This window comes from Gossypium raimondii, chromosome 5, assembly GCF_025698545.1.
Source record: "Gossypium raimondii isolate GPD5lz chromosome 5, ASM2569854v1, whole genome shotgun sequence".
In the NCBI taxonomy this organism is placed as follows: domain Eukaryota; kingdom Viridiplantae; phylum Streptophyta; class Magnoliopsida; order Malvales; family Malvaceae; genus Gossypium; species Gossypium raimondii.
This window is the reverse complement of record NC_068569.1, coordinates 10584512-10706852: the sequence shown is the minus strand read 5'-3', so window position 1 is coordinate 10706852 and position 122341 is coordinate 10584512. Positions and strand designations below refer to the sequence as shown.

At 32.6% G+C, this 122341-nt stretch overlaps 10 protein-coding genes, 1 long non-coding RNA gene and 1 other non-coding gene across 18 annotated transcripts; 7 read left to right on the top strand and 5 right to left on the bottom strand.

The window, feature by feature from the left end:
- The first annotated feature begins 4123 nt into the window (after positions 1-4123).
- Positions 4124-9506, top strand: LOC105770353 (uncharacterized). Of its 3 annotated transcripts, none has more exons than XR_008195900.1 (6): positions 4124-4724; positions 4823-4904; positions 4987-5348; positions 5474-5564; positions 8975-9088; positions 9331-9506. It is a non-coding gene; the product is annotated as an uncharacterized LOC105770353 (long non-coding RNA). The 3 variants fall into 3 exon arrangements; XR_008195901.1 differs by lacking the exon at positions 8975-9088 and having other exon boundaries at positions 4129-4276; positions 4499-4724; XR_008195899.1 differs by lacking the exon at positions 8975-9088 and having other exon boundaries at positions 4128-4724.
- Positions 9507-16125: 6619 nt separating this feature from the next.
- LOC105770280 (inorganic pyrophosphatase 2) lies at positions 16126-18008 on the bottom strand. Its single transcript, XM_012591405.2, has 4 exons — positions 17772-18008; positions 17546-17667; positions 17219-17426; positions 16126-16840 (listed from the first exon to the last, which is right to left on the bottom strand). The coding sequence occupies exons 1-4, from the start codon at positions 17913-17915 to the stop codon at positions 16451-16453; spliced, it is 864 nt and encodes a 287-aa protein (XP_012446859.1). The 5' UTR covers positions 17916-18008; the 3' UTR covers positions 16126-16450.
- Positions 18009-19668: 1660 nt separating this feature from the next.
- Positions 19669-22814, bottom strand: LOC105766789 (inorganic pyrophosphatase 2-like). The gene is made up of 4 exons (XM_052630188.1): positions 22626-22814; positions 20726-20847; positions 20411-20611; positions 19669-20082 (listed from the first exon to the last, which is right to left on the bottom strand). Exons 1-4 carry the CDS (start codon positions 22812-22814, stop codon positions 19710-19712), a joined length of 885 nt encoding a protein of 294 aa, XP_052486148.1. The 3' UTR covers positions 19669-19709.
- A 58-nt stretch (positions 22815-22872) lies between these two features.
- Positions 22873-24436, bottom strand: LOC105770279 (inorganic pyrophosphatase 2). Its single transcript, XM_012591404.2, has 4 exons — positions 24203-24436; positions 23960-24081; positions 23659-23866; positions 22873-23467 (listed from the first exon to the last, which is right to left on the bottom strand). The coding sequence occupies exons 1-4, from the start codon at positions 24344-24346 to the stop codon at positions 23078-23080; spliced, it is 864 nt and encodes a 287-aa protein (XP_012446858.1). The 5' UTR covers positions 24347-24436; the 3' UTR covers positions 22873-23077.
- Positions 24437-27104: 2668 nt separating this feature from the next.
- On the bottom strand, positions 27105-28975 carry LOC105770281 (inorganic pyrophosphatase 1). Its single transcript, XM_012591408.2, has 4 exons — positions 28535-28975; positions 28196-28317; positions 27909-28110; positions 27105-27681 (listed from the first exon to the last, which is right to left on the bottom strand). The coding sequence occupies exons 1-4, from the start codon at positions 28670-28672 to the stop codon at positions 27331-27333; spliced, it is 813 nt and encodes a 270-aa protein (XP_012446862.1). The 5' UTR covers positions 28673-28975; the 3' UTR covers positions 27105-27330.
- A 22926-nt stretch (positions 28976-51901) lies between these two features.
- Positions 51902-60900, top strand: LOC105769628 (serine/threonine protein phosphatase 2A 55 kDa regulatory subunit B beta isoform). 3 transcript variants are annotated; one of them, XM_012590393.2, is made up of 14 exons: positions 51902-52384; positions 54095-54198; positions 54285-54383; positions 54505-54624; positions 54951-55151; positions 55751-55842; positions 58345-58463; positions 58586-58709; positions 58840-58963; positions 59423-59491; positions 59576-59667; positions 59755-59832; positions 59934-59998; positions 60127-60900. In XM_012590393.2, exons 1-14 carry the CDS (start codon positions 52273-52275, stop codon positions 60261-60263), a joined length of 1536 nt encoding a protein of 511 aa, XP_012445847.1. In that variant the 5' UTR covers positions 51902-52272; the 3' UTR covers positions 60264-60900. The 3 variants fall into 3 exon arrangements, with proteins under 3 accessions (XP_012445847.1, XP_012445845.1, XP_012445844.1); XM_012590391.2 differs by having other exon boundaries at positions 51904-52384; positions 54951-55148; positions 59931-59998; XM_012590390.2 differs by having other exon boundaries at positions 51905-52384; positions 59931-59998.
- A 6114-nt stretch (positions 60901-67014) lies between these two features.
- LOC105770915 (dof zinc finger protein DOF3.1) lies at positions 67015-68677 on the top strand. The gene has a single exon (XM_012592282.2). The coding sequence runs from the start codon at positions 67648-67650 to the stop codon at positions 68401-68403; it is 756 nt and encodes a 251-aa protein (XP_012447736.1). The 5' UTR covers positions 67015-67647; the 3' UTR covers positions 68404-68677.
- Positions 68678-74260: 5583 nt separating this feature from the next.
- LOC105769347 (uncharacterized) lies at positions 74261-84346 on the top strand. Its single transcript, XM_012589911.2, has 12 exons — positions 74261-74876; positions 76834-77060; positions 78448-78515; positions 79008-79076; positions 79260-79618; positions 79762-79830; positions 79910-79998; positions 80662-82776; positions 82884-82961; positions 83044-83155; positions 83741-83791; positions 83874-84346. Exons 1-12 carry the CDS (start codon positions 74523-74525, stop codon positions 83922-83924), a joined length of 3642 nt encoding a protein of 1213 aa, XP_012445365.1. The 5' UTR covers positions 74261-74522; the 3' UTR covers positions 83925-84346.
- A 2975-nt stretch (positions 84347-87321) lies between these two features.
- Positions 87322-102936, bottom strand: LOC105770649 (uncharacterized). The gene is given in 12 exon segments (XM_052630187.1): positions 87322-87705; positions 87860-87938; positions 88463-88547; positions 89337-89428; positions 89834-89962; positions 90261-90318; positions 91184-91209; positions 101127-101194; positions 101377-101404; positions 101616-101692; positions 101791-101861; positions 102842-102936. Coding segments are annotated over 12 exon segments (888 nt in total). The 3' UTR covers positions 87322-87625.
- Positions 102937-104428: 1492 nt separating this feature from the next.
- Positions 104429-110639, top strand: LOC105768525 (uncharacterized protein At1g51745). 3 transcript variants are annotated; one of them, XM_012588483.2, is made up of 4 exons: positions 104429-104530; positions 105057-105407; positions 106400-107490; positions 109214-110639. In XM_012588483.2, the coding sequence occupies exons 2-4, from the start codon at positions 105217-105219 to the stop codon at positions 110302-110304; spliced, it is 2373 nt and encodes a 790-aa protein (XP_012443937.1). In that variant the 5' UTR covers positions 104429-104530; positions 105057-105216; the 3' UTR covers positions 110305-110639. The 3 variants fall into 3 exon arrangements, with proteins under 3 accessions (XP_012443937.1, XP_012443939.1, XP_012443938.1); XM_012588485.2 differs by lacking the exon at positions 104429-104530 and adding an exon at positions 104570-104796; XM_012588484.2 differs by lacking the exon at positions 104429-104530 and adding an exon at positions 104570-104926.
- A 717-nt stretch (positions 110640-111356) lies between these two features.
- Positions 111357-113334, top strand: LOC105768528 (60S ribosomal protein L28-1). The gene is made up of 4 exons (XM_012588486.2): positions 111357-111507; positions 111589-111757; positions 112245-112408; positions 112995-113334. Exons 2-4 carry the CDS (start codon positions 111610-111612, stop codon positions 113133-113135), a joined length of 453 nt encoding a protein of 150 aa, XP_012443940.2. The 5' UTR covers positions 111357-111507; positions 111589-111609; the 3' UTR covers positions 113136-113334.
- Positions 112654-112743, top strand: LOC128041478 (small nucleolar RNA R24). Its single transcript, XR_008196498.1, has one exon. It is a non-coding gene; the product is annotated as a small nucleolar RNA R24 (small nucleolar RNA).
- Positions 113335-122341: the final 9007 nt, after the last annotated feature.

Here is a 122341-nt window from a genome sequence, read left to right as displayed (position 1 = left end):
TTAAGTTAGTATTAAGGTTTCGTTAGAAAATTTTAACGTTTTGATAGTTAATTAATTAAAATGACTAAATTGAAAAGATGCAAAACCCGTCGAGTGATAAAATAACCTAAATATTAAATGAGGAAGGACTTGAAGGGTAAATAAGCCTAAAATAATAGGCTAGAGTGTAGAAAAATCATGAAATTAGTGTGAACAAGGGTAAAATTGAAAATGAAATAAAATTTAATAGTTAAAAATAGGATTTAATTGAATATCTAGACATTTCTTCATAATTCTTAGCCAAAAACACCATTGAAGAACCCTCAAGAAGCTGATTTTCATATTTTGCTACATATTAACTTGTAATCGGGAGATCAGATCAACACATCAAGCTACACTATCCAGTTTAATCCGGTAGTTTTTGCAATGTAAATTTTGATTTATATGGCATGTATAGGGTTGGTTTGGCAATGAAATAATTTGAATTGTGGCTGTGAATCTTAAATGTTTGTATGTAATTAGTAGTAGAATTTGACAAATCAATGAAATGAGTTAAATAGGTAAGTATAAGTAATTGAAATATTTGTGATGTTATGTCATGTTAAGAACACGTTTTAGCTTGTATTGATTACTTGGTTGGGATATATTGGTGTATGTGAATGTTGAGTGTATATTAATGTCAAAATGGGTGAGAAAACTGGCCTTAAAATGACCTATTTTTGTCCACACAGGCAGAGACACGAGCGTGTCTCCTGGCCATGTGAGCCACACGGCCAGGCACACAGGCGTGTATCCTCTGCTTCTAAGAAAAATTTTGAGATTTTAAGAAAAATTCCCTCAGTACCCGGTTTAGTCTCGATTCACTTCTAAGGTGAATATTGGGCCTTGAGGGTCCATCTAAGGGACAATATGAGTGTTATATGATTGATTCTTAATATGTGTAACAAAGGTTGTGAAATATCAGTATTTAATTCGTAAAGTTCGATAATGCTTCGTAACCATGTTCCGGTGACGGATAAGGGTTAGGGGTGTTACACGGAATGTCTCAAGGATTTCTTTTTCCTCTCATTCCTTTTTAACTTGGGCGAGTCTTCCAGGGTATGAGGGAAGTACAAGTTGCCTAGTTTAGCTTCATGTTCAACATCATGGTCACGACTCATGCCAGGCGCTAGTTTTGAATCTTTCTCATTCTTTATGGTCACAACACTTGCATTTGGACGTGGATTTGGCTCGGTTTGAGATGGTAATTTTCCTTGGTTCTTCAAACGACTAACCGTAAGAGCTAACTTACTTATTTGCTGGTCCATTTCTTGGAGATGCGCTTTAGTCTTTTGTTAGAACTTTTCGGTGCTAACGACTTACCTTTCTACTATGGTTTCAAGAGATGACTTTAGAGGTTGATACTGTTGAGGTGGAGGTGGTATTGGTTGAGATGGTTGATTGTATCGATGGTTCGATCTATAGGTTAGATTTGGGTGGTTCCTCCACCCTGCATTGTACGTGTTCGAATATGGATCATATCGCATTTGAGGAGGCCCTTGGAAGTTCCCAACGGTATCTACTTGCGCAGTTGTGTCTTCAAGTAAAATCGGGCACGAGTCAGTAGGATGATCAGGCTTAGTACAAACCCAGCACAACCGAGCTAGGTTTGTCTGTCCTGCAAGCATATTTTTAACCACATTAGTAAGTTCATTAATCTTATTTACTATGGAAGGAGTACTTAGCTGATGAACCTTTCTCGTAGGTTCCATAGGTGGTCGATACTGTTGAGAATTTGCAACCATAATCGAAATTAATTCCCTAGCTTTTTGGGGAGTCATGTTCACAAAAGCCCTTCCACTAGGAGCATCAATCATCTTCATTTCCATTAGAAGTAACCTTTCATAGAAATACTATAAGAGTGACTGTTCAGATAGGTCATGTTGTGGGCAACTTGCACACAATTTCTTGTATTGCTCCCAATATTCATAGAGTGACTCTGCTTCCTTTTGTTGTATTTCGACTATACTCCTCCTTAATTCGGCTACTTGAGCTGCTAGGAAAAGCCTATCAAGAAATAATCGAGACATATTAGTCCAAGTATTAATAGATTCGGAGGTAAATAAAACAACCATTCTCTAGCAGAGTCAGCTAATGAAAAAGGAAAAGCTCGTAGTTTTATTTGATCATCAGTTACTCCTTCTGGTTCCATGCTTAGACAAACCATGTAGAACTCTTTTAGATGAGTATGGGGGTTCTCGTTTTTCAAATCACTAAAAGCAGGCAATAAATATATTAATCCTAACTTTAACTCGAATGGTGTTTCGCCCGCCGGATAAGTTATGCATAGCGGTTGTTGTTCATCTGGTGCAGCTGTAAGTTGGCGTATAGTTTGATCTGTTATTTCGTCTGAATCTTCGAATGAGTAGATATCTTCAGTGTAAGATCCTTATTCAAAATCAGGTTATGGTTGTTTACCACGCCGAATAGCTCCTTTTCGAAGTGTTCGAGCCAACTTTTCTATCTCTGGTTCAAATGCTAGAGTTCCCGATTCTGACCTGGTCATAAAGAAAACAAACAAAAATTAGAAATTTTTACCAGTCTCCGACAACGGCGCCAAAATTTGATGGGCGTCGAAACCATCAAATATAAATTCCTAAAACAAATATAACAATAAATTGAAATATATAGTAATAGGGTCGAATCCATAGGGACTGGTTATCTAATTTCGCCTTTTTTTGTAACCAGATTCGTTGTCGCAGCCACAGTTTTTCCCACGAGTTGTGCGTAGTAGTGCTGAAAAAAATAAAAAATAAGGGTTTTAAATTGATTAAGATAATAAAATAAGGAAATACGAAAATTAAATAAAATAAAAATATATTCAAAAATACAAAAAATTAAGAAAATAAAATAAATGGATAAATAAAATATTTTTTAAGCTTAGCCTTAGCCTCAGTGTACTCTAATCTTGAATCGATCCTTGAAATAGATTTTCCTTTCTAATAGATAAGCTGGTTATAGCAATCAAGGATCCCTCAAATCGTCAACTCTTCCTCTTGTAGTCGATCCCGATATCACCTGCAAATCGATCCTTGTCAAATTTCTAACCACGTGGCATGTACCCGTAATTTAAGACTTTGACAACCTTGCGATCTGAAAAGCCTAACTCGAATTAACGGCCTCAACCATGTGGGTTGTTTAAATCCGATCACTATCTCCCTTGATGGAATCCAAATAGCTTTTTCCAATTGAACACACCAATTTGTTAATGGGATTTTGAATACAACACCACCGACTTAACTTCCCAACTGTACGCTAAACGATTCCAACCAAACGCGCACTTTTTGAATTGAAATCGAATCAACTTTGAGGGAAGAATTTGTACTATCCCATATACCGAAGAGATAACGAATACTGAATTGCAAAGTCTTTAGTGTGAGTTTATATCTCACGATTACTTTGTCGAAGTGGTGATCGGGCTAAGGCTAAAAAGGATTTAGTTAATCATAAAAAAAATCATGCTTTGAAAATGGTTTTGTGTAATTGTAATTTAGCTAGATTGTTTTTTAAATATTATCACTAAATATTATCACTAAATAATTTTAAATATTATCGCTAAATAATTTTAAATATTATCATTAAATAATTCAAAATTTAAAAATCAAATTTAAACTAATTACGAGTTGTAACAATATAAAAATCCTTCAATCTTTATCCAACCACTTAAAAAAATATTCAACCTTTCAATCTTTATCCAATCATCTTTCAATTTTCAATCAAGCCTTCCTCTTTGCTTTTTGTTCCAATTTAGCCATTTTTTGCACCAACTTCATTCAAGATAAGAAAAATTCAAATTTAATAACATTTTATTTGATAATTAGTCAAAAATAAATATATTAAAAATACGAATTTATCTTGCTATAATTTTTTTTTGAAATAATTGACTGGTATTATATATATAACAATAAAATAAAGAAACAGGCCTATGGCCTTACAAAAGAAAAATCCAGAAAACGGACAGCAATTATGGCCTAAAAACCTACTAAAATCAAATAATCAAAATAAAACAAAACTTATTCTTATCCTAAACCAGTCAATTCAAAAACAGCTGGACACCACTTGTATCAAATTGTTTCAAATCCACCCACCAGCCTTAATGATAGCAGGTTCCCAATGTTACTTTTTCTCTGCTACCTTTTATTGCAAACAGAGAGACTTTTCATTTTTTTCAATCCAGTGGTCTTTGCCAAAGTCTCTCCTCTCCAAGGTTTCTCCTCTCCAGCGCATTTCGGACCATTTCTGGGATTCCCCTCTCCAGGTAAAAGCTTTCTCCACTATTGAGAGCCTCCGTTGCAATAGTATGAGCATAGATGTTATTAACTTTTGGAATAAAAGAAAACTCAACCTTCTGGTATCTGCGTTTCTTACTCTGAATATCTCTGATTATTGCTCCTACGACCGATCTATCAATAATAGAATTTTGGCACTTCTTGATAACCGTTTTTGAATCTCCCATAACTTCAAGTATGTTGAATCCCAGACTAATACCTAGTTTTACTGCTTGTAATCCTGCATATGCCTCTGCTGTAAATGGGTCTTCTATGTTGGAGTGATGAACTGCCTGTGATGCTAGGATTTCTCCTTCCCCATTCCATGCTATCAGTCTCGATGCCGATCTGAACGTCTGACGGTCAAAAGCTACGTCGAAATGAACTGTTGCCCTTCCCCTTTTGAACACCTGGTGACACTTATCCGAAGAGTGTAAAGTAAGTTTATCTTCCTTTGTTGCTTCAAGTTCTAAAATATAGCTTCTAACTTTCCTTGTGATTTCAGTTCCTGATACTTTCTTCTTCTCATATACCAGTTGATTTCTATTGAACCAAATAAACCAGAGACCACAACAGAATATTTGAAGTTGCTCAACATTTCCTTGTCCAAAGATTCCAGTAAGCCAACTCCATATATTTTCGTTACTCTGATACAGTACCCAAGACATATTTAAGTGACTCCAAACCTCAATCACTGTAGGGCACTGTTGAAAGACATGGTAACTGTTTTCTTCTTCACAATCACACCTGGGACACTGAGTATTCACTACTACCCGCTTGATTTTGAGGTTGCAAAAGGATGTGATAAAGTTCCATGAGATCCTCCAAATCATCATTTTTATCTTAGATGGGATATGTAAATTCCATAGCTTTCTGTAGAAATTTGTAGTTTCGGTATGTAAAATTAATTCATTAGGATCCAATAAACACTTATGTAATAGTTTATAGGCGCTCCTCACTGAAAACTCCCCGGTCGGCTCCCCTCTCCAAACTTGAAAGTCGTCATGTTCCGTCTCCGCCAGTGGTATCTTCAAAACTTTCTCAGTAATCTCCGATCGAAAGGTATTTTTTACCATCTCTATTTTCCACCTTCTGTTACATGTGTTAATTAACTCTGAAACTAATTCAATATTTCCACTAACTTCTTGGTTCGATATTCTAACCATTTTATTGCCTGGTATCCACAGATCATCACAAACTGAAATTTTATCACCTCTCCCCACCCTCCAGCAAAGACCTTTTTCAAGCAGACCTTTCGCAGACCATACACTCTTCCAGGTAAACGAGGGTAAATTCCCCAATCTAGCTTTATAAAAGTCTAAATCGGGATAATACTTAGCTTTCAAAACACGCGCCAATAATGAATTCGGATAATTAACAAGACGCCAACCTTGTTTCGCTAATAATGCAATATTAAATTTCACAAAATTACGAAAACCAAGGCCTCCATCTTCTTTTAACAAACATAAATTCTCCCAAGTGCACCAATGTATACTCTTCCTATTCATTCTCTTCCTCCACCAGAGATTAGCAACAATTCTTTCCAAATCTGCGCAAAGGGTCTTAGGGAGAATAAAACAACTCATCGAATAAGTTGGAATGGCTTGTAGAACCGCTTTGATAAACACTTCTTTCCCCCATTGGGAGAGAAACCTAATACTCCAATTGTCAATCCTTTGATTGAGTCTATCCTTCAAACTTTGAAAAGATGACTTCTTTCGTTTCCCCACCAAACTAGGCAACCCTAGATACCGTTCAATATCGTTAGCTCTTCTAACTCAAAGGATCCTTGTGATGTCACCCCTTACCCCCTCATTTGTATTTGTACTGAAAAATATTGCTGATTTTTCATAATTTACACATTGCCCTGAGTTTATCTCATATTCTTGTAAAATCTGTTTTAGAGACTGTGCCCCCCTTTCAGAAGCTTCTGCAAATAAGATGCAATCATCTGCAAAGAGTAAGTGGGAGATAGCTGGTCCTCTTCGGCTTGCTTTAACTCCTTTAAGAGTATTCTCTTCTTCTGCTAGCCTTATTAGACTTGAAAGTCCTTCTGCACAAAGAAGAAATAAGAACGGACTTAGAGGGTCTCCTTGTCTTAGGCCTCTAGATGGAATGATTGTTTGCCCTCTATTACCATTGACCATTACTTCATATGAGACTGAAGAGGCACAATTTAAAACCGACTCAATCCAATCAGAATCAAATCTCATTTTTTCCATTACCCCTTCCACAAAACCCCATTCAACCCTGTCATATGCTTTACTCATGTCCAGCTTGACAGCCATGAATCCTTTTTTCCCCACCCTCTTGAGTTTTAGAGTGTGAAGAATTTCATAAGCAAGAAGGACATTATCTGAAATCAGCCTTCCAGGAACAAAAGTACTTTGTGATAAATCAATACATTTATGAATCACTCTCCGGAACCTTCTAGTAATGACTTTAGCTATCAATTTGTAAATCATATTACATAAGCTACTTGGCCTAAATTGAGTAATCCTTGAAGGGTTTGGGACTTTTGGGATTAGCACAATGTTTGTTTTATTAATTGAACGTAAATCCATACATTCGTTTAACCCCTGGAGACAAAAAACAGAAACATCCTCTCCTATAATTGGCCAACACTTCTGATAAAATAGGGATGGAAATCCATCCTCACCTGGAGCTTTGGTAGGTCTCATTTCTGAAAGAGCTTCAAATATTTCCTCCTTTGTATATCTTGCCTTTAGATAATTATTGTCCTCATCTGAAATACATCGTTTAATTCCTCTCAGAATCCTCTCCAAATTTCTTTATCCTCCTGTTGAAAATAATTTCTGAAAGTACTCTCTAGCGATCGCCTTTTTCTCTTCACACTCATCTGTCTCCTTTCCGTCTTCGAACTGTAGCCTGTGAATTTGATTTTGCTTTCTTCTTTGTGACGCTTGTTTGTGAAAGAAAGCTGTATTTTTATCGCCAAGTTTTAACCAATTAACTCGGGCCCTTTGTTCCCAGTAGTGTTCATCCTTTTCGATCTCAAGATTCAGATGAATTTTTGTGTCTATAATTTCTGCCAGATTCTCGTCACTTCTATCAGATTCAAGTAATGTTGCCAGCTTTGAAGACAAGACCTCTGTTTTCATCTTTCTGTTCTGTTGGATCGTGACCCCCCACCTTTCCAAACCTCTTTTTAGATTTTCCATCCTGTAGAAAAAATCTCCTGTGGAGTTTTCCCAGATTTGTTTGGTTTCGCTAAAGAATGTTACTTTCGTCACCCACCATGCTTCGAACTTGAAATTTCTTCTTCCCATTCCTCTCTTCTTAACAGCGGTATCCAGAAGAAGTGGACAATGATCAGAGAATGTATGTGGAAGGTGCCTAATCAGGGAATTAGGGAATAAAGCGCTCTATTGCTTCGTTGCAACTCCTCTATCAAGTCTTTCTTGAATATTCGTTTCATAAAAATTCCCTCTCTCCCACGTGAACCACCTACCTGAATAGCCCAAATCATTCAGACTACATTCCTCAAGCACTTGACGAAAATCTTCCATTCTTCTTTCCTCCCTAGGTAATCCCTCCTTCTTCTCGAATCCATATAAGATTTCGTTAAAGTCTCCACAAACCAGCCATGGATAATCTCCATGACACCGTAATTCTCTCAACAGATTCCATGCGTCACCCCTGTCCCACGAGTATGGAGAACCATAGAAACCTGTAAATCTCCATATTTTATTATCTCCTTCTTCCTCGACAATCACATCAATATGTCTATCTGAAAAACTCTGAAGCGTAATAATAACATTTCCTCGCCATGCAAGACTTAGTCCACCTCTTGATCCAATAGAATCTACATCAATTCCGCATTGAAACCCGCAGCTTCTTCGAATTTTCTCCATCCGAAATTTGTTTACTTTTGTCTCTATTAAGAAAATAATTTGGGGATAATGTTGCTTCAGCAAATGCCGAAGTCGTCGGACTGTCTGAGGATTCCCCAATCCTCGGACGTTCCAGCTTAAAATTTTCATTGCGACCGGTCGGCTTGCCTCTTGGCAGCCGCCGATAACAAATGGTTGACTTCAGCCTTCCTCCTATTTCTCTCTCCCATCTCATTACTTTCCTCCATCTCCCTTCTAACCCTCTTTTTCCCCTCCTCACAAATAACCACCTCATTCACCAAATCATGCTCCATCGCCATGTGGTTATTGTCAATTATTTTCTCATTCCCCCTAGACCGAAAGAGACCCCATTACCTTCCAAGTAGAAACCTAAATTAGGAACAAGATTACTTTCAAATTTCCATGCCTTCCTCCAGTCTCTATTTCCCCTGAGTTTATCTCCCTTATTTCCATCTGAAAATCCTCCTTCCTCCCTTAACCAGACACTACTCATTGCTCGGGCTCTTCTTGATTGTGCTCGCAAAGACAAATCCCATCCCATATCACCAATTTCCACCCCTGCCTCCATTTTTATTTCACAAAAAGAATCATTATGACCTAGGCGGCCACAATAAAAATAAAAAAGTGTTAATCTTTCGTACTTAAATCTGACGTAAGAGCATTTATTTTGAAACTTAACTTGTTTTTTCCTTTTGAGAGGCCGTCTAACATCAATCTGTACTCTAATCTGCATATAATTCATATTCTCTTTCCCAAATTAGCACTATCATACTCTTGGAATATTCCAATGAAATTTCCCAATTGTATGGCCAGATTTTCAGAATAAAAGCCAATGGGAACATCATGTACTTGTACCCAGAAAGATGCTGAAATTAATGTAACTCTTAACGGATCCTCTCCCCTACTCAACTTATGCAAAATCAGCAGGTGATTATTAAAAGTCCAAGGGACCCTTTTAAAACTCTTTCCATATCCACAATATGAAAGAATTTAAAAATATATCTCTTCTCCTCCAAATCTCTGATTTGAACACCCTTGACCGGATGCCATAAATTAGCCATGGTGCTTTTCATTGCTGGATAATGAATAATACTAGCTATAAGAAAACAACCAACCAAACTTAAAATCTCTTCTTCACTTACCGGTTCTATCTCTCCTTGTGCTTGCAGGATTTCTTCTTCTTCATCATCAATAGACAGACTGGCGAAATCTGACTCCATGGACAATTACGTGAGAAACAGATTAAGAGAATTAATTCAGACCCTTTAAATGGTAGCCGTCAAACCAAGAAACTTTTGAAAACCGAGACTTGCCAAGGAGGCAGACAGAAACGTGCTAGGGTAGCAGACTTATAATCCTAATAATATCTAGATATTTTATCTTGCTATAATTAATTTTAAGTTTTGTATAAAAAAACAGAGATAGTCAAAACCTAAAACAAAATTATTAAAAAATGAAATATGAAACTAACTTGCAACTATTTATCATTGGTATGGAAGAAAAATCAAGTTTTTATTTTTAAAAATAGAAAAAGTTATTGAAACTGACCAAGAAAAAAACTGCTCACACCTAGATACCTGCCAAATAATTTTCTAAAAGAATGCCTGTGTTGTGAAAAAGTAAACTCAATTTACATAGTGAATTAAAGGGACACTTAATCTCAATCACTCTTTTTATAAACAGTATAGATAGATGATGTAGCCTTTTAGACTAATTGAAACTGTATGCACTTAATTGAAAAATTCTTTTAAGTACTATATTGTGAAATAAGGTAAAATTTAGGGGTTAGATTCGTATATTAACCCTTAATGAAACTCATAATGGAAAAAAATGATAGTAGTAAAAGTCTTACCAAAACCTTTGTGTTAGGGATTTTTACTAAAATATTATAAAAAAATAAAAAAATGTCAAAATATTACTAACTTTTTATTATTTATCAAAATAATACAAAAAAAAACAGAACAGTGAAAAATCGGATGCCACAGGCGGCACCAAAGGTGCTTGTGGCAGAGGCGGCACAGGACTAAGATGTAATGATCTAAAGTTTTAAGGACCTGATATGCAAATTTACCATTTTAGATTTTGAAAATGAATTGGTGTGACGACACTAAAATTGAAACGTGGCTAATTACTTTTTAAGCCCTCATTATTTATTATTTTCTTTTTATTCCCTTCAACTCACTTTTTTATTTAATAAACAAGCCCTCAACCTATTTTTGTAGTTAAATAAGCTCTTAATCTATGGTTTTACTCATAAAAGCCCTTTATTTTATTATTAAAGTAAATATATTTTACCTAAAGTAAAGCTATTTAAAAAATATAAACTAATGATGAGAATAGTTTATACTCATCAAATTTAGTAAATTTTTTATTTAATAAATTATTCTCATCAAATTCACATAAACATAAAATATAAATCAATTTATAAAACTACGATTTATTAATTTTTTTATAGAACTCACTTCCTTTTATTATTATTTACTATATAAAAGTTGAAACTTACAATATAACCTTTTGCACATTCATGTAATAAATTAATTTCATAAATCATTTTTTCGTTAAAAATAAAAGTTAAATTGTCAAAAGTTTCACATTATTATAAAAGAAGTAAGATTATTTAAAGAAGGCATGGTATCGAAATTATTTTCATTATACATTTTAATTGTATATGTTTTTTTATGTAATGTTTAGAATTATTCATAGCCCCCACTCATAAATAGGAAGATACATGGACGAAGCCAAAATATATTTTTAGGGGGTGAAATTAAAATGTAATTTTTATGAGAGTAAAAATGCAATTTCACCATTTCACTAGTCTATATCTTTATAGTTTCTAAAGGATTAAATTGAAATTTTATATTTTAGGGGGGCCAAAGTGCATTTACCTTTATTAATTTAAATTTTTAAAATTTTTATAATGCGTTTCAACGCATCCTCGTCCTCTTGCATTAACAACAATACCCATGCCAAATGAACTAACACCTTTCAAAGTTTTGACATAGTTGGGAATGTGAAATTACTGACTTGAGTAATGTTTCAAATCCAAACAAAATAATATTATCTTAGGAGAAATTATTTTATGGACCCCTTCCACTGCATCATCCATGGTCACTTCCAATTATTTAATGACATTTCAATAAATTTTTTCATGTCATTGACATATAATTTTAGTAATTTTTTTATCTTAAATATTGAACCTTAAACACAAAGTCCAAACCTTAAACCCGAATTCTAAACCGTGAACCTGGAACCTAGGGTTCAAGGTTCGAGGTTCGGGATTAAAAAAATACAAAAATTATGTGTTAATGACATGGAAAAAATTGTCAAAATGTTATTAAATAATTGAAAAGAACCCATGAATGATGTGGTAGAAAGAGTACATAAAATAAATTCTTCTATGTCAGAATATTACATTCATTGAACCAAAGGCACCCTTAAAAATTAAGACTCTAGAATACTACGTCGAAATCTCACATTCATTTATTAAACCCTTTTAAAAATTTACAATTTTAATAAAATCTTTCACAACAAAAATACAACTCACAGTAATTCTTTGAACTCATTTGTAAATTTTAATTAAACCCTAAATTTTAAAAAAATCTAATTAGACATTTTAATTTTAAAAAAAATCAAAACATAACTATGATGTGGGTGAAAATAATTAAATGAAAAATATATTAAAATGAAGTGAACCTTTGATTTAATAATTAAGTTAACAGTTCAAAATTTATGTGTCCATGTAAGTTGAAAGTAGAATTATGTGAGAAATATATTTAATATAAAATAAAATAAAATATGTATAAAGTTATAGTATCTTAGTTTCAAATTCAATTGTTTTTATCTTATTTTTATATAAAATATGTAAAATATATTATTAAAATAATAAAAATATATTGTAAAATTAATAATATTTTATAATTTCTCAACTAAATTAATATAGAAATCACAAGAATAGAGTAAAAATGAAAGGAGCACTAAACAAAAAAAGTGAAACATAGCAATACTTAATATAAGTTCGTCTTTATCATGAACACTTGTAGAAATTTGTGAAATAAATTAAATAAAATTGTATTTTTTTATTCGGTATCTCCGTGGCGTTTGAAGACATAAAGCATAAATTTTTCAAAGACATGCAAGGAATTTACAAGAAGCTATGTTATCACTTGAACTAAATTAACTTTAACGATACAATTATTTAACAAAGTTAATTTAAATGCCATCATTTATTAATTATAGCCTATTTGGTGATATAATTTCATCAATTAAAAGCTATTTAACTTACATGAAAGTTGATATTAAGTTTAGTAATTTAATAAAGATTTGTGACTGTATAAAAATGATGCTAAGTTTAGTGACTTAAAAGGGATTACTCCTTTTTTCCTCTTACAAGTTAATACTCACGGTGGGAAGACCGTCTGTCACCATCAGTCCACTTCCAAATGACAGTGACATTTTCCGTTTTCTCCGCGGCACACGTTATCGTCAAACTCAAAGCCCCACCTCCTCTCTGCCCCACATGTTTGAGCTAATAAATGCTAAATGGCGACCAGGAAACGTTTATGCCACGTGTCGTTAGTCCGGCCTCCTAAATTAAATTGTCGGCTAAATTACTTTCTATTTTGATTAATTTATTAAATTATTTATGTATTTAAAAATTGGTAACATTTGAACTTTAAATTGAAAGAAATGAAAAAAAAACAACGGGCTTAAATTAAATAGAGTTACAAAATAAATGAATCATGAAATAAAAGGTACACCAAAAACACCATCCAAGTAACAATGAAGTTGAATCTGTAAACAAAAAAGCTTTGTTCTTCTTCAAGACAATTGAGTGCAACTTTCATCCGCATAGTTTGCACTCCATCTAATTGTTGTAACTTGGTGTTTTCATATCTAAATTGCCTATTCTTTTCCATTAACAATTTGTTTGATGAATTAGTTCATCCTCCTTGTTTCGCTTCCATCACCATTCCCTTCAACCCATAATTAGACAAAATATCATCTCCTTAAATTTGGAGCATCCAAAACATTTTCTTCCTTTGTTCCAGGTAGTATTGGAGCCCTAAGCCCAAAATGGCAATATACAGCATATTTATCCTTACCTGGTTTTGCGTTTGAGAAGGATGGAGAAGGCATTTTCTCCCTTTTCCGTTCTTATGGATTTCTCAATCTCTTCAAGCTATGGGTTCTGAAACCCTGTACCTTGACTTTGTAAATAATTTTGAACTTTGAAGAGCATATAGAGCATCGGGTTTCATATGGATGAGGAAGATGGTGAAGAAGATCGGGTTCCAGAAAAAATGGAGTTAGGGTTTCGTTTAATATTTTAAATAAAGTTGAATTTTTTCATGGGCGAACAATATTTTAGAGGCCAAATCAAATTTTAATTTTTTATAGTCTATATTTTTATAATTTTTAAAGGATTAAATCGAATTTTTATAATTTTAAGAGGGGCTAAAGTATAATTTTATTTTTATTAATTTAAAATTTAAAAAAAATTAAAAAATTAAAAAATAATTTTATATTTTAGGGAGCCGAAACCCGAGCCCATGCCAACCCCTCTCTATATTCGCAACCGTTTCCCCCGTAATTTTTATATAATAATGACATAGCATTCATCTAAGCCATTGTTTACTTAAAAAAGATTGCATGTAACGACATTATTTTATTCGACAACGCTTTCACGCTCGTTATAAAAAAAAGTATCAAAATGATTGATGGAAAAAAAAAAGTAGGTATTAGATTGAGATAAAAAATACCAGAAGTATCAACTTGAGAAAAGTTACAAAGTTTAGGGGCCAAATGCAGAATTAAACTTTTTTAAAAGATAAAAATAAAAATATGCACAAGTTAACTTTATTAATATTAATGCAGAATTAATAACTGTGTTTGAGGAAGAAAAGGTTAGAAAGTATAAAGGACAAATGATGTTATTCCTTCTAATTACGATGTTTTACTTCATATTGACTTCTAGTAAGTATATATACATTTAAACCAATACACTGTGCATTGTCTTTATTGAGGAGAAGCTTTAGAAAATTCGTGACCCATGTGCGTAACACTTGTGTTTGTAGAAAAATTCAGGGTTTACCAGATATATACATATTTGGATTTATAAAGATATATATAGTATGCAGGGTTCTCTTATTACCAGTTTTATCAAAAATGGATAAGAAATTAAAGCCCAATGAATATTTAATAAAATGCTGCTCAAATGGCTAACTATTTTTGGATAAAATGAAATATTTCAATAAATAAAAAATATACTTCCACTGATTGTATGAAACTGTGATTTCACGCCATCTTTATCCCCTTCAATAAGAGAATGACAAATAAGATTTTTAAAAATTGAATTGATGGTAATCGACTAGGTCACCAATTCCCGAATTGATTAATTCATACAGTTCAGTCAAATAAATTATTAAAATTATGAAAAAAATTGGTACAACTAGTTTCTTTAGCTTGGTTCACGGGTCAATCAATTCAACCCTAATATTCAGACTAGCACCTTGGTCGACCCAGCTCAAAAAAACATTGGTTTGATCGGTAAATAATTTCTTCGATCTCGTCAAGTTGAGCAAGCAGGTGTTGAAGTTTGAAAACAAAATTAATCGCCATCGTCTTGACCTCGAGAGGGTGAATTTCGAGTATTGTTGGCATTGTCAAGCATTATAATAGATATAACAATTTGGTGTAAAATGGTAACAAAAGAATAGTTTAGGTATACCGCCTATGACAAAAATTTAAGTATCAATTTGGACAAAAAAGGACATAGTTTAAGCACTAATATGTGAGTTAAACCATTTAAAAAAAGTAACAAATTAACAGGTATTTTACTAAAATATTACAAAAATAATAAAAAATTCCAAAATAATATAACTTTTTATTATTTACCAAAATAATACAAAAAAAGCAGTTAAAAAAAATACTGAAGGAGGGCCTGCCACAGGCGGCACCTTTGGTGCCTGTGGCAGAGGCGGCACCAATTGTTTGTATTTTGGCCCTTTGTTCGTATTTTTGTCCCGGATTTTATTACTTTTAAAAAATATACTATTTTTTAATTTTTTTATTTTACATTATTTTAGTACATTATATTTAAAATGTATTAATTTACTGTGTTTTTAAATAAATTTAAAAAACCCTTATTTCAACCCTATGTTCATATTTTTTCCCAGATTTTATTACTTTTAAAAATATACTATTTTTAATTTTACATTATTTTAGTACATTATATTTGAAATGTATTAATTTAGTGTGTTTTTAAATAAATTAAAAATCCTTATTTGACCCTTTGTTCGTATTTTTCCCGGATTTTATTACTTTCAATAAAATATATTATTTTGTATTTTATTATTTTACATTATTTTAGTACATCATGTTTGAAATGTATTAATTTAGTGTGTTTTTAAATAAATTTTAAAAAACTCTTATTTGACCTTTTGTTAGTATTTTTTCCGGATTTTCTTACTTTCAATAAAAAACACACTAAATTAATACATTTCAAACATAATGTACTAAAATAATGTAAAATAATAAAATAATAAAATAATATATTTTTAAAAGTAATAAAATCCGAAAAATACTTAACAAAGACCAAATAAGAGTTTTTAAAATTTATTTAAAACACACTAAATTAATACATTTCAAATATAATGTACTAAAATAATGTAAAATAAAAAATAGAAAATAGTATATTTTTAAAAGTAATAAAATTCAGGAAAAAATACGAACATAGGGCGAAATAAGAGTTTTTAAAAATTTATTTAAAAACACAATAAATTAATACATTTCAAATATAATGTAATAAAATAATGTAAAATAAAAAAATAAAAAATAGTATATTTTTATAAACCAAGAATGTTGCCACTTAAAATAATCCAATTTGTAAACCAAGAATGTTGCCACTTTGAGTTAAAATAATGCGATGGGGAGGATCTAATTTGTAAACCAAGAATGTTGCCACTTTGAGTTATGATTGGAATCAATATTTTGGTACAAATAAAACACAGTTTCAACAAAACCTACGAATCTAATTTGGTTTGCAGTGACATCTTCTTTTGGCTAACTTTTATTTACAATTATTTCAACCACACTTAGGTTAAGGCCATGACACGTCTTGGGGTCAAAAAACAAGACTACCCTTTTTTAGATTAAAAATATGAATAGAATGTTATTTCAATAAATACAGAAAAATACACTTCCACTCAATTATTTGACGTTTCCTACCATCAAAACTAGAGATTAATTATTGTAATAGACATCAAATTCATTTGTGATTTTGACTTTCAACTAATGAAGAACGGGAAGGGCCTGGGGGAAGGCTTCATGGCCGGTGGTGGCTGGCAACGCCATCGTATTTAGTTTGCAATCAACTGAATAGAGCTGACCAATATTGGCATTAGTGTTGATTCCGTCAATGGAAATAATCCGGCTAATAAGGCGGAGCAATACACTTTTAAACTCCTCCCCATCGCTCCATTCGTATATTTGTGCCTTAATTAGACTCCTGTTTTTGCAAATCAAGTCCCAAACTGGGAAATCTTTCCGCGGCATCACATAGTCTCCATCACCAAGCTTCAAACTTGGGCAGAAGTCACCAAGCCCATCACCAAGGTAGATTATTGTTTTCTTTTGGTCCTCCATGGATAGAGATGCTTGGATCTTTTCAATCACAATACCCTATATTTAAGAAAGGAGGGGTCAATTACATGGGAAACAACTTAAGATGATAACATAAAATAAGTTGCGTCTAATTATCATAATTTAATTTGGATTTTTAATTTCAATTCGTTCACCTAAAATTTCTCAAAAATTATGCGATTTGTCATCATCCTCTAAAGATTATCATGCAGGAAACCAAGTACAAATTTAAAACTTTTAAAGGAAGCTTTTTTGTTTCCAATCGCATGTTTGATGGTGCCATTGTTACTAGCTATCCACTTGTCAATGGTTAGGTGCTTATAATTGGTAAGCATAATAAAATAAATAATAGATATGGCGCCATTGTTATTTATTAAGTTTTAAGTTGAAAAAATTACAATATATATATATATATACCTTGCACATATTGGGAGGGCAGCTGGGATGATCACATCCGTGAGATGATTTGGTGAAATCATGGTGAGGAAAGATCCTTAGCCTGCCTTGTTCATCGACAAACCCAGGGTTTGTATTGATCTCAGAAAAGCATTCCTGGAGGCCATGATGCTCCAAAATTGTGTCGATGAAGAAGGTGTTTGCGTCGCTTACAATCTTCAAATCACATCTGAATTAGACAATATCAATACCAAAGCTTTTAGTATTTTATCGTTTCCCAGTGAGAAAACCTGACATGCAGAGGAAAGTTCCATATAAACAAAGATAAAAGAAAATATGCATACATACCCTAAGGCATGAGCGGATTTAATGGCTTCGATGATTTGGAGATGTATTGGAGTTCTTTTTAGAACAGCTGCAATATCCTCAACCGTTGTTCCTTGCGAATGTTGTTCTTTCATCATTCGATCCTGTAATAATTTTGACAATGATATAAACGACTTGTATTTGATTGGAAAGAAAGAAAAAGAAATTAAGAACATGCAACATAAAAAATAAGAAATTAAAGACTAACCATAAGAGAATTCCAGGGCATGGTGGGAAGAAGCTGATTGAACAACTCGGTGGCGCCCAACTCATCAACCACCCAATTGTCACTGTCACAATCGATAATCGTTTTATCGAAATCGAAAATCACAACTATGTCTGATGCTGCCATTTGTGATCGATGTATGAAGCAAGGAGAAAAATAAAAAAAGTTTCACACACGCAGAAAAGATAACAAATCAAGAGAGGGTTTTACTATATCAAATTTGTGTGATAAGGAGAAGGTATTTATATAGATGGATGAGGTGTTGTTATCGCAATGGCTCATTGATGATTATGGAAATCAAGGGTTGGGATTCATAGTCAAGGGTGGTCTCTGTAGTCAAATTTTATGTCTGGTATTTGTTGTTTGGAAAGTTCCTAAAGGAATGGGTTTTGTTTTTCAGACTCCTTTTTTTGGTGGGATATTGGCTCTTTGATTTGCTGTCTATTGAAAGATGAAAAATTCAAAGTTTGATGTTTTATTTTGACTATTTTGTTTTTAGTCAACCTCTCTGTCGTGGAAAAAAATGCTGGAATATTGGTAATATGCCAAGTCAAAGTCCTTTTAAAAAGGAAAAAGATATAGGTATGCTTAATTTATTTGAATTTCTCAATATACTTTTATTTTATGAGGAAGTCAATAGGAAGGTCAGAGGGTCTCGTTATATGTCAATCAAGGGAGCCGAAGGGAAGCTACCATTTTCTGCTACTTTGAAATAGCTAAATAGAGACTTAATTTCAAAAATAAAATAAAATAACACTGAAGAGAAGGAAACTAAGAGGTGTAATTATATGACCTTCAAAACTAAAATAAATCCAAACCCTAAAGGAGCAGTAATTAAGATTTTGTGTTCACGTATTAATGATGATGGTAGGTTTGATATAATTTTCTTTTTAATTTGTAAATATAAAGAGTTAAATTTATTGAAATATTTAGAAGTGGAATCAAATTATAGAATATATATGTAAGTATTGAAAATTAAATGTGTTATTATATCAATTAGAAAAGATTTCTATAAGGCGGATGAAAATAAAAACACAAACATTATTAAATTACCATTAATATATAGTTTCCCCTAAAATAAGTCCCTTAAAGTATTGTATAATAAGTAGCAGTCACGTGGGATTAAAGGCAGTCCAGTCCATATAAACAAAAAAGAAATGTTGTGGGTGTGTCATCTGATATTTTTCTGCCCTGGGACTTTAGTGCCAAAGACCAGAGTGTTTTCATGGTTGACACTACTATTTTATATTTGTTCAACGTAATTATGTGTAAGTCACGACTCGTGTTTGGAATCCAAGTTTCCATTATTCCTTGGTTATGCTTCTGTCTTCTTTTTTCTCCGTTATTTTCAGAAAATGTTATAAAAAATCATCGCTACAAACCCAGCTCTTCACGAGGTAATATAGGCTGATGAGTACCTAATTGCTAATCCATTACTCTCTTCTGACAAGACAAGGAATTTCTTATATCAAGACTTAAATATTCAATTATTATTGTTATTTTCGAAATGGATTATATGAATTAATAAAATAAATTCAAACTAGATTACAATATAGTGGGTGAAAAATTTATACATGATTTTTGAAATAATATAATAAATATATAAATTTATTGTAACGTTGTCAAAATAATAAAGAATTTTACAATTAAATTATACTCGGAATAATTTTTTATCTTAGAACTTGGATCTTCTTTGATTTATGATTGGCACCAATAGAACGCGCTTACATTTCTTTCAACAAACTTTTTTCGAGTAATAAAATGAATAGGATTTTATTTCAATAAAAAATATATAGTTCCACTACAATTACCTGACGTTTTCCTACTATTGAAACTAGAGACTAGTTAGTGCAAGTCTGCAATAGTAATCCTGGAAAGCTAAAAGACATCAACTTCATTGCCCATTTTGACGTTCAGCTTCTAATGAAGAACATGAAGGGATTGAGGGAAGGTTTCAGGGCCAGTGGCGGCAGGCAACGACATCGTTTCTAGTTTGCAATCAACTGAATAGAGCTGATCAATATTGGCACTAGTGTTGTTTCCCTCTACCGAAATAATTCGGCTAATAAGGTGGAGTAATACAGTTTTAAACTCCTCCCCATTGCTCCATTCACATATTTGTGCCTTAATTAGACTCCGGTTTTTGCAAATCAAGTCCCAAACTGGGACATCTTTCCGCGGCATCACATAGTCTCCATCACCAAGCTTCAAACTTGGGCAAAAATCACCAAGCCCATCGCCAAGGTAGATTTTTGTTTTCTTTGGGTCCTCCATAGATAGAGATGCTTGGATCCTATATTCAAGAAAGGATGGGTCAATTACACGGGAAAGAACTTAAGATGATAACATAAAATAAGTTGCAGTGGATTTCATTTCGTGCACGTAAAATTTTCCAGAAATTATGTTATTTATCATGATCCTAAAGATCGTTCCTCTAACTTCGGGTCAAAAACTAATTAAATAATTTAGTTTTGCCATGCAGGAAACAAAGGCAACCTTACAAATATAAAAAGTTTTTTTTTTTTTTGTTTCTTATGTCATATTTGATAGATGCATAAATGGGATCATTGTTATTTATAAATTTTTTAGTTGAAAAAAATTACTATGTGCGTACCTTGCACATATTTGGAAGGCAGCTGGGATGCTGACATCCATGAGAAGATTTGGTGAAATCATGATGAGGGAAGATCCTGAGCCTGCCTTGTTGATCGACAAATCCAGGGTTCGTATTGATCTCCAAAAAGCATTCCTTTAGGCCGTGATGTTCCAAGATTGTCTCGATGAAGAAAGTGTTTGCGTCGCTCACATTCTTCAAATCACATCTGAAACAACCAAAACTTTTAATTAGTATTTAATTTTTTTTCCTAGCGAAAAAACCTGGCATGCAGAAGAAAGTTCAATATAATAAATGAGAGAAGAAATAGATCCACACACACCCTAGAGCATGAGCCGATTTAATGGCTTCGACGATTCGAGGATGTATTGGTGATCTTTTCAGAACAGCCGCAATATCCTCAATTCTTGTACCTTTAGAATGAAGTTCTTTCATCATTTGATCCTGTAATAATTTAACAATGATATGAACAAGTCTAGTTGTTTGATTGGAATTAAGAAAGCAACAGAGCAAGAATATACATAAACCAAGAACATGCAACGTGAAATACAAGAAATCAAAGACTAACCATAAGAGAGTTCCAGGGCATGGTAGGAAGACGTTGATTGAATAACTCGGTGGCACACCCAACTCATCCACCACCCAGTTATCACTGTCACAATCGATAATCGTTTTGTGATTGATGTACGAAGCAAGGAGAAAAAAGAAGTTTTGCACTCGCAAAAAAGATAAGAAAAGAGAAGGGCTTATCCATTTGATTCTAGTGTTTTACACTAATAATTATTTGATAAAATAGAACAAATATTGATAGGGTATTTATATAAGATGAAGTAGGTGTCATTGCCTTAACTGCCTCATGGATGGTTATGGAGATGAAGGGTGGTCTGTTTAGTCTAATTCTATGCCTGGCATTTGCTGTTTGGAAAATTGGGTTCCTTTCTTTTTCTTCTTTATTCATTTTTTGGTGGAATATTGTCCCTTTGAGGTGCTAACTATTGAAAGATCAAAATATTGTGGCAAGAATGTTGGGAATAAGCCAAGTCAAATGCCTTTCGAAAAGAAAAAGGTCTTCTGTAATTTATATATGCTGTATTTAATTGAATTTCTCAACTTTCTGTAATTTAAATTATTTTATTTTATGAAATGTAAATAATAAAATCTTGTTACATAATTAAACTGTTTTATTTTATGAAATGTCAATAAGAAGGTCTTTGTTACATGTCGAATAATTTCCAGAGCAGTTGTGATGAATTATCCACCGACTTGAATGTTAAAAATTCGTTTCCATTTTTAAACTATTTTATTATACTTAATCCAATTATAAAAAGTTAAAATAACCTAAACTTCAATAAAATAATTCAAAATTTATAATTTTATGTCTTTTTACTTATTACAATAATAACAAATGTAAATTGAGTTAAAACTTGACGGAATATGATATTGTAAGGGAGCCGAAAGGAAATTTCGAATAATAATAGGAAGCCAAGAGGTGGAATTATGTGACTTTCAGAGGTGTAGAAAGTAAGAACATATACATATTGTAAAATAAGTAGCAGTCACGCGGGATTAGGGGCAGTCCAGACCACTATCTAAATAAATAATCAAAGTTATGGTGTAGGTGTGTCGTAGACTCGTAGCCCTCCTTTTTTTGGTAGAATAAACAGCTGAAGTTTAGAAAAACTCAGCCGACACCTTTAAAAGCAACCAGCTACGCATCTGAAGACATTGCACAATCCTCCTCCAAAATGTTATAGATAACCAATTGGTTAAGAACAGTCGCAATCGAAAGCACCAGTTTCGTTGAAGCATCCGGTGAATTCGTCATCTTGCTCTCAACTCACGTATCTAATTGGGTATATATATGAATTTTGCAGTGATTTTTTATTATATAAATAATTTAACATATATTTTAGTACACAAATTATATAATGTATAAAATAAATATAATAATTTATTATGATTTCGAGTTTTAAATATTGAAGGATTTAATTTTTTTTACTCAAGTTTAATATTTTTGTCATGCATGGTGTACGACTATACCCTCACACCGCATTTAATTCCATCCATATTGATTCTTTTCTAGTTGTTGTAGCATATCCTCCTGTACAAGACAAATTAATACAATAATCCCTGACATTTGTATTGCCTCCACTCTTTCAAGCCATTCGGTATTTTTGGCCAATAGAGGTTTTCCATTGCAACTATTCCCAAGTTTCTATCACTTGAGACTCCTTTACTATGTCCATCATATACACCATATCATTAACCTTTATGTTCATATTGCAGGCTACACTAGTTGTGTTGGGATCTAAGATTTGGGAACCGCTCATGTTACCCCCATGCAACTTATTACTGTTCCACTGTATCTTTATCCGATAGGTAGATCTGCTATTGAAGCAACCAAACTCCATTTATTCTCTATATTAGCATCCCTAATGGTACAATATGTAACGAAATTGAAGTGATAAATTAAAGGGACAATAATAACCTTTTTAGATCAATAAAATGAATTACATGTTATTTCAACAACAACAACAAAAAAAAGTACACTTCCACTCAATTATTTAATGTTTTTCTACTGTCAAAACTAGATATTAATTACTGCAATAGTAATCTTAGAAAGCTAAAAGACATCAAATTCATCAGTCATTTTGACTGTCAACTAATTTGGCTTCTAATGAAGAACGGAAAGGGCCTGGGGGAAGGCTTCATGGCCGGTGGCGACAGGCAACGGCATCGTTTCTAGTTTGCAATCAACTGAATAGAGCTGACCCATTTTGGCACTAGTGTTCTTTCTGTCAATGGAAATAATCCGGCTAATAAGGTGGAATAATACATTTTCGAACTCCTCCCCGTCGCTCCATTCGCATATTTCTGCATTAACTAGCTTCCTCTTATTGCAAATCAAGTCCCAAACTGGAAAACCCTTCCTTGGCATCACATAGTCTCCATCACCAAGCTTCAAAGTTGGGCAGAAATCACCAAGCCCATCCCCAAGGTAGATTATTGTTTTCTTTTGATCCTCCATGGACAGAGATGCTTGGATCCTTTCAATCACGATACCCTATATTTAAGAAGGGAATTGTCAATTACATGGGAAACAACTTAAGATGATAATATAAAAAAAGTTGCATCTTTACTACTTTAAAAAGGAAGGTTTTTTTTTTTTTTTTCCTGTATCATGTTTAATACATGCATATATGGTGTCATTGTTATTTATGAATTTTTAAGTTGAAAAAATTATTATGTATATACCTTGCACATATTGGGAGGGCAGCTGGAATGTTGACATCCATGAGAAGATTTGGTGAAATCATGGTGAGGGAAGATCCTCAGCCTGCCTTGTTCATCGACAAACCCAGGGTTCGTATTGATCTCCGAAAAGCATTCCTTCAGGCCGTGATGCTCCAAGATTGTCTCAATGAAGAAAGTGTTTGCGTCGCTCACAATCTTCAAATCACATCTGAAAGCCGACAATGTCCACACCAAAACTTTTAGCATTTAATTTTTTCGTAGCGAGAAAACCTGACATTCAGAGAAAAAGTACAATACATACCCTAAAGCATGAGCCGATTTAATAGCTTCGATGATTCGGGGATGTATTGGTGATCTTTTCAGAACAGTCGCAATATCCTCAATTCTTATACCTTGGGAATGAAGTTCTTTCATCATTCGATCCTGTAAGAATTTTGACAATGGTATTAACAAGTCTAGTTATTTGCTTGAAAAGAACGAAAAATAGATATATGCATGTAAACCAAGAACATGCAACATGAAAAACCAGAAACCAAAGACGGACCATCAGAGAATTCCAGGGCATGGTGGGAAGAAGTTGATTGAACAATTCAGTGGCGCCCAACTCATCAACCACCCAGTTATCGCTATCACAATCGATGATCGTTTTATCAAAATCGAAGATCACAACTATGCCTGCAGCTGCCATTTGTGATCGGTATATGAAGCAATGAAAAGAAAACAAGTTTCAGGCTCGCAAAAGAGAAAGGGGATAGGTATTTGATGGAGTGTTTTAAGCTGTCAATATTCAATTTGTGTGACGAACAAAACAAATGATAGGGGGTATATATACAAATGGATGAGGTGTCATTGCCTCAACCATCTCATGGATGATTATGGAGATCAACGGTTGTGATTAGTTGTCAAAGATGGTCTCTTTAGTCAAATACTATGTCTGGTATTTGCTGTTTGGAAAGTTCCTAAAGAAATGGGTTTTGTTTTTTTTGTTTTTTCACACCCTTTTTGGTGGAATATTGGCCCTCTGATTTGGTGACTATAGAAAGATCGAAACGTGATTGCTGTACAGCTTTATTTTATTGACTGTTTTTTTTTATTTAGCCAACCTCTCTCGTGGGAGAAAAAGGCAGGAATATCGGGAATATGCCAAGTCAAATTCCTTTAAAACATGTCCTATAATAACTAATGAAAAGGTGTTGTTACACGTCAAACCCCGCTGTAAATTTTCTCCCACCCAAAAATACAATACCAATTTATGATAGAATTTAGAAATTTCCCCACAATATATCCATTCCACTCCCATGTTTGTCCAAACGCTGTCAGTTTTTTACCATCCTCATTTATATAATAAACAAATAAACTACAAAAATGTAAATTAATAATTTTTTATTTAATCACTAAATTTTTTGAAATAAAATATTTTCATCAATTTCTGTTTTTTATTGGTCTAATAATAAATTTGGTTTTCTAATATTTACACATTATGTTAATTTGACCCTAAATATAAAATATTCAACAAATTTAATTCTCAATATTTACAAAATTTTCCATTTTAATTTGAATTCTAAAATTTCAATAAATTTGAACAAATTCTATTTTCATTATATAGTAATAATATTAAAAACGTTAAAATATTGCAAATTTTTTACGAACAACAAAATTCTATACTGGAAATAGAAAAAATAACGAGCTTAAGTTTTTATCTCCAATTTTTAAAATAAAAGATAAAATTATGGGAAAGGGAGGCGAAGGGAAGTTTCTTTTTTAATGGTGCATTGAAATAGCCAAAGGAGGATTAGTAATGGGGAAGCAAAGAGGTGGAATTATATGACCTTGAAAGCTGTAAAAAGTGAAGTTACAACTCGTGTTTGAAATCTAAGTTTAAAAACAATTAATAAAACATCAACTTTACAATCCAACATTTTCGGTAACTCAGGCTGTTGCAACACAACATTTTCTTATTTTTATTACATATCACTCTTAAAAATAATTATATGTGTCAAGAAATTTAAATTTAAAAGAATAATTTACATGATAAAATGAACAGGTCCCATAATGAATGCAATCTATATCTAATCCAAAAATGTTATCAACAGTAATCGACACATAGTTACGTCTCTTTCAATTAGATATGATTATAAGTTGGGTTATCTGTTAAAAAATATAAGTTCAAAAAATGAGTTTGAACAAAAATGAGGTCATTTTCTAAACAAGTTAGGTTTGGACAGAATTTTTTACCCAGCTTGAGTCACATGCCTTTTTTTTTTTTGTATATGCCATTTGTTGAAATTTTTTATTTTAATATTTTTAATGTATTTAATATATTATATTTTTAAAATTTGTTTTTATATAAAAATAATAATCTAAAAATTTTATTATAATCGGATCGAATCAGGCTCAAGTTTAACGTTTTAAATAAATATTAGATTAGACAAAATTTTAAACTTATTTTCAAACTAGACCTAAAATAAGGGCCTGAAATTCTATACCAGTCTACTTTCAACAAAACTTACTGCTTTAATCTGGTAACACCCCGCAGTTAAATTTTGTATGGCAAAGTTTGTTTACAATTATGGTAAGTTTGGTATTGGTAACTTTTTAGGTGTTTTAATTAATTGGGAGTGGTTTGAGTGTTTAGTATGTTATATTATTTTTCAGTTAAATGTAATAATTTGCTTTCCCACAAACACTTGAATATGCGATAGAATTCTTCCCTCTATAACATTTAGTTCTTAAACATAAATTTGATATTTTTACTTAACTTTATCTTTCTAACATTTTCTTATTGAATTTAGACTCTATTAAAGATTAATTACATGACACTAAAAATTAAATAAAATGTAAAATTACAAAAGATTTAAAATAATAGTTAAATTATAACTCTCTTTTTTTAAAATAATGATGTAGCATAATTTAATAATATCACGTCATCATATTTTAACAGAATTCAAGTTTAGAGATCAAATTTAAAAAAAATTACCAAAACAACTATTCCATTATCCCTAAAAGTTTAAAAAAAATCAAAATGTAATATTCCTTTGCTGAGTCACCATTAGCATGTTTTTGCCTAGGAAGCTTGCTAGAAGGATTCCTGATCTCTTTTTTTTGTTGAAAGGGTGAAAGAATGCTTATGGAAATAGAAACAGAAATGAATTTTAAAGTGAAGATGTATTTATATACAAATAGAACAACTAGTTATGAAAATTGTTTAACCGAAGTAGTTGTAACAGACTAACAGTTCACAACTTCTAATAAAGGGGATTCTTCATTTCAACTTACCATAAGAACCCATTCCCCTGTAATATTCCTTCAGCATAAAAAGATATCCATTGGCTTTTTTTTCTTCTTTTTATTGTTGCATGTCATTTTTTTATCCTTCACATGCTCATAACCTTTCCGTGCCTATAAATACCCTTAACTCGGTCAACACATTCAGAGATTAGAGAGGCTTATTGTGAAGTAAATTTTCTTTAATATATATTTCAAATATTGTGAAGTAAATTTTTTAATAAATACATCCTCATCAATCATGTTCCAAAGAATAAAATTGCTTTGGAATCATGAGAAACTTAAGAGACCCTTATTTTCAATGTATTTTGGTAAGGGAAGATTAAATCCGTAAATCCCAACAATCAAACCAAAACCCATTGAACAACTTGAGCAGCAATCACACATCTACTGTGGAACAGGCAGGGCATGAGGCAGGGCATGGTTGGATGTTGAAATGGTCTGCAGTTTACAGTCAACAGAGAACAATTGAGCAGAGTTATGTTCAACAGATACCATGTTGATGATATGCAGAAGAACCCGCTCCAGGTCTTCGCCAGCACTCCATTCATGAATGTCAGCCTTGATGAGCATAGGGTTCCTGCATATTAATTCCCATACTGGAAAATTCTTCCTTGGCATCACATAGTCACCCTCTCCAAGCCTTAGGCTTGGGCAATAATCCCCACTGCCATCTCCGAGGTAAATGATTTTCTTCTTCCCCTCTAAACATGCTTGAATCCTTTCAATGATCACCCCCTGTAGCAACACAGCACAAGCCAATGTTTAGAATTGTTAAAACATCGTATTATATTAGTTAACCCTTGTCAAGATCATGGATTTTATTTATGTCAGAAAAAGGAAGTGACAAATAATATATAATAAATAAATAAATAGATAAATGAAAACTCCAAGCAAGTTGGAGTTGGATGAAATTGACTTGTAAATAATAAAAGCTAGAATAAAATTGAATTAAAATTTGATACCTTGCACATATTTGGGGGGCAAAGATTGCAGCCATGGGAAGTCTTGGTGAAATCATGATAAGGGAAGATCCTCAGCCTCCCTTCTTCATCAACAAAGCTGGGATTTGAGTTGAGCTCTGAGAAACATTCCTTCACTCCAAGATGTTCAAGAATGGTCTCAATGAAGAACATGTTTGCATCACTTACAATCCTCAGTTCACACCTAATAAAAATAAAATTCAAACCATTTCGATTACACCCCAAATTTTCTATTGCAACAAACCATCTGTATAAGAAGAGAAACATACCCTAAAGCATGAGCTGATTTAATAGCTGGGACGATCCTAGGGTGGATTGGAGATCGTTTCAGAACCTCAACAATGTCATCGATGGTTGTTCCTTGTGCATGCATCTCCTTCATCATCGTGTCCTGTAATTGTTTACCACCAAATAAGTAAATGCCTCAGATGTAAACATGGAGTTGGATTTTTATTTTATATTTTACTGTCTGTTCTCTTGTCCTCAATGGATTAGGTGCTTGTCACTTTGAAAAGGTTCAAGAGTTGGTAAGCAAAAGAGTTTGAATACTTTTTATTCAAATGGAAAACACAAACAAAGAGAAGTTGCAGGGGATTAGTATGGTTTACCATGAGAGTATTCCAGGGCATGGTGGGAAGGAGCTGGTTGAACAAATCGGTAAAGCCCAATCCATCGACAACCCAGTTATCACTGTCACGGTCGATAATGGTTTTATCGAAATCGAAAACCACAACAATTCCAGCCATTTTTTTCCCAAACAAAGAGAAAGAAAAGAAAACCTCAATAACCCCTTCTTTTCCTGGAAAAGGTTTCTGAATGTGTTGTAGTGTCACCTAACAGAGTTAAGGGTATTTATAGGCACGGGAAGGTTATGAGCATGTGAAGGATATAAAAATGACATGCAACAATAAAAAGAAAAAAAGAGCCAATGGATATCTTTTTATGCTGAAGGAATATTACAGGGGAATGGGTTCTTATGGTAAGTTGAAATGAAGAATCCCCTTTGAACAAAAAAAGAAATCAGGAATCCTTCTAGCAAGCTACCTAGGCAAACACATGCTAACCTGACACAACTGCTTCTGAGTTACTGGTTTTGGTACGAGAAATCCTGTCCGTTTGATCCGATGACTCTTGTCTTGTCGGTCAATCAGGTTTGATCAAGGTTTATGGTTGAATTAAAAAAATAAAGTGGTGGGAATTGAACCGAAAATTGGAGGAATAAGGGAATATTCGAGGGGAACTTAAATGGCTACGCCACCTTTGGAAACGCGCATCGCATGGCTATAATCAGTGTAGGAATATTCGGAGGTCTTGATTCTTTCTTGCCTTTCAGTTCTCGTGGCTGCGACACCTTTTTTTTATGGGTTTTCACTTCCTACCACGCCGGCCGGATTTCACCATGGTTTTTGAAACAAAATTACCACACCAAATAAATAATATATGTCAAATTTAATACTAAATAATTAAATCAATATATAACGAAAGAAATTTAGTTTTAATTTATACAGTTACGTTCCATCCTTGTACATTTTTATTTTATTTTATATACCTATTCAATTAAAATGATGTGATTTTTTTTAAACATGATAATATATTTGTTGGATAATATAATGAATTTAACGGTCCTCGTTTAGTCATGAGTTCAGGGCGAAGCTATAAAACTTGTTTAGGGGACTGGAATTAAATTATAATTTTTACAATAATAAAAATGTAATTTTACCATCTTAATAGCCTGTATATTTATAATTTTAAATAGTTAAATTAAATTTTATCATTTTTAAGGGGTTAGAGTATAATTTTACATTTACTAATTTAAAATTTTTAAATTTTTAAAGGGCCTAAATAAAAATTTTTACAGTTTAAGGGGGTGGGCCCCTCCCCCAATGACTTATGACTAAAGTTCAAACTTTAAAAAGTTACGGGGCTAAAAATAATAAAATTAGAGTATATGAACTAAATTCCCAACCAACACATAGTAAAAGAACTAATACTAGAATTTGATTATTTTTTTAACTTTATATGTAATATTGTGTAAATATTATTTTTTAAGTCCCAATAGAGCTCCAAATTGGACAAATTGAGTTTTTTTTTGATAAATACAGTTATTGACGTATGGTGTTAATAATTTCCTTGAAGGTTATGTAGAGTGACGATGAGAGAAAATGAAAAACATATGTATCAATGTGTTATAAGAACATGTAAAATAAATTGGTTTAAATGAGACTAAAAAATTGTTTTTATTAATCTGACATTGCACGCAGTTACTAATTAATTAAGTTCTTATTTTTCTTATAAATCATTACTTTTATTTTGTTAAGTCGAAAAGGTAAAGGACCAAAGAACCCTGATGCTTCAAACAAATGTAAAAAAGGAGAACCCAGATGGCGCATGAAAACACAAACTTAAATAAATTTATTTTATATTATACAGATTTCTCATCCTTATTTCTATGCTTACAAATAATGGGAGATGTGAAGGGTCATTGGGTGACGTGTAGATATGAAGCACAGTGAATTTTGAAAATATCAAATTTTAAAAAATTTATTAGATTAAACTAATTTTGGAAAAGTTACGGAATTAGACCAAGATAATGAAAACGCTTTTAGCTATTTAAATAGTTGTTGAACTCCCCTTAATGCCTTTTTTTTAATTTTATATAAACCCATCCAATTTTTTATTTTTTTCAATTCAATCACAACTATCTTTCTCATAGTCTCAAATCTCTCTCAATTTCCTCTTAATTTCTCACTTAATTTTTATTTTTCTTTCAACTCTCTCTTTTTTTTATTTTTCTTTCAACTCTCTCTTTTTTTTTATTAAAATTGTATTAAGATTTTTTTAAAATTATTTTTTCTATTTGTAACACCCCCAACCCATATCCCTCGCCGGAACCGGGTTACGGAACATTATCGGAGTTTACAGATCAAACAGACAGAAATTTTATCATTTCATATAACATAACATTCATGTCAGAAATCATTCAAACTCACACATACTGCCCCTTATTCGAGCCCTCGAAGCCCAAAATACGTGTTAGAAATAAGTCGGGACTAATTCGGAAACTCAGAAATTTTTTTGAAATACATTAAAAATTTTCAAAGCTACAAGGGTCACACGGCCAAACCACACGCCCGTGTGCTAGGCCGTGTGAACATACTGACTTGCAAAGCTTTACAAGCCACAGGGGACACACGGCCGTGTCACCTGACCGTGTGTCACACACGATTGAGACACACGCTCGTGTCTCTGACCGTGTGGACGAAAATAGGCTATTTTATAAGCCATTTTTCTCACCCAATTTGGTGTCAACCTACAATCAATATTGTGTATATAAACAAGTCATATTATAGCATCTAAAACCAACCCCTAAACATGTAGTATATTCACATAAAATCAATATGCCCTTAGGCATCTTAAATGACCAATACAATTATGTTTAACCATATATACCATGTAACCAAGTAATCAACTAACTTTAATGTCTAATCGCATTAATACACAACATGTAAATCATTTACTAAAACATACCATTTGGTACCAGTTGTACCACTTATTCAATAGCATAAAATACATATACATTTACTATAACATAGTACCAAATCACGCCAAGTTATAAAACATACCTCATATGCATTTTCAACTACTATTTTGTCTTTCATTATTCCACACATCAACATTATAAGGCAAATTAATTACATACTAAAATACTAAAACACTAAAACACAAACCAAATATATGACTAATATCAACAAAACACGTATAGACCAACATTTAAAAAAAATAACTTATACATACCATTATAATCAAAATCAAAACATTCAAAAGTACTGAGAGAACCGATGGATAGTGTGATATAACTCTGACAAGCTTCCAACCCAATCGAGCTTTCGATAATCTGTGAAATAAAGGATAAACAACTACGTAAGCAATGAATGCTTAGTAAGCTCGTACAAACTTTAAACATAATATTCCAATTCAATAATAAATTTTATATATTAAATATAAAGCTATACCAATGCCTCAAGATTTATGAACTACATAACCACTAGCTTATAAATGAGTAAGTCTATCAACATCATATATATATTCATTTCTAATTTAATAGGATTTTATAAACATTATACACCATCATTAACCTTTTCATAAAACTACGAATAATTTCATTTACTTATTTTCCATTATATTTATTAAACGTAAACTTAAATAACAACATCAATTAACTAATTAATATATTTATTCATAACATAGGTAAGTTCAACCATAACATACGTAATTTCTTATATATATAAGTACATTAATCAACTCATCAATCTCTTTTTGTCGTATCACATTTCAATTATGAACTTACCGTTTCATTTGTATAATACTAGACATAAGTATATACATCAATCATAATCTCAAGCTTGACATAAGCCTAATCACCATCATCAATACACAAGTTAGTACATTTATGTATATAACTCATTTTCATGTTTCAAATCACTATCCCATTTTCAATTCTCATACAATATCACCCAATATCAATCATATTACCATTTTCTTTAATTACCTCTATTAACACGACTCGGACTCGGACGGATACATGGATCCAACCAAACACACCAATTTGGCACCCAGTGCCTCATTGGATAATTCAAAGTAGTAAATTGACACCCAGTGTCTCATCGATTAAACAGAAGTAAGTTGGCACCCAGTGCCTCATCGAATAAATCCGAAGTAATAAATTGACACCTAGTGTCTCATCGACTCGAATTATAAGAAATCCCTGAACTCTTCCAATCCTATGGCATGCCATCTATACCTGACTCAGCCCGATACAATTAATAGGGTTCCAATTCATTTTTCAAATACAGCCAATATTCATTTCAAGTCAAATAATCAATACGTTCAATATATATATCAATTTCAATCCATTCAATCAACTTGAATTCAATTCAATAACAAAGTGTCAAATACTCAAATTGCACATGCTAACATATTTTATTTGATTAACAATGTCCCAATTCACACAATTGCAATTTCCATAGTCATTTCATGAGTATATACTCATATATATCTCATTTAGTCACAACATATCTCATTTTCATTTATGTTCGGGTCAATATTCAATAAATTAACAAATCTTTCAAATTCATTTAACAATTTACCTTATCGAGATTTTCCATACAAAGAACGACTTACGGATAAGAGTACATCATCAACAGTACCTCATAGAGCTAGTCCACCAAAACACACCAACAGAAGCTAATAAGAGCTGAACAAAAGCTCGTGAGAGTTGATCCACCCAAATCACTCCAAATAGAAAGTAAAACACGAGAGTTCACAACAGGTGCTGAACCCCGGTTTACTTGGGTAATATTCTGATGTATCCCTCCAATACCACCATACACCAATTTACGAATGTACTCAAATCTCGCGTTCAATCCAAACTGAGTATTAAATTCGATAATATATTTCCAATAATAATTCAATTTCAACAATAGAATTCACATATATACATAATATCCATCACCAAATAACATTAAATTTAATCAAATTTATACAGAATATAGTTCATTCAAACTTATCGGGCTAAATTGCAGAAATACAAAGATTTAATGGCATTTTTGTAATTTCTCATTTTCCTCGATTTTCCACCCGATCTTGATCTAAATTAATAATATCAATCAATTTATTAATTTAAATAATAAAAAAATTAATTTCATGCAATTTGGTCATTTTTCATTTTGATATTTTTACAAAATTACCCCTAAAATTTTGTTTTTATTCAATTTAGTCCCTGAGCCCAAATCATGCAAATTAACCATTTTTAATGCAAACCCATGCTAGCCGAATATTCATGGCATTCAGTACAGCCCAATTTTGCAATAATTTCACAACAAACCCTTTATTTTTACTATTTCAACAAATTAGTCCCTAATTGAAAAATTCATCAAAATTACTTAATAAAATACTTTTAAAGATCAACCAACATCTCAATTTCATCATTTAATAACTAAAATCATATAGATTCATCAATGGAAATATTTAAAATCTTTAACAAAATAAAAAACTAGAGTAAGATTTAGTTGAACCTAATTGTAACAATTTTAAAAACATACAAATTATAAGAAACGAGTAAGAATTGAACTCACATGAAGCAAAATTGAAGAACCAGCTCAAGGAGCTCTGCCATATTTTCTTTTGAACCGAAAATTGGGAGAAGAATAAAGAATTGCCTAGAAACTTTCTAATTTCACTTTTATTTTATTTTAATTTCAATTTAATTACAATTTTACCATTAATGGATTTATTTTATTATTTTTCCCGGCTCATCTTTTCGTTTAGGCATAATTGCTATGTAGGTTCTTCTTTATTTATTAATCAAACCATTTAGTCACTTTATTATAATTAGCAAATTTTGCACCTTTTTTAGTTTAGTCCTTTTTAATTAATTAATTGTCGAAACGTTAAAAATTTTCAACGAAACTTTAATACTACCTTAATGACACTTAGTAAATATTTATAAAAATATTTACGTGTTGGTTTATAGAAATGAGGTCCCGATACCTCATTTTCTAAAACCACTTGAACTAGGGTTTTATCACTCGAATCTAATAATTCATTATAAGACATAAATTACTAATTCAAATTTTTTTAAAACTATATTTGACTCGTAAATATTAAATAATAAAATTTACGAGCTTACTCGCCGGATTTGGTGGCCTCGAACCACTATTTCCGACATCACTAAAAATTAGGCTGTTACACTATTACAATTTATTTCTTTTTTCTTTTCGAAATTAGTAATGGCAAAATATCTAATTTTTTTAGGTAGCAAGGACATTTAGGTCGATCAATTGCAAATGGTAATTTTTATTATTATATTTAATCTAATTTAATTTAAATATGTTATTTTTATCTAAATTTTAATATTTTGTATTTTTTATATTTAGTTTGAAGGTCGGATGTTGGAGGCGTACATTTGTAATCTACCCGCTTATCCATCGTTATCAATCGAACCATACTTGAGAGATGTGATATTTTTGCACATAAAAAATTTGAAACATTGATCAAAACTCAACTGCTTTCAAAAAAATTACAAACTAAGAGTTAATCAAATTGAGTAGTTCTAGTTTCAATTATGAATCAAATTGAATTTAACAATTTGAATAATTCAAATATACGATTGGTGTAAATACGATGGTTGTAAATATCAAATTAAATAATTATTAACTTTACATCTCAAGAAAATATAAATAAAAAATAAAAAAATATACAAAACTTAAAAAAAATATAATAAAAAAAACTCAAAACCCATAAAACCTAAAATCCATAAAACCCTAACCCAACGGTATTTAAAAAAAAACTAAAACCTTAACTTTAAAAAACGGACTAAAAAAAATGTTTCCAGCTAGAAGCGTTTTTGTTATTTCGGCCTAGTCCCGTACTTAAAAAAAAAAACATTTTTAAGAAATTCACTTTGTGAAGCCCATCCTAACAATTTTTTTTCCTTGTTCATAAAATTTTTATAGTTCGTATTTAGAGTCTGTGATTGTCTCTTAAGAATATTATTTTTAAGATTTAAATATAAGTCTTTTCTTAAAAGTATAATATGTTTTATTATTGCATCAAATATTTATTGGTATTTTAATTCTCTTATTAGTTGCTTTTTCGACTTTTCAGAATTTATTTGTATAATTTCAAATTCATAAATGAAAAGTAATAAACTATTTTATTTATCTAACATCGTCGGTTGATGTTAATTTATTGAGTTTTTTATTTATTGAAAGATTAGATTTCACATGTTCCAATAATAAGTTGACATTTTATTATTATTATTGGCAAGTGAGATAACTTTGATGGAAGTTATTAATGCTATCATCATTTGTCTTTATTTACATACTTTAATAATTAAACTACTCCAAATTAAGTCTAATTTCATAATTGTCAAGAATCTAATGTGTAACTATATTAAATTATTTAAGAGATCCTTACATTATAAATTTAGGAGCAAGTTAATCTCTTTACCATAAAACTAAACAATCTAGTTATTGTACTCGTAATTTTGAAGCAAATATGTAATTACAAACAGATATGAAAGTCTTTTTCCCAAAATGATGAGTAATTCAATATTTTTTTTTTGTTTAAAATGATGAGTCATTTAATATATATATATATATATAATTTTGTTTAACGAAAAATTTCAGTTTTCTTTAGAAATAATTTACAAAAATATCTACTTGTAAAATCATGTACGAAAATTATATGTTTTAAACAGTGAATCTTGATGTCGTCGTTGCCATTGGCAGCACCAGACTGATGTGTGAGTATATAAAACGTTTTGATCCAATCTAAAAGGGTAATTACTTCATCAGGTCCCTGAACGTTTTATGTAATCACACTTCAGTCTGGTGCTGTCAAAGACAATGGCAGCACAAAAAAACCTTTTAGATTAATTTTCGTAAATAATTAATTAATTTAAGTTATTTTTGAAAAAAACCTTCAATTTCAGTCCTATTTGTTTTTTCTTCAAAATTAAATGTAAAATGAGTGAATTGCTTTCTTTTATAAAAAAAATAATTCTATAAAAACCTACCAATAATTTAACCCATTTAATAATACTATACTAGAATTAATCGCAGCATTTGCTGGGAGTTTTAAGAATTTTCTAATTAAATGGTTATTTTATTTATTTTAAAATTGTAATAATACATATAGTGTCGTAAAGTTTTATGCCTTAATTCAATTAGTTAATATAACATTATGAAATAAAATAACAAAATTTTTAAAATTTCAAACTATAAAAGAATACAAAAATTATAAAATGCAAAAAATGAAAAATTATTAAAAGTGTGAAATATTATATAAAAGAAATTACAGACTTTAAATTTTCACTAAAAACTTAACGATTTAATTAAGTACATTTTGGTGAATAATTTTAACTTTATATATACTATATAAAATTATTAATTGAGTTGTTATCATAAGTCAACTTGATATTAGTTCAATTGTGAAAACATATTTTTTATTTTTTCAGTTGGATCACATATAAATTTTAAATGAACTAATAAATTCTCCTGCGAATCAATGAATCTATCTATTTAAAATGCAGCATTTAGAAAAAACAATTAAAAAAAAAAAACTTGTCAAACTTTTGGCATGTGTGGACCCTTAACTTTACTTGAGAGAAAAAGGCCATAAAGTGAAATGGCGCGGTCTCTTGTCCTTTAAAACTGAAAAACGAAAATAACAGGACAGGTGTCGAACACAGATTTTATCTCTAGATTTTCATTTTAACTAAATGTATAGATAATGTTTTGGGCAATAGTGGTTTTTCGGTTTCTCATCTCTGATGTCAATTCCTCTCTTTCAATTTAAAATGAAAAGGTAAATGTTTACGTAAAAAATATATTTATTTTTATATAAAATAATTTCTTTTTAAGTAGTGGTTTAAATTATTCTATTTAAAGGTTTTTAAACATATTTAAATATAAAAAGAGAGTATGTTATTAGTTTTATTATTATCAATGGGTACAATTCTAAATACAAATTGAATAATTTTAAAGTAAATTTCAACCCATGAAATAAGACAAATAAAATTAGAAGTATTTATGGGTTGAGCTAGACTAAATTAAAATCAGGTCAGAGCTTAAACATGACTTCAATACACTTATGCACTTAAAATTTTATTCAAATTTACCTATAAATTTCTCAAACTCATTTAAGGTCCACCTAACTTTTAAAAATTATATTTTTTCATTAAATAAAATTACGATTTTATATTTTTACAATCAAATTCAATTTTTACACCTAATATTTTCATAAAACCTTGAGTAAATATAAACGAAATTCACATTAAACAAATGGTAAGACATAATTGATGTGATGGTTGTAAAATAAAATGAATTATATTGTGGTGTAGATAGGACGTGGTGAAATGCCTTCGACTATAACCAAGAATAGATGGTCCGTTTTGTCTCCCCTTAATACCTCCGCTTCAGTTACGTGCCATTCTCAATCTCATACGCGGGGCTTTCAAATTACAACACCTCAGCTCTGTTTGACCATAATTTTTATATACTTGCATATACTGTGGCTGTTAAAACAATCCGAGTTTGGGTTTGAAGACGTGATGGTTTGCAACTGGTTCCACCATGATTTTGTTTGGATACATCCACTAATTTGTATTTGTTTTTTTCCTATAAAGTAACTTGTGTTTTGCTCACACAATCATCTCCATTTTCGTTGTTTGTCTTGTTAAAAGTAGACAAATTCTGTTTCATAATTTTAAAATTGACAGACACAAAGTTTAGTTTGCTTTATAGGTTAAAACATCATTAAACTGCCTTACGCTTATTATCTATAGTATTATAAGCAAAGAGGAGTTCAAAATTCAACATGTTCATTTTAAGTATAAGTTCATTTTCATAATGTCACCATTTCTTTGGTTTTATCTTTAAATTGTCAAACTATTATGTTTTCACTCACCCCTTATTAGTATCTTTTCGATTTAATGTATATACCATTCAATTTTTGTTCCTTGGTTTGGACTTGACAATTAAAAAAATTAATTTTATAATAACATTTCAATTTTCATCAACATTTTTGGATTTATGACATATGTGTGGCTGAAATTTTATTTTATAAAATAAATATAAACTTCAGAGTTCCGCCACTGCCTGGACATGCAAAATGGCTTTAATATTCTCCACCTTCTTCTCCTTCTCTTTCTTCTTCTTCTTCAAATAAACTTCCACCCTTAACAAACTTGGAAGCTGAAATCATTCTCTGTAACCACTGAAGCCAAAATCAACATGTAAAAGAAACTGCTTAAAGAATATGATAATAGATGGATAACTTCACCTGTTTCGTTTCTTTTTAAAATATTTGAATGTTATTCTTCAAAAGAACTGCTTCAAGAATCTGGACATAATAGATGGATAACTTCCCTTAAATGTAAAATGTGAATTCCAAAACTCCATCCCACCCGAACTGAAACGCACAATGAACAAACAAATAAGAAGAAAAAGGAAAGAAAACGCGGATTGACAACACAAAACAGCAACTTACCTGATCTCGGAAACAAAAAAAAGAGACATGGTGATGATCCTAGGAGCGGTGTTATTCGATGAAAGGTACGTCTGCTCTTCCATTTCCTCTGATCACATGCGTATCATTTTTGCATTCGTTTCTTTTTGTTTAATTTTTTTTCCAGCTATGATATTTGAGTTTTGTTCTGTTGAGTAATGTTTTAATATTTTTATCATAATCCTTATTTTAATTTAAATTTAACTATCAACCTCATCCTTCATAAATGTTGAAATTAGTTTGATCTTGTAATTATTCCTCTTACTTTTATATTTCCTTAGATATACTTTTATTAGTTGTATACTCATGCCATAGTATTTAATAATTAATATATGATATAGTTTTTTAAATAATGATAAAAATAAATAAAATAATAAAATAGCATAATTAATATATAATATATTCAAATGTCAAATTTTACTATTAGTCTTTGTATTATGTGTAAGTTGTGGATTCAATCATTTTACTTTAATTTGGTCATTTTATTTTATTTATTTATTGACCCAAAAAGTAGTTGTTAAATTCATTAAGTTGAATTCATTATTTTGAAAATATTATGCAACAAAATATATCATCTCGTGTGTGTAGTCCCAAGTTAACTTACTGTTTTCATATAATATTCATAGAAAATTTACGTTATCGTAGTTAAGTGATTTAACAACTATTGTTTTAGTAAGGACTAGTATTTCAAAAATATATTGACTCAAAATAATCAAATTGGAAAACAATAACTAAACCCGAAACTTATGAAAATAATAGCAAAATTTGATGTAATAAATTTAACTAGGTTATGATTATAATTTCAATTTTTTTAAAAAAATTAGAACTAAAATTAGTTAAATTAGAATACATATATTAAATTATTACAAGCTGGTACTAGAATTTGATTTAGGGTGGGTTTGGATGGGCGATTGGGTGCGATGCGGTGCATTTAGCTTACTTTTTGTTTCACGCTACAGTATCGCTACAGTATCTAATCTCATTGCCACCGCTGTTTTTACACTAACCGCAGGTAAACACACTGCCCATCCAAACTCACCCTTACTCGAAAACTAGTATGTGATATTATTGTACTTTTGTGCATGTATGTGTATAAAAAGATAAGAAAATTTATAATATTAAAAACCTACCGATTATAAAAACAGTCACTACATTCATTTATGATAGTGTAAAATTTGATTTTAAAATTAGATAGAATTAATTTCAAAATTAAATTATTTAAAAGCAGATGAAAATATTATTTATTTTGATTAGTAAAGAAAAATGAAATATACTAAAGTCGAGTGGTTATAAAGTATATTATACTATTGTTTTATTTTTATTCAATGCTTGAACTACTTATATACCGTTAAAGTTTTATATTAGAGGACATAATGTGTTTAAGTATGTTTAAATTTATTATTTTAAAATTACTATATAAATATTATAAGGTATATATTAAATTTAAATTAAATTAAAATAACTTTTAAATATGAGTTCGTACATGATAAAATAAAAATAAAAATAAATTTAAATAGAATTCATTTATAAAAAGAGAGAGAGAGAGAGAGAGAGAGAGAATTTGGGCCCTATTTTGTTGGGTTTGACAGAGAAGTCACATGATTTGGGTCTTCTTGGTTGAATTGGATGCAGAAAAAGTATGCTTCGTAAGCCCCAGTTTTTGACGTTTAACTAGTTAAGTAACAGTCCATTTGGGTGGTCACTGACCATTTTGAGATGCCCTCAAGCACCCTTTCAGATTTTTCCCTAGAAAAGGGTTCAATATATCCAGCAATTTTTGGAGTAAATTTTCTAAAAATGCAGTTTAAAAAAATATATTGGATTATACTTTATTTGTAAAAATAATGAGATTAGGTCAAAAAAAATGAAAACACTTCTACTTAGAAATGTCTTTCTGCTAATATGCTGAAAACGCTTTCAGCTGTAAGTAAATCCGTTAAAAATGTTTCTAACTGAAAGCGTTTCATTATTTCGGCCTAGTCCCGTAATTTTTCAAAAAAAAAAAAACAATCTAATGCAATAACTTAAAAAAATGGCATTTTTTTTAAAATTGAACCCGAATTTTAACCAGATATAAAATAAGAAAAAGTATGAGCTAGCATGAAAAGTAATAACAATTTATAGAAAATAAAAATTCACATAACTTATCATTACTGCTCTTTTAATTACGATAACAGAAGTACTAAAACTACATATGCAGAAATAGCCCTCATTGTAAGCTAATATGATTGTGAATGATTAATGTTGCAAGTGTTAATTATAGTGTTAGATTTGATGGTTAATGTAATCTTTGACGTGTTATTCTTATCTATACAGTCATAGATTAAGTGGCATGATTACGGGTCTAGATGTTTTTATAATCTTTTATTATACGAAATTAAAGTTTTAAATTTTTATTTTACTATATAATAATTTATAGAGAACGAATCTATTTATATTAATATTTTGTACTATAAATATTTTAATATCTAATCGTTAAATGTATCAATAAATATCATGTAAATAAAATTTTAAATTAATTTAATATTATGTTATGTTGAATTAAAATATTATATATATTATATTTATTAAACGATTTAAAATATTAATCGTATAAATAATTTGAAGTATGGATTGTAGAAGAAAAATAGAGAAAAAAGTGAAGTTTGAATCTTTAGGTTGCTTTCTTTGGCAATGTTTGAGGTAGACTCCCACTCTCACCCACACTCAATCTTGTTTTAAGAGTTTCAATACACCGACAATTAAATATTTTATTATTTATTTATTTGTTTTTAGGTATCCAATATGTTTTTTGTCCCCCGCTCGGCAGAGATAAGTGTTATTTATTAAAAGAACATGCAACAAGATTCTGGAAACAGACAGCATGCATCTCAAGTGACATGGTCTTTTTCTGCACATTCAGTTTGCCATGTAATAGCAGTAACTGAATCCATCACTGTTACAGAAAATTTTAAAGCATGTCTCCTGACTCCTGATTCATGGTTATCACTATCCATAATATTAAATATTAAATTTAGGTTTTAAATTTAAATTTTATTATAAAGTGTGTAATATATTTTATGATCGAAATTAATATTATTATAATTCTGTTTTATGAAAGTTATAGATAATAAATTTTAGATATATATATTTAATGAATTAATATTTGATGCTTTGATATTGTATAATTTTATTTATTTTCCATTAATTAGATAATGATAATTGCAGGGGCGAAAGTTAAAGGGACTGGTAGGGGCCTCGATCTCTCTTGAAATGGAAAGTTTTTAATACCCTTTTATAATTAAAAAAGTTTAAATTAATAATGATAAAATCTTTCGCATCCGTTCATGTACCGAAAAGGATAAAAGAAAAAAGGTCTTCCTACTTTATCATAAATTGATTTGTTTACTATTACTGATTTTTTAATGTGATATATTTATTTGGTAGAGATAATATATGTTAATATTTGAAGGTAATTTAATTTGAGTTTTATAGTTTATTTGATGAAAGTTAGTCATTAATATTATTAGATTTAAAATTTCATAAGTTCTTTTGGAATAAATTTAGTGTTAATTATAAATTTGTGTAATTTATTAAATACTGATCTAATGGTTATATTTAAATGTATGATTGATTTGATGAAACTTAATTGCTAATATTATTAATTAATTATTAGATTTCATCAAATCAACTTTAAAACTTTAATTAATCACTAAAATTTAATGTCAATACTTTTACGTATAAAAATTTTATAACTTTTAACAAATACAAACACGGTGTTAAAAGGAAAATAAGTATTACATTAAAAAATGTCAAATTTATGTATGAAATGAGAGGTTGAGCCATTTAAAAAATAAAAGAATAATCTTTGAAAGCATAAATTTAATAAATAAACTTTAACAAACATAAATAAATGTAATAAATGCTACCTAGTTTGCTAAATAATGGTAAGTGTTATCATAGAATTGAAAATTCATACAAGTAAGATTAAGTGGAGAAATATGAAGAAAGGTATGGTATTTTTGTTTGCGGTTGAAAATGATGAGAAGTGATTATATCCATCACTAAAGCACGTATATTGAATGATGTTAAATCTAGGAACGGCCAAAGCATTAAATCTAACAAGTAAAGGTAAAGCTCAAATGTTTTGGAAAGAAAAAGGAAAGGCGGTTTAGTGAATCTAACTTGCTAATAAGTAATAACCAAAATGATTACATGGTCTGCTAATGCTATACCTCATTTGTCAACCTCATGCATCTAATCAGAAGATTAATATCTAGGGACAACGATGTCATTTCTCTGCAATCAAAACCCACTTTCAAATCATAACTCTAGGGTCATTATAATAACATCTACGAGGGGAAGCCAATAATAAATAATACTTTTTTTTGGGATCCAACTGCAATTTTAAGGTTAAAGGCAATATATAAATAAATTTTCAATTGGGGGCTAATACTTCTCATCTTGTGCATGGAAGATATCAGTTTGCAAATTCAAAGCGTATGCACCCAAAGAGAGTGGAGACTAATAAATTTCCAACAAGTGGTGGTGAGGTTTCACTCTTTTTCTTTCTTGATGATATATCATTCTATTACCCAAAATGAATAGGGAGATACCTAGGATTTCTTATACATACAAATAGGGTGAAAACGATTGACTATAATTTCGTTGTGGGGATAGAGTGAAAGATACGTTAAACGGACAGAGCATTAACTTACTCTCACCAGTGGAGAGGATAATTCTCATAATCCCTAATTATTTTATACAATGTACAATGCTCCCTACAATTATTTGGATAGTCTTTGATAGAATCACTTGAAAGTTCCTATGAAGAAGTACAAGAGAGAGATCTAGGATGCACTTTATTAAGTAAGAAATATTTAGAAAATCCAAGGAGTTTAGGGATTAAGCATCAGGGCATCTAAGCTTAAGAATGAAGCCTTTATTATCAAACTAGATTGGTGTTTCGTTACAAAATGTCAATAATGTTGGGTCAAAACACTTCTTAATAAATATGTTAAAAAGAAGATACACGATTAGAAAAGTTCGAAGTGTCTTACGAACTTGGAGTGCCTTGAAAAAGATGAATGGGTTACTTGAGAAATGTCTGAGATGGAACATTAGTTAAATTTTGGACGGATAACTAGTTAGGGGAAGGATCACTAAGAGTACAAGTGCAAGGCACTCTTAATTTTGAAGAGGAGTGCCTAACTTCCAAGCAAGATATTGAATTTTGGGTATGTAATGGAAGCAATTCTTTCTCATTGAAAGTTCCATGTAAAATGCTAGATCATATCCAAAGCACACCTACATTCTCTCCTTGTAATACCTGCATTCTTTCTCATTGAGTTCAAAGGACTTGCCCTAAGTTTAAATTTACTAACCTTGTGATTTAGTCATTGTACTCTTCTTAGTAACCAATTTAATTCAATCACACTCATTAATTCGACCCCTCAATTCAATATTTTACACGTAATTATTCTATTATAAATTATTTAATAATTCAATTTTTTAAATTCAGCTTAAAATCAAATTTTTCGACACCATTAAGAAATGGTTTGTTACACTTTTACCCAAGGTCATGACATGATTTGTTGGAATTTCAGCCCTAACAACAATTTCATAATGGCAAGTGCTTATAATGTAATAGCCCGGTTTAGACCCTAGTCGGACAGTGGTTTCGGGACCACGAATTCGAGTCAGAAAAATATTTTAAAATTACTTTTGGTGTTTACAATATGTGAATTAATATGTGTGAAAATTTATCGTTTGTGTGCTCAATTTGATAAAAGGACTTAATCGCGTAAAATTGAAAAGTAGCATGCTATAAGTTAAAGTGCTTATTTGCTTTAGTTAATTAAAAGTGAGGTCCTTATGTTGTGACTTGACCATTGAATAATTGAGTGGACAAAGATGGAACACCATTAAGTGTTTTATTTATGTTTTATTAATGGACATTTTGGTAATTAAATAAATAATGGTTAATTAAATAAACAAAACAAAAAAATAGCCATGCATTCTCATCTTTTTAGCCGAAAGTTGAAGGAAAAAGAAACCATGGTTGCTTAAATATTTCGGCACCTTTAAATCTTGATTTAGGTATGTTCTTTGCTCGGTTTTGATGATTTTTATGTTTTTGAGATCGTTGCTTCGTATTCTAGCTAGCCCATGCCCTAATTTTTGGGATTTATGATGAATTTGTGGTTTGCCATTGATGATAGCTTGATGCTTTTGTTGTTTGATGATGAAAAATAAATAATTGTTGATAGATTAATATGTTTAATTAAATGATTTTTGATAAAAATGTGTATTAAGGATTAAATTGTGAAATTTGTAAATTGAAGGGTCAAATTGTGATTAAATTGAATAAATGGGCTGCTATAAGGACCTAAGGTAAATTCGGCCTAACATGGGTTTGTGGAAATTTTGAGTAATTTGTGTTATTTTGAAATAGGGACTAAATAGTAAAAATGTGAAATGTTAGGGGCTAAAATGAAAAATGTCCAAATTATGTATTTTTGGATAAAATTTAATGAATATGTTATTAAACAATCCAAATTTGAATTGAATTAGATCAAGAAAAGAGGAGATCAGATTTGGATCAGGGAAAAATCGAAAATTTTTTAATAGTAGTCTGGTTCGTTCGTGTCCGTACGAGGTAAGTTCATAAGTGAATAAATGTCATTAAATTTAAATGTATATATATATATATATATATATTAAATATGTCGAATTAAATTACTATGTTTATATGTATTCATGCCGAATTGATATAAGTATGGGAGAATTAAATACGAGCTTGAATCGATCAAATTACGACGTCCGAAAGTCCCGTACGAACCATAGGAATAGTTAGGATACATATGTCATGACATAGGATTCCAATATGTGATTTCGTGTAAGACCACGTCTGGGACGTTGGCATCGATTTGAGATTTACATGTAAGACCATGTCTGAGACATCGGCATCGTATACGATTTCGTGTAAGGCCCTGTTTGAGACAGTGGCATCAATATTTGATTACATGTAAGACCACGTCTGGGACGTTGGCATTGTAAGAGCTTCTGAGCTATCCGAGTATCCTTATAGGTTCCGAACGGTTCAACGGGCAATATCGAGAAATGAATGACCGTGTGAAAGTATATCCGATTCAGGTACGTACGATGTGTATATGATATTCAAGAATGAAATGTGAGTATGTTTCAAATGACAATATGTGAAATACATGACAATGAATGAAATAAATGTATATAAATGAACGTGGTGATACATATGCTCGTTATATGAAATTGTAATGAAATAAGTTTAATTATATTCAAGAGTTCGAATACCATGAAATTGTGGTCCTATGTTTGAACATGGGATTTATGAAACATGAAACATGGTTTGAGGTATGTTAGTTTGGTTTGAAAGATGATTAGATAAATGTTATTGATAAGGTTAAATTATTAAATATGTTATGTATCGTGAAATAGTTAAATAAGCATGTTTTGAATTGTTGGTTATGTGTTTTGTATGACCGAATGTGATATATATTTGAATGAGGAGTATATATGGTTTGAACAATTGGAATTATGAAGCATGTGTAATATGACTTTGATGTATGGTAGTTAATTTGAATTTTGAATTGATAAATGAGATTGAAATGCTTGAATTTGAAAGCATGGTTTATATGTTCATTGATAAATAAGATAAGTGAAGTTACTTAATGTGGTCATAAGAATTTACGAGTATGATAAATGTATATGTGGTTGAGATTTGCTAAATTCGGCCTAGTCAAATTGAATTATAATATCATTGAGCTGATTTATTTGCTTATGGCTTACTAAGCTTTCAAAGCTTACTCTGTGTATTTTTCCTATGTTTATAGAGTTTCGGAGACTTGCTCGGGTTGGAAGTCATAGGAGACCTCATCACACTATCCGGTTATCGCTTCGGTAAATATAAGCTTTGAGTTTTTGGTTATGCGGCATGTATAGGCTAGTTTTGAGATGTTTGGTTTTGAAATTTGTATATATGTATATAGCCATACGAAAATGGCTTGATCATGATACTAATGTTGGTATACATATTCGGTCATGTTATAAGCTTAATTTGGAGGTATGTTTCATGTTAAATATATTTGTGATGTTGGTTATATGATTCGGCAATGAGAAATGTTAATGATGATGTATAATCGGCCATGAAAGTAGCTCCTTTTGGATGTATAATTTGTCTTGTGTAAAGGTTTGAAAGTGGTAAATGATGTGTTTTTGACATAATGCATATGCTCACATAAGTTAAGTTATGTATGTGTGATAGCTTGCATATTGATTATTAAAGTACAATTTGTGATGGTAAAAATATGAACATATATTGTAATTAATTTGATTGTGATAGCCCGAAATAGGGCCTAATCGGAATAGTGGTTTCGTAACCACAAATCCGAAGTGAAATAGTTTTATTTTATAAATTTTTATTAGTTACTGATTGATTGAAATATTGTGTGAAAATATGGATAGAAAATTTTAATGCTTTAGTGCTTAATTGAATTTTTAGGACTAAATTGAGAAAAATGCAAAGTGTGTCTAATTTGTGATTAAATGACTTAATTGAATTATTGCATGAAATTGGAAGTGTTTATGTGGCAATTAGACCATGAATTAGTGTTATGGACACAAAAGGGTATTTCTAGAAAAATATCTAAGTAATGGGTCAAGGGCATTTTGTCCAAATTGAATAAAGACAAAATAAAGATGAAAACAAGTGTTCATCTTCTTAAAATCAGACGTTTGCTGCCAAAAAAATTCATGTCACCATAGCTAGGGTTCTTGAACTTCCTAAGCTCAATTGTAAGTGATTTCTTGTCCCGTTTTTGATTATTTTCGTATTTTTATGCTTATTGAAGCTTGAATTTCATGTTTCTACCATTTAATTTAAATGAAATTAAAGTTTAAAAATTGACCCATTCATGATATAATTGTAAATTGATTAGTGATGTTAGATAATGAATGTTTGAAGTGTTAATTACAAGTTTTACTAGATGAATTTTGATGAAAATGTTGAAAAATGGCTAAATTGTGAAAGATGGTAAAGTGTGCATAAAGTTGTGATTTTGTGAAATTGAGGGCTGTTATGAGCATGAAATATGATTTTGTGAAGTTTGAAATTTAAAAATTTAGTGAATTTTATTTTTACGAGCTTAGGGACAAAAGTGGAATTTTTGAAAAGTTTCGGGGAAAAATGTAAATTTGCCAAAATGTTGTGTATGAATTGTATTTGAATGAAATGTTGATAAAATGTATTAAATTGTGTTAATATAGATCAAGAAAGAAGAAATAGTGGAAGTGATCGGGGAAAAGAGAAAGTTATCGACTAAATTACAAAAATAGTCGTTTTGCATCCGAGTTAAGTTATGTGTAAATAATAGTAATATATTTTATAAATTGTGAATTTTATTTGATATGTGAATCAATATTGAATGTGGAAGGAAAATTGTTCATGAATTATTCAAGTGATAAAGTGTTAAGTGTAAATTCCCGGTTGAACTTAGGAATAGAAGTGGATACAAGTGACATGTCACTAGAGACCGTGTTACTGATGTTACAGTGAGTCCCGGTCTTTGGGTGGTCTAGCATGTGTTGCGAGACACTGACGACTTGTGTGAGCAGGCCGTGGACATTTCGGTGTTATTAATCGGTGGTAGCTTGGCTACATTTCGATGGTAGCCGGCTACATTCAATGGTAACCGGCTACATATCGATTGTGGCACTTATGTGCTAAATCTCTACGTATCCGTGTATATTCCAAGTGTTCAACGGGATTAATAATGAATTAAAGTGAATATGAAATGAAGTGTGTATGCAGGTACAATTGAAAGAATGAGTATATGTGATAAAAGTGTGAAAATGTATATGCAAGTGATTTGGTAAGATTGTGCATTTGTAAGTGATTGAAATTGCTAAGAAATGCTTTGATTAGTTATATGTTAAAAGTGTTAATTGTTAAATGAGTACCTATTATTTACATGTAACTTACTAAGCTATTAGTAGCTTACACATTTCTTCTTTTCCTTTGTTTTATAGTGATTTGAACTTGATCGAAGTGGGGATCGTCGGAGCTCGTATCACACTATCATAATCGTCTCGGTATTATGTGTTTTCAAAATGTTTAAAGTTATGGCATGTATAGAGTCTTAATCATTTTGAGTATGTTCATATGATATGGTTAGTAAAGATTATGTTTTGGTGTTATGTATGTGTAAATGGTAGCTAATACATAGAAGCAGTTTCTTTGACAGCAGCAGTGACGTGAATGTGAAAAATCATCATAAATAGTATATATGGAATTATAGAGTGAATGGTATATAGAATTAAAGCTTATCAAGTCTATTTTTACATGAAAGAAACGGCGTAGGCAAAGGAATTCTATATTTTGAGATATTTGAATTTTAGTGAGACAGGGTCAGAATGGTTTTTGAAGTCCCCTGTTCTAACTTTAGAAAATCATTATAAATTGTACAGAAATAATTATAGGTCATAATTTATATGTCTAGATTCCTTAGTGAGTCTATTTTCAAAATAAATTAATGGTAACCTTATATGAATTCTGTACAATTAGATAATTGATTTTTAGTGCCAAGAGGTCAGATCTGTCGAGCTGTGAAACAGGGGATACTTTAATGAATAAACTGTACTAATTGGCTAAGTCAAAAATTCTGAAAATTTTATGGTAAGTAGGAATATGAGTCTAGTTTCAGGGAAAATTTACAGATTTAAATTTTTAGTTTCGTAACTCAAGTTATAATTAAATTAGTGACAGTCGCGCAGGTGGACAGTTTTGTTGTGAACAGTGAATTTAATTTTAAAAGCAAATTTTTATGCTCCGAATCGGTAAGTTAAATTGGATGACATCTCGTACTCGATTCCGGCGACGGTCACGGGTAAGGGGTGTTACATTGATGGTCATTTAGGTACGGTTATAAATGGTACAGTTAGCTTTGATTTGAGTTGTGAAATTGGTAGTTATTATTTTGGTAAAATATGCATAATTTGGTAAAACCAAATTTTATACTTGACCATTATGTGAAGTTGTTAATGTCGTATATATATTAATGTTTAATAAATCATGTGGTTTGGTTTGACTTAGTAAAATGTGAAAAAGCGCATATTTATAAATAGTACTTTTGGAAAGTATTTAATGAAATAGATTTATATGAATATATGATTGGTATATGAAATGAATTATACTTGGTTATAAGTTAAGTATTCGATTGCTATGACTCATTGGTTATAATGTTAGAATATTAATTTGGGTAGAGTATGAATTATAGTATTGAAGCATGTTAGTTTGGTTTAAAATTATACTAGATGAATAGTATTAAACTGATTACCATTTTTTTTTGGTACTTGAATTGAAATGAATGTCTGTTCTGAGTTGTATTTTGATCGATAAAGCCTCGTAACCCTAATCCGGCGACGGACACGGGTTAGGGGTGTTACATATAACTTTACCAAAAATGACTTAACTTCTAAGTTTATTGCTGAGATTAAAATCTGATCACATTGGAAACATGTTTGGAAAGTTAAAGTCCCTCCAAAATTATGTTATTTTCCCTTTAAGAGTGGTTCCATGAGATTGTCCCAACTGAAGTGTTCATTAAGTGGAGAGGAGCCAAGTGGATGAGAAGTGCCCCTTACGCAGGGATCACTGAAAACCCTTACACTTGTACGTAAAGAGTGTAGGTTCTCTCTACAATGGTGGAACGAAAATTGGCTAAGGGGACATAATTGAACTCAATTTGGTGCTTTGCTATATGGCTAGTTAAAGAATAACTTGAATGCCAGAGTTTAGCATCATGATCACCGAATCCCTTGGAGAGTTATGTTTGCTTTTATGCTAGGGAAAATTGGGTTATCTAAGGATGTTGTTGTGGATTCTATACTCTTTTCGTGCCGACATTGCAATATGGGCTATGCACTATGGTAGGAATTCACTAGGAGCCACCTCTACGAGGATGACATAAATTGAATATGGATGGCTTCACCTTAACTACTCCTGGGAAAGTTGGAACAAGGATAATTATTTGGGATAGTAATGGGGATTGGATTGTTCTAGCATATAGCCATATATCATCTGCTACTAGTGTTCAAGTAGAACTATGGCCATTATGAGATGGTCTTACCATTGCAAGGGATGTTTCTCATATCAATGAACTTGATGCTTGTTCGGTTACACTTAATTCACAATCAAAAGTTGATTAACCATTACTTTATACTCTGATACTTGATTGCAGGACATTCTTTAATGGTTTCCACTTATATCAATTGAAGCACACGTGTAAGGAAAGTAATCAATGTGCAAACATATTCGCTAGGTTAGGGAGGGATATTGTAAATCCCTCTAATACATATATTTTACTTTCTAGTTCTTTATTTGTTTGTTCTCAACAGTTATCAGACTATGTACATTATGAAACTTATGTCGTTGAGATTATTATGTATCGAGATAATTTTGTTAAGTTGTGTCTATTGTTCATGATAAAAATAATGTATAACTTTTTTATTAATTTTGATTTTGATTTGTATAAAGTGAGAAATTAAAATTGTGATCCAAAATCCATTTATTTATGCATATTATAGATTTAGCCATTTACATTTTAAACCAATTTGATAATTAGTTATTAATCAAATTTATACTTTTATTTTTCATAAACATATTTGAATATTTAATTGATTTGGTATACAATGGATATGGTTCTTTGAGTTAGATGTGAATTCATATATTTATATTAGGATACTTAGACAAATAATTATCATATTAAAATGCTTGACATTGACCCATAGATAAAAGGAAAGCTGGTGTGTGTGTGTGTGTGTTTTCTCCTTTTAATATTATGTCAATTAAAATTTTAATCTAATAAGAAAATTCAAAATACCAAATTTCTCCTTAATGGATAGAAAAAGGAAAAGAGAGAAAACCATTTTTTTATATGTAATTTTTTAATACGAGGAAAGAAAATTTGGGTCTCTGTTTGTGTTTCTTTGGGGGGTATTATCAATGGTTGAATTATAGAAAGCGAAACATACTTCCCCCTTCGGATTTAAGAAGGAAAAAGGAAAACTAAAGAAAAAAGCTAACTCAATATGCGATCTTTGATTTGATTCTGGGACTTTGGTGAAATCTGGGCCGTTACATTTTCCGTTTCTTCGATTGATTTTCAGACTGTGGAAAACGCAGGCAGAGACAAACCAACGCAGGGAGAGAGAGAGAGACTGTGTGTGTGTGAGTGAGCGCGTGAGTGAGTGAGTGAGGGAAATGAACGGAGGCGATGAGGTAGCCGCAGCTCCGGCGGGCCCGCCACAGTCGTTGGATTGGAAATTCTCTCAGGTATTCGGTGAACGAACCGCTGGAGAAGAAGTTCAAGAAGGTAAATTATTAATTGATTCCTCGATCCAATTTGTGGTTTGTCGGTTCTATTGGAATTAGGGTTGTTTTTTTTTTTTTTATGTTTTGGATCTATTTCGGATCATGGGTCCTTGAGTAATTCTTGTTTAGGTTAATGGGTAAGAGAAAAATTGCGCCTTCTTTTTTTGGTTTCGGGTTTTAGGTTTCTGCCTCCATATTGTTTTAAATAATTTTTGGCTAGTATTAGGGGAAAAAAAAAAAGCTAGTGTGGAAGTGAACTTGGTTAAGTTAGTGATGTGCCCTCTTTTCCTTTTTAATTTTTTTCTGCAAAATCAAATTAATTGCAATGGTTTGGATCTTAAATTATTTGCACATAATTTTTGGTTGTAGAATTTTTAGTGCATGGCCATTGATTAATAGTATTGAGAATTAATTGAAATTGGAATCTGGGTATTGTGATTTTATTAGATGGAGATTGACTTTGTTTAAGGAGTTTGTGCCACTTAAAGTCTTAACCCATGGATGGATGACAAAATTGATGTGCCATGGGTTTACCATTTCTATGGTGGGGGGTGAAAGAGAGATACATTTTACAGATTCCTGGGATTACTTGGTGGTGGTTTATTTCTAAGAGGAATGGATTATATTATGGGAAATTTTCTAGTAAATGGGACAAGCAGAAAGTTGGTTAGGTATAGTTAAATGATTGAGTGTATGGTGCTTATATAGGATAGCTTAGTGGTGGTTAATATTTGACCTTTTAGATACTCAGCTTAAATTCAAATCGTGCAGTTCAGTATGTGGTTGGTGAAACTTGGCTCAATAAGTTAGTTTGATCCTGTTTAAGTGTATGGTGTGTGAACATGAAAGTACATAACTTATACTGAAACAGATGAAGAGAGACCTTAGGATATGATGAAAAGGTGAAAGAGCTAGCATGATGCTGCTCTGTTGCTGGTGAGTTGGTAAGATGGAAAGTTTGAGGTAGAACTGCAGATGATAGTTGGATCATGGATGCTTTCGTTGAAAATTTGGGTGGCTACCTGGTACGAATGTTTTTTTGCTTCTACAAAAGCTAGGTAGGTAGGTCAGATCGTTAGGTCTTCATGCATATTTCTACTAAGGAGTTCTCTTTGAAGCAACTTGAACACTTCAATAGCAGTATGGCAACAACTAATAGTTTAGCTAAATATTGCAAAATACTATTTTGAATTTTGGAAAACCAATGACTGATAGTCTCTGGTAAGGATTTTTTTTTTTTTTGGAAAGGAACCATCTTATGTCACGAGTTCTACACTTGGACTTTGTGATATTATAAGAACTTGTCACTCACTGAGTAGTAGTTCTCTTTTTATTCTTCTTTTCTATCCAAATTAAGCTTGTCATGGCCAGAAGGACTTTTCCTTAAGCTTGTCACGATAATTATTATGCAAGGGCAATGTGAATTGGATTACAATTGCAGTTGATTATTCTTGTTAGGTACTGCAGAAATAGTTTAAATTCTATCAAACTGTTACCTTCTTGGTTTTCTCAGAGAAAGATGTTGTGTAGAAAACAAAGATTGTGTCAATGCACTGAGATTTGTGATTATTTGATAGAAAGAAAAAGATTCAGGCTTCTTCCCAAACAATGAGTTTTATGTATAGAAAGTTTGACAATCTTGCCAAATTTATCAATAATCTTACTGGCAGTCCAATTGTATTTTCTTAAGATATTTTGTTTCTTCCTGCAGTTGATATTATTTCAGCAATTGAATTTGATAAAACTGGGGATCATCTTGCCACTGGTGACCGTGGGGGCCGAGTTGTTCTCTTTGAGAGGACAGATACAAAGGATGTGGGTTCTGCTACCTTCACTAATGTTAATATATTGACTTAGTGTTCTTTCAACTTAATAATAACTTATTGTATTCCAATTTGTAGCATGGTGTGCCGAGAAGGGATTTGGAGAGAATGGAGTATCCAATTGGTCGGCATCCCGAGTTTCGTTACAAGACGGAGTTCCAGAGCCATGAGCCTGAGGTGCTCTCTCTTTGCCTTTTTGATGCTATGATATATGCACATCATGAACACATGCACAGAAACACTTGTTTCTCACTAGGCTCTGCTTTTGTGCTCTCTGTGCCTCTGTTTTTTTTTTCAGTTTGACTATCTCAAGAGTTTGGAAATAGAAGAAAAAATCAACAAAATAAGATGGTGTCAAACAGCCAATGGTGCACTCTTTCTCCTTTCAACCAATGATAAAACCATCAAGTTTTGGAAGGTAGGAAGGAAATTTATGCAGCAACTTTGTTTAATTATATGTATTTCAGTTTGATTGTAGATTGCCCATGTGATCACTTTGTTTACAAGTAGTGGTTGGTAATTTTGTTTATGCGTTTATAATAGAAATGCTATGTAAAACCACTGCAATAGGGTTGATGCATGGATAGAATTGCAAATTCAAACATGCTTGGTAATATTTCTCATTTTAGTCCTATTCTTCTAAGTATCCGTGTTAAGCATTTTTCATGATTGGTATTATTGTGAATAGCTTGGTCCTTACTGTCATGCCTGCTTAATTCTGCCATCTGTCCGAGGGTTCTACAGGTACAAGAAAAGAAGGTCAAGAAAATTTCTGACATGAATTTGGACCCATCAAAAGCTGTAGGAAATGGCAGCATTGCTAGTTCAAGTACCCCCAAACATTGTCTTGCAAATGGAGGCTCCCCTGACAGATCCTACAACTATTTGGGCAATGACTTCTCTTTCCCACCTGGAGGCTTGCCATCATTGCGTTTACCTGTGGTAGTTGTACTCTACACAGTCATTTATTACGTTTTAGGCGAATTTTTGAATACCTTTCAAGCTATATGAGTCTTTCGTAACTCAAGGCTAGTTAGGATGGTAACAAACTTTTAAATTTTAATAGAAGTCCAAGTTAAGGTGGTGACTTTATAGCACCATTTGTGTCCAAGGAGCAATACTTGGACTAGCTCAGAGCTTTCTCTCTGATGTGATGCCTAACTGAATTTGGGGCAAAGCCCATGATCTGTGGTGAATGTGTATGTGATGAGTATTTAGTCTTTTATGTCATCTTTTTGCATCTTTTCCTGTAAATATGCACTTCTAGGTATTCATGTAAAATATACTGTTAGGTTTTAGATTCCATCCTGCTAGATATTATTGAATTTGTCACTTTCAGTTCTACATCTTTTTGGGTGACTGAGGCCTTCGTGACCATAAGTGGAACAATTACTTTGAAGATCACCTGATTGTTTGGTCTTCTCTTTTTCTGGCTTGGGTGTGGGCTTAGGATTTTATTGTTGAATAATCATGTTTCTTTTTATTGTCTGAATTCTTCTTGGTCTTTTTCCTCTGCGCTAACCTTTGATCTTTACTATGTCTAGGTAACAAGTCAGGAGACCAACCTAGTGGCTAGATGTCGAAGAGTATATGCCCATGCTCATGATTATCACATCAATTCTGTTTCAAATAACAGGTAGCCATCTCTTTTACTTTTATTACAATAGTTTTGTTTTGACTTACTATATTTAGAGATATTTGAACAGGAGGTATAATTTTTTTCCTGGATAATTTATGGTAGAACCATGCATCTTTACATTTTTCTTCTCTGATGGAGGAAATCCGTCATCAGCTTAGACACTTGAATGCCCTTTTTAAGAGTTTCTGTCTGATAATTGCTTAAGCTATGGCCTTCTGCTCTGTCTTAGCAATGTTAGTATAAGAGATCCTTAATCCTCCAAAGTTATTTTACTTGACGGTTCCTGATTCCTACACATTGTTAGCATGTATTTTTGGATCATACTTGAGTATCACACTGTAGACCTCCACCCTGGCTCTGTCTTCCTTATCTATTAACTGGAACATAGGCCATAGGTATTCTTCATTCTTCAGCTACGTTATATGGACCTGGATCAGGTTTCTGATATGGGTATGAATTTAAGGGTCAGATTCTTCTTTTTCTTAAAGTTGTGGAAACTGAAGTGATTTAGAAACTGTCCTGACATAGTATATAGAAATTCGAGTGATTTAAATACTTAAATTCAAATTTATTTGTCGTTAATGTTAGTATTAAATATTTGTATTTTGGCTATCTTAAATCCTCGATATTATTTGTTATATGATCATAGGTATTCTTCATTCTTCAGCAATGTTATATGGACCTGGATCAGGTTTCTGATATGGGTATGAATTTAAGGGTCAGATTCTTTTTTTCTTAAACTTGTGGAAATTCAAGTGATTTAGAAACTGTCCTGACATAGTATATAGAAATTCGAGCGATTTAAATACTTAAATTCAAATATATTTATAGTTAATGTTAGTATTAAATATTTGTATTTTGGCTATCTTAAATCCTTGATATTATATGTTATATGATCAATTGAAAGCCTAAAATATAAAAGAGGCCTAAGATTGTTTCCCCCCCTCTTTGGGCCAGTCAATGTTCCTTTACATTCTTTTCTTTTTTTCTCTTCTTTCTTTTCCTCCTTTTATTTCTTTTTTTTTTTAAATTCCTTTTCTTTCTTCTCTGTCCCACCTAAAGGCACAGTGTGATGCACATATAAAATTTAAAATTTCTTTTCTTCCTCATTTCTGTAGACTCCCTCTACAAGCTCAGCAGTACCTTAAAACTAAGAATCCAATGGTGGACTGCCTCTCTTGCCTCCGGTCAGAATCACATTTTTATCAAATTCTACCAACACATTCACCTTTTTCTCCACTCTCTGTTTTTCCAATGCCTCCAAAAAGCTTACCACAGCAATTACCCCATGAGCATCTCATTCTGTCGCTCCAAATGGCTGATTTTTCAGTATGTTATTCTCTACCACTGGCTCTTCCTCCTAAAACCTTTTGAAGCTTCAAAACATCCTCACCATTGTGAGTTGCCACTACAATGTCATTAGCTGCCACCTCTCACAGCCCAAAAAGGTGAGTCGGAACATTCAGACCCAAGTCCAACGCATATTCCGTTTCGTATCAATATCATGTCATGTCGACATAGCTATGGCACCCTAAAGTATGCCAAATTAACATAACATAGCTCTTCAATGCAAAGGGGACAAGACAACATGACACACTACGATCTTGTACAAAGGTGCTAACCTCAACCTCTCACTTGATCACTTTTGTCCTTTCCAGTGACAGTTGTAGGTGTGTTGTAACAAACTGATGTGATCTAGTTTCAGGTTCTAGATTAGAGTTGAATGTGAGAACTGGCATGGATTGGGTTCTAGCTTTCTGCTTTTCCATTTAAAATTTATGTTTTTGTGAAGGCATAGGATTCACTATGTAAAATGATCAACAATGATTGATTTTATGTATTTGTATAATAAAATCCTGATTCCCTAAAAACATTCTGTTGCTGAACTTGCGATGTCATTTCCAAGCAAGAAGCTGTAATTGAAATGGTCTCTTGAAGATAATGTTCATTCTTTAGGAATGAATAATACTTTTGAGGAAATTGGATAACTATTAACAATAGGATGCAAATGCTATGAATGGAGTTTTTCTTTATGAAAGATTTGTTTCCTTTTTTTAGGTGTATGAACCATCATCACATTCTCATTTTGCGGGAGAATGTGTAAGTTGGCTCTATCAACTTTGCATGCTTTATGCATGCCACCTTTGAAGCATTAGAGTTTTTTGCCCATACTACACATTTGAGTCAAGAAAGATTTGTCTTTTATCACAGAATCATTTTTTACTTGTTTTGAAGACCGATTGTCTGCACATAATTTTTTCTGTAGTATTTTTATTCTTCATGTAATTGTTTGGAAATCGTTATGGAGATATTTAAGCCTTCTGATATTCAGGGTCGTCTGCAGCTTATTTTATGAGGTTATAAAATTCTGTTATATGAGATGTGTGTGTGTGTGTGTGTGTGTGTTTGAAAACACATCCTGTTCCTGGGTTTTGCTTTTCATAATTAGCTTGATTTGCCAAGATATACTGATATTGTTCCTCTTATATTATTATCTAGTGATGGCGAAACTTTTATATCAGCTGATGATCTGCGTATAAATCTTTGGAACTTGGAAATTAGCAATCAAAGTTTCAATATCGTCGATGTAAAGCCTGCAAACATGGAAGATCTAACTGGTAAGGCCCTTAGCATATCGGTACTATACTTTGTTGCTTTCACTGCTTAAAGTATTTGCAACTTTAGTGCAGTTCAATAAATTCGTGAAAGGGTTGAACTATTGTTATGTCTATCTTCACAGAGGTAATAACATCAGCAGAGTTTCATCCTACCCACTGTAATACGTTGGCATATAGCAGTTCAAAGGGCTCGATTCGCGTAATTGATTTGCGGCAGTCAGCATTGTGTGATTCTCATGCCAAATTGTAAGTGTTTTGCTGGATTTATGTACATTTTTACTAAGAAAAGCATGCTATGGATCTTGATCTGTGAGTGTATATTTGCAATTAGCTTTTGGTATCCTTTACTAATAATGATTGCTATTCTATGCCACAGGTTTGAAGAACCAGAGGCACCTGGTTCTAGATCATTTTTTACAGAGATAATTGCCTCAATCTCCGATATCAAATTTGCAAGGGATGGAAGATATATTCTAAGCCGTGATTACATGACTCTTAAGGTTTGGCTTTGTTTCTTTTTTATTCTTTTGCAATAACACAGTTATTAAAAAAAGACTTTCTCTTTCGTGCTTCTTCTTTTCTGTATTTGAACATGAATATACAAGTTCATCCTTTTCTGTTTGATAGCTTTTTCTTTAAACTTTATGACGTTCTCTATTTGAATCAATCACAAGCCATATTTGTTTTCTCTATTTGAATCAGTCACATGCCATATTTTTATTTGAACACACTTCATTTAAAACCTATTAATATTGTTTTATTTAAATCATCATCTACTTTGTTTTGTTTAAATTTAATCACATTTCCCACTTCCTTTCAGCTGTAAGATTTCCAATGGTGGTTTTAAATTTTATTATTATTGATGTCTTCTTGATATTATAAATATCTGGTGTTTCCTTGTTTAATGGGGGATCTTAGGACCTGTTATTTAACATGATTACATATCACTTGGTTGTCAGTTGTGGGACATCAATATGGATTCGGGTCCTGTTGCAACTTTCCAAGTTCATGAATACTTAAGGCCAAAGGTATGGTTTCTGTCTTCTGAAATGGATGATATTAATCATATATGCTGTGTCGTGTGCTTATTATGCATTCTTTAATTGTTTCAGCTGTGTGATTTGTATGAAAATGATTCAATCTTTGACAAATTTGAGTGTTGCCTAAGTGGTGATGGATTGAGAGTGGCAACAGGTTCCTATAGGTTTGTCTTTGAGCAAAAATCTGTACCCTAACCTTTGTTTTTTATCTTCTTCCATGGCATTGTGATTTATTTCCCTTGTGATCTCAGCAATCTATTCCGTGTATTCGGTTGTGCCCCTGGAAGCACTGAGGCAACAACTCTGGAAGCCAGCAAAAATCCAATGAGGTAAAAAATTTCACTGAAGTGGAGTAACAAATAGAGTGCTTTGAATTATGATTTATGTAAAGATGTTGGTAGTTATAAACATCTAAATTTTCTTTCAGAAGACAAGTTCAGACTCCCTCAAGGCCTTCCAGATCCTTAAGTAGCATAACGCGTGTTGTCAGACGAGGTAGTGAATTGGTTTTCATTTGTTATGATTTCATACTTCCTACTATGTCTCTTGCTGTATCCCCTGGGGAGCAGGTTGATGGGGAAATTGAAATGAACTGTTTTGGTAAATGTCATAACTCATAACAGGAGCAGAAAACCCCGGAGTTGATGCGAATGGAAATGCTTTTGATTTCACAACAAAGTTGCTGCACCTAGCTTGGCACCCAACAGAGAACTCAATCGCATGTGCTGCAGCAAACAGCTTGTACATGTACTATGCATAAAAGATGGTCCAAGAAGAATGTATTTGCTTGGTTAACTTGTTTCAAGTTGCTGATGACAAAAGCTCCTTTCCCTTTCCCTTTCCCTTTCCCAACCAGTGAGTTACAGGCTACATTGATTCTCACACTTCCGGTGCCCTTAAAATCTGTAGCGAATGCTATAGTATCGGACCAAGAAATGGCTGCCATAGATCCATGAGGAAGGAAACCCATATATGTTCCCGTGCAGGCAGCTTGGTTCTCTTTTACCGATGACTTCACCTCATAAACCCTAAAACATTGCCAGTTCTTTTTTTACTTCTTATTTTTAACCCCCTCCCCAATGAGATGTGGAGTAATGTTTCTAGATTTGTGTCGGGTTGAAGTTAGCAGGAAATTGTGATTGTAGCTCTCCTACAACAAACTAAAGGATGTTCCATATTTACCACTAGGTTTAAGCTTAAGATGTAGTGTTTCTCTTTTTTTTTCTTTTTAATTTTTATTGAAAAAAAAATCTTTGGTGGGAAGGAAGGAGCTGTTGAAACTTGCAGTGCATCAATTTTTTTATTGATTCTTTTGTCATGTTTGGAACTTTAACCTTCAGTTTCCTTTATTATTATTATTATTATTATTATAGATAATATGTACTTTTATTCCCCCATTTTTTGTTCCTTCTCAATTGATTTATTTATTTATTACTCCAAAATCAAATATTTAAAAAAAGAAAGAAAGAAAAAAGGATTTGGTGAGAAAAGCTAGGTTTATGTTGTATCTTATGTTCTTGTTCCCTTTACTTTAGTCCTTTTTTATGCATTTATATTTAACAAATCCTCGAGTTAGAAGGGTTGCTTAATCTTCTCCAATTACATCCAAAATCCCAGTTGTTAAGAGGATCCTCTTCCTAAAAAACAACAACAATTTTGATACAATATATATAAAAACCTTAATCCCGAATATACGAAGGATTAATGTTTGATATTAAGAACTGTAATGTTAGTTGTTTATATTTTGAATATTAATATGCATATTCATATTCATATGTGACAAACTTTTATTATTATAATAACAATATATGAGAATAATAAAAGCAGAATTCATATCAGGCTTTTAAGGCATCGAATCTTCATAACAATAATCGAAAAGCAAGAAGAGTCTGTATGTATGGTATAAGGCGGGTTGGTACCAAAATGATATCCTCTTATATGAATTGGTAAAATTATATCCATTCTCCATATTAATGTGCAATTTTGCAAATTATTTATTTTAATAATGATTTATTGTTGTTTCTTATATCCATATATATTAAATACAAAGCTGAAAATTATGATGATAAAGGGAACTAATGTTTGAGTTGATTCTGTTAATAGAAATGCAAATATTCTTAACAGTAGGGTTTTTCCATTTTTGCATCTCAAATGTGAAACTTTGTTTCTAACTGTATCTAAAAAAATCTGTTCATAATTCAGCTTGTCTTTGACGACAAGAATGGAACAAAATAAAGGCGAAGATCCTTGCTTTTTGACGATTTCCACCACCAATATTCTTTTCATTCAATATTTTTTCTATGGGTAACAAATTTACTACCAAACCTCTATTGCCTGCCTCCCTCTTAAGTCAACAAATAGACATCTACTTATATTTTTAATTTTACGATACAACCATGCCTCTATTGTAAATATATTGGGTTGATATAGAGGCTAGGCTCAAACACTGACCTTGCCCTTAAGCCCTATCCAAAAATATCAAGTCTCAACGAAAGTCTACAAAAATAAAACAACGGCGGATCGGATCCCATTCACTCTTACAATTAGGTACGTTCTCAGTAAAATTAAAGATCTGGTACCTCTTTATTAAAAGATGTCTTTTTTATTATCACAACTTCCTAACTTCATTTATAATGACCTTTTTTGGGGGTATAAACAGCTATGTCATAAAAATCGGAATATAAATTGAATTAGACTAATATTAAGGGTAAATTATACTGCTCACCCAACTTTAAAGCGCTTTCAAAAAAATTCTTACAATTTTAGTACTTAACTTTTATGACGTTTTCATTTTAGTCATCCAACTATTAAATCTTTGACGCAATTAACTCTACACAGTTCATCATTTTGGTCACTTTCATTAAAATGCTTTGTTGGACAACCTCTTGATAATTTGAATATTTTCTAATGTATTATTTTAATTTCTATCATTTTTTTACTTTAATCCTTAATTTTTTACTTGGATCAAGACTTTAAAAAAATTGATGACCAAAATGAAAGTGTAAATATGCGTGGACATGATTTGGTATGTACATTCAGTTGTTGTTAAGGATTTAACACTTAGGTGACTAAAATGAAAAAAATCTTAAAAGTTGAGCGATAATATTGTAAGAATTTTTTTAAGTAATCAAAATGAAAACGTACTAGAAATTAAGTGATCAGTTACATAATTTACCCAAAAATTTAAGTCTAAGATGTTAACACCTTTAAATTTTTTGAGGTGACCTTTTAAAATAATATTATAATAAATCTAATTTTAATAATATTAGAGTAGGGACTTTTGCATATTTTAACCCAAAACAAAATAAAAGAAGAGTGAATGCATGATGCATGTGAGAAGGACATGTCGACGGGATAACACGTTTTCCACTTTTCCTTCGTGGCCTTCTTGGGACGGTCCCACCCATCTTCTCCCTCCTTTCTCATGCAATCTCATCATACCTCCTCAACATTGAAGAATAAAAAGGTTGCGCACACACATTCACTTTCTCCTCTTGCTTATTTTACCTTAATAGAAACCACGTGACTATGATATTTCACCTTACCACCACACAGTAAAAAATAAAAAAAAAAGGGAGTTTCTACAATTTTCGGGAAGGACGTGTCAACACGCAAACAACAGACCAATTAGTGGGTCCACTTTCACATTCCCTTAACTGGACTCGGCTGTCACTCTAACACCTTACCCTCCCCCAAGCCCCAAAGCCTCAACCTATTGTGGGGGTTCCGCCACGTGCTGACTGTTATATTGGCTAACGGCACCGTAAAGCTACGATTCCTACCTTCACGGCCCTGATACGAACCCCCGACACAATAAACGCTCCTGATTCACTATCTCTAATCAACTTATTCTTGATAGCCATGGATAGGGGCAACTTGCTTTATTTTCACGCAGCCTTCGGGGTGGCTCTTTCGGCTTCGCTTACTTGGCTTAATCATTTTAAACCGATAAAAATTGGAGATTTTTAGTATCTTAAATTTTCGGGCCAATAACCAATAAAAGTCCCTTTTATTTTTTAAATTATCAAAATAGGTCAGGTCCTGAATTAATTACCGAAATGGATAATTTCTCTCAAAAACGCGTTCACGTTAGCGCGTTATCAGGGGATAAAGCAGGAAAATGCTTCCTCAAGGAAGTGCTTTATCCACGTGGACAAAAAGCGCTTCCTTAAGGGCACGCTTTGTGTCCAAGTGGACAAATCGCTTCCTTGAGGAAACACTTTTCCCGTTTTTTAGGATTTAGAGTTTTTTGTAATTAGAGTTAAGATTTTGGGGTTTTGGGGTTTTTAGATTTTAGAGTTTTAAGGAAAATTAAATAAATAAGGGTTTAAGGTTTTTAATTAAATTAATTATAAATTTTAAAAATTAGATTAGGGTTTAGTGTTTATGGTTTTAAGAAAAAATCAAATAAATTAGGGTTTAGGGTTACTTGAGTAAATTAATTATAAATTTTAAAAAATTAGATTAGTATTTTTAAGGAAAAATCAAATAAATTAGGGTTTAGGATTATTTGAGTAAATTAATTATAAATTTTAAAAAAATAGATTGGGGTTTAGTATTTAAGGTTTTAAGGAAAAATCAAATAAAACTAGTTGTTATTAGTTATATATTTTAAACTCATCTAAAAATAAACTAATAAAATTAAATGTTTTTAGTAAAAATTAAATTTATTAAAAGAATTTTTTAATAATAAATTAAAAACAAAAGATATAATGAACTTTTGTATTTTCAAATTTTAAAATAGAAAAAGAATTTTGTATGAAAAACAGAAAAAGAGTTAAAAGTTTATATATATATATATATATATATTAAATTTATCTTTTGCTGTAATTTTAAATTTATAATAAATTAAAAATATTAATATAATATAATATGCAAAAAACACATGAAATTTAATATAATACAATCATATTAATAATAGAATATTTTAGGATAATAATTCCTTAAGGTCTTAAGATCATGAGTAAATTTTTTTAATAAATCATGAGTAAATATTTTGATTGTTAGTGAATGATTTATAAATAAGTATTAATAACTTTATTTAATAGAATTTAATATAAATTTTAATATTTTAATATTTAATATATATTTTAAACTATAGAAGTTTAAAATTTAAAATTCGAGAAAAATATAATAATGTAATTAATATTTAACTATATTTAAATAAAGTTAGACTTAATAAATAATGTATAATTAATTTATACTTTTTTAAAATTTATAATTAATTTAATTAAAAAATCCTAAACCTTTATTTATTTATTTTTTCCTTAAAACCTTGAAATTTAAAAATTCAAAAACCACAAAACCCTAACCTAATTGTAAAAAACCCTAAACCCTAAAAAACAGAAAAAGTGATTCCTCAAGAAAGCGCTTTGTTCACGTGAACTCAAAGTGCGCCCTCAAGGAAGCGTTTTCTGTCCAGGTGGACAAAGTGCTTCCTTGAGGAAGTGTTTTTCTGCTTTATCCCCTGACAACGCGCTGACGTGGACACGTTTTTGGGGGAAATGGTCCATTTCGGTAATTAATTCAAGACCTGGTCCATTTCAGTAATTTTAAAAATAAATGGGCTTTTATTGGTTATTTGTCCTAAATTTTCTTTTCCTTTTTAAATTATAATAACAGGATAAAATTTAAATAATAAATACGACTAATATGACTCAAATCTAAATCACATCTAAAGCGGTGAACACTCTTGATCATCAAATCATCACACGGGTTCTAATATCTTAATCTTTAATAATATGTTAAGTAGATTTGAGAATAAATCAAATATCAATATATTTTTCATTAATGTGTCCCACTTTCCTTCATTTATTTGGAATTTTGATTTCTTTCAAAACAATAAATTGGAATTTCGAAGCTTTGAGCTATGCCTAATTACACATTTTGTCCTTTTCCTAAGTGTTTTTTTTTCACTGTTTGGGGGATAAAGACACCTTTGTTATTAGACTATGGTAGCATATTACATGCGACATTTTTGTTGTTTTCAGGAATTTGTTTACTCTACACTGTACAATGCTATATAGTTTAGCCAGAGATAATGGTACATTTCAAAGTTATCAAAAATGTTTTTTCCTTATAAAGTAGTAAATATTGTTACAATTGTTTTTTATTTTTTATACTACGCTTAAAATTATTCATAATTTATTTTAATTTTAAATGGTAAGATAAATACTAGAACTCACATCCTATTACATCGGCAACAATATCGATACTATCAATGTCAATTGAGTTAAGATTTAACTAATTTTTTGTATTTTTATATAAAATTTATAAAATAAAAATATAATATGTTTATAAACCGTTAAAATTTTCAATTTAACTGGAAATAAAAAGATTTTAACATTTAACTTTTTAAATGTGTTTAATAATTTTATTAAATTTTAATTAATATAGAAATTTCAATAATTTATTTTGAATAAGATAAATAGGATTAAATTATTTTATTTAATTTTTATAATAAATTATACGTAATAAAATAATATATTAATATTAATAGGATTAAATTTAAGAAAAGAAATAAAACTAATATTAATTTTATCAAACAACTTAATTATGTTCAATATTTAATTTTATTAATATATCAAACAACTTTCTAATATAAAGTCAATATTTATAAAATTCAGAATTAAAATTTCAACTCTTAACTATCCTGCACTTAAATTTTAGTTTATCAAATAACACTAAGGTATCATAATTTTAAAACGTCAATTTTACCATTTCAATCATGCTATGTTTGGTAGGAGTGTTGTTCTTTTACGCGTGTTTTAATATATGAGTTAGCAATAAACTAATTCAATTGATAATATTTAGTCACTGTATTTATTTACTTTGAAGATGTCTTATTTTTACGAGAGTTATTATTCAACATTCTAATTTCAAATTTAAAATTGTACTAAATATTTTTACGAGAGTTATTAACACATTTACAAAACCAACAATAATAAATATTTATGTTTTCAATGATTTTATAATTACTTTTAAATTGATGTTAAGTCTCTTATTGGGATCTCAAAGTTCAGTAATATGTACAAATCAAATAGCTTAAATTATAACTTTAAAATAGATAACATATATAAAGTATTTAAGTAATAAATTTAATTGTGTTAATAAAGTTGAGATTTTTTAAATTCAAATTTTTAGAAAAATAAATTTTTTATTTTAGATCATTTAGGTATACCTTTCATTTTATGATGTAATGTGGGGTAGAAAGGTTTAAGGTTTAACTTAGGCGCATATTTTCTTTATTTACAAAAGAGATTGAAAATACTTGGATTAGCTCATAAGAGCAATTAATTAGATCGACATATGCGATCTTCCGACCCACGAAATATTTCTAAACAGAAGTCAACGAACACCAATATAAACCAAGAACACTAGCAACATTCCCAGAAGGATCTAGGCATAAGAATATTTAAGGGCACTGTTCACAAATATTTTTGTAATAAAAACTTTTGGATTATTTTTAATTAATTACTGCATTAGTTAGAGAAGTTGATTGAGCCACTCCCAGACCCCAAGACATTCAAAGCTAGAGAGAGAGAGGGATAAACAGTGTCTGGGTCTCTTTATATTTGAAAGTAAAGTGGCCACTCTCAGGCGGAGAGAGACGCATTTGATCAAACTCTTCATCACCCAAATATGTGTTCCTTCTCTCTACACTTTTTCAATCTTTGAATTCCTTACTTTATGTTACTAAGTTGGTGCTTGTTTGTCTCTTCTCTTTTTTTTTCTTTTAATCACGAGCTTCATGGTTTCTGATTTTGTACTTTTGATGAACTGGAAGTTTATGTTTTGCTTCGTCTGTCTGATTGTATGAATCCCAAAAGAAAAACATAGCATCCCTTTTTGTCGTGTTTTCAGTGGCCTTTTTCGCCACTTCACAAGCTTGAAAGGTTAACAGCTTTTCAGTTCCTTGAAATTTGGATAAAAAAACACCGCTTTCTGATCCTCGAGCCTCAAAACTCCATTTTATTCCTTTTGCTGTCCATTGTCATCTCATAAGCAGAAAAACCGGAACGAAACTTTATCATCAAATTTTGACATAAAGTGATTAAAGTTGACGCTTTCTTTCTTCTATCTTTACAAATCTCGGAAAATTTTGATATCTTTTACTCCTTTTGAGATCACAAGGATTAATCGAAATGCAAGACCCGACGGGTTTTCAACAAATGAAGGCACCGGTTTTTCCAGAGCAGGAGCAGCTAAAATGCCCGCGCTGTGACTCAACCAACACTAAATTCTGTTACTACAACAACTACAACTTAGCTCAGCCCCGCCATTTCTGCAAGAGCTGCCGGCGTTATTGGACCAAAGGCGGAGCCCTTCGGAACATCCCCGTCGGTGGGGGTACCCGCAAGAACTCCAAACGCTCCTCCTCTTCCTCGGACAGTAGCAGCCAACCCAAACGCCAGTCTAACCCCGCTCCGGACTCGATCCGAAACCAAAATCTCCCCGACTCCTCTCCGCCGCCGACGATTCCGCAGCAGGTTCTTCTGAGCTCGGCGGTTCAGAATTCGGTTTCGAATGCCGACCAGACCCGGATGTATGTCTTGTCCCTTGATCATCAAGCAAGGAAGATGACGGATAGTGGTGGGAGTTTTAGCTCGCTGCTGGCATCGAGTGGGCAGTTCGGGAATCTTCTAAACGGGTTGAATCCAAATGGATCGGGTTCAGAAACAGCACACACGGACGATTTTGGAGGGAATTTGGCTTCGGGTCGTGGAATCGGTCCTAGTTCAGATCGGGATCCGAGATTGAGAGAGAGCAATAACAATAACGATGAGAGTTATTTCGGTGTACAGGGAGGTGGTGGCGGTGGGGATACAAATTGTTGGACTGGCTGTAGCAATGGCTGGCCTGATCTTGCTATTTACACTCCAGGTTCAAGTTTTCACTAGAAATTAATAAATTTCACTTTGTTCTAATTATACGGGTGTACTCAGTTTTTTTTTTTTTTTGGGAATAGTACTTAGGTAATATGTATTTTTTATATTAAAAAATTGCTATGCTATAATAGGAGATGTAAATACCAGAAAGACTTGAACGCTACAATTATAGAGATATTTAGGTTTTCTTCTCAAATGTGGTATGAATGATGGAGGAATTAGGATTTTGTTGCACTTCTGTTGGAGGTGTGGTGTTTGTGCTTATAATGCTATCTTATTGGTTTCACTGACGGGTCTTCCCCACTCTTTGAATTGGCAAGATTTTAGGATCTAACATTCAATTTGGCTTTAACTGGTTTAACAATTTAAGCAGATTAAATGAGAGATGTATTGTTTATAATCTGATCTTGATATAATAAATGCATGATTGAGTGGTTCAATCATTCATCAAAAATTATATCCTTGAAATGTAAATCTCAGCTTGTAGAGCATCAATATTACTTTAATATTGAATATGTTTGATTTAATCTGATACTGTTTCTTTTAAGTAATAATGCCTGATCGGTCATGTCTTTAATTTATTCAAAACAAATTTTGATCCATTTTTCTTTAAATATTGGTGTTTGTATGTAAGTTATAACTACATGTATTAAAAAGAAGAAGAAGCTTATTTTAAAAATTGTAATGAGTTAAAAAGCACTTTTTTAATAAATGCTATGGAGCGGGGAAGATATGGAAATCCAATCTCAAAAGATCAAGCTCTGCATGTTTAAAGTTTTTGTCTTTCAAGATCTAGACAAATCCTTCAAATATTAAGATTATTTAGATTTCTCTAAACCAAAAGTAAAAGAAAATTTGTTATGTCCTCACAATATCATCTTTTGCTAGACTACCAAATTTTATGATGAAAAGAAAAATTCGATTTTGCAGCTTTTTTTTAATAATGCTTTTAATTTGATATTTGTCATAACTCGATTAATATGTGCATTGTTATTAATGTAGGAGGATTTAGCTTTGAGTGCGTTAAAGCGTATTCGTCATTATGTATTTACACTTAAGATAAAGAGTTCGATGACTAAAACTTATGTTAAATCAGTCTCTTTTTATAAAAATTTCTTTTTTTGCACCAAGACAAAGAAACATTAGACTTAATCATGAGTCAGGTCAAGTTAATGCAAAAATTTAAATTCTATTTTTAGGTTCGGGTCCGGCTGTATTAAAATTTTTTCATATAAAAATAAATTTAAAAAATATAATACATTAAATACACAAAAAATATTAAAATAAATGTTTCTCAAAAAATTGAAGATACATTAAAAAAAATCTTTATACTTAAATAACACTAAGATAGTTGTAACTTAGCAAACACATGCATTTAAAATAGTAATAAAATTAATAATAAAATAAGAGTTATATAATATCCAAATAATAACAGCAAAATAGTAACAATATAATAGCAAAATAGTAGCAAATAACAATAAAACATTGATGAAATAAAAGTTGGGTCACTTCAAGCCAAGCCCGGACAAAAAATTTTATCTGAGGCCTAACCTATTTAGGAAACATGCATTATTTTTTGTTTAAATCCATTTTTTAAACTTATATTTTTCTTAAACCCTTCCACTTTTTGATCAGAACTTCGAATCTAGACTGATAACTCATCTACCCTATACTCTATTTAAACATAATTTCAACACCACTACCCTAAAAATTCACTGTACCACTTACAATGTGACTCCCTGTGCCTCTATAATAAAACACATTATCTCTTGCAAGGTGTTAATTTGGATTGTGTTCCCATTATCGTTATTATAATCATTAGTATATAATAATTTTATTATTATTTCTCAACAGCTTTGCATTTGTTAAATTGCGAGTTATTAATTCAAATTGTATTTGAAAATAACAGGATGAGTACTTAAAGCTGCTTTCTATATTTCTGCCCTTATGGTTATGGACCACCCACTATGGTCTATAATGTATTGATAAACATTGGACCACCCTTTCGGTTCAACAATGTCATCTGCTAGCTAAACCACATCTGGCGAGGCTCCCTGTAATCCTTTTTAGGCAAAGAAATGGAAAATTTTGTCCCACAATATATAACACTATCAATAGATAGTAAGACATACAATTATACAGGGAAGTTAGGGCTTTTCTTATTCGTTGAACCCCCAACCATTAATGTAGTCAGCATCAACCAATGAATCAAACACTATTAATGTGCAGTCCTGATTCAGCGTTTTGGACATATATTTGACTAGGCAATACTATCACGTTGCTGTGCATATCTATACTAGTATCCCACATTTATTGTATCCCAAAAATAAAGACTAAAGATAGATATAAGCGAAATAGAGCTTTGGCTGTCCAACTCACAACTTGCTGGAGGCTTTTTGCATTACATTTCTATTGGTATCAATAATTTCTGAAAATAGGATATAATATAACAATCATGTCACTGTTCCCAGTTGAAGAGGAACCAGCCAATTGAGCACGACCAGGAGAGCAAGATGGATTAAAATCTTCGTTAACATCATACCTAAACATGTCCATATTAAATATATACGAGTAATATATGTTGAAGTTTCATACAGACAGTTCAACAATGGGGATATCATCATCATCAAGTTTCCATCCATTTCCCTGTGATTATGGTCACAGCTAAAACAACGAAATACGTTAAACTGATTTGTGTAGAAATAAATTATTGAACAAAGTATTCCGAGGAACAACTTTTTTCGCTTGATCCAAGCTAACATAATGCTGCAGGAGAAACAACAAATAAATGCAGTCCCAGGTTTCGACTCAGTCCCGAGTTAGCCATAGCATCCGCTGCACGGTTACCGTAGACATGCACGACACACTGTCCAACAAAGCTGCAATAGATTCTTTATCGACTGGACTATTATGTTGATGATCCAGCTTAGTGCGAATTACGTGGACTACTGCAATATTATCTAACTCAAGCATCACTTTTGTCGCTCCCAAGGCCCATCCAAGAAACCCAACAATGAGAAACACATTTTCGGAGATCTACAAATAAATAAACGAATAATCATTTCAGAAAAGAACTTGAGCTTAATGGGTTTAGGCTTGCGCTTATTAAGTAGCAACTTCTTGACATCATCAGCGGGGTAAAACTTAGGAGCCTTAGTGGTGAGAGGGGCTTTAGGATTGGGGTCATAGCGAGGGGAGATGCCACCGTGTTCGGCCTTGATAGCCCAAAGGCTGCGCTTGTGGTGGTACATCTTGGACCTGGAATACTTGCCTACGCCACGTACAAGATCAGGGTTTTGGGTCTTAGCAGGGGCATTCCTTTTTGCTGCCATTTCCTCTTTGAACCCTTTACTCTGTGACGAATGCTTTTTTTGGTTGGGAAAGGTTGATAGGAGCATAACTCTAAAACGTTCGGGATTGCAAAATGAGGGGTTTTATTTTTATTTTTTTGGAAAATTAATTTAATGAACGTATAAAAATGTATACACATGACAACACAGCAAGTATTCCAACAAACGAAGGGTTGATCAAAATAGCAACATTTTAAAATAGTTGAAAAAATAGAGTTAAATTAACTAAAATTGGAATGCAATCATTTTAGAGTGATTATGCGATAGTTTATCCTTTTATATTGAATAAATATAGTTATTCATGTACGCAATATGTTAATGTAAAATGACGTTATATCAATAATTGTGTTATATGTTAATGTGAAATGATGTTATATTAATAATAGTGTTAATGATTTATAAAATTGAACCAAATCAATACTTAATGTATAAAATTACACAAAATCAAAATTAGTGTATGGTATTACACATTAGACCAAAGTTTATGTATAATTTTATATTTTATCCCTTATATGTATTGTTTTTAGAATATGAGAGATAGTAACATTGTAATAGAAAACTCATGGAGATAGCCCTGAATAACTATTCTTAAAAGTTATTTAGCTTTTAATAGTAAAATATACACATAGTTTTATATAAGCTTAATTCATGATTTAGGACTAGTTTAGTAATACATTTGAAAAGTGTTTTTAAAAGTGTTGTGGAAAAGTATTTTTAAAAATATTTTTGAAAAATTTAGTTTAAGAAGTCATTTTGAGAAATAAAATGTTCATTTTAGACATATTATTATCAAGTAACAAATATATATTTAAATAATATTTAAATTAGTTAATATTATTATATTTTAGTAATAATATAAAAATATTTTATTATAACTTGTTGTTAATATCTTAATATATGAAACATAAATTTTAAATATTTGTAAGCAATAAATATTAATTATTTATAAAATTTAATTAGAATATATAAACTATGTTTTAAATATTTAAATATAACCATTAGATATTTATAATTAGATATTAACACATGTATATTATTTTAAAAATATTTTTTAATTTTTAATGAATGATTTTAACACATTTGTAATTAAGCACTAAAAAAGGGAAAAGTAGTGTGTTGTTAGAGGGTGAAAAATAATTAAGCATTAAAAGTGTTTTTGGGAGAGGAAAATAAAAAATTTTAGCTTATTCCTTTCAAAATCAAAAGTGATTTTGAAAAATAAAAATTTCAGTCAAAAGTAGATTGTTTAGCACAATTTTTTCCAAAAATATTTTTTAAGCATTACTAAACAAGCCCTTAGTTTCTAAAGTATACCCATTTTCTTATTTTAGTATCTAAACTTTTTTATGTCTCAATTTAGTATTTAAAGTAAGTTTCTATTATATTTTTATAGACTACAAATTTTTTTATAGTTAATCACAAAGCACCACATGGTGTCTTTATGTAAAAAAATTCTTTTATTAAATGTATATACACATAACAATATAAAATGGAAACAAATGTATACAAATTCAAATATATATAAAATCTAGAAAAGAATATAATTTATAAAAATAAAATTTACAAAAATACGATAATTGGAAAGAAATTAGTTGGAGTTAATAATATTATTACAAAATGTAAAAAATGTAAAAACTATAAAAATTGTAAAATAGTTAAAAAGTTTAAAAATAAAAATTAATTATAAAATATATAATTCTAAAATTTTAAAAAGTATTTAAATTTTAAGTTTTTTTACAATTTATTTAAATTATTTTTTATTTTTATAACAATTTTAATTTTCATATATTGTTTTAACTATTTAAAATTATATATTTTAGAATTATAGTTTTTAAATTATATATTATATATTATACATTTTTAACTAATATAATATATGTAATACTAAAAAAATAAAAGAAAGACACGTGACATGTTTTATTATCACAACGTGTCCAGTCAACATGGGTCAACGATTGGTCAAAGTCAAAAGTTTTTTTAAAAATATTTAAATAGTTAATATTATAAATTTCTATTTTGAATTTAAATTTAATATTTTATTTTAAATAAACTTAATTGTCACGTTATATTTTTTTATTAGCCAAAACATGTTATATGATGCTTTTTCATTAGCCAAAGTTGTCTAAAGGTTTTTTTTAATCCTGATTACAAAATGGACCAAATGTTTTTATTTAAATTTTATATCTTAAATAGCATTTTTTATATATTTTAAAATTTCGTTATATGCATCATTTATTGTTTTTAACTTTTACATATTAACTAAAGAAGATAGACAGTTTGTGTCGTGGAACTAAAAAACTATGTTGCATTGAGATATTATACAGAAGATACATTTAAAATGTGTATGTGTTATAATTTAATTATTTTATTGCAAAATTACTCAAAGTTGTTACATAATTAAAAATAATACTAACAAAAAAACATGGAATCAAAATTATATAGTAATAATAAATAAAATCCAGCTTAGGGAGCTTCGCGTGGAATTTTCCATAAAACAGACTCGCAGTTAAAAGGAAAACACACACACACAACAAAAGGGAACAAAAATAGAATCAAACCCCAAAGGTCATCTCTCGTAGTTGCAGTACTCCTTTGGGCTACCGTATCCTTCTTTATCTATCTTTTCCCTCCGCCACTAGAAACGGCACGCGCCGCCATTCTTTCTATTTATATTCGTACAAACGCGGAAACGCATACGTATAAATTTACGTATGCAAATACAATTTCCATGTCACAATAACTTAAACGGAACAAATCTAGTAAAACCCTCCCGCAAAAATAATGTACGGAGGCTCCTCCAAGCTCGGTCGCGGTGGAGGCGGCGGACGTGGGGGCGGAGGCCCTCGGAACCGCTCTTTTCCTCCGCCGCCGCCACAGCGCCCTTCTTCTGCTACCCAATCAGGCAGGCTTTCCCTTGGCTCCGCCCCTCGTAACCGCCCCGGTATTGGGGGCGGTTCAGGACCCGCACCGTCTGTCGAAGAGAGCTTTTCTCTTGTTTCTGGGAACAACCCTTTGGCCTTTGCGATGATAATAAGACTGGCGCCAGATTTGGTGGAGGAGATCAGGCGGCTCGAGGCTCAAGGAGAGACGGCCAGGATTAAATTTGATTCAATTCCGACTCACCCTACTGGGAACGTGAGTTTCTAAACAAGAATCCAGTTGGGTTTGCTCATTTTTTAAAATTTTTTATAGCTATTTATTTCAAATTGCATTCTTTTTCTTCGAATTTGGAAGTTTTTTTAGAGATGAAACTAGTGCGATAACATGCTGCTTGATTGGAATTCATCTAGATTAAGCCTAATTTCTTTTTAACTGTACTTTTAATTTTCGATGGTCTAGGGGGATAAAATTATTAGGAAAGAATGCTGCTTGATCAAAATTGTCGGATTTTTTTGTCGTTTTGAAAATTTTACAATGCTTATTTGATTTTTGTGGAACTTTAATTTATTATTTTTGCATTTTAGGGTTACTTTTTACTGGCTAGCTTTTGATTTTCTGAACTTTGGTTTGTGTGTAACTATGTAAACTTGTTGTGATCTTGTTTTCTAAGTTCTTAGTTTCCTACGGATTATGGAAATGTTAGTTGCTTTATGGGGGGGGGGGGTTTGCAACCTAGTTTAGCCTCATATTGGGTGGTTTTATGGGGTGGGTTGTGAATTTTCTTATATTGATGCTTGCATCTGATCTTTTCAAGGTGATTGTGGGTTGCATTCGGTTATTTTACGTAGATTTATTTTGGCGGTTTATTGGCAGATATTTAGGTAGTTCTTATAATTCTGCTGGGCTTGCTTGTTCTTTATCTCCACTACCCCCTCCCGGCCTTTAATTCTGGACTTCTAGTAGGCCATGAGGAAGTTGGGTCTGTCTGGCATCTGTTTTTTTTTTTTTGTGTGTGTAATCTGTAGAATGTCTTGATGAGTTTGGTGTGCCTTAATATGTTTTCCTCAGATGTGTATATGTTCAATCTTAATAGACTTTCCTTGTTGGTTAATTTAGTATCTGATGATTTAGGTTCGGAATTTGGTGATTCCTACTTTGAATATGATATGGCTTTTAAGTCCATGTGTACAAGATATGATAGAGGGTCACTTTAGGTAGGAGCAGTTGTAAAACATGTAAAAATGAAAGTTTAATGCAGGATTGTTCACATACCTAAACCTCTGAAAAAAGTATGCATTTGCAGAAAAGCAAGCAAATCTAGTCAACTTGTTTAAAATGATAGCTATCACTGTCTACCAATGTTGGTAGTTCTTGCGTATCAACAAAAGGTTGTATCATTTGCGTGGTCAGTTTGATGGTAAATAAATCCTTATATCATCAGCACAAGAATTTAGTGCAGGATGGATTAAATTTAGTATCTGATGATTTAGGTTCTGAATTTGGTGATTCCTACTTTGAATATGATATGGCTTTTAAGTCCATGTGTACAAGATATGATAGAGGGTCACTTTAGGTAGGAGCAGTTGTAAAACATGTAAAAATGAAAGTTTAATGCAGGATTGTTCACATACCTAAACCTCTGAAAAAAGTATGCATTTGCAGAAAAGCAAGCAAATCTAGTCAACTTGTTTAAAATGATAGTTATCACTGTCTACCAATGTTGGTAGTTCTTGCGTATCAACAAAAGGTTGTATCATTTGCATGGTCAGTTTGATGGTAAATAAATCCTTATATCATCAGCACAAGAATTTAGTGCAGGATGGATTAAATTTTATTTTGATTGCATTATATTTTCTGAGGCACCTTCATGACTCAATATTTTTATTGACTGCATTGGTGGCTTCTACTTGTATCTGGTGGTTTTAAAATTATGCACTAAATTCTCATCATTGATAGATGGCCTTTCTGGTCTGACAGTTATTGACTTGGACTACACAAAATATGGTTTAGGGCTTAGGAGTTTTGTGTTTCCTTGAGATGTCGCTAGACCAAAAATCTTGATTTGATTTTCTATGCTTATTTTTAACTAATGATTCTTCCCATTATTCATTTGACTTTTGGAGACTGAAGTTGCAAGTCTCTTTTCATTTACATTTATGTGTGACCTGTTAATTATTAAAAATGTGGGTTTAATTGATCATCACTACTGTAGGTTATTGATGTTGGTGGCAAGGAGTTTAGGTTTACTTGGTCACCGGAATTTGGTGATCTGTGTGATATATATGAAGAACGTCAAATGGGTGAAGATGGAAATGGTTTGCTTGTTGAATCTGGGTGTGCATGGCGCAAACTGAATGTTCAACGTGTCTTGGATGAATCGACAACAAATCATGTTAAGATGCGGTCAGAGGAATTTGAACGCAAGCTTAAATCTCGCAAGTATGTTATCTGGATGGTTTTCACATCATCATTGTTTGCCTAAGCCTGCATATTTGTCTTCCCTTTCTTTAATGTACTTTGTTGTGTATGTCCAGTTAAGATGATTCAGATCTAGATACATATTCTACTATGGTTGGTTATCAAAATAGAGGCTCTCTTAGAATAACATGTTGGTAATACACGATATGTGAAGAGACACCTATTAACATTTACTTAGCTGGTTATTAATTGCTATTGTTTTACTTGTTTTATTTAAGAGTATCTAGCTGGTTTACGTTTTCTGCATCTGGAGTTTCATTTAATACACTTCAGTTAGTTCGTTTAGCTGTTTTTGGGTAAATAAAGACACCATTTGTGGAAACCTCCTAAAATAGTACAAAACTCTGCAAATTAATTACGTAGATAATTTTTTCTCCACACCTTTGTTTGCCAATGAAAATTTGGCTGAAATTTTGTAATCTACTGAACCGGCCTTTTCAGCATTGCAAGATCTTTCCCATACCTAGTTCTATGCGAACCTGAAGAAATGGTAATAGTGTGATTGGTATGCATGAGTGCAATCTCTTGGTCCTTTTTCATTGTCCTCTAAGGAATGCAGTGGAAGGATGTAGGCTAGTCAGTTCCTAAAAAAGCAAGTACTCCATCATCTCTAGAATTCTTCAGAAAGCCTCTATCCTCATCTTTTCTCTGACAGGGACTCATCATCATTCTATGTATCGTTGTAACCTCTGAGACCTTGGATTACATTTGATCTTTCTCAGGTTGAAGCTCATCTCCCAAGTTCCAATTTTAAAAATAATAGCCTTAACCTATGTAACCCAATCATCAGCCTCAAAATAATATCAATAAGTTTGGTGCAAACAGCTGTCTAACATCTGAAATCGCCTTGTAAAGTATTGTTTTTGTCATCCTCATTCCCCAAATTTGTTCATAATCACAACATATATAATTCTTTTCACATTGCTTATTCTGAAATCAGCATTGCTAGAGTTCGCCATACAATCTTTTGCTGTGTTTCTGATGTTTAAGTGCTTCTTTAAGAATTCAGAATCGACACTAGCTGAAAAAGAGCATTCACAAAGATTTGCAACACTCTCCATATTACAGAGACAAGTCAAACAAGATCAGAAACCCTTCTAATTAAGAAGCTCTTTATCATATCAAACTTTTTACCATTTCCTAGTTTGTATTAGAAATTTGAATTCTTCTCCCTGATTATGTTTCATGAAGAAACTCTGGCCATCGTTTTATCTTTTATGTGGTTTTTGTTGTTGATATGTTGTAAATATTTTATTATGCTACATTCTTATGTTCTTCGTCGCTTTTGGCACTATGGTTAAGTTAAATGAACATTATTTTTGTCTTTTCACCTTGGTGTTGATGACAGAGCTATTATATTAGACCATGGAAACCCATCAATGAAGAATCAAATCAAGCAAATGGTTGCTGCTGAGGGTAAGGTTTTCTTTGTGATGTTTGTGTTTGCACCTCAACCCCCTTTCTTCTTCCATACACAGTATATTTTTGTTTTTGCTGACAATAAGCATCAGAACAGGGGTATGCCTGGACTTAGGTCTATTTAAGATCTCTTCCCTAGCATATTTCTTAGAATGCTTTATATATGCACGCAATTTTCATTTCATTGTCCTACTCCCAGATTCTCTGATGCCTGTGTTACAGAGATGATATCCAAAAGTTACTTTTTCAATCATGGAATCCCTTAGTAACGAGGATGATTCATCTTATGTATATTTTTAGCCTTGATCCTCACTCACTTTAGGGAAAAAGGATTTGCATGCACAATACATACAAAAAGATATAGAAGAAAAAACCCATTGAAAATGTTTTTCACTGAAAGTAATTGTTGGTAGAGAGCATTTAAGATTAGAACACGTCAATTTTTAAAGCATGAATGTTCACTGTCTTATATGTCTCTTGTGTTTGCAGCTAGTCCATGGAAGTCCCATTTTAAAAAAATGGAGCTTGCTCTTAAGAAGCGTAACGACACACCTCAAGGTAAATAATTTGGATTTCATTAAATTAATTGAATATGAAATTACCTTTTCTTTGGCATGGTCTCACTGAATCTGTACGAGGTATTGAGATTATACTTCTAATTAGTTTGCAGTTTTGGCAGTTCTTTCCTCTTCTGTCTAAGTGTCTTGATATGTGTATTGCAATGTATGTTTTATGCACCAGCTGCTGCTGGAGGCCCTCCAAAATCTGGCTATAGACCTGGATTAGTTTCGGCTGCTACTGCGAAGGGAAGACGCTCATCTTCACCTTTACCATCTCCACTTGAGCGCTCTGATGCTGCAGTATCTCCAAGTGGTCTTGGAAATACCACCAAGACTCATGCTGGCAGTGAGGATGTTATGCCTTCTCTGGTGAAGAGCAAAGAAAGTATTTCCAGCTCTGATAAAGAAATACCAAGCAGGGCTTCTAGTGCAGGACGTGAGATGCAAGAACGCAGGGGAAATTTTGGACCTAAGCCAACGGACTTACAGAGTCTTCTGATCAGTCTACTGAAGGAGAACCCCAAGGGGATGAGCTTAAAGGCAAGTGCTAGGGTTTAGTGGATGTTTTAAATTAATTGCCCTCTTTGCTACTAGTGCATGTAGTTGGCTTCAGTCAGCTGCTTTATTTTTTGGATTATTTTATCTCAGTCTTTCTCTCTCTTCTTTCCCTGAAATGGTGACAGGCCTTGGAGAAAGCTGTTGGTGATACAATTCCAAACTCTGCTCGAAAGATCGAGCCCATTTTAAAAAAAGTAAGTGATGGATACTTGATGCAAAGTATTTTTAAGAATAGCATGTAATCTTATGCCTTCCTTTAAATTTTTGCATCAGATTGCAACTTTCCATGCTCCAGGAAGATATTTCTTGAAACCAGGAGTGGAGTTGGAAAGCTTGAAGAAATCGTCGTCTGAAAGTGGAAGGTGCCTGTCATTTTCATTTCCAGTGGGGTTGATTTGAATAGTCTTGTAACTGAATTGAGTTCTCGTAATTTATATTTTATCTTTATATTTCATGATTTCTTATTCTCATCGCATAACTCAGGGCAAGATTTTAGTACGAAAAGAACTTTAACTGAGCTTTGCCGTATATATAAGTAGGTTAGCTGTAATTTGCTAGAAATAGACGACTTTTTCTCCTCTGAGATCTTACTGCAATCTTAACTAATAAAATTCAGGAGGAGATTTCTTTTATATATATTCAAGATCTATTTTCTATTTAGCTCCTACATTTTAGAGAAATTATCATTTGGGTGCTTTTTGGAATCTCATGTTTTTATAACATACAAAATGAACAAGATTCATTTTCTTGTTTGGGAATCTCATGCCATAAATCTTTTGCTTGATTATTCAGAACTAACTGTTGCTCTGGTTATTGTTGATTTTCTTATTAGTTTTTATTAATGATTATCTTACAGAGTTTTCAGTAAGTATTAGTACATTCAAAGTTGGTTGGTGCCTCTTCTAATTGTTAAGAACCCTGGGAACCTCATTCTTGGTTTAGTTTCTTGCTTGGATAAAAGCTTACCTGTGTTTTATTTGTTGTAGTATACATGGCCTTCATGTTGTTTGTCTATATTTTTGCAGTTCACCTGAAGGTAACCGTCACGAGGCTCCAGCTCCTGAAGAAAACCAAGACCAGACACTGGCTCCAGTATCATTCTTGGCGGAGAAAACTGATGAAGTAGAGGAACAGACCCATTTAGACTCTAAACTTACAGTAGCATCTGATCCAATGGAACAAATTGACATCCAACAACTTTCACCTGATTTGGGTGGTGAGAGAAAAGCTTCTGACAATAGTGAGGGGCAAGCAAATAGTGCTAGTGACAGTGGCAGTGATAGTGATAGTGACAGTGACAGCAGTGACAGTGGAAGCGACAGTGGAAGCCACAGCAGGAGTAGAAGTAGGAGTGCAAGTCCAGCAGCAAGTGGGAGCGGTAGTAGCAGTGATAGTGAAACTGATGCTTCTTCCAACAGCAAGGAAGGGTCTGATGAGGATGTGGATATAATGACAAGTGACGATGACAAAGAGACAAAGCAGGATATGCTGACCTCTGAACCTGGACTTTTGACTTCACCTATACCATGGCAAGCTGAACATGACATGTCTCTGCATAACGGAATGGATGGAAATCAAGATGATGATGGATCTTATGCTGTTGATATCGAGGGTCCTGGATCAGATGCTGTTGACATAGAAAAAGACTTGCCTGAAGATGAACAGGAAATTGGAATGGCTGCCAATTCTAACAAAGAAGGTGAGAAACATGAGGAAGGAACGAAACCCTCTTCATCTGATCTTGATGAATTCCAGGAGCGCCAAAATTTCATAGGAAATTTGTTTGATGACACAGAAAACATCGTCAAGAATAGCGTCAGGAATGAACAATCTAATTACCCAGAGAAGTCTGGCAAAGCGAAATCTAAAAGGGGATCTGATCTGACGCACATTGATGAGAAATCTGAGCGTTCTAAAAGATTGAAGTCTGAAAGCATGTCTCAACCACCTGTTTCTGGGAGTAGAGATGCCGAGTTGTTTGCGAGTAGCAGATCTGTAGATGAGTCTTACCAAAGCTCAAATAAAGGTGATAGGGAGCATGCTGACTCTCAAAAAGGATACATTCTGGTGTTTCCCCAAAAATCTAGTACAGATTTTCATCAATCAGGTCGTAGATCATCTGATCAAGGTGCTCGGGGTAAAGCTGTTAATACGGCTGAAAGGCCTTTGAAACATACTGAGAGCTCGGGACATGGTAGTAAGTTTGCTGAGAAGAATGTGCATGAAGGTTATATCATTCAAAAAGAAAACCCTACTAGGGACGCCCAAAATGAGGATGGTGTAATGAAGGAAAAGAAGTTATCAACAAATACTAAAAATATTGGAGGTAAAAATGCTGTACCTTCTGATTTCCACCACAGGAAACATGGTGAAACTTTTGGAAAGCCCAAGGATTCTGGACAAAATTCTGGCACTTATATTAATTCTTCCCCGAAGGATAACAGCAAGGTTAATGAAGATAGATATCCAGCTAATGGGAAAAGCAATGTTCTTCAACGAGAGCTTTCACACTTGGAGTTGGGTGAGATTCGTGAGCCGCTGATTGATGAAACTCCTGTAAAGAAGCAATTTGAGAAGAAAGGTTCCTTTAAACAGTCAGGTAGTAGACTAAGCAGGGGAAAACCTGCTGGGAAGACAAACTGGGATTCGGGAAAACCACCTTCACCTAATCTAAGTGGGCTTAAAAGAACCCCAGAACATCATGTTGAAGATTCATCCAGATCGCATCATAAGGTTGTTCAGTCTCAACAGCAACAGCTGTCAAGGTTTGACCGTCCAGAAGTTGGGTCACAGTTTAACAGATTGGCAGATAACAGTAAAACCAAACAAACAGAAATTGGCGCAAAACTGGGAGTTGTCCTGGAGGATTTTGGTGAAAGCCATAAGAAAGCACCGACTAGTGCACCACAACAGCAGGAATCCAAACGAGGATCAGTGTCTCAGTTCATAAAGGAAAGTAAGATACCAACGTCTAATAAAATGGCGGATATGACTGATTCACGTAAGGATGCAGTTTTGAAAGAGGGCAATGTAAATGGTCGAAAGAAAAGGGGGTCTTCTTCTGATGAAGACTGTTTGCCTTATTTTAAGTATGAAAAAGATGAACCAGAGCGCAGAGGTCCCATTAAGGATTCATCTCAGTAAGTAGTCATAGTTGTAGATGCATTTGTTAAATTTAGAATGTGGTAGCTGTGTTGAAATTTAGAGGACTGTGCCATCTAATTCGAACTTCTATTTTACTTGCTAGGTATGAAGAGTATGTGAATGAATTTCGTGAAAAATATGAATCTTACGAGGACTTGGACAAGACCCTACAGACCTACAGGTATTGTTCGGACTTCAGAATTCTTTCTCTTTTATGAGGTTTGGTGGACTTTGTGTTTAATGAACTAACCTCTCACATATAGGAATGAATTTGAAAAGCTGGGTAAGGACCTTGAATATTCGAAAGATAGGGACAAGGAGAAATATTACAAGACCTTGGACCAATTGAAGGAGTCTTATCACCAATGTGGAATGGTAGATATTTCTCTCTAATTTCTGTGGTATATGTTCTCTTATTGAGGGTGGAATGGTTTAAGACATGGAATCCTCTCGAGAGATTTCATTTCACTACTCTTGCCTCATATATTGAATTTCGGTTTATTATCAAGTTTAGGTATTGATGCCTATTTAAAAGTATGGTTCTGCAATATGACTCTGACCTCCTTATCGTTGTTTAATTAGTTGATAAATAGCAGTGAACAGTAATTTCTCATTTAAGCAGGGTGTTTAGAGTAGAGCAGAATAAGATCGAGGGATAAGATTTGTCTACTAGTGGCAAAATTACTTCATTATTTTATTGTCTGGAAGAAGTTATGCATATAGTGATAATTGGATATTAAAAAGAAATTATTGTGGTAGGTCTCCAACAGTATCCAGTGCTTTGCATCTGTGTATGAAAATCTCAGTACTTGTATCATTTAGAAATGCATGGATGCTGAAGGTTTCTATCTGTAATATGCCTGGCTTCTGAAATGTTGCTAGTGTCCATCTTTTAATTGAAAATTTGAAAAAATTGCTGTAGGATTTATGTTCTGACTCAATTACTGTTTCTATTGGCAGAGACATAAAAGACTGAAAAAAATATTTATTGTGCTTCATCAAGAACTGAAGGTGATTGATAGTACCGTCAGTTAATCTCACTATCTCCTCTTTTCTTATGATTAGTAACTCAAGAGTTTCTTCCTTATTGCAGAACCTTAAGCAGAGGCTCATAGAGTTTGCTGAGTCGCACTCAACGGATTGATAATGAATTGTTACTAACGTGTTATCCAACAGATTGGATCCTCCTTGTTCACACCTAAGGTGCAATCGGCTAGACCTTTCTCTGTTACTTTCAGATAGACATTCTTACCAAAGTGAAGTGTTGCTTTGCCTCATTATGAATGGAGCACTTGTAAATGGTTATTGTTGGTCATTCAAGGTGATCGGAATCCGTCGCATTGTGTCCATGGTCCTTGAAGAATTGAATGTGTGATGTGCAAATAGGCTGGTACCCAAATTGGGTGTGTATAATGTGTAGAAATTTGGCTTTTTGGCCCCAAATTTTGTTCTAGATTTTTTTTTGACAGCTTTGTTTAATCTTGCTTGCTACCAACAATTTGTTTCAATGTGTATACAAATTATTGAAAAAATAAAAAAAAGAAAAGGAAAAAGGATTCTCAAGCATTGCTTAGACTTCGGCATAGTTTTGAGTGTAACACGCAAATGCATATATTTAGAGAGAGATGGGTCAGTGTTAGTGGCGTGGCTGCTGACCAGAGATCAATACTTCTTAAAGCTTTTGTCAACAACATTAGCAGAACTATTGCCAGAAATGGTGTCCGTGTCTTATTTTTTCAAACTAGTTGGAGAGTTTCTTTATAGCACGGACTTGGCCGTTCCTTCAATTCAAAGTGATTGTCGTAGCAGATTTCTTTTAGGGTCTTTTAGTTAAAATAATTAATTGAGCTCTTTGAAAAGAATTGTACTCAATTGAAAGATCACTACCATAAAAAAAATTAATTATACCTTTGCATTAATAGAAATTACCATCGATGAATGCAATGAGAAGTCATGCTATGTGGATAAGCATGCAGATATAGCTGGACTTGGCCACATGGATATCCATATTTATCCTAAATTTGTTCAAATTTATTATGGATGTAGTTCATAATATTGTAAAAAATTATTACAAAATTATTGACTACGGTTAGGACAACTTCTGTGATGAAATCATAGCTTAATTATTACTTTTGATAATAAAAAAATTAAATATCAAAAATAGAAAATGTTCAAGTCTTCAAGCCGAATTAACTAGTGAAGAAAAAAAATTCTCCAATTATACTCATGATCCTATTTTAAATTTTTAACAATTATATTATTTACTGTTCTAATAAATTATTTTATAATATTTTAAACCACATTCAAAATTAATTTATTAATATGAATGTCCAAATTCATATAAACACAAGACGTTAGCTTGTCCAGGTTCATTATGACAATGTGTTTTAAGTATTTTTAATTGGTATGTCAACATGTCAACTTCCCATTGTTTTTATTATTCACAACAACATCTAGTCAATCAATAACAATTTCAATTAATGAAATGGCTTAATTATTATTTTCCTTATATATTTGAGAGCCAATTGATTTTTTAATTTTTAGTAACAACTTTTTAGATTTTTTAAAACCAAATTAAGGCTGATTTAAGATTATTAAAATAGTAACAATATGAACGAAAATGATAATATAGCTCAATCCCAAGTGCTGATGTACGCCAATCAACCCCTGTTGACTCACCTTGCCATCATCTACATCTAAGAAAATAGGAACAGATAAATTATGTAGCAGTCAAGCACACAGCTTTACCAAAAACCAAAATACACAGTGTTCCCCTTTCCCAAAGCTTCATTATTCATTTGGAAAATCCCCTTACATTCTAATCGTGAACCAGCAAAAGGGAAATCCTTGCAACCTCCGTCCAAGCTTCATCGCACCAACAGGAAGCATCTCATCTTCATTCCAGCGCCCGTTTCATCAGTTCCATCTACCCAGCTGCTTCTCCTCGAACCAATTCGAACTTGCAATTAGTCTGGTCGGTCAGTCCACCACCTATCCGCCGCACATATCTCTGCCACGTTTGCCGGAGCTTCCTCTACCCAGAACCGGCTTTCTTCATTATCAAACGCTTCCTTCGCCGGTTGACGTGCTTCCTGATTCCCATCTCTCAAGGTATGTCTTGCTATTTTCATTTCTTTTTTATCCCTTTTTATTATTTTTTATGACAATTAAGATTTGTTTAATCTTTAAAATGGTGTTAATGACGTCTAATGTTAAAATATGCAGGAGTAAACTAGGAGTGGTAATCAAGCAATGAACAAGCGTATTTGGACAATCTAAAAATGGACCCAATGTGTTTTGCTCACTCTGTTTCTATTTCAAGAAATCCCCAAACCCCATTTTTAATATTAGAGCTTTCTTCTTTCATAAAAAAAAGGAGGTTGCTTGTTATGGTAACCACAATCCTCTCTTTGTAGGATACCATTAAAGCACTGGACCAAAGAAGCTTTATTCAAACCTTTAAAGGTACACTGTAAATGGATGTTTATCCCTAGAGATAAAAAATCCTAGGAAAAAAGTGCAAGAGATGGAGCAGCAGAACAAAGTTCCTTGATGTAAAGGCCAAATAAGTCAACAACGAAGGGTGGAAATAAGCTATCCAAGCAACCTTGTTTGATCGCTGTTATTGATTTGCAACATGCTGGTCCAACGTTCAGCTCGTTAGTCAAAAACACATTGACAAGGTCTTGGAAGCAAGCTTCAACAGACTGCAACTGTGACTCACATGACTGAATTTCAGTAGGCTCAGCAGAATAAGTGGAAAGCATTGCAAAAGGTGGAGATCCATTGGTAAGAGGAAAGAACGGAAACTGAGGTGGCGGCACCAGTGACTGTGTTGCGTTAGGAAAGTCTGGATAACGGTTGCATGTGAAGGGATCTGGTTCATAGTATTCTGAGCTACCACCAGCTGCATGAATGACTACCCCTTGTGTTGCCCACAGAACTGAGCTGGCTAAGAAAATCAGCAATGAATCCGAAAGCATTTTCACTTCTTTATTAACAAAAACCGTCGGAAGCATACGTCTCAAATTAACGAAACCAGAAAATGTGGTTGGATTTTATAGTGTGGGATTTGAGAAGTTAGAGTTGCAGCTGAAACTCTACCTGCAATGAAAATTGGTTACCATGAAAATGTTGTGACTCTTAAAGATCATGCACCTTTTTCTTTCCTAGTTGTTTTTCTGTCAAATGCATTGGGTGAAACAAAATCTCTAATGTGATCAATCCGATGTTACGGTCCGTGGGCCTCATCCTCGGGTTTAAGAACCGTACGGGCTTAGAACTCAAGTCTCGACACATATCGTTAGCAGTGTCCCTTGACATATATACATGCTTGTTTTTTCCCTAACACTTTTCTTGGTAGAAAATATAGAAAAAGGGGGTCTGTGCACCAATATCTGCCATAAAAGGTCCAAACCATAATAGATGAGAAGCTATACCACTCAACTCCCAACATAATTATTCTGATAATAGAGTTTGCAATGCAAAACAGAAATTTGAGTTGCACTGCCAAATAAGTAGAAGTTCATGACCACTAAAAAGACATGAAAATTCTGTTTTGATCTTAATATTAGGCAAAATTGGGTGATATTTTACATTATAGTTGAAGCTTTATAACAGTACCTAAATGATGCAACATAAATTGCTTTCCTTCAATGAAGGTCCATCCTAGCTACTATAATTAAAATGTAAAAGAGAGCAACTTTCTAATCAAGAAACTATAGCTCCCACTCACAATCAAGTTTTCAAACAGAAAAAAGAAGGGCCCAAAATACATAGTAAATGCAAAACTCCAGTTGCCAGGAATTGCTCCATCATAAGTTTTCAAATAGGAGACATTTTCTCTTAGGCAGTTCCCTTTGAAGAGAGAGAGGATGTATCCGGCTTCTCAGCTAGATAGTGATCAAGCATATCTTATTCATCATCTGTAGTAATCCAAAGTGATCAGACAGTTCCTTTCTTCTAATTTGCTAACACTTCTGGCTTCAGTTTTACTTGAAAAAATCATAATTATGAAAGCATCAATCAAAATAATGTTCATGGCACAATCAAGTACTAAATAGTCTGGTCTGCCATCACCATCAAAGTCATAGTTGTCCAAATCAATGTCTTCCTCGTCTTCCTCGTCAGATCCTTCTCTCACTGGAGATGCACCTTTCTGCAGAAGAGAAAGTCACTATATTAAAGATGCACCTTTTATGAATAAAACAGACAAATTTTATCAATATCACCCTGTTTTCGTTCTTCATTGAATCATGACTGCTTTCCACCATTAATCCAGTTCATCTTTGTCTGAATAATGTTAAATAGACTTCTCATCATGCATATACATTATATTGTTTAATACTAGCATGCCTTCATTGAGGCTCATGTTCTTTTATTATTATTATATTGCATAACTAAGTCTCAGATTCAACATAGGGGAGAGTTATGACTTAATACTGTTATTGATTATGTTATTTTCTTAACGTGGTGGATATATATATTTGAGAAAGAATTATCAATCAAGGGGTACAGGAACTGGAAATAGACCATCCAAATCCAACCTTATTTTCAGAGATAATTAGCCAATTGAAAGGAAACAACAATGTTCTTTTATTTCCTGGAATCCCACAAAATACATGGTTACAATGTTTTGTTTCTACAATGTTATAAAGAGGAAAAATTAGAAAGTATAGTTACCGCACTAGCTCTTCCATTTTCAAACCACTGCCTGCCTGTGAGCTTCTTCTCTTTGGGTGCAGTGAGAGCAGACTCGGGCATTAGCCTGAGAATTGATGCATACAGAAAATCAAGGATACTCTCCGTTCACTGAACTATAAGAGAGAAACTAGCACGGGATTATTTCCTAGTCGAAGCTATATTGATGACCCAGTTATGATTGTTGTTATTGTTATTATTATCATACATATCAGAGAACTAAAGGCTCAAAGTGAATGTGGGTATGAGGCATGATCCTCAAACTATATGGGAAAACTTAGCAAAAAGGCAAAATCTGCATGTTGCAGATGTACCCAAGTATTCCATTAAACCCAAGTTCAAGTAATGCAGTTCTAGAAAAAAAATTATATCAAACTATAAGTCACCACTCTAATCTAAGTGCCTTTGTGCTTAATTAACCATAAAGCAAAGTTATATGGAAACATCTACAGGATTTTTTTCTTCTTTTTCACGTAAGATCTCCATGACGCGAATTGTGTTTCTAAGTGTAGAACGAGGACAGAAACTGCATTTCAGTTATTTCCATTTTATCCCTGGTGACATGGAACCCGTTATGGGAACATGGAGTAGATGTACTAGCAAGCAAGACACAGGTACCATTTAAGTCCCATACTGCCAAGATAAGAAACTGACAGCGCATGCACATGTGCATGTACATCTTGTTCCAGGTCAAGCACTTCTTTAGCAAGGCATTTTTTACACAATACTGATAACAAGGAACTTTAACATGTTTACGGTGCCAAACTTGCAGATTTGAGAATAAAAACCTAAGAAAAAAGTAATGTGCGAGTGAACATCCACATATGCACAAAAAACATTCGGCTATCAAACTCACTTGGCCCGCTCTAGTGCCAATTCTGCCTCAAACCTTTCTCTCCATGCTGAAAATGTATCAACAGTAACAGGTTCTCCATGCGGAACAATTACCTGAAAGGAAAAGGTCTGATGATATAGTTCCTCCTGCATAAAGACTAATATTTACTATTAAGAGAAAACCTAGTGATCTCAAACTTGAAGCATCCTGATTTGTGATCATAAATACCACAAAGTTTTATGTTGTTCTTATTGGGTTTACAAAGTAGATACATTAAGCCTGTATCAAACTGATCCAAAAAAAATGGATCACACTGCCGCTTTGTTAGATAAGCTGGGGCATTCTTACAGGAATTGACCAATTGGCATTAAGCGTTCTATCTACAGACCTATGCGCGTACATGAGTCCATGGACATAGCATTGCGTGCAACTAGCAGGTGCACAGTAATATAGGAATGCAAATAGTTAGGTAAAAATTAAAAGTAATATTTTCTTGAAAACACGATAAATGGTCACACCTCATCTTTGGCAGCCTCTTCTTCTTTAGCATTGTCAGGACAAGCATCTTGGCCATATCTCTCAGATAACCATTCCTTGGCTGATGAGACCAAAGTGTAGATCATGGCCATTCCAAGATTTTCAGATGCCTGAAGGCACAAAATGAAGTGAGAATCAGCACAACATGGACCAATTAAGCTGTATTTCCATAAAAAAAAAATGCTAAGAGGCATATGATCTAAAAATAACACTCAAGAAGCCACTAGAAAGGAACACTTGAGCTTCTTTAACGGTTCCCAATCAGTAGGTTTTGCATTTATTGGTTTGCAATGGCATGGGCTTGGGAAAGACATGATACTGACTCTAGCAGAAAACAGAACTTATGGAAGAATATTTCCTGTAAGCTTTATATAGACTCAAAGAGTATATTAAAAGTTTCAAGGTTACCTCCTGTTCAAGCTTTAGCTTCAAAACTTTCAGGTCACTGGATTGCATTCCCCGTATACTGAAAAAGAAAACAGAAAATGCAGGTTATTTTATAAAGTTCATAAAAAAAGAACAAGATCGTGAGGGGTAAAGAATGTGTCTTTCAAACAATATCCCAAATGCTCAAGACAAAGCCCATTCAATTTCAGTAGATGGATTAATCAGAAAGCAACTAGGAAAAAACTGATTCAGTGCCTGATATCCATGATCATGAAAGATGTTAAATAACGTCAATATTCATAATTAATTACATTCAGAATATGGTTAGTGTATTTTAGTCTGAGTAATTGTATCAGTTAGAGTCCACAATAAAGAACCCACACAAGCTTGTCTGTAAGGATAAAATGCTTATAGTCACATGGTAGCCATTGCATGTTACTGCAGCCTTTTGCATAAGGTTGCTTAAAGCGAAACCGTGTTTGAAAATAGGACAAAAGCCACTTTTGAAGAATTAATATCATGGATAACAGAAGGCATGATCATACAATTCATGAAACATGTAGCTCTAACTGAATATTAAAAACGCAACTACAGTTAGTAAGAAAAAGTCAGTTGTTTGCTGGAACAATCTCAGATCGGATAAGGGAACACCCATTGAGATCAAGGAAACATTAAGATTTTGCTAGTTATGGGAAATTTTAAGGGAAAAAGGATGGCAGATTGTTCTGCCTAATAGCTAAGATTCATAATCACCTTCCTAATTTATGGCACAATTATTGGATTAAAAACTTTTCCATCCTCCCCGTGGAACAATGCAGATATGAGCTTCAAACAAAAGGAACAAAAATTTCTCTCGGATCATTTGGGTGAACGGGGACAATCACAAACATGCTTATAAATGGAGGCATGCATATCAACACATTGCACTGAAAGGACATACTAACCTTTTTACATTCAGAAGTGGAGGCTGCTAAAATAACAGAATACTCAAGGAAAACAGAAAAATGTACTTCAAAATCACAAATGTTCTCATACAGACTACAAGTATTTAATGCAAGCTAAACAACCGTTACTTAACTGCTCTTGCAACTAACCATAACTGATACTAACTACTAACTGACACTTCATTAATACCTAACAGCATTACTTCCTAATATTCCCCATACTTTTCTACTTCCTTGCTGATCAAAGCATATTTTAAGTCATGTTAACAACTCTAAGTTGATCCCGAAATCTGTTAAACACTAATGCTGATAGAGGTTTCGTTAGTATGTCTGCAATCTGGTGAGAACCTGGAACATGATCGACCTGAAGAACTTCGGCTGCACCTTTTCTCTGACAAAAAAAAAAACATCCAACTCCACATGCTTGAACTTGGAATGCATAACAGGATTTCCTGCCACTGCTACCGCAGCTGAACTGTCACACCAGACCAAGGCTTTGGGCAAAACTGGAACACACAACTCAGTTAACAGGGACTGTATCCAAATCATTTCTGCAGCTATGTGAGCAACACTCCTGTATTCTGCCTCTGCTGTCGAAAGGAGACCACTTGTTGCTTCTTGGAGCTCCAAGAAACTGTATTTCTTCCAAGAAAAACACAAAACCCGGAGGTGGATCTACGATCATCAATGTCAGACCCCCAACTAGCGTCTGAATATCCTTCAAGCAACAGCTTAGAAGCGCGAGTGAACTGCAAACCATAACTCAACGTCCCTTGGAGATACTGCAATATTCTTTTAACAACTTTGAAATGAACATCCAATGGCTTATGTTTGAATTGACACACCTTGTTTACTGAATAGGCGATGTCAGGCCTGGTGATTACCACGTATTGCAAGGCACCCACTATGCTTCTGTAGTGATGTTCATCTTCGAGAAGACTCCCTTCAGCAGCTGACAGATGACTATTTGTGATCATTGGTGTTGGAAGAGCATTCGACCTTTCCAGGGAGACTTTGTGAAGTAAGTCTTTGATGTATTTAGTCTGGGACAGAAACATCCCTTCTGATGTATACTTAACTTCAATTCCAAGGAAGTAACTCAACTGTCCAAGGTCTTTCAATGCAAACTGAGCATTGAGTTTATTGACGAATCGATCAATTTCCTGAGAATCATTGCCTGTTACTATAATGTCATCAACATAGACTAAAACATACAGTAATTGGGTACCATTCTGAAGAATAAAGAGTGAGCTATCAGCCTTGGAAGCCGTAAGACCCATGGCAACCAAAAAATCCCTTAGCTTTTGAAACCAAGCTCTAGGAGCTTGTTTAAGACCGTAGAGAGCTTTTTTTAACTTACAGACAAGAGGCTCTCCATTAACACCATACTGTTGGAATCCTGGTGGCTGTGTCATATAGATGTCTTCACTTAATTCCCCATTTAAAAAGGCATTGTTTATGTCGACTTGGCGAAGGGACCAGTTGAAGGATACTGCCAATGCAAGAACCACTCTTATCGTGGTTGGTTTGACTACAGGACTGAAGGTTTCCTGAAAGTCAATTCCGACTTCCTGTAGATACCCTTTGACCACCAGTTTACCCTTGTATCTGGCAATGAAACCATCAGCATGTCTCTTAATACGGAAGAGCCATTTGTAGTGTAACACCCCCTAACCCCAAACCGTCGCCAGAACAGGGTTACGAGGCATTACCGGACATATCAAACAATTTATAAATAAATCGAAATAAATAACCAACATATTAAAATAATTCATAAATTGTTATAAATTTGTACTAATTGATTTCATTCATTTTTTATTTTTTATTTATAAAAATTTAAAGACATTCGACTTATTTTTACATTAAACCCCCGCAAAATTTCAAACATAACCAACCCAATTTCAAGATTTCAACCAATGCATTTATATACTTAATCCTACTTGACATATAGACATAACAACTTAAGTAAATAAAATCCAATTATCATTTCTAATTAACACATAAAACTAACTAAGCCATTTCAACTTGATACCAATGCTATAAAAATAACTTATACCATTTTTCTAATATACTCATCAAAACACATAATATCTTACTTTACAACAAAACTATATAACATGCCAAAATAACTATTATAAATCCTATGTACATGCCACTTTCTCTTAAAGGAAGAAAACATCACCAAAATCTTTATGTTGAGTCGGGATTGTCCTAGATCTTTGAACCGAGACTCTAACCCTTTTCAACTCAAGCAAGACGGAAACAACCGTCTGTTGAGTATTTTATACTCAATGGTATTACTATAAATTAAACTATTTAATAATAATAAAATTTCAAATATTGACCATAGTCTTTAAAAATCACTTTAAACTAAATATAAATATTCATATATCATTCCATAAATCTTAAATTTATATATTTAAATATTTACATACTAAATCAATTCATAATTTATATCATACATTCTTTCTCATATTTTTCAATAATGTCAAATCAACTAATCTCATTTTCAAATTTCCATCTCAATTATTTACCCTATTAACAAGGCTCGGACTCTGACAGATACGCGGATTCCACCCAAACACACCAAAATATCCAACCTAAACACACCCGGAATAATTTAAATCCTCCATAACACACCAGTATATCATATCCTCCCAAACACACCAATAAGGCATTTAATGCCTCTTCGGATAAACCGAAGCATATAATAACATAGTCATCTTCTCGGCGAACTACAAATCTCCTCATCACATCACAAATCCTATGGCATGCCATTTGTATCCAATCTAGTCCGATAAGTTAATAGGGTATTATTTTACTTTTCCAATTTCGAATTCATTTCCACAACAATTTCAAATATTCAATCAATACAAAACATCTATTATTTCAATTCACATATAATTCAATATTCACACATATTCTTACTTAATTTCAAATGTTAATACTTACCTTCCTTAAATGTCTCATGAATACAATTTCAATATAGCATTTATTAAATAGATTAAGTTATAGTAATACAAACCCGGAATACGCGTTTACTCCTCAACGATCTTTTCTTTTCCTTTAGATGCCGATGCCTCGTTTTCCTTGTTAGCTACGAAAGTAATAATTATTTTCACTATTAATTACAATCATTAAAAATAATAATAATTATATTAACAATAATAATAATAATTATATTAACAATAATAATAATAATAAAATTCTTATTCAATTCCTACTTATTCCCAATTTAATTCTAACTAAGCTTACTTATTTTTCTAACTTAATTCACACTCTATTTCTATTCAAATTTCTTCTAAACTCAAATTTATCTACTAATTTTTCAGCATTTTTCACTAATTTCGAATTTTCCTCAATTTAATCCCTAAAATTCAAAACTTATAGTCTAGTTCACAATTTAATCCTTTTATCAACTCTAACTAGAAACTCTATCAAATAAACCCTCAATTTAACAACTTGTTCAAAATGAATCATGTTCAAAACCTATGAACTTCCATAACCTCCACTTAACTTCAACAAAATTTTGTTTTAAAGCTTTTAAAATATCAAAATGAAGAGGAAAGGGCTAAATTTAGCTTACCAATTAACTTGAAGCTTTAAATCCTTAGTTTTCCTTTTATTTTTCTTTCCCTTATCTTCCCTGTTTTCGTCTCTTTCTCTGCTTCTTTTCTAGCTATTCTGTTTCTTTTCTTCTTTGTTTCTTTCTTTCTTTTACTTTATATCTTTTATTTTAACTAATAATATTAATAATAATATATTAAAAAATCTTTTACTTATTAATTAAGCACATATTTATTTTTATTACAAGTGTACCCATGTAATTATTACTATTACACATGTCTTCAATATTTACCATACATTTGTCATCTTTTTTTATATTTTATTTTACTTTATTTTTATTTTTACTTATAGAATATAATACAATATAATATAATATAATATAATATAATATAATATAATATAATAAAATAATATATATAAAACATAAAAATCTAAGATTTTTATCACTTTTACTGTCCCATTTCTTATTAATGGCTTAATTGCCATTTTAATCCTTTTTATTTTTTTATTAATCTATAATTCAATTTTTACCCCTAGATCAATTTAGTCCTTTTTTTCTTAATTTCTCTTAATTAAACTAAATTCACCCAATTAATACCTAATTAAACACACAACTAGTCTAATAAATATTTCTAATAATTATTTTCGAACTCAATTTACTAAGACGAAGGCCCGATAATGTACTTTTTCGGTGCTTGTGAATTTTGGGTCATTACATGTAGCCAACATCACGACAACCCTCTGGTAAGGAAACAAGATCCCATGTGTTATTGGCAATCAATGCACTGTATTCTTCTTTGGCTACTGTTGTCCATGCAGAACTTTGAAAGGCTTCAGTAATGGTTGTAGGTTCAGTTTCATCCAAGACCGATGCAAAGACCTTGGGTCTGAAAATTCCTCTTTTGGAACGAGTCTGCATGGGGTGATGATTCATTTGTACTGTAGGTGACTAAGCTATGTCATTAAGTGGAGCCATCCTTATAGGCTCAATATCTGTTGTTGGAGGACTAGCAGAAACACTAGAGGAAGCTTGATCGGTTTGCAACTGCCCAGAAGAATATCTTATATGAGAGGGACTGAGAGATAACTTGTCTGTAGTAGATACACAAGCACCACCAGTTATAACCAAAGGAAGAACAGTACGATGAGGAATACCCCGCTCAGATTGTGTTGAAGACTCTTTGTGGAACCTTTCTTCAAAGGGGAATTTTGTCTCATCGAATGTAACATGTCGAGACAAAAATATTCGACCATCCACTGCGAGACATCGATAACCTTTGGTGTTGGGGACACTGCCAAGGAACACACACTGTTGGGACTGAAAATTCAATTTGTTCTGTTGAAAGGGCCTTAGGTTTGGGAAGCAAGCACATCCAAACACTTTCAGTGAGGTGTAATCAGGCTTAACCTTGTAAAGGACTTCATAAGGGCTAGAATGACATAAGACAGGAGTAGGTAGCCTGTTAGTCAAATGTATAGCATGCACAAAGGCATAAAACCAAAACTTTAAAGGCATACTAGATTGAGCTAAGAGAGTTAAGCCCATATCAACTAACTACTTATGTTTCCTTCTTGCAACACCGTTTTGCTCCGAGGTATAGGGACACGAGACCCTGTGTTGAACACCAAGATGAGACAAGTCTTTAGCCAACGCACGATATTCGCCCCCATCGGTTTGGAGCATTTTAATAGAGCAGCCAAATTGGACTGTAACCATCTGATGAAAATGCAGAAAACATTGAGACACTTCAGACTTGGTTTTGAGAAAATAAACACACGTATATCGGCTATACATGTCGACAAATGAGACATAGTAATGAAAACCATTCGAAGGCACACGAGCAGGGCCTCATACATCTGAAACCACAAGTTCGAAAGGAAAAGAGTACAGTGTTTGTGAAGCTGTAAAAGGAAGCTTATGAGCTTTGCCTAGCTGGCAAGTTGTACACACTTGCTGCATACTACTCTTGTTGAGGGAAATATTACAAGAGTTCAACACACGAGTCAGAACTTTATTGCAGGGGTGGTCGAGTCTGTTGTGCCACAAAGGAGATGTAACACCCCTTACCCGAGACCGTCGCCGGAATCGAGTACGAGATGTTATCCAATTTAACTTACCGATTCGGAGCATAAAAATTTGCCTTTAAAATTAAATTCACTGTTCACAACAAAACTGTCTACCTGCGTGACTTTCACTAATTTAATTATAACTCGAGTTACAGAACTCAAAATTTAAATCCGTAAATTTTCCCTGAAACTAGACTCATATTACTACTTACCATAAAATTTTCAGAATTTTTGACATGGCCAATTAGTACAGTTTATTCATTAAAGTATCCCCTGTTTCACAGCTCGACAGATCTGACCTCTTGGCACTAAAAATCAATTATCTCTTTGTACAGAATACATATAAGGTTATCGTTTGTTTCTTTTGAAAATAGACTCACTAAGAAATCTACACATATAAATTATGACCCATAATTCTTTCTGTACAATTTATAATGATTTTCTAAAGTCAGAACAGGGGACTTTAAAAAACCATTCTGACCCTGTCTCACTAAAATTCAAATATCTCAAAATACAGAATTCTTTTTCCTACATCGTTTCTTTCATATAAAAATAGACTTGATAAGCTTTAATTCCATATATAATTCACTCTCTAATTCCATTTCTACTATTTATGGTGAATTTTTACATTCACGTCACTGCTGCTGTCAAAGAAACTGCTTCTTTGAATTAGTTACCATTTACACATACATAATACCAAAACATAATCTTTACTAACCATTTCAATAGCTAATCTTAGCCATATCATTTGAACATGCTCAAAATGATTAAGACTCTATACATGCCATAGTTCAAACATTTTGAAAAGCACATAATACCGAGATGGCTATGATAGTGTGATACGAGCTCCGACGGTCCACTATTCGATCAAGTTCAAATCACTATAAAACAAAGGAAAGAAAGAGATGTGTAAGCTATAAATAGCTTAGTAAGTTACATGTAAACAATAATTACTCATTTAATAATTAACACTTTTAACATATAACTAATCAAAACATTTCTTAGCAATTTCAATCACTTACACATGCACAATCTTACCAATTCACTTGCATATACATTTTCACACTTAACATTTCATATTCACTTTAATTCATTATTAATCCCGTTGAGCAGTTGGAATATACACGGATACGTAGAGATTTAGCACATAAGTGCCACATCGATATGTAGCCGGTTACCATCGATATGTAGCAAGTTACCACCGAAATGTAGCCAAGCTACCATCGATCAATAACACTGGAATGTCCACGGGCTCGCTCACACAAGCCGTCAGTGTCTCGCAACACATGCTAGATCACCCAAGACCGGGACTCACTGTAACATTGTAACATCTGTAACATCGGTCTCTAGTGACATGTCACTTGTATCCAATTCTATTCCTAAGTTCAACCGAATTTACACTTAACACTTTATTACTTGAATAATTCATGAACAATTTTCCTTCCACATTCAATATTAATTCACATATCAAATATAATCCACAATTTATACAAATATAACTATTATTTACATATAACTTACCTCGGATGCAAAATGACTATTTTTTGTAATTTAGTCGATAACTTTCTCTTTTCCCCGATCACTTCCACTATTTCTTCTTTCTTGATCTATATTAACACAATTTAATACATTTTATCAACATTTCATTCAAATACAATTCATACACAACATTTTGGCAAATTTACATTTTCCCGAAACTTTTCAAAATTCCACTTTTGTCCCTAAGCTCGTAAAAATAAAATTCACTAAATTTTTAAATTTCAAACTTCACTAAATCATATTTCATGCTCATAACAGCCCTCAATTTCACAAAATCACAACTTTATGCACACTTTACCATCTTTCACAATTTAGCCCTTTTTCAACATTTTCATCAAAATTCATCTAGTAAAACTTGTAATTAACACTTCAAACATTCATTATCTAACATCACTAATCAATTTACAATTATATCATGAATGGGTCAATTTTAAACTTTAATTTCATTTAAATTAAATGGTAGAAACATGAAATTCAAGCTTCAATAAGCATAAAAATACGAAAATAATCAAAAGCGGGCAAGAAATCACTTACAATTGAGCTTAGGAAGTTCAAGAACCCTAGCTATGGTGACATGAATTTTTTGGCAGCAAACGTCTGATTTTAAGAAGATGAACACTTGTTTTCATCTTTATTTTGTCTTTATTCAATTTGGACAAAATGCCCTTGACCCATTACTTAGATATTTTTCTAGAAATACCCTTTTGTGTCCATAACACTAATTCATGGTCTAATTGCCACATAAACACTTCCAATTTCATGCAATAATTCAATTAAGTCATTTAATCACTAATTAGACACACTTTGCATTTTTCTCAATTTAGTCCTAAAAATTCAATTAAGCACTAAAGCATTAAAATTTTCTATCCATATTTTCACACAATATTTCAATCAATCAGTAACTAATAAAAATTTATAAAATTAAACTATTTCACTTCGGATTTGTGGTTACGAAACCACTATTCTGATTAGGCCCTATTTCGGGCTATCACAGGAGAGGAAGAGAGTTGAGTGTTGTTCAATGAATAGTAGCTAGGCTTCGGGGTTACATCAACAGCAGTTGGAGCAGATATAGTGAACTGAAATCGATATAGCCCACCATGCATGTGGCCCTCGAGCAGTGTCTTCCCTGTCTGTAAGTCCTTCACAAAACACAAAACCGGGTGAAACTCAAAATAGACATTATTATATTTGACAAATTGACCCACAGACATTAAGTTTTTGCATACTGCAGGAACATGCAAAACATTCTGAAGTCGTAGTAGTCGAGCCCCAGCTGAGTGAGTGGACGATCCTACATGTGCAATAGAAACTGAATCACCATTGCCCATGGTAACACGATTTTTACCTGTATAAGAAGAAGCATTCGTGAGGTTGGACACCTTAGGTGTTATGTGATTTGTTGCTCTAGAGTCAGGGTACCAAATAGAATCAGCCTGTGAAGATGATGAAGCTCGAAGAGGCAGATGACTAGAGGTAGTCTGAGGAATCGAGCCACAGCAATGAGACATTACTTGACAAGTAGGAGCTGAGGACACACAACCAGAGCCATGCAACTGATGACAATTGACTTGCACTGAGTTGGCCTCGGTAACACCAGAAAAGTTCTAATCAGACCTGTGATAATAGGTCTGAACCATGTGGCCTATCTTGCCACACAACTGACATTGTGGCCGAGTACGCGACCAGCCCCTTCCATTTCCACGAGACCAACCTCGACCCTGTCCTCTATAACCTTGCTTGGAGTCCTGAGAATACCGAGAAGACTCAGATGGCCGTTTCAAACCATCATCGTTGCCTTGATGACGTGTTGCTAAGTTCGCTTGACAGGGAGTTTCTGTTAATGACTCCAGTTGACGGGATTCACAATCAAGTAACAATTCAATTAACAGGTCAACCGATAAGGAGGTTGCTGAAGCAAACACCCGAATGGATACAAATTCAACTGAAAGTCCAGCCAAAATAACACTCACTTGTTCCTGCTCAGAAATAAAACTACCAGCAGTAGTCAAATTATCACTAAGTTGTTTTACTTTGGACACATACTCTTTAATAGACTAATTTGCTTTCTTGATGGAGTACAAAGCATGACGCATGCTAGAGACTTTTATTGTTGATTTCGCACTAAACCTACTTTCAATAGCAGTCCATAGATCAAAGCTTGTTTTAGCCGTCGTAAGATTAGCCAAAATATCTTCTATAACTGTTGATAACAGCCAAGAAGCAAGAGATTTGTCTTGCTTTCTATGAACAAGAAAATCTAGATTCTCAACTTGCTGCCCATCAGAACTGATAACAAAAGGAGGAGGGGATGGAGTGGTACCTAACACAAACCCTTCAAGTCCACAGCCTTCAAGAATCAACAGAAGTTGATGCTTTCATAGAAGAAAATTGTGCGAGGTGAGTTTTATGGTATCATGCTTAGAGAAGTAATGAACTGTTGGCGTACCAAGAACACCATTGCCTTGCGAGTGTTCAGCCTCCCTAGTGTTGGAGGAGTGACGTGGTGTATCTGCTGCCGCATCAGTGGCCATGAGAGACGGACGGAAAGTCTCTTTCTACGAAGAGAACACCAAGAAAACCTTGGCTTTTGATACCATGCTAAAATAACAGAATACTCAAGGAAAACAGAAAAATGTATTTCAAAATCACAAATGTTCTCATGCAGACTACACGTATTTAATGCAAGGTAAACAAACGTTATTTAACTGCTCTTGCAACTAACCATAACTGATACTAACTACTAATTGATACTTCATTAACACCTAACAGCATTACTTCCTAATAGAGGCTATTCTGGATATTTTTCTGTATGCGAGAAAACCAAAGCCAGCTGAACTGCAACAGAAGTTTGGGCAATAAGTTCAGATCCCGAACAAAAGGCGGCAATTAAAATTCATAAAAACAATAAATTGAATCAAATTTGATGTTATAAATTTATTTGTCCATGTCTGCGTATAAATGTGGCAGAAGATAAATATCACAAACCACAATTTGTTGGATTATATCAAAAGAATAACCTGGTGTTGATTGATCTGTGTCCACATCCTGTCAAACACAAATGGGATAATTAGTTGTCAAGTATAAGGATCATGGAAAAGAAATAACCATATAGAAGCAGAAACTAAGTATGCAAACATTCTTAATCATTTAAAGGTGCATTGTTGCCACTCAGCAAACAACTCTACCTCAACTAGTCCATGCAAGTTTAATGTCACCATAAAAGCCAGAATAACTGAAAAAGAAAAATGCCGATCACTTAACGCAGCTGAGGAGTTAATGTTATTTGGAAGCATCTATTGGAAGTGCTTAGTCCACTCTCATCAGAGTGAATTTCTGATATAAAAGCAACAATCATTACAATTCAGGAGATGATGGGAAGTTTTAGCAGGCGAAAAAAAAACATGAGTTCAACAAAGGAAAGGCAGAATGACCTTTTAATTCATCCATAACTATTGCTCCTAGGGCTTCAATTTCCATTTCCTGCTCCTGTATAGGGTCTAGTCTGTAAACATAGATAAATGAATTAACGTTAAAGGAAGAATATCATGAACCAATCTCAACACAGCACCGGATTCTTCTATTAGTTGATCGAATAAGGTTTAATCAATATTACTAAACGTTAAGCCGATCATATTTCATACTTTCATGTCCTTAAAGTATTTGTTAGTGCCCTTACAGTTTTGATGGTTGATCGGTGATTTATAAGGTTGAGCAGCTATTATGTGCTTGAGATTCTTTAAAGTCTGTATTTTTACACTTTGCTTCACTACTAATAGTAGCTTAGATTTTAAAACATCGATCATTATGAAGTAAATTTCATTACATCTTACAAAACCCAACCCCAAAACCTCCATATTAATTCTATTTCACCCAAAAAACAATGCCATTGTTGCAGCTGCTGGGTAAAAAAGAAAAGCTTTATCGCTTCGTATTACACGTTAAAGAAACAAAATCATATTGCATAGATGAACACATAAAAAAAGATAATTGGATACTAAGAAAGAGGGGGTAAAAACTTAATTATGCAATTTGAGATCGTTGAATCAGCACTCTCAAAGACTTGATTGGCAACAGAATTGCAAAATTTTATTTTTTAGGCATTCTTATTGAATAAAAAAAAAAACCAGTCATGGTTGTGAATTTGGGATAATATTCCTTTTATGCATTTTGTTTTTGGGTTTGCTTCTGCTTTTATGCCTTTTGTTTCAGCTCGAAAAAAGAACATTAAAATTTAATGAATAAAAAATATTGTTTTACAACTCTCTTCAAAATATAAATTTTGTAGGGAAAAAAGGGGTAGGCCATCACTAATCAATACTTAATTGCCTAATAAGAGCCGTTGATCAGAAAATCGGAATCTTAAGTTCCTAATCATCAATCAGCATGAAGGCACGTTCTTTTAGAGCCGTAGATTTGGGGGACCCACTACATGCAATTAGATTGAAGACGAGCTGTAAGAAAAAATAACGTACAACTGTTTGCCCCGAATCAGAACATTTTCCTTTTTCCTCTTCCGGACCGGACATGAGACGGAGTTCAGGAAATGAGTCGATGCGCTCACAAGTTACATGATTCATGGCGCCATAGCTTACTAGGCGCATTTCATCCCTTTAGTATATAAATATTCCTCTTTATTTTTGGAAAAGTAGGTTTACAAATAAACTATTGGTACCTTCCCACTTAATTATCTGATTGTAAATTCCATTTTTATTTATACGAGTACAACATATTTGATGATGAAAAAAGATTAATACTATTACTAACTATAGATACTCTAGCTTCAACCCAAAATTGTTTATTATTTTTTAGGTAAAACACATTTACTCTCATATAGAATCAACAATATTTACTTCTCTATATCATATATCTATGTATTGTTTATTTACTTCTTTCCATTTTAATTGCAATATAATGAAATTTTAATTACATATTAAATCAAATATATTTGAACTTTTCATTAAATATATATCCGAGTATTTCAAATTTATGTTTAATTCAATTATTTTATTAAAGTTGAGTTGAAATCGTTAAATTAGTTTATATAAAATTAATTGATTACCATTATTATTAAAGATAGAGTGAAAAAGAAATTGATGAAACATGCAAAAGATAAAACAAAAAGAAATAAAATCATTTCAAAGTTATTATGTATACGGTCCTTTTGTTTACTAAAATCATATTTTTTTAATTTCAAATTTAAAAACTATAATATAGTAGCAATGATATTAATTAGTGAGATTTAAATTGTATATTTAATAAAACTTACTAATGTAATTCATCTATTAAATATTTTTATTTAATAAAATATGATTAATATGTTTTATATAAAATTTTAACATTTTACGGAAATAATATATCAACTAAATTTATTGATTTTATTTCACTTAATAATAGAATTAATTTTACTAAAATTTAGGACAATAGACTATTATGAAGAACTAATTTAATAAATAATACACTTTATGGTTATTGTTATCGATAAAAATAGTGTAATATAAAGTAAATTATTATTATAAAGGATAACTATTATAAAAAGATTATACAATCAAACTAAAATTAATAAAATATAATAATAATTATTATAAAATTTTAACTAAATTGATGTTAGAGATTAATAAGACATTAATTTAATTGAAAATAATTAAAATACCACATCCATTAGTAAAAGAAAAATGTGGAATTTATGTTTTTATATAAATTTTAAAATTTTGTATATAAGTTTTAACAATTATGTAGTAATTTTCATTACTCTTTCTCTTTTTACTGTAAAATTATCAAAAAATATCATTTTACAAGTTAATAAATATTAATGGAAGATATTTTTATTTTTACATTTTTAATATAAAATCTAATAATATAGATCACAACTTAAATAATATTTTTATATCTAACTTTACCATTTCAATTAAAATTATATATTTTATATTTGATAAATTTGTTCATAAATATATTGGGCCATCATTTAATCAAAATTACATGCCATCTTCAAATGTAATCACCACCGTTTGATTGTTCATTTGTATGAACAAATCTTATCCCACGGTTAAAAAGATTCCTATGATGCCAATGTGCGTACAGTTACCAAAATAGTTCATATATTTTATTTCTTAATATAATTTTCATATCTTTCCTCTCACAAGCTTCAACCAAAAACGCCAAGGAAATAAAAGGGTACGTTTTCTTATTTTTATTTTTATTTGATGATCCAAACTGAAGCCTTTCTTTCAGCGTTTTTCTTCTCAAAGGCTCTCTTCTTCACTATTAATCTCATTATCTCTCGCTCTTTTCACTCTCATACATTTTGCCAAATAAAAAAAAAAGCCCGTAAAAATCTTTGACCAAAAATGGATAAAAAGTGAACATGCACACGGAAATCTTTCAAGAAAAGCCCAGAAAAACTGAAATTTATTTAAGGAAAGTGAGAAAGGAACCAAAAAGTAATCTTCAAATCAGAATAAGAGAAAAATAATTTTCCCCAGATCTTTTTTATTCTTTTGGTTGTTTAAACTGCGTTTGTCTTTCACTACACTTAGATCCTTTTTCGTTCATAAACCCCTTCAAGCTTAGGTTTTTAATCTCTCTTCTACGACTTTCTTTTATGGGTTCATCTTTGTTTTTTTTTTTTCAGGATTTTAAGTTGCATGTGGGATTAAGTTTTTTGTTCTTATTTCTAATTATTTTTGTTTTTTTAATTCAGGGTTTCGAGGGCGTATACATTTGTTCAAGCAATCGATTATTTTGGCTGTTTTAGAGTATAGGGTCTGCTTCAAAACGGAATTTAAGGATTGAATTTGAAAGATCGGATTTTTTTTGTACCATTTATTTTCTTTGGAGGATTTTGCTGGAGGGGGTTTCTGATGGGGAGCCCCGATGAGCCCAACATAAAGGGCATTGATGCGTCGGTGGGTGGCTTGGTTTGGGTCCGACGCAGGAACGGTTCTTGGTGGCCGGGTCGGATTATGGGCCTTGACGAGCTCTCCGAGGGTTGTTTGGTTTCTCCAAGATCCGGTACCCCTGTTAAGCTTCTTGGTCGTGAAGATGCAAGCGTGTGAGCCCCCTTTTTTTTTAATCTCTTAATAACTTTTTAGATTTCATTTGAAGAGGTTTAATAGCTTGCATTACTATTGATGATTCTTTGTAGTAGTTTTCTTATATTCAAGCTTATTTGTTTAGTAGTTTTGATAGTTTTGTCATTTTTATATTGCTTAATCAATAATATGCTGAAAAAAGGGGAAACATTTCACACACACAAATATATATTTATATATATGGTTCCATTTTGAGGAGAAGATTGCAAGCTTGTCGTTACGGCCCATATCTTGCACTTTTATGTTGGTATCTATGGTTTTGGTGGTAACATAGGGTAGAAAGTGGAGTATACATGGTTTTGGTGCATTAAGCTTGATGTTTGTGCTTTTAGAGAACCATTTAACTCATGAGGTACTGTCTTTTGAATAAAATCTTGTGTGTCTCCTTTTTTTACTAGTCAAAACTTTAGCTTTTGGTGACTTGAGACAGTTTTTATCATTTAGCATTGCTGATTTTATGTTAGGCTGGTGTGAATTTTACTCTCTAATAGCCATTTATAAATGTTGTAGCTAATAGGCATTGGTTCTCTGAAGATAAATTTCTTAATCAGTTCAGTAATTGAGTGTTTGTTCTGTCACACAGTAGTAGAGGTTGTAACCATAACTTGTCACAATTGTGGTTTTGAATATATGACTGTTTTTTTCCTTTCTAGATAATGACAAATTAATTAGGTTGAGGGCTTTACCTTTATATCCCCATCATATTTCTTTAGACCTTGTTCAATGCTGTATGATTTATGAGTAAAGCACTGCTGGTGCTGCATTTTCTTCTTCCAATTTCTAAATGATTGAATCCTCCTTCCATTAAATAAAAGATTTCTTCACAAAGATTCATCTTTGGAGACTACAATATGTTGCTCAAATGATCATCACCAAGTAGAAAGAGATTACTGTGCTTGGAGCTAGTTTTATTACTTATTTTTTACTATATTTCTTTCTTTTTTGGTTTTAGGGACTGGTATAATCTTGAAAAGTCCAAGAGGGTGAAGGCCTTCCGTTGTGGAGAATATAATGAATGTATTGAGAAAGCAAAGGCTTCAGCAGCAAATTCTAGCAAGAAAGCAGTGAAATATGCTCGAAGAGAAGATGCTATTCTTCACGCTCTAGAGATTGAGAGTTCACGTTTAGGGAAGGATCATCCAGGTTATTTCTCTAGAAAAGATAATTCTGGTGCTGACCAGGGTAGTTTGGCCAGAGAATCACCGACAACCATGTCACATTCTGGGAAAGAAAATGAGGATACGTCTGATGAAATGAGTGAATCTGAGGATAACTCAGATTCAGCTCCAGAATTATCACAGTCTGGCATATCCTTTGAAGAGCCTAATCACATTAATGGTACTAAGGGGCACTCTAAGCTGATCAAGAGAAGAAAAACCCCGAATGATTCTGAGGATGATGGATCTGAAAGAATCAAGCGCATGAGAGGACTTGAGGATCTAGGTATGGGTGTAGGACCAAAAAGAAAATCACAGGCTGCAGGGGCACCCGAGCTAGTTCAACAAGATAATGGTTCATTCTACGGACCAAATTCTGGAAATTGCTTGTCTAATGGAGGTCCAATGAATGGTAGCAGAAATCATTCATCATCACTGAAAAGAAAGAGATCTCAAGTGGCAAATGTTCATGAATTCCTGAAAAGGAAAAACCGTCGCCGACCATTAACCAAGGTTTTGGAGAGTACAGCTGTTGTGTCAGTTCCAGTTTGTGATGAAATTCCAAGCTCAAGTGGTTCACCCCTTAGGGGACTTTCTGACAGCAAGGTTTCTGGAATTGATTCTAATGAATCACCCAAAAGTGCACCTGCAGCAATTAACAACGACAACAACAATAGTAACAACTCAGATAGTACTGGAGTTTCATGCGAGAATGGCATCTCCTTAAATGCTGCTGAACATGCTGCTGATGCTGATGTTGATGCATCTTTAACTAATAATAAGACAAAAGAGAGAGAAATTTCCAGCACACCGGGGTTAGCTGAGAATGAATCTTCTAGCAGGCTATTTGATGTGCCATTTGTTGGAGAAGATAAACCATCTGCAGGTATTCTTGAATTAAACATTTATAAACTGTAGCATTTCTAATTAGGACTGCATCATTCTTGTGTGCATAAACATAATCTTCTGCTTTCATTAACTGTGCTTGTATTAAGTGGGATTTTATTTATGCTTCTTTTGTTTTATTTTTTTTTGGGGGGTGGGGTGTGGTGTTGTTGCAGCTGATGGGTAATTTAGGTTGTTGTTGATTGTCTTGTTAAATAATTCACCATGTTCATCATATGTTTCAGAATATTGGTTTTGTCTTCATGATTATTTCTCAAATCCATGGATTTTTTAGATGTCTAGTTAATAGTGAATCTGAAATTCTTAAAATAATTTTGGATTTAACAAATTCAAATTTTTATACTTTTCAAACCTTTTTTATATTGAATTCAAACTAATTTGTGCATAATGTATGCACTTCATTCTTACCATCTATATAAGAAATGAAATCCAAATCAAAATTTTTAAATTCATGTTCCCAAACGGAGCATTAAGATATTCTCTCTGCATTTAGCTTTTATTGTGGCTTGTGGTGAGTTATGAGTTACTCTGGTCTTAATAAATAATAAGATTTATATATTCTATCTTTGAGAACTAGATAACTCATTTCTTGTGTTTGCATGATTTTGTCTATTAATATGCATACTACATGGACACGGACACATGTTTATTTTTGGTTGTGGTGATCATTTGGGGGCCAACTGTTTTGCCAACAGGTCTAGTCAGGTTTGTTCACCAACCAAACTATAGCTCGAATCCATCTTGTTAGACTCTTTAGGGCTTCTAAATAGCCATAACTAATCAACTGCAGGCAATCTTTAGTGATCTGATGACTTGAGGACAGCTGCGCTGCCCTGGCATGACATGAAGTTGATGCTTTAAGAAACAATGAAGGATGAGTATCCAGACTAGAAGCAGCTAACTCTATCCATATGTGATTTCAGAAATACTAATGCATATATATTTTTTCTAGTAACAACTTGTTCTGATACTGAGGGTGTTGGTTAACTAGCAAATTGGACCAATCAGCAGTAGCCTGTTGTATGACTAACTGTGCTGAGGATTAGATGCCATGGATACGAATGTAAACTGTTGCTTCTGTTTACTGATATCATTGGAGATTAGCTGACTTAATCTTCTTTGGGTTTGAGGATAGATTGACATGCAATGTATTTTGTATCCATGAGAATTCTGTAAGTTGGTAACAGGATTGGAAGTTTAACGCATTGATTTTTATGCTCTCACTCTATCAAAGGGGGATGAATTTTAGAACTGCATCGGCATTAAGGGCATAATTTGGACCAATAACTTGAATGATCCTGCTAGTTCTTTTTGAACCACTATTTGCCTGAAGACTAAGTTGAAATAGAGTAAAGATATGAGATTCTCTTTTTTTCTAAAGAACTCTTTTCCTTATTTTATCATGCACCTTTTCTACTGGAATTTGTTTCTTTTTCAACCAATTTAATTTGATATGCCCGATTGCTTCTGCATGGACTATGTTGCTATTTTTCATCATCATCATCATCTTGCCTATTATTTCAATCTAAGCACATGGTTAATTCTGGTAATATTTCATTTTATGGATTTTTCTTGCAAAAGTTCCAGTTTGTGGTATAACTAGATGCATGCATGCTCTTCCAGCACTACTCTCTTTTATTTTTGCAGCTGTAGAAATTTTGAGCTTTTCCTACTGCTACTGATTAATCATTTGTTTCTGACAGATTTCTCTCCAATATTTGTATCTTGTTCATCTGAGATGCCTGAAGTTGGTGATTTGGGGAAGCAGGCTGAAATTGAGGGACGTAATGAGTCTGTCTGTACCAGATCAGTGGATGTTTATACAACTAGTATTAGCCAGAGGATAGAGAAAGGAACTGCAGAGTGGCAGTTGAAAGGAAAGAGGAAATCTAGACAAATAAGTAAAAATCAAATACACGACTCAAGAAAATATCTAATCGCAGATGATGAACCAAATGCTTCTGTGGCAGGTATAGAGCGTTTGAATGGATTGTCTCAGGGTTCCTATCAAAAAGTTGATTGCAATGGTGGTGGTGGTGGATCAGTTGCTCCATACACTTGCAGCTTGCAATCCAAGTCCAAGTCAGCTGTTCAAGTGCAGCTTGATGGTTTGCAGGACTTGAAGTCTATGCCCCAGGAGCCTCGTGTGAGAGGGGAAATAGCAGAAGCAAAAATACTACCTGATGATTTGCTGAGCCCTCAAAGGTCACTTCCATACCGTCAGTCTCGTTATACTGTTCACTCCAGATATCAGATGACGGATTTTCCAGGAAAACCTTATTCTGTGGATTCATCACTATACAATGTTAAGATTGAGGTGAAAGCTAAGTACCGGCCACAGCATGTTCCATTAGTTTCCCTCATGAGTAAGCTGAATGGAAAAGCCATAATTGGTCACCCTCTAATGGTTAAAGTTTTGAGTGATGATCACTATGGCAATCTGACTTGTGAAGCCTCTATTAAGGGCACGGAAAAGTCTGAAATTGGTCATTTAGTAAAGAGAAAGTCAGGAGGTGGACGAGTTCCTAGAAAGCATATGAAACTGCAATCACATTTCCCGCCACGTAAATCAACAAAAGCAAAGAAATCTGGACTATTGTCTAAGAAGACTCGGAAGCTGTCTTCATTGACTGGTCAGAAGATAGGTGTAGGTGACAGGAAACCGGTAACAGGGAAGCCCAAGGGTCCTGTAATAGCTTGTGTTCCTATAAAGTTAGTATTCAGTAGGATAAATGAAGCAGTTAACGGCTCAGCACGGCTAACACACCGGCCTTTAACATCTCGCAATCCATGAGTAGGTGGTGATCCATCGTGTTGTGAAAGTGGTGGCTGATTCATTTTAAAACTATTGCTGCAGCTTGCTTGCATTCATTCTCTCCACAGGTAAAACAGACCCCGTTGTACAATTGAAAAATTGCATTGAATTTGTTGTAGAAAAAGGAAAACTGGTAGGAGTATGAATGAAGGACGATAAAGATCAAGAAGGCTTTCCTGGCTTTGTATATATGAAAAATGTAACATGAGTTTGGGTGTAAAGGAGGTAATATCCATGACCTGATATTGGTTTGTTTTTTTCCTTTAATTTTAATTCATAAATTTCAGGTTGATTAGGGGCCTACTAACCTAAAATTTTGTTTGTGCTACTTGTTTTTTTTTTGCATCTGGGACTTTGTTAATTTATTCCTACTTCCCTTTCTGAACTTTGCTTAATATTATAGTTTTCGGTTAACATACTAAAAAAGCTTTTAAATTAGTATATTTTGTTAATGCAAGCTTTTATACACTTCTTTTTTAAAAAAATTATCATTTGATTTTAATTGAAAGCATAAAACTTTTGAGGAGAAAATTTAATCCTCAAAATATAAACAAATTTCATGTTAAATTACTAAATACTAATGCAATAGAAGTAATTTTGGTTTCAATTAAAATTAAATACTCTATTTAATATATAAAAAAGGATTATTTAATTAAGAAAAAATTAAGGTTTACTTGGCTTTTAGCTTCACTCCAATTACTTTGCACTCCGCTAATATCTAATTTTTAAATATTATATTTTTAGGTCTTAAACTTCCTTAATTTTTATTTTTCTAAAATATGAATTGATAAATAAAAGAAACAAAATTATTTTAGTAATAAAAAGAATAGATACAAAGAACAAATAAAAGATTGAAATGATTAAAACATTGAATTCACTAGAAAATTAGATTAAAAGTGTTTTGCAATAAAAATTTAAGAAGAAAATAGAATATATATATATATATACTAGGTACTATCACCATAAGTTTTTTATAACTCACTGACAAATTTTAAAGAGTTAAAAAAGTAGTGAGTGAGTCTAAAAATTCTCAAATCTGATGAGTAATTGGGCTACAAAAAGCCCAGAAACAAACCTAAAAAGGAACTGTAAAAACCCTAGAGTCTGTAGGCCATATATATCTGTTAAATTTGCTAGTTTCAGTCTGCCGCTTCCGTCCTCTTATTATATATAAACCCTAAGGTTCTCGTTTTTTCTCTTAGCTCAATACAGATATTTGGTCTGTTTGGAGGATTTTAATCTTACTGAGTGCATCTGTTGCAGTTAGGTGCAGGGAAAAGAGCGATGGCGGCGGTTCCTGGACAGTTGATTTGGGAGGTAGTGAAGAAGAACAATTGCTTTTTGGTGAGGCAGTTTGGAAGAGGAACTGCTAGCCTTCAGTTCAGCAAAGAGCCCAACAATCTCTACAACCTCCACTCCTACAAACACTCTGGTATTCTTTTGATCCAAAAGTTTCATTTTTTTACTATTATTTTTCATTTGAGGATATTTGATCTGAAGTTTTATTTTCTGTTTCATTTCTTTTTCGTTTCTTTAGAAGTGAGGTAGAAATGGTATTTTCTGCATGTGCAGTAGCAGCTTATTTATATATGAATTCGTAGTTATCGAGGAAACGTGAAGGGAAATATTGGGTATTTCTTAGAATTGGATCTGGTTTCTTGAAAAATTGAATGGATTTTACTTTAATCTGAGTAAATTCTAGGATTTTCTGGGGAATCCTAATTGATTTAGAACTCTAACGAAATGTAGAATAAAATTATTATTTTTATCTTCCGAATGGTCAGAATCGGAGAAGATATAATTTATGACTAACAATCTATGATGTTTGTCTAATATATTGTATTTAATCCCCTCCGTTTCTCATGTTCTGCACATTTTTGTACGTTTTGTTTTTTAATTGAGTTACTCTGTAATTTTAGGGTTGGCAAACAAGAAAACAGTCACCATTCAAAGTGGGGGCAAAGACCAGTCTGTGCTGCTAGCAACCACCAAGACTAAGAAGCAGAACAAGCCTTCGGCCTTGCTTCACAACTCCCTCATGAAAAAGGAGTTCCCCAGGATGGCCAAGGCGGTCAAAAACCAGGTAAATAGTTAGTGTTTTCTGAAACTCATTTCTCTACTCTTTTATTGGGTTTGCTATTGGTAATTTGCTAATGATGAGGTTGTCTTGTGTGTGGAAAGAAATTGTTTGTCTAAGATCATGTTGGAAGCCTTTTTTATTTTTGCTTTTTCTATTTAATGTGTAGTCTATGAACTAGTAAAATTTGTTGGATTTCTTTGTTAAATAATGAATTGTCTGTCTAAAGGTGTAGTTATTTCCTGGAAGATCTTGCAGTGATGAAGCAATAACATGTAAGAAGGATCTATTTGTTGGGTTCTTCTATGAAATTTACTTGTTACGCTTGGCTTCTGAGCATTGAATGTTATAAAATGTCATTTCAATGCTTATGTTGCTAGCTTTGGGCAATAATGTGTATATTTATGCTGAATTTTAGTGTGTGATCTTGCCAAGTGTGCACTGTTTTTGTGCCGTTATTACCATAGATTTTCAATGATATTCTGAGATTTTGTTAACGTATCTTTCTATGATATACAGATATTCAGATAATCTAGTTTTAGGTGCTTTTCTAGTCGGCTTTTATAATTAAGTTGCTTCTCCAACATTTCAGGTGACAGACAACTACTACAGGCCAGATTTAACAAAAGCAGCCCTTGCAAGGTTGAGTGCTGTGCACAGGAGTCTAAAGGTAGCCAAGTCTGGTGTCAAGAAGAGGAACAGGCAAGCATTGAAGGTTCGTGGCAGGAAGTGAGCTAGACCTTTCAGGTTGTATGAGCTCTGCTATTTTCATTGCCCCAGACATTTTTTTACCCCTTTTTTGAATTTGTCTTATTTTTCATGGTTTGAACTGAGTTGTTGAATTTTATATCTAGATAGATTTTGAAACAACAGAGATTTGGAGCTATTTACCCTTTATTTTGCCCCTGATATTGAGACATTTGCTTCTGCCATCGCAATTTTGTAGCCAACTATTATCACCTTTCCAAGATAATCCTGCAGCAGTGGAACTTTGTAAGTTTCTGTTGATTCTGAAGTATATAACAAAAGGATGAGCCATAATAACTGGGATAAAATATATAATTTCAGATGTCGATTTTATTGTTTAGACTTTTCTTTCTTGAAATTAGTCAGATTATTTTAAGGTGGAGATTGAAAAGGGCTGACCCCAAAACCAGAAAGTAGAATGCTAATGTCAGGATCAAGTGAAACAAAGAACGAAAATAAAGAAGCAGGGCAAGGAATTTCTCGAAACCAAAACAATCATGAATTGATTGATTAATCGAAACTTGAACATTCATCATTGATCTTTCGTAGCCAATCCTTTAATACAAAAAACATACATAACATGTAAAACAACTTGCTGAAGAAAGTATAAAGTATTCCAGAATGTAGTCTTGGTGCAGCTATAATATGGAAATAAGTACAATGTGAAAAATAATATAAGCATGAATGTATTAAAATATTTAGGTTATATGCAAAGAGCATAAATAAAGTAGTATCTTATTTTTTTCAGCAGTACCTTCTATTTGCATACCGGGATTGTTTTGTTGTAGCAAAAATACAATCTGACTCGGGTTCTCAGCAAAGATAATTGTGTTTGATTGGGATATTTAGGACTGGTAGGTGACCGTAAAGAATATTTTCAGAAAGCATTGGTTAGTATAATGGCAGATTCCAAACAAAGTTAGTTGAAGCATTCATGATTATTAAAATTAAGAGAAAAAAAAGGGGGGGGGGGGAATCCATAAAAGTGCAAGTTTTAATTTACATTTTTACAGGTTAAATTTTGTTAAATTTAGAAAAGGTACCCTCAACAACCTTTAAATTGCATTTGTTGGATATTTGACTTCTCAATTATGTATAGAGTCGTTGGTATCAATTGGATTAAGTAATATAACTACTAATCAAAGTGATTTGGTGACCAAGCCTACCATATAATTATTCCCAATGTACAGAAAATTCCATTTAAACCCATAGTTATCAGGAAACCCATTTTATTAAGAATTAGTAACCATTAATCTGCAATCAAAATTTCAAAACTAGTACTGCATAAATTAATCAAACTAGGCTTAAGTTGAAAATTTTTTATGAAAATGTCATTGTGTTTTTTTTTGGTTGGTTAAACATAAAATATTTTCTAATCATATAGGATGATTTACTGTTTCATTAATGTTAAAATGTTCACTAGACTCAACACGTTTAAATAGATGGACCAAAGTTTTATAGGAATCTGGCTGCAAGAAAGTTGAAAAGTCTAGTCAATTGTGCAATGCCGTGTTACTTATCAAAGTTTAATACCCCATACTTGTATATATAAATTGTTTTACTTTTCAGTTTTAGGAATCATTTGCAACCTTCTTTGTCGGCCCCAATAGGACGTAGATAACCATGTCTGTGAAGAGAATAGTTGGCTTGGACAATGGCGACGTTGGTAGTAGTAGCAGTAACACGAAGCGGGGAAGCTTTAACCGATGTTTCTCCTTCATGGAGGTTTCAATGGAACCTGCAGTATCATCATTAGACGAGCTAGATTCCAATAAGTTCAAGGCTGAGATCAAGCGATGGGCTAAGGCTGTTGTGCGATATGCTCGTCAAGTCAGCGGCCGTTTAGGGAGAAGCTCCAGGAAAAGTGATCGATATGGGAGTTCTCGAAGCTCCTTATCTCATGCGGCTTGAAGGACTGGATGCTTTATTGATGCATGGAGATAATTGAGGGTTTTTTCCTGGTTGGAACTTGGAAATTCATCATCCATTCAAGGCTGAAAACTGTAAATCTGAGTCCTGAGATTGTGAGAATTGGGTGATGATTATCCAACAAAAGATAGGATCAGAATCAATGGCTGATTGTATGAAGTTTTCGATTTGTAGGGTTTTTCAGAAGGAATTACTGCCAGTGACTTCTGCTTGCATTGTATATAGTTTTCTTTTGATTGTTAAAGATTCATTTTTATTTTTTCTGAAACATTTTGTTAAAACCCTGAAGTAGAATTTTTAGAATTGCATGGTACTGTCGTCACTGATATTCATCGCAATTAATCACGTCCACAATCAGAATAAACGTGAAAATATGTTTGTTTAATATAGCAATCTAAATTCCTGCAAAGAAGCCAACAACCTCTAAAAATATCTGAGTTCAATCTCAAGTAATTTCATTCTACTCCCCAATTATAAAAAACTAATAATAATAATAATCCCTACTACCATCGAGAGGAAGATGTAAAAGAAGAAAGATGATTATAGATATCCTTGGTGGTATTGGTATGTACTACTTTGCTAGTTTGACTTTAGATACCGTCTATAATTTGTAGACACCATCATACACTACACCAATATAGGCTTTTACGGCGGTTTTAGCGGCGTTTAGATGAAAAACGCCGCTAAAGTTAGATCATTAGCGGCGCAAAACGAAAAACGCCGCTGAAAATAAGAATTAGCGGCGTTTTTCGGGAAGCGCCGCAAAAACCAAAGCCCAACGACATCGTTTCCGTGTTTTTGGGGATTTAGCGACGTTTTTAATCAAGCGCCACTAATAATCCTAAGCCAAACGGTGTTGTTTCCGTAGTTTTTGGGATTTAGCGGCGTTTTTGGGGAAGCGCCGCTAAAAAACCTAAGCCAAATGGTGTCATTTTCTCAGCTTTCGTGGAATTAGCGGCGCTTTGACGATAGCGCCGCTAATGTTTAGGGCTTTAGCGGCATTTTTAGAGAAGCGCCGCAAAAAACATATGTCCAACGGCACCGTTTTCAGATCTTTCGAGGCCTTAGCGGCGTTTTTAGTGAAGCGCCGCTATTGCTTGGGGGTGCCCAACGGCACCGTTTTCTTAACTTTCAGTGGCGTTAGCAGCGTTTTCTAGTAAAGCGCCGCTAATGCTTACTTTAGCGGCATTTTTCGGGAAGCGCCGCAATAAAACTAAGCCGAACGGTGCCGTTTTCGGAGCTTTTTGGGGATTTAATTAGCGGCGTTTTTTGGGAAGCGCCGCTAATGCTCAGGGGTTTAAAATATTTTAAAATATTCGTTAAAAATGGAAAAATTAAAATACTATTATTTAAAATAATTTTAAAGTTTTTTGGATGCATTACTAATTTTTTTAGATTATATATTAAATAATTTCTTATATAATCGTAAAAGAGATAGTATTAATTTTAAAATATTGAATTAATTATCTCTATAGTATACGGTTTAGAGTTTAAGGAGTAGTCTTGGGTATGTATTTAGGGTTTGGGATTTAAAGTTTAGGGGTTAGGTGTTATGCTTTAGGGGTTAGGGGTTAAGGGATTTAGGGGTTACGGTTAGGGTTTCAACGCATCAAAGTGTTGAGCAAAATCCATCGTTTTATTTTGGTTTTAGGGTCTAAAATTTAAGATTTAATGTCAATGGTTTAGGGTTTAGGGTTTATGGTATACTGTTTATTAATTTGGGTTAAGTGTTTATGTGTTAGAGATTGAGTTTGGGGTTTAAGGTTTGAGTTTAGGGTTTTAGCTAGGGTTTAGTTTGAAAATTGAAGAACATTTGGATTTTACTCGGATTCATGCCATTTTGTACTACAGCCATATATATAATATAATATATAAAATATATGTCTTGTACTACACTAACACTGGCCACACGAATTCCCAAAAATATGGTTTAGGTTTATGATTTAGGGTTTACAGTTTAGAGTTTAGGGTTTTAGGTTTGGCGTTTAGGATTTAAGATTTAAAGTTAACCTTAAATATTGACGGTCGGATTTTGGGGTTTGGTTTGTTGGGTTTAGGGGTTAGATTTTTAGAATATAAATGTAAATAAGATAAATATAAAATATTAATTCAAAAAATATATATATCAAAATGGGTTAAATCCCAAAAGCATACATGAAGAACAGTTTAATGTTCAATTGTATACATGAACTTTAGTTTAATCTAAATATTGTAAAATATTAACACAATTATTGATATATTAATTAACATCATTTTTCATTTATATATTGCATACATAAATATTTATATTTATTCAATATAAAAATATATTGATGAAAATTTTTTTTTAGAACATGAATTTATCTTTTTAAAATGCATTATTCTCCCAATTTTTATTAATTAATAATTTCATTTTATAAATTTTGTTTTAATTTTGGATCAAATTGAATTCAATCTTGGAGGAAGGCATTAGCGGCACTTCAGAAAAAACGCCGCTAAAGGTCATATATTACCGGCTTTTTGTGAAGAAGCGCCGCAAATTTCCTTTAACTGTAACAAAGACGGTGCCGTTTTGTTGTTTTCTTTTAGTGGCGCATTTAAAAAACACCGCTAAAAGTGATATATTACCGGCGTTTTACGAAGAAACGCCACAAATTGCCTTTAACTGTGACAAAGACGGTGCTGTTTTGTTGTTTTCTTTTAGTGGCGCATTATAAAAACGCCACAAATATTTATTACGAGTTGAGGAAACGGCGTCGTTTCCTATTTTTATTAGTGGCGCTTTAGCTAAAGCGCCGCAAAAATGTTTAATGTTATCTTATAACAGTGCCGTTTTGTCCTTGTTATTAGTGGCGCATTTGAAAATCGCCGCAAAAGGTGATATATTATCGGCGTTTTACGAAGAAACGCCACAAATTTCCTTTAATCGTAACGAAGACGGTGCCGTTTTGTTGTTTTCTTTTAGTGGCGCATTTTAAAAACGCCACAAATATTTATTACGAGCTGAGGAAACGGAGCCATTTCCTATTTTTATTAGTGGCGCTTTAGCTGAAGCGCCGCAAAAATGTTTAATGTTATCTTATGACGATGCCGTTTTGTCTGTGTTATTAGTGGCGTTTTTACTCTAAGCGCCACAAGTTTTACTCTAAAATGTGTTAAACGACTGCGTTTGTACTGATATTAGTGACGCTTATTGTAAGTTACCGCAAATGATTTCAATTTCATAGAAAACGCCATCGTTTTTTCCCCATACATTTTACCAAACTTAGAGCCCCAATCATGACTTATCCCCAAAATCCCATTCTCCCCAAATCCCTAAATTTCCCTAATCCAGATTTCCCAAAGCCTACCTCTTTAACGTTGTTGTTTCCTCCGCAGATCACCGTCTCCTCCGTGGGTCTCCTCTCGCCCATACATTTAACCAAACTTAAACCCCAACTATTGTGACTTATCCCCAAAATCTATTTCTCCCGAAATATTGAGAAATTTCCCTAATCCACATTTCCCCAAACCCGACCTCTTGCAACGTTGTTGTTTCTCCGGTGCATCACCGTCTCCCTCCGTCGGTCTCCTCTCGCCGCAACAATTGGTAAGTTTTCTCAACATGATTCTTCTCGCTGCAAAATAACCGTCTGTACTTGCTTCTTGTTCTTCCCCCCCAATTACGATATTTTAAATTGTTGTAATTTAATTTAATTACTTTTAAAGTGTGCATTATGTAATGAGATAAGCTATGTATCCGTAAAAATGATTTTGCATCCGTAAAAATGATTTTGCATTTAGATTTTGCATCCGTAAAAAATGATTTTGCATTTAGATTTTGCATTTGGAAGAAAGGGGTAGCTTGTAAGTGGGAAGCACGATTGAAGGCGAATTGGCCACCATCGCAGAGCCTATAGGAAGCCAATCCGATTTTTAATTTTAGTGAAAAGAAAAATTTGATATGAACTGGATGTTGCTCCCCGGATGTGTTTTATGTATATTATTATAATGCATTGTTCTAATCAAATCATAATGAGACTTTTTCGGTCTAAAATTTGAACACACCAATCACTCCGCTCATGCGGCACACCAAACAATTATTAAAAATGAAAAGTACCGCATCAGGACATGTGTTAAGCAGTTGAAAATAAAAGGATTTGAAGTCAAGTTAGCAAGAAAACTTGGTGTCTGGCTTTTCACATGTTTGCATTTTGAAAACCATTTGAGTTTAGTGTTGTTAAAATTTAGTCAGAATAAGCTTAGAATTAGGTTGGACAGAAAGCAATGGAATGGAGCTATTTTGACCAATTTATTTATATTTCTAGGTGAAAGCCCATCAAATATTGAAAACTTGACCACTTTCGAAGCTGCGGTTAGATTCTAATAACAAGTTATCAGGTATAATATCAATTTTCTGCTTTTTGTTCTTACATTATGCAATATCGTTTTTCATAACTTGCATAATTTGAGCATCATTTTATGATAAATTTGAGCTTTGCTTTATGATAAAAGTTGCAAATTGAGGGGATGTGGTTTTTAAAAAAACATGAAGCTTTAGGCAAATGGTTGTTAAAAAAATACGGCCTACTGTTAAAAAAAAAGATGAGCCTTGTTTGTTGATAGCAGTAGCCATTGCTAGTGGTTCATTGTAAAATATGAGTGTTTTGAACATTGTTATGTAATGACACAATTTAGCTTATAGGTAATGGCTTATTTTAAGAGAACCCAAATGGACTGTCACGTATTATCAAATTGCTGTCATTCTTGTTGAGTTTTGTGAATAAAGTTTTTGTTACCAAAATGTGTAAAATTTGGTAAAATTATTTCTGTTTTTAAATCAAATCAGCCCATGCCTTGAGCTCGTAACTTACATATTTAGTAGGAAAATGAATTCCACAATAAATTACATCTTTTGGTCCAAAATGTTTAGATTTGGGTTTTGCATCCTTTTGAATACTTAGAAGTACTCAAATTTGAAAATAATTGTATCCAAATATATTACTAAACTTTGTTCTATTTTGAAATTACTAAACTTTTTGAAATTAAATACTTTAGCACAAAATGCGATTAATTGTTGTTAAATGAGAGATGAAAAGCTGACACGAGACTTTTTTATTGATCTAATACATATCTCTAATCTCTAACAATGATAACAAATTTAACCGTCTTAAATTTCTACAAAATTGGGACAACAATCTCTTACATTAAAAAGTTTAAGGCATGCTTCAATTCTAACTGCATAGAGTATGACCTGCAGAACTTTTAATATGCACAATATATGAAAATTCAATCTCGATTATAAGGTACATATCTCTAATATAATATTATTGTATTCAAAATTTCGCATGTATTCGTATATTTTGAATGATAAATAAAGTTTGAGATCTCGTTCGCGCAACCGAAGAACACAACATCGAGATATCAATAAGTTGTTTACAGAATCCTTTTATGAATGGTTAAGCCAAACGGTATGTAGTTGGACCTTTCGCTTACAAATTATAATGCTTTCTCATAACATTTTTAATTACTTAGTTTACTTTCCATTCAATAGGTTTGGAATGGGAAGAGCGTAAACGACGAAGTTAAATGGCTCTCCCAAGGTCCAAATCGAGTGGTTAAAAGATATAGTGCGTTCCTCATCAACGGATTCAGATTTCATACAAAATATCGCGAGAGGTTGAGGAGAACGCAAAATTGTGGAATAGTTGTTAATTCTGCAATTACAAGTTATGCTAGCGCTAGGGACAATAATCCTGTCGAGGGAAATGTGGAATATTTCGGACAGCTTACTAACATAATTGAGTTGGATTACTACGGCAAATGGAAAGTTGTCTTATTTCGAGGTGATTGAGCCGATGTTAATACAGCTCGTGGAATCAAGCAAGATCAATTTGGTTTTACAATGGTGAACTTTGACCGATTGATTCACACAGGACAACAACTGATAGATGAGCCGTATGTATTCTCAAGTCAAGTCAAACAAGTTTTTTACTCAAAAGATCCAACTGATGAGGGTTCGTACGTTGTACTCCGTAACATCCCTAGAGACTTGTTTGACATGGGCAGTGGAAGTAGAGATAACATCGACGACATATCAGAAACTTTGCCATTTCCAGAACAAAACTTAAACGATAATATCCCTAGTACTAGTGCACAATTTCAATGGGTTCGTCAGGATACGGATGAAGATATTTACGAATAATGATGTAGTAAGATTTTACGATTGTTTAATTATATGTAACTTACATTATTATTAAATCTTGGTCTTATTATATATTTCAACTATTTTATATGTACTGTTATTGTTGTAATTAGTTATTAAGTTTAATTACATTTTATGTGTATTGCAGATAAAATGCCTAGAAGAAAAATTATAAGGGAAAGCATTGTTCAAAATAATCCAAACTCGACAGAAAAAAATACTACTGAACAACAGACAGCAATTGGATCTTTGAATGTTCCGATTACACACGAGGATCCTACGGAAGTTCAAAGTAACTTACATTAATTACATGCATGTTGACTTATAATTGATTTATTTTTTCAAATTATTATATTATAATATACCATTTGTAGCTGAAAATGGTGGGACGCGTAGAGGTCGAGGACGTACGATACTTAGAGAGTTATACGAGTTAGATCCAGTCGAGCGCGTCAAGGTATGCAGAAACAGTTTTGGTCAGCCTGTTGGATCAGAAGCTCGACTTCTAGCAGGATACATGGGCATTTTAGCACGAAATGCGAATATGTTGCCTATCAACTACGAGTCATGGCGTCAAATGCCTGATAGCAACAAAAACCAAGCCCTCGATAATATTAAGGTAACAAAATGTTTATGTCATCTGTAATGCTTGGGAAATAGCTTCATTTATATTTACTTTATTAACTTGTGTTTTTTGTAGGCGAGGTTTGCTTTAGAGGTCTTGGATGCTTATGTAAAGAAGGCATTGGGAAAAAGATGGAGAGACAATAAAAGTACTTTAAAGAAAAATTATTATAAGACAAAAACAACCCTCGATGAGAAATTGCAAAATGTCCCGCCGGGTATGTTGAGGTACCAATGGGAAGATGCGGTTAGATTTTGGCATTCTCAGAAAGGCGAGGTACAACGTACTTCCAAACTATTGTAATTATTTTGGTTTATAGTATTTACTATTTACGTACTAAAATTGTATAACGAGGATCGTGAACGAGTTGGAAAAAGCAGACAAAGACAACAAAATTCACTCACACAGCCGGGTCGAGAAGTTTTGCATGTGTAGCTAAGGCGGAGGTATTTTTAATTTTTTAGTTCTCAAATAT

Coding starts and splice junctions, on each gene's coding strand:
- LOC105770280 (XM_012591405.2), bottom strand. CDS start 17,915: ATGGCAGCATCAGACATAGTTGTGATTTTCGATTTCGATAAAACGATT. Junction 17,668..17,771: donor TGCCCTGGAATTCTCTTATG/GTTAGTCTTTAA, acceptor AAATTATTACAG/GATCGAATGATGAAAGAACA. Junction 17,427..17,545: donor AAATCCGCTCATGCCTTAGG/GTATGTATGCAT, acceptor TGTCTAATTCAG/ATGTGATTTGAAGATTGTAA.
- LOC105766789 (XM_052630188.1), bottom strand. CDS start 22,814: ATGGAGTTTGGTTGCTTCAATAGCAGATCTACCTATCGGATAAAGATA. Junction 20,848..22,625: donor ACATAGTAAAGGAGTCTCAA/GTGATAGAAACT, acceptor AAATTATTACAG/GATCAAATGATGAAAGAACT. Junction 20,083..20,410: donor CCCAGCTGCCTTCCAAATAT/GTGCAAGGTACG, acceptor TCTTGAATATAG/GATCCAAGCATCTCTATCTA.
- LOC105770279 (XM_012591404.2), bottom strand. CDS start 24,346: ATGGCAGCTGCAGGCATAGTTGTGATCTTCGATTTTGATAAAACGATC. Junction 24,082..24,202: donor TGCCCTGGAATTCTCTGATG/GTCCGTCTTTGG, acceptor AAATTCTTACAG/GATCGAATGATGAAAGAACT. Junction 23,867..23,959: donor AAATCGGCTCATGCTTTAGG/GTATGTATTGTA, acceptor GTCGGCTTTCAG/ATGTGATTTGAAGATTGTGA.
- LOC105770281 (XM_012591408.2), bottom strand. CDS start 28,672: ATGGCTGGAATTGTTGTGGTTTTCGATTTCGATAAAACCATTATCGAC. Junction 28,318..28,534: donor TGCCCTGGAATACTCTCATG/GTAAACCATACT, acceptor AAACAATTACAG/GACACGATGATGAAGGAGAT. Junction 28,111..28,195: donor AAATCAGCTCATGCTTTAGG/GTATGTTTCTCT, acceptor TATTTTTATTAG/GTGTGAACTGAGGATTGTAA.
- LOC105769628 (XM_012590390.2), top strand. CDS start 52,273: ATGAACGGAGGCGATGAGGTAGCCGCAGCTCCGGCGGGCCCGCCACAG. Junction 59,833..59,930: donor GCCAGCAAAAATCCAATGAG/GTAAAAAATTTC, acceptor ATTTTCTTTCAG/AAGACAAGTTCAGACTCCCT. Junction 59,999..60,126: donor AACGCGTGTTGTCAGACGAG/GTAGTGAATTGG, acceptor AACTCATAACAG/GAGCAGAAAACCCCGGAGTT.
- LOC105770915 (XM_012592282.2), top strand. CDS start 67,648: ATGCAAGACCCGACGGGTTTTCAACAAATGAAGGCACCGGTTTTTCCA.
- LOC105769347 (XM_012589911.2), top strand. CDS start 74,523: ATGTACGGAGGCTCCTCCAAGCTCGGTCGCGGTGGAGGCGGCGGACGT. Junction 74,877..76,833: donor CGACTCACCCTACTGGGAAC/GTGAGTTTCTAA, acceptor TCACTACTGTAG/GTTATTGATGTTGGTGGCAA. Junction 77,061..78,447: donor CGCAAGCTTAAATCTCGCAA/GTATGTTATCTG, acceptor TGTTGATGACAG/AGCTATTATATTAGACCATG.
- LOC105768525 (XM_012588483.2), top strand. CDS start 105,217: ATGGGGAGCCCCGATGAGCCCAACATAAAGGGCATTGATGCGTCGGTG. Junction 105,408..106,399: donor GGTCGTGAAGATGCAAGCGT/GTGAGCCCCCTT, acceptor TTTTGGTTTTAG/GGACTGGTATAATCTTGAAA. Junction 107,491..109,213: donor AGAAGATAAACCATCTGCAG/GTATTCTTGAAT, acceptor TGTTTCTGACAG/ATTTCTCTCCAATATTTGTA.
- LOC105768528 (XM_012588486.2), top strand. CDS start 111,610: ATGGCGGCGGTTCCTGGACAGTTGATTTGGGAGGTAGTGAAGAAGAAC. Junction 111,758..112,244: donor CCACTCCTACAAACACTCTG/GTATTCTTTTGA, acceptor CTGTAATTTTAG/GGTTGGCAAACAAGAAAACA. Junction 112,409..112,994: donor CCAAGGCGGTCAAAAACCAG/GTAAATAGTTAG, acceptor CCAACATTTCAG/GTGACAGACAACTACTACAG.